Below are 144,179 nucleotides of genomic sequence, written 5' to 3' on the forward strand. Positions count from 1 at the left end.
AAAGGAAGAAACAAGGAGCCATAGACACAAGCATCACTAACAGAATACAAGAGATAGAAGAGAGTATCTCAGGGGCAGAAGATACCACAGAAAACATCAACACAACTGTCAAAGATAATGAAAAACACAAAAAGCTCCTAGCCCAAAACATACAGGAAATCCAGGACACAATGAGAAAGTCAATCCTAAGGATAATAGGTATAGAAGAAAGTGAAGACTCCCAACTTAATGGGCCAGTAAATATATTCAACAAAATTAAAGAAGAAAACTTTCCTAACCTAAAGAAAGAGATGCCCATAAACAAACAAGAAGCCTACAGAACTCAAAACAGATTGGACCAGAAGAGAAATTCCTACCATCACATAATAATTAAAACACTGCAGTGAGCTGTATTGGATTTGGGCCTAGCCGCTTTGTGAATGCATAGCTCAAGGTGGCTACTTGACTCTGGGCTGCATGGCCACAGAGGTTTAACCTTGAGACGACTGCCATACGGACTTGAGATTGTTGAACTAAGAGCCTCTCCCAGGAAGACCCTGGGAGCAATGACAGGATGTTTCAGCCTGAGCAAAACACCGGATGTCCCTGAGCAGATTCCTGAGAAGGGTTCGACCTTTTCTAAGAACATGTCCCCGAAGACTGTTGCCTCTTTGTTATAGGAGGATATCTTGCAGTATAGTGATTCACCTTATATCCTTGGGCACTTCCCAAACTCCCCCACCCTAAGCTTCAGTTCCTGCTTCTATTCCTGCCTCAGAGCTTTAAATGCTGTACATTCCTCTCAATAAACGAGACCTTGACAACAGAACTCTTGCTTGGTCTCCTTCTTCTTCTTCACCCCATTTTGGCCCACAGGTAGAAAGCCTCTTGGGACCCTGAATAACTGGGTCCCCGCTGACGGGGGACAAGTGGCGCCCGAACAGGGACCCCAAGCACGGCCGACTACAGGACGACGGAGATAAGAGAGCTGCAGCGGGAATCGAGGACTCTTCAGGCCGACGTCAAGGCGTCGCTGGAGAGGGAGGTAAGGACCAGTCGAATAATTGTCGCCTAATTGCCATGGGGAAGGTATTGTCTAAGGAGGCTTGTTTCATAAGAGAAATCAAGCGTTACTCAGGAGAGAGGAATAAGAGTTAAGAAAAAAGGATTTAATCAAATTTTTTGTTTCATAGATGAAAAATGTCCTTGGTTAATTTTAAGTGGCCCCGATATTCACCCCCATACTTGGAATAAGGTAGGTCAGGAAATTAATAGGCTTTTGAAAGCCGGCGACCCAGTGTCTGCGGCTTTTTTCAGTTACTGGGGTATCATTAGAGACATTATAATAGATGCTGAGGAAGGAGGCGAGAGTGCCCGCCTCCTAGCTGTTGCAGAGGACTTCTTACAAGCCTCCAGGCCGGCTTCACCTAACAATGAAAAAGAAAACGGGGAGCCGCATTCTCCCAGCCCTTCCATTGTTATTGATATGCCTGGGGGTGAGGGAAATCCCTCATCCAAAGCCTTATGCTCTCTAGAAGACCCCAAGATGTCCAAAAATTCAAAGACCATTTATCCTTCTCTTAAAGAATTTTCTGGGAAAAACAAATGCTCTGAGTCAGGTCTAGATCCCGCCTCCGAGGCCGAATTAGAGGAGGAAGCTGCCAGGTATGAGAAAGAGAGATATGGTCCCGAGCCACAGGAGACTCAGATCTTCTTCACTCGGAGGTCTGGGTCTGTCTGCCTCCCACCTTATCTACCCCCTATATCGTCAGCCCCACCTGCACCTCTACCAGTTGCAGTAGTGGAGGAACTGACTCAGACTAAGACTGCACTTCAAGCACAAATTACTGGGCTTAAACAGATCTTACACCTACAGCAGGAATTGGGGGATCTTACACTAGAAATCCAGGATTTACAAGAGACCATGACTAAGGGACAGTATGCCCAAAAAGGGCCAGCTAAGGCCAGTAGAAAACCCCAACCAAAACTAACTTTCCCAGTTATGACTAGGGCACGCGCCAGACAGGCCAGGGATGAGTCTGAGTTAAACAGTACTAGAACACTAAATAGGTCGGCCAGAGACGAGCGCGAGCCAGACAGTACTAATCGTAACCATAATGAGGAACAAGAAAGTGAAGAAGAAAATGACTATGAGGAGGGACCCTCAGATTCGGAAGAGGAAAGCCCTGATCAGGATGAGGGTGGGACCTCGTGTCCCGCATACAAGAAACTTAAACTCAAACACATAAAGGAATTACATTCAGCTGTTAAAAATTATGGTATGAATGCCCCCTTTACCTTGGCTATCCTAGAAGGACTTTCGGGTCTGGGTATTTGACCCCAGTGAATGGACCAAGGTAGTACAATCTGTCCTCACTAGAGGACAATATTTGACTTGGAAAGCTGAATATATTGATAAAGCGGAGAGCCTTGCTGCTAGAAACAGAAACAATCCCTTAAGTAAATCTGCTTCCTGGACGGCAGATAAGCTATGTGGGAGGGGCTCATTTGCCTCTGAGGAAAAACAGCTGGGGCTGTCTCCCGGTGTGCTCGCACAAACGGGCGAGGTGGCTTTGTCCGCTGGAGAGCAGTCCCGCTACAGGGCGCCACCACCCCTTAACTAAAATAATCCAGGGGCACAAGAGCCCTATGCTCAATTTGTAGGGAGACTACAAGAAGCAGCTGAAAGAATCCTAGGTCAAAATGAAAGTGAAGGGCTTCTCGTTAGACAGCTTGCTCTCGAAAATGCTAACTCGGCGTGTAGAGTCGCACTTCGAGGCAAGACCAAAGACCTTGATATCCCAGGCATGATTAAACTTTGCAAGGATGTTGACTCTTTTTCTCACCAAGTATCTAAATCTATCAGCCTGGCAATTGGGGCTGTGTTCCAAAGAGCTGGAGATTCTGGTCACCCTAGAGGCAGAACATGTTTCAAATGTGGACAACCCGGTCATTTTGCTAGAGAATGCAACACCCCAAAACCTAGCCAGTCCCCAGCCCTGCTGGATGGCCCCACTGCCCCGAGGGTTTGTCCCCGCTGCAGGAAAGGCCGTCACTGGGCCAGGGAATGTCAGTCTAAGACTGACATTAGTGGACAAACCCTCCCTGCGGTCCAGGGAAACGAGCGGGGGGCCCCACAATGGGGCCCCTATCCACGGGTGACCACCCGCCCCCAAGTGCAGCATCAAGCTCCTGCAATGCCAACTTATCCCGGGCAACAGCAGGAAGTGCAGGAGTGGACCTGTGTTCCTCCACCACCAGGATTATAACCCCTGAGGAAGGGACTGTTATCATAGAATCTGGAAAGTTTGGGCCCCCGCCGCCTGGCATGTTTTTCTTAATAATTGGGCGAGCCTCGAGTGCTCTTCAAGGACTTGTCATCCTTCCCTCTGTAATAGATGCTGATTATTCTGGAGAGATTAAATTTCTAGCCACTGCCACGCAGGGCCCCTTAACGCTTAGAGCCGGACAACGCATTGCACAGGCCTTACCGCTTCCCTTCATGGGGCAGTTCCCTCATAAAGTAAAGGGGCGTGGTTCTTCCTCCCCTGGCTCTTCAGATGTTTATTGGGTACAAAAATTAACTGATGAAAGACCCATGATGTCTCTTTGGCTTGATGGCAAACAATTTCAGGGCCTTTTAGATACAGGGGCGGATACAACAGTGCTCTCCTCTAGACACTGGCCCTCAACCTGGCCCCTTAAGGCTACTGCCACACATTTAAAAGGGATAGGTCAAACACAGGATACACTCCAAAGTTCAAAGCTCCTGACCTGGAAAGATAAAGAGAATAATACAGGCACAGTTAGGCCATTTGTAGTTTCTGGACTCCCTGTTAACCTCTGGGGAAGGGATATTCTTTCCCAGATGGGAGTGATGATGTGTAGTCCCAATGAGGTCATTACTAACCAAATGTTAAGGACAGGATTCCTCCCTGGAAAAGGATTAGGTAGAAATGAACAGGGAATCACAGAACCCTTGACTCCCACGCCCAAAACAGATAGAGGAGGTTTAGGAGCAGACCTTTTTTCATAGAGACCGCTGTTCCTCCTGCACTCCAGGCTGATAAAATATCTTGGAAGTCAAATGATCCAGTCTGGATCGATCAGTGGTCCATGCCTCAAGAAAAGGTTGAAGCGGCCCTACAGTTGGTGCAGGAACAATTATTACAAGGGCACCTTGAACAGTCCACTTCACCTTGGAACACCCCTATTTTTGTCATAAAAAAGAAAAATGGTTCTTGGAGATTGTTACAAGACCTTAGAGCGGTTAATAAAACTATGGTCCCTATGGGGGCCCTACAACCTGGCTTGCCTTCTCCAATAGCTATTCCTAGAGACTTTCATAAAATAGTCATTGATATAAAAGATTGTTTCTTTTCTATTCCCCTTCATCCGGAGGATTGTGCCCGCTTTGCCTTTTCTATCCCTGTCATTAACCATGTGGGCCCTAATCCCCGCTTTCAATGGCGTGTGTTACCACAGGGGATGGCTAATAGCCCCACCCTGTGTCAAAGGTATGTGGCCCAAACTATAGATCCAATAAGGCTGCGTTTCCCCTCCGCTTACATCATTCATTACATAGATGATATCTTGGTTTCCTCTGCTTGTTTACAGGAAACTCAAAAACTAGCCCAAATTATTGTTTTGGCCTTACAAAAAAGGGGTTTCACCATTGCCCCTGGAAAAATTCAGACGCAATATCCCTTTTTGTTCCTTGGATTCCAACTAGAACCTACATCCATTTATTCTCAAAAGCTAACAATTAGAAGATCGCAGCTACATACCTTAAATGATTTTCAAAAACTTTTGGGTGATATTAATTGGCTTAGACCTTACCTTAAGCTAACCACCGGTGATTTAAAACCTCTATTTGCAATTCTGAAGGGTAGCCCTGATCCTAATTCCATTAGGGTTCTGACTCCCGAGGCTGAAAAGTCCCTACTAAAGGTTGAACAGGCTATCAGCCAACAATTCATAGGTTATTTCAGCCCCTCCAAAACACTGTATCTGATCCTTTTTGCAACAAGAAGTTTACACCCACAGGCCTCCTATGACAAGATAATCATCCACTAATGTGGATCCACCTGCCCGCAATCCCCGCTAAAATACTTCCTACTTATCCCTCCTTGATTTGCCAGACCATTTTCTTGGGGCTTAAGCTGGCTACCTGCCATTTTGGCCGAGATCCCGATATTATTATTTCTCCATAGTCACAGGAGCAGCTTGCTTGGCTGCAACACAGACATGATGACTGGACAGTCCTGCTGTCTATTTATCAGGGAACATTTGATACTCATTTACCAGGAGATAAATTATTACAGTTCCTCCATGTTACCCCCTTTGTCTTCCCAAAGGTTACACATCTGAAACCTATACCAAATGCCTTAACTGTTTTCATAGATGGATCTAAGAATGGAAAGGCCTCCTTTGTTGTTGAAGATCAAGCTTTTTTTGTCAATACCCCATACGCTGCTGCCCAATTAGTAGAACTTTGTAGTGCTTTAGAAATATTTAAATTAATAAATCAATCATTTAACCTTTTCTCTGACAGCCATTATGTAGTCAGAGCTCTCCAAGTCTTGGAGACTGTCTCTACTATACAACCCTCAACACCTACCTTTAAACTATTTTCAGAAATACAAAAACACATAAGGGCCCGGCCAAATCCATTCTTTAGGGGCCATATCAGAGCTCACTCAAATTTGCCCGGTCCTTTAACCAAAGGTAATGATTTAGCTGACAAGGCCACTAGGCTGACAATGATTGCTTCTCTTAGTGATTCCTTACAAGAAGCACAGATGGCACATTCACTCCATCACCTTAATGCTCAAACATTGCGCTTAAGTACAAAATTACTAGAGAACAAGCCAGACAGATTGTCAAAATTGTAAAACTGCCTGACCCTACTCCTGAGCCACACTTTGGGGTTAATCCCAGGGCCTTATACCGGAGAAATATGGCAAATGGATGTCACCCATGTCCCATCTTTTGGAAAACTAAAATTTGTACATGTTACCATTGATACCTTTAGTGGGTTCATATGTGCCTCTGCACACACAGGAAATGCCACAAAAGATGTTATTTCTCATATGCTTTCCACATTTTCTGTTATGGGACAAACCAAAATGCTAAAAACAGATAATGGGCCTGGCTATGTTAGTCATAAATTTAAACAATTTTGCTCCCAATTTCAAATAAAACATATTACAGGCATACCTTATAACCCTCAGGGACAAGGAATTGTGGAACGAGCACATCAAACCCTTAAGAATACACTGTTAAAGCTTACTGCCCAAGAAACTCTTTATTCTCTTAAAGGCAGCGCAAAATTTTTATTATCCCATGCCCTTTTTGTTTTGAATTTCTTAACTTTGGATAATCAAGGGCGTTCAGCCGCCGATCGCTTATGGCACCCCTCAACCAAGATGGATCACGCTCACGTTCTTTGGAAGGACCCCTAACTGGACAGTGGCAGGGTCCTGACCCTGTGATAGTCTGGGGAAAAGGGTCCGCCTGTATTTATAATTCTAAAGAGGGGAGCCAGATGGCTCCTGAAAGATTAATAAAGCTTTACAATAAATTTCAAACAAATTCCAAGATTGATAAAGCCTTATAACAAATTCCAGGGTGGCGCCTGAGAACGATCTATTTTTTCCTTTCAGATAATGACCTGCTACTGGATTACGGTATGCCTCCTCTCCCTCCAGCTAGAGATCATCGAGCACGAGCACCCTATCAGGTCTACAACTATACATGGGTAATTATAAACCAGGCTGGAGACCAGGTCTATAGTACATCTCACACAGGAGCTTCACCAACATGGGGCCCCCTCCATATTGATTTATGCAAGCTGGCCCTAGGAGCCGAACCAGCCTGGGGGTGCCCAACATCTATTGGCCTCAAGAAATTGCACCTCCTAACAAAGGGAGGCTCAACCCGGGAAGCCCTGGATGTGGGGGCCTGGGGTGTACCGGGCCTGGCTCTACCTCTCCAAGATGTGACTCCATTGCTGGCCGAAACGCCCTTTATGAGATACTATACAAAATTGGCTATAATACTGGGTTCTATGTTTGTCCTGGGCCCCATCGGCCCAGATCACAAATTTATTGTGGGGTCCAGGAGGCGTTTTTTTGTGCTTCATGGGGATGTGAGACTACAGGGAATACTTATTGGAAACCCTCCTCCACATGGGATTATATCACCATGGATGTGGATACACAAAATAAGCCTCACAACTGCATCAGTTGGTGCAGCCCCCTGGTAATTAATTTCACTCCCCAAGGAAAAGCGAAAGATTGGACAAAGGAGCCACGAGGCCTCTCCTGGGGCCTTCGCCTCTATCGAACTGGCTATGACCAGGGACTCTATTTTACCATAAAGTTACTCAAGACTGTCCCTAGCACATCCAGGGTTTCTATTGGCCCAAACCCTGTTCTTCATAATTTTGTTCCCTCTCTGCCTAAAAAAGGCTCAGAGCCCAAAGACCCAGTTGCCACACAGGCCCCACAAGATTCCCTCGTGGGTACTACTGTCTTTCAGCCAACCATTCCTCCAGGCCCTATGCCATCCTCCAGAATCATACTTTCCATCCTTAATGCATCCGCCTCAGCTTTACTTCTCCAGGAGCAGATGAACAATTCCTCCAGATATGTGGAATGTTGGATGTGCTTTTCTGCCTCCCCTCCATTTTATGAAGGCATTGCTCTTTTTGGAGAATTTATTTATACCAATGAATCCAATGCCCTATATGGAGGCTCTTTAGGATTTACCCTCACTGAGGTATCCGGGGTGGGAAGTTGTATTTTGGGAGAACATATGCTCCTTCCTCACCAGCTGCTAGAAATATGCAACCATACCTTGGTTGTTAACAAACGTCATGAGTACCTGCTCACCCCAAACCATACCTATCTGGCATGTTCATCAGGGCTGACTACCTATGTAATAATATCTGATTTCTTACAGCAGCGCGATTATTGCGTATTGGTACAATTATTCCCCAGAATCAGCATACTTGAGCCAGAGACTTTTCTTAAATCCTGGGATAAGAGCTCAGATATGCCTCACAAGGTAAAAAGAGAACCAGTAACTGCCATCACTCTCGCAGTTCTCCTAGGTCTAGGGGCCGCGGGTGCAGGCACTGGCATTGCTTCCCTCGTTACTTCCCATCAATACTATAACCAGCTTAGTGAAGCCATAGATAAGGATATTGCTGAATTAAGAGATGGACTAGCTAACTTAAAAGACTCAGTTGCCTCGTTGTCTGAAGTAGTCTTACAAAATAGAAGAGGCCTAGACTTAATCTTCCTACAACAAGGAGGACTTTGTGCAGCCTTAAAAGAGGAATGCTGTGTTTATGTATATAAGACTGGACTTGTAGAAGACAGTCTAAAAAAGGTGAGAGATAGCCTAGAAAAACGAAGGAGAGAGAGAGAGCAACAAGAGTCTTGGTACCAAAACTGGTTTTCTACATCCCCATGGCTCTCTACCCTGTTGTCCTCAATTTTGGGACCCCTTGTGAGCCTACTTTTGTTGATTTCCTTTGGTCCTTGGGCCTTTCAACGACTTACACGCTTTATTAAATCACAAATAGATTCTGCTTTGCCTAGAAATTCTGTTTCAGTACATTATCATCGCCTGGAGACCGGAACAGCTGAGGAGAATCAGAGAGACAACGAACAAGATGAGGTGCCTACAACTTATCGGGAGAGGCTCAACTTCCACAATCTCTTAAATTAATGCCATCTGGCCCCTGCTCTTTCGCCCCTGGGCTCAAGTAAGAGGAATGAGAAGATGACCTGATGTAGCTATCCTCAGGGACGGGCAACTTCCTCTGACCCTTGACCAATCTAAGACATGGTGCCTTGGGGGCGACAAGGTGATCCTATGACAGATAAGGCTGGGGTTCGAGAGGTCGATCCTAAGACAGAGGTGGCTACACCCCGTTTAAACGTGCGGGCCGGTCAAATGCTCCTCTGCCCAGTTTCTCCCCAATAACACACACGATAGCCCAGAACGGTGTGTTACAGCATAAGTTCATTCCTAGCCATTGGGGTGCAGTCCTAACTGCAAGAGTGGCTCGCCATGGCCGAGCTACGCTCTGTGAGGCATGTCTGATCTATCTCAGACCACTACTTCCACCTAATGGTCCTTTTTTTTTTATATAAGAATAACGGGGAGATGCAGTGAGCTGTATTGGATTTGGGGCCTAGCCGCTTTGAATGCATAGCTCAAGGTGGCTACTTGACTCTGGGCTGCATGGCCACAGAGGTTTAACCTTGAGACGACTGCCATACGGACTTGAGATTGTTGAACTAAGAGCCTCTCCCAGGAAGACCCTGGGAGCAATGACAGGATGTTTCAGCCTGAGCAAAACACCGGATGTCCCTGAGCAGATTCCTGAGAAGGGTTCGACCTTTTCTAAGAACATGTCCCCGGAAGACTGTTGCCTCTTTGTTATAGGAGGATATCTTGCAGTATAGTGATTCACCTTATATCCTTGGGCACTTCCCAAACTCCCCCACCCTAAGCTTCAGTTCCTGCTTCTATTCCTGCCTCAGAGCTTTAAATGCTGTACATTCCTCTCAATAAAGGAGACCTTGACAACAGAACTCTTGCTTGGTCTCCTTCTTCTCTTCACCCCCATTTTGACCCACAGGTAGAAAGCCTCTTCGGGACCCTGAATAACTGGGTCCCCGCTGGCGGGGACAAAACACCAAATGCACAAAACAAAGAAAGAATATTAAAAGCAGTAAGGGAAAAAGGTCAAGTGACATATAAAGGCAGACCTATCAGAATTACACCAGACTTCTCAACAGAGACTATAAAGCCAGAAGATCCTGGACAGATGTCATACAGACCCTAAGAGGACACAAATGCCAGCCCAAGTTACTGTATCCAGCAAAACTCTCAATTAACATAGATGGAGAAACCAAGATATTCCATGACAAAACCAAATTTACACAATAACTTTCTACAAATCCAGCCCTACAAAGGATAATAGATGGAAAACTCCAACACAAGGAGAGAAACTACACTGTACAGAAAGCAAGATAATTTCCTTGCAATGAAACCAAAAGAGAAACAAACAAACATGATTCCACCTTTAACAATGAAAATAACAGGAAGTGACAATCACTATTCCTTAATATCTCTCAACATCAAGGGACTTAATTCCCCAATAAAAAGACATAGAATAACAGACTGGATACATAAAGAGGACCCAGCATTTTGCTGCGTGCAGGAAACACACCTCAGAGACAAAGACAGATCCTTCCTCAGAGTAAATGGCTGGAAAAAAATTTTACAAGCAAATGGCTCAAAGAAACAATCTGGAGTTGGCATTCTAATATCAAATAAAATTGACTTTCAACCAAGAGTCATTAAAAAAGACAAGGAAGGACACTTCAATTCATGAAAGGAAAAATCCACCAAGATGAACTCTCAATCCTAAATATCTATGCTCCAAATGCAAGGGCACCTACATTAGTAAAAGAAACCTTACTAAAGCTCAAAGCACACATTGCACCTCCCATGATAATAGTAGGAGATTCCAATGCCCCACTCTCATCACTGTACAGATCATGGAAAGAGAAGTTAAACAGAGATGTAGAGAAACTAACAGAGGTTATGAACCAATTGGATTTAACAGATATTTATACAATATTCCACCCTAAAACAAAAGGTTATACTTTCTTCTGAGCACCTCATGCAACCTTCTCCAAAATTAACCATATAATTGGTCACAAAACAGGCCACAACAGATACAGGAAGATAGAAATAATCCCATGCATCCTATCAGATCACCATGCACTAAGACTGGTCTTCAATAACAACAATAATGACAGAAAACCCACATATACATGGAAGTTGAATAATGCTCTACTCAACGATAACTTGGTCAAGGAAGAAATAAAGAAAGGAATTAAAGACTTTTTAGAATTTAATGAAAATGAAGGTACAACATACCCAAACTTATGGGACACAATGAAAGCTGTGCTAAGAGGAAAACTCATAGCTCTGAGTGCCTGCAGAAACAGGAGAGAGCATATGTCAGCAGCTTGCCAGCACAACTTAAAGCTCTAGAACAAAAATAAATAAATAAACCCGAGAGGAGTAGAAGGCAGGAAATAATCAAACTCAGAGCTGAAATCAACCAAGTAGAAACAAAAGTACTGTACAAAAATATCAACAAAAGCAGGAGCGGTTCTTTGAGAAAATCAACAAGATAGATAAACCCTTAGCCAGACTAACGAGAGGTCACAGAGAGTGTATCCAAATTAACAAAATCAGAAATGAAAATGGAGACATAACAGCAGCATCTCAAAAATTTTAAAAATCATCAGATCCTATAACAAAAGCCTATATTCAACAAAACTGGAAAATCTGGAGGATGTGGACAATTTTCTAGACAGATACCCAGGTACTAAAGTTAAATCAGGAACAAATGAATCATCTAAACAACACCATAACTCCTAAAGAAATAGAAGCAGTTATTAAAAGTTTCCCAAACTAAAAGAACCCAGGTCCAGATGAGTTCAGTGCAGAATTCTATCAGACTTTCATAGAAGACCTCATACCAATACTGTCCAAACTATTCCCCAAAATTGAAACAGACAGAGCACTACCAAATTCCTTCTATAAAGCCACAACTACTCTTATACCAAAACCAAACAAAGACACAACAAAGAAAGAGAACTTCAGACCAATTTCCCTTATGAATATTTATGCGAAAATACTCAATAAAATTCTTGCAAACTGAATCCAAGAACACATCAAAATGATCATCCATCATGATCAAGTAGGCTTCATCCCAGGGATGCAGGGATGGTTTAATATACGAAAATCCATCAATGTCATCCACTATATAAACTCAAAGATAAGAACCACATGGTCCTTTCATTAGATAGCTGAGAAAGCATTTGACAAAATTCAACAACCCCTTCGTGGTAAAAGTCCTGGAAAGATCAGGAATTCAAGGCCCATACCTAAACATAGTAAAAGCAACATACAGCAAACCAGTAGCTAACATCAAACTAAATGGAGAGAAACTTGAAGCAAACCCACAAAAATCAGGGACTAGACAAGGCTGCCCACTCTCTCCCTACTTAGTCAATATAGTACTCGAAGTCCTAGCCAGAGCAATCGGACAACAAAAAGAGGTCAAAGGAATCCAAATTGGAAGGGAAGAAATCAAAATATCACTATTTGCAGATGATATGATAGTGTACTTAAGCAACCCCAAAAGTGCCACCAGAGAACTACTTAGCCTGATAAACAACTTCAGCAAAGTGTCGGGGTAAAAAAAATTAACTCAAACAAATCAGTAGCCTTCCTCTACTCAAAGGATAAACAGGCTGAGAAAGAAATTAAGGAAATGACACCCTTCACAATAGTCCCAAATAACATAAAATATCTTGGTGTGACTTTAACCAAGCAAATGAAAGATCTGTATGACAAGAACTTCAAATCTCTGAAGAAAGAAATTGAGGAAGATATCAGAAGATGGAAAGATCATAGATTGGCAGGATTAATATAGTAAAGATGGCCATTTTACCAAAAGCAATCTACAGATTCAAAGCAATCCCCATCAAAATTCCTACTCAATTCTTTATAGAGATAGAAAGAGCAATTTGCAAATTCATTTGGAATAACAAAAAACCCAGGATATCAAAAACTATACTCAACAATAAAAGATCTTCTGGGGGAATCACCATCCCTGACTTCAAGCAGTATTACAGAGCAACAATCATAAAAAATGTATGGTATTGGTACAGAGACAGGCAGATAGAGCAGTGGAACAGAATTGAAGACCCAGAAATGAACCCACACACCTATAGTCACTTGATCTTTGACAAAGGAGCTAAAACCATCCAATGGAAGAAAGATAGCATTTTCAATGAATGGTGCTGGTTCAACTGGAGGTCAGTATGTAGAAGAGTGCAAATCAATCCCTTCTGATCACCATGTACAAAGCTTAAGTCCAAGTGGATCAAGGACGTCCACATCAAACCAGATGCACTCAAACTAATAGAAGAAAAAGTGGGGAAGAGTCTTAAACACATGGGCACTGGGGAAAATTTCCTGAACAAAACACCAATGGCTTATGCTCTAAGATCAGGAATCGACAAATGGGACCTTATAAAACTGCAAAGATTTGTAAAGCAAAAGACACTGTCATTAGGACAAAAGAACAACCAACAGATTGGGAAAAGATCTTTACCAATTCTACACCTGATATAGGGCTAATATCCAAAATATACAAAGAACCCAAGAAGTTAGACTACAAAGAGCCAAATCACCCCAATAAAAAATGGGGTACAGGGCTAAACGAAACATTCTGAGCTGAGGATTATCAAATGGCCAAAAATCACTTAAAGAAATGTTCAACATCCTTAGTCATCAGGGAAATGCAAATCAAAACAACCCTGGAATTCCACTTCCCACCAGTCAGAATGGCTATGATAAAAAAAAACTCAGGTAACCAAAGTGGCTGGGTATAAAATTAACACCAATAAATAAGTAGCCCTCCTCTACACAAAAGAGAAACAAGCCAAGAAAGAAATTAGGGAAATGACACCCTTCATAATAGTCGAAAGAATATAAAATACCTCGGTGTGACTTTAACCAAGTAAGTGAAAGATCTGTAAGAAAAGAAGTTCAAGCCTCTGAAGAAAGAAATTGAAGAAGATCTCAGAAGATGGAAAGATCTCCCATGATCGTGTATTGGTAGGATTAATATAGTAAAAATGGTCATTTTACCAAAAGTGATATACAGATTCAATGCAATCCCCATCAAAATACCAATCCAATTCTTCAGAGAGTTAGACAGAACAATTTGCAAGTTCATCTGGAATAACAAAAAACCCAGGATAGCTAAAACTATCCTCAACAATAAAAGGACTTTCGAGGAAATCGTTATCCCTGGATTCAAGCAGTATTACAGAGAAATAGTGATTAAAAAAAACTGTATGGTATTGGTACAGAGATAGAAGATAGCTCAGTGGAACATAATTGAAGACCCAGAAATGAACCCACACACCTATTGTCACTTGATTTTAGACAAAGAAGCCAAAACCATCCAATGGAAAAAAGATAGCATTTTCAACGAATGGTGCTGGTTCAACTGGAGGTCAGCATGTAGAAGAATGCAGATCAATCCATTCTTATCACCCTGTACAAAGCTTAAGTCCAAGTGGATCAAGGACCTCCATATCAAACCAGATACACTCAAACTGATAGAAGAAAAAGTGGGGAAGAATCTTGAACACATGGGCACTGGAGAAAATTTCCTGAACAAAACACCAATGGCTTATGCTCTAAGATCAGGAATCGACAAATCAGATCTCATAAAACTACAAAGCTTCTGTAAGGCAAAGGACACTGTTGTTAGGACAAAATGGCAACCAACAGATTGGGAAAAAATATTTACCAGTCCTCCAACCGACAGAGGGCTTATATCCAAAATATACGAAGAACTCACAAAGTTACACTGCAGGGAGACAAATAACCCTATTAAGAAAAGGTGTTCAGAGCTAAATAAAGAATTCACAGCTGAGGAATGTCAAATGGCTGAAAAACACCTAAAGAAATGTTCAACATCTTTAGTCATAAGGGAAATGCAAATCAAAACCACACTGAGATTCCACCTCACACCAATGAGAATGACTAAAATCAAAAACTCCAGCTACAGCAAATGCTGACGAGGATGTGGATAAAGAGGAACACTCCTCCATTGTTGGTGGGATTGCAGACTGGTACAACCATTCTGGAAATCAGTCTGGAGGTTCCTCAGAAAATTGGACATTGAACTACCTGAGGACCCAGCTATACCTCTCTTGGGCATATACCCAAAAGATGCTACAACAAATAACAAAGACACATGCTCCACTATGTTCATAACAGCCCTATTTATTATAGCCAGAAGCTGGAAAGAACTCAGATGCCCTTCAACAGAGGAATGGATACAGAAAATGTGGTACATCTACACAACGGAATACTACTCAGCTATCAAAAACAATGACTTTATGAAATTCATAGACAAATAGATGGAACTGGAAAATATCACCCTGAGTGATGTAACCCAATCACAGAAAAACACACATGGTATGCACTCATTGATAAGTGGATATTAGCCCAAATGCTCGAATTATCCATAATGCACAGACCACATGAAGCTCAAGAAGAAGGATGGCCAAAATGTGGATTCTTCACTCCTTCCTTAAAAAGGTAACAAAAATATCCATAGGAGGGGATAGGAAGGCAAAGTTTAGATCAGAGACCGAAGAAATGGCCATTCAGAGCCTGCCTGACATGTGGCATATATATATATATATATATATATATATATATATAATCGACCAAAACAAGATAAGATTGATTAAGCTAAAAAAAAAATGTATGCTGAAAGGGACTGGATAGAGATATCTCCTGAGAGACACATCCAGAGCCTGTACAATACAGAGGTCAATGCTAGCAACAATCCACTGAACTTAGAACAGGACCCCCTTAGTGGGGTAATTAGAGGAAGCATTGAAAGTGTTGAAGGAGCTTGCAACCCCATAAAAACAACAATGCCAACCAACCAGAGCTTCCAGGGACAAACCACTACCGAAAGACTATACATGGACTGACCCAAGGCTCCAATGCATATGTAGCAGAGAATAGCCTTGTTGGGGCACCAGTGGAAGGAAAAGCCCTTGGTCTTGCCAAAGTTGGACCCCCAGTGCAGGGGATATAGGGGAAGACAATAAGGAAGATATATACGGGGAATACCCATATGGGGTAGGGGGAGGGGAGGGAATGGAGGCTTATGGACAGGAAACCGGGAAGGGGAATAACCTTTGAAATGCAAGTAAAGAAATATATAATAAAACATTTTAAGAAAAAGAAGTTCAACACTTCAGGCCACTTACTAAGACTCATTTCTACTGAAATTAAAAACTTAAATTGAAAAATAAAGAAACGTCAGACTGCCAACTTCAAAAAAAAAAAATGTAATGCCCCAACACTATTGTTGATGCCAAGAAATGCTTGCTGACAGAAGTCTGACACTGCTGTTCCCTGAGAGGCTCTATCATCACCTGATCAATACAGATGCAGATACTCACATCCAACCATCAGACTGAGCTCAAGGCTCCTAATTGGAGTAATAGAGAAAGGACTTAAGGAGCTGAAGAGGATTTCAACCTCATAAGAAGAACAATATCAACTAACTGTACCACCTACAGCTCCGAGAGTCTAAACCATCGACCAAAGAGTATATATTGAGGGATCTATGACTCCAGATACAAATGTAGCAGAGGATGGCCTTATCTGATATCAATGGGAGGAGAGACCCTTGGTTCAATGGAGGCTTGATGCCGCAGTGTAGGGGGATGCTAGAGCAATAATTTCGGAGTGGGGGTGTGTGGAGGAGCTCCCTCATAAAGGCAAAGTGAAGGGGAGATGGGATTATAGTTTGTGGAGGGGTAACCAGGAAGGAGGATATCATTTGAAATATAAATAAAGAAAACATCCAATAAAAGAAAAGAAAAAAGGAAAAATGTAATACCTAGGAAGGATGGGCTGATAAAAAAACTAAAAGCAAAGAAAACTTTCCTCTTGCAATGTATGTCTTACACCTGTGCAAAGAAATAGAGATTGAGGACAAAGAGGACAGAAGTAAGGAAAACCAGTAATAACTTCTGTCTAATGCAGGCATAGCAATATTTTCTGTAATACAGTAGGGATCCCAAGAGCAAAAACCACTCTGGCAGAATCCCTCCCATGCAGGAACAACTAGGAAGTGGTGATTTCTTGGTTTTATGCAATTAAGATAAAGTCCAAAGGGAACATCCCACAAGTTCTGCATAGGAGGACATAAGTTCATAGCAATGTAAAAGTGTGTTGTTCCATGAAATTAGATTGGAAAGTGTATCCCCATGGGCACAATAACATTCATTCATTCACTCTCTCCCTCTCCCTCTCCCTCTCTCTCTCTCCCCTCCCTCCCTCTCCCTCCCTCCCTCTCCCTCTCTCTCTCTGTCTGTCTCTCTCTCCATATATATATATATATATATATATATATATATATATATATATATATAATGTCAGATTCTTTTTAAACCTTCTCCCCACCCTTTGCTTTAGTTTTAGCTTTACAATTAAATGTCTGTGACTGGAATTTTGCTGAAATTTCTCTTGATATCTCTAAGTCATGGAAAATGCCCCAAGAAGGACTCATGAAGACAAAATCATCTTAATGTACACCTCATACATCTTTCTTACTTCTCTCTGTAACCAATACAAAAAGAGCCTCATCTTGTCTCTTCTGCATCCCCAATTATTTTCAGAAGTGGAGTTTTCCAGGTTGCCATTTGTCGTCACTCTCAAGCCCCTTTCTTGGAACCAGTTCAATGAAATACTAGGTGGTACCAACTATTTGCAATGGGACAGCAATTGTATCTGTCTCAAGTGTGTGTCCTGTGCATCTCTCCTCTTGTATTCTAGATTCCTTGGCCGTCTTTCCACACTCCAAGTACCCATAGGTTGACTGCAACCATGTACCCTCTGTTCAAAGGTCTTTATTTTTCTTTTTACAAGTAATAGAGAGTTCATTATAGTCTCTGCCTGAATTGGTGATGGTCAAGGTGTCCCTCCTGTGAGGTCTGAAATGCAGTTATTGATTTGGGGAGAAGATAAATGGTGAGTTGAATTCAGTTAGCTATCATTATCTCCTAAAGTTTCCTTAATGCTATTAATGTAGATGGTTCAATCATTGATTTTTCTTTTCTAACATATGTCTTTACAGTCACTGTTTGGTTCCATCACAATACTGGAGATTTGTTTTTACTACTGCTTCATCATATGTATTACCAGTTTCATTATGATTTTTTATTCATATTTATTGAAGTGACTTTTAGGCATATGAAGATTCTCTAGTTAGTTGAATGTGATTGGCTTGGCCTAACTCCCACTATGACAGAAAAACATGTGTCCCATCTCTTCAATCCTTTGAAATTTGTTGAGACTTTATGACCCAGCATTTTTCTAATTTTGCTAGATATTTCTTTTTATATGCTTTATCTAAAAATATTATGTATTTGTGGTGTATTATGTAATGTTTTGATAGATATTTGCATTACGTAATGTTAAAGCAGAGTAAATATACCCATTTCAAACGCTTATTACTTCTTTAAAATGAAACATTCAAGATTCTTTATTCTGACTTTTTTTTAAAAAGTATGCAATGTTAAGGAACTTGAGAGATAGCTCAGTAGATAAAATTCTTGTCATAAACATGAGGACCATAGTATAGATCTTCATAAACTATGTAAAGTCCAAGTGATCATAGAAGCTGCCTGTAATATAGCTTTGGAAAATAGAGACGGGGATGTCCAGGCAATGCAGCTAGCTAAACTAACCAGATTGGTGAGTATTACATTCAGTTGAGAGACTGCTCCAGTTAACAAAAGGACAAATGATTGGGAAAAACTTCAAATGCTGGCCTGAGACCTCCACATGAACTCAGCATAGGTGCACATGCCTTCACACATACATGCACACATAAACAGCATATACATATACACATGAACACCCAACATATATAAAGACAAAAAATACATTATGATTATTGATAGCTTACTGTGTTACAAAACACTAGGATTTCCTACTTCCACTTTAATGCTGCTTTATCACCCATAATCAGTCTTTCCTCTCCCTACATCTCCCCATGGTGTCAACTAATCTCTGTTCTACACTGAGCTTCTGTGAGTTCACACTTTTGAATTCTATGTGAACTATACCCTGTAGTTGTTTTTGTTGTTGTTGCTTTCTATGCTTGCTTTATTTTATTTAAGCACCTCCTGTGGTATTTATGTTGCCACAAATGACAAATTCCACCATTTTCAGTGGCTACCTTGTGTGAGTATGCCTCTCTTTCTTTCTACATTAATCCCTTGATGGAAATTCATCTTCTGTCTTAACTATCATGCCTAGTGATGGGCTAAACCTATGCTAGGCAGAACTGGACAGTGTCACTTTGCCAAGTTGATAATATTTCCTTTGAACATGTGCCCAGTTAGTGGGGTTATTGCATTATGAGATAGACATATTTTAACTGTTTGAGGGACCCCAATACTAGTTTGATAATAATTGCAGAAATTTTATTTGCCAAAAAATGCAATAGCCCTCTTCTCTCCATGCCCTCATCAGTACTTGGTACCTTTTCCTTTAGTAATAAATAACATTAATAATTATAATTAGAGTAAGAAAATATCTATAGTGGTTTAGGCTCTTATATGAGTGCCTTTGAGAAATACCTATTTATATCTATGTTTATTTTTATAAAATAAATATATAAATGTTAATAATTATTTATATTTTATTATTAATAATGCATTTTGGTGGATTTGAGGAATTTTTTATAGGTAAGAGCATATGTATCAGTTGAGAACCATAGATTGATTTGCCTGTAAAATCTAGATGACCTATTCTTCTTTATTTTGTCTTCTTCTTCTGGCTAGAACTTCTGACATTATGTTGAATAAAATAGCAAAATTTGGCATTACTCCCTTATTTCAGATATTAAAGAGGAAGGCTTAACCTCCCTTCCATTTTGTGTGTGTTAGATTTGGCTTGGTGTATGGCACTTGGTATGCTAAAGTATGTGCATAATTAGTCCAGTTTTATCATGAAATGATGCTGACTCTTGCCAAGTGACTTTTCTGTATTTGTGAGACAGCATATTTCTTTAGTCCTTCTTCTATTGATATGATATCACATATGATAAACCTTTCTTAGACTGTTGAGTGAATTCTACTTAATTGTGCTGAATAATATTTTTCATGTGGTACTGGATTTTGGTTTGCTAATAATTTGTTGACAATTTTGTAACTATGTTCATCGTCTTGAATCAGAGTACTCCTTAATTTAAGCAAATATTTGTGGTATTTTTTGTTTGCTACCATCTCTCTACATTTTCTCTGTTAGAATATTGAATCATCTCAGTATTTTTCTAGAGACTGTTGAGTCTCCTTTAGAAAGGAGATTTTTAAACCCTGAGAGCTTGCATATATTCCTTACTGTATGACCATTTAATGGCACTTACTTTGTTAGATGAAGTCATGGTTCCTAGGCAGTTCTTGACACCTTTGACTAACCAACATCTGCACATTGAAGAATTCAGTGTATTCATACATGGTTTATACATATTGTGATTATATTATACCTATCATTTTAGAATCATAAGCTATTTTTCATTATTTTCTCTGAACCTGCAGACTGTTCCTCAATTCCATCATGAGATGGCACAGTAAATACACGAATGTCCAAGTCCATCTTTAAATGTCCTGTCATCATCTCAGCACTAGAGGGATATCATATGCCAAGCTAGATTACAAACCCAAAGTTGTTTTGTTCAAAGTTAACTAGGGTAAGTGTCTAAAAGAAGCAGTTCTTTCTTTCAAGCCACCACTTTGGGCCAGTGTGGATTCAAATACCACATCCTCTGCTCCAGTACATGGTAACATGCCCCAACATTTTGTATGGACCTAGGCCTCACTTTAAAGGGATTAGTCCCTGGCATCTATACTTCAAATATTTTCCCACACCCTTCTCTGAATGTACAGTTAATCTTTCCATAATGTGGTTTGGAGAATGGGAAAGAGTGAGGTCAAAGAAATCTCAAACATAACAATACCAGGCCATACTTGGAACCTACAGTCTGTTGAAATCAACACAGCACAGTATCAGAACCATAGAATCAAAGCTGATACCACTATTGTCTGCCTGCAGCTAAGTAGACCTCATGTCCAAAGCCAATATTATCAGTGACCCATGATGCAGGAAACAATAGGTAACTAATTGGGGTTCTATATCTCTGCCTACCATTGAAAACTGTCTAACAGCACTGGGTAGAGGGGGCTATTTACCATTTCCATAGCACAGCACTCTGCTTCCTTCCTACTCTACCACTGGTAGATAGAATCCTTCTAATTGTAGGATTGTACACTGTGGGAGGTGGGATGGGTGCCAGTAGAAGCTGATCTCTCATAAATCTATCTTTAAGGACCTATGTAGTCTCAGGGATGTTTGGCAGGTCCATAAAGGCTATGATGATGTAGGACAAACACAAGTCTGTACAAGAAGACAGATCTTACTAGACTAGGTCCATTCAGGGCCTCTACCTCTGACTACTGGCCTGGAGATGGGGGCTTTGGCTCTACCTGATGCCAGATCTTCCCTCAACTGGCATGGATAGCACTAAACAAAGTTATATTCTTACTTTTAAGCTTCCTACTTTATAGTCAATAGATTCTTATTGTTCATTGTGTTGTAAGGTTAAGGGAAATGTGATAGAGCTTTTCTATTGCTTCTTAACTATGGAGTTCCCAAAGGTTCATGTATACTAGCCTAAACTATGTTCCAACTAACTAAACAAATCCTTCTGCCCTGTTAAAATTTTCTGCTCCTCCGTTGTCCAATCTCACTTTCTTCACTCACCCACATTTCATTATTCTGGAAGCCCTTTAATCAGTCTGTTTTCTTCCTATGCCACAAAACTGGAATATTGTTGTTGTTATTGTTATTTGTTATTTTAGTAAAAGACATATTAGTCTCCCGTTTCTAAATGCAAGACACTCCAGTCTCATCCCACTTAACTGGTCTGGATAAGGTTTTCATTCATATGTTTCTGTTTCCACTTTCATTTCCTCTTAACTATCATGCTATCCATCCATTGCTCTACTTCAAACACATTGGGCTCTGCTGTATCCAAACTAGGGTTTCACATGTACCCCCATTGTCTCTCTACTTACTGTTCATTTCAGAATCATCCCCTAGAACTGTGTGACTTTTCTCTTCAATTTACTTGGGTTTTGGTTCAAATGTCAAGTTATCACCAACAAGTTAATACAGGAGACTCTATTCTAAGTAGATAATACTCTGCTTTTACCTGATCACATTTCTAGGCTCTGTGTTTATTCTTAATATTATCAGTTCCTCATATCATATATTTATTTATTACCTCCACAACATGATTTACATCCACATTAGAATATAAAGATGGTCTCTTTTATTCAATTGTATCCCACGCATTTTTCCCTATATCATGTATTTATTTATTATCTCCACAACATGAATTACATCTACATTAGAATATAAAGACGGTCTCTTTTTATTCAGTTTTATCCCAAGCACTTAGAAAAATACCCAGTACATGCACAAATTATACAAGATTAATTGAATAAATGAAAACAGATGGAATAATTTGAGTTAACCATAATTATCTGGACATCAAAATTGCTTATTTATAGTATTAGCTAAATTTTGTTTTACTAAATAAATAAAGCAATAAAAACTATATTAATTAGATATCCACCTCAACTGAATCAGAATAATAAATTTGGGGCTGAGCTGGCTTAGAAAATTAGGACAATGAAGACAAGACCTACTTCAGGTGGGTACATGTCAAAAGAACTACAGAATGTCTGCAATTCTGAAAGGGTTAACTGCTATGGTGCCCACCTGGTGCAGGAATTGCTTTGACATCCAACTTGAACTCTCAAAGTATACCCTAGAAGTAAACTAAAGAAAACCATCAGTAGATTCAGAGAATGAAAGCAGACAAGGGAAGATAGGTCACACCTGTCACCAATCATTTACTGAAAGTGATCCCTTCCACCCCACCCCAACACCCCCAAAACAAGGGAGACAATCAGGGTAAAAAAAGAATATAATGGGTTATTGGCACAATTTTCATTTTTCCTTTCTGTCTATAAAACCTAAATTAAGAGATAATTATTTGAAGGGTAAAGCACTTTACTTTTACCATTGTATATCCAGCTTGTGGTACAGCTCACAATCTTTGAATATTATGACCCAGAGCCCCTAGTAGAAACTAGGGTTACAGTTCATAGACCTAGGGTGTCAAGACCCACTGCCCTTGGAGTTTATCAGCTCTCATGAAGTATTCCAGTGACCAGGCCTATAATTCCTCAGCGTGAGAACTTTAAAACCTTCTCCATTTTCCTGTACTTCTACCACCCTTCATAATTGCCACACCACTCCATGCCTTCTCTAGCCTAGTCTCTTGGAACTCAGCCAACTTCTCACTTTCAACACTATTGCTGTTCCTGTCATCACTTCCTCTGTCCTTTCTGCGTCACCAGTTCAGCCTACTCTATTAGCAATAAAAAGTCAAAGAGTCACAAGAAAAGATAGTACATAGGTGCTTTTATTGGGTCTAATACTGAACACAGCACATAACAAAGATGTGATGTAATTTTCATCACAGCATAGCTTCCAGTTTCATGCCTTTTAAGAGACTCCATAAGACTGTCACTCGCTAGATTTCTGGTGGGCTTCCATGGAGAGGGATTCTGCTCCTAACCTGAATGAGAGAATCTAGGAAATGAATAAAGTCGCCTCAAGTACTTACAGCTCATCTTAGCATGATGTCTTCACTGGGGAAAGCACCTCTGAAGCTTGAGCTATAGTTTTGTTTATTCTAATAACCCACATGGCTAGAGTGAAATCTGCCTCAAAAATGATAATTCTAAATTCCTTTCTTTTTTAATTTTTTAAATTTTATTTTACTATTTCTGTTGAGAAATAAGAGAGAGAGAGAGAGAGAGAGAGAGAGAGAGAGAATAACTGCACACATGAACATCAGAGGACATAATTCACAAATGAGTTCTTGCATCCAAACTCGAGGCATCAAACTCAGATCATCACAATAGCGTAGCAAGTGTTTTTACTCACTGAGCAACCTTACTGGCCTGGTAGTAGTGAATTTAAAATGACCCAATGCCTTAGAAGTAGGCTCTTGTTGCCAGAGGGATGCTTAGCAGATGGTTTCTTTCTTAAGGTTGTTTGATTTGGAGTCAGGGTGGAATCCGATACTCAAGATATTGAGAAACTGTTCCCAATAGTTAAAGCTATCTAAAGAAAGTAAGCTAAACACATATATATCAAATAACTGGTATAAAATCATCATCCCTAAAACAGTTCCTAACAGGTTTGGAACCTTAGATGATTAACTGTGTTTATCTCCTGCCAAATGTCCATAGGATGAATGAGATTCCTCTGTCTGCTTCCACCGTGCTTAAATAATATCTAAGCTCTCTTACTAGGAATAACAAACAGGCAGTGCCCAGCAAAGATATTGGGGAAGGAAGGAGAAGGAAGATAAGTCTAAAGATTGAAGAAATTTTCCATCTAAGTACATTTTATGTTAAGTATACTTGGTTAATTTAAGTCCAATTGTAATGGTGCCTGTAATTCATTGCAGGATGTTAAAAACTGTGGCTAAGCTAGAACTTTTATCACAACAAATATTTACACTGCAGGTGCCTCATGTGTCCTAGATATATGACACTCACCTAGGATGAGAATGGGAATATACGACCATATCAGAATAAGCTCCCACTTAAAATAAGAAATATACTCCTAGGCCTATACCTTTTTCTCTGAAGATTGGCAGACCAATTCAAGTTAATCCAAGAAGCTTTTTTGTAGTTACAATGACTACATTAAACAGACAGAATTTCTTTTAATATACCCACAAAAGCCTCTGATAACCTAAATAATAATTTGACTCAGTAGAGCTAACATGGCTTTGAAGACAAACTGTCCGTTGTCATCTGCATGTGTTCTTGAGAGGGTGAAAGAAGTGTCTAATATTAGAAAAACAGGGAGAAATCTCTGAGAGATCCCCAGAGAGAAATTAAAAACAAAACAGAAAAACTGAGGAATGGATATTAGAAACATTTCTGAAGCCTCAAAAAAAAAAAAGTCAGTATCATAAAAATCAATGACCTGGCAGAATTAAAGATTTCTCCCCACTGAGTTCTAGCACTAGGCTAACTTTTGTATGAAAATTCTTGAACTACATGCTAAAAAGTCCTATAGATGTTAAAATACAAATTATGAAATTTCAGAATCCTTTGTAGTTTCTCCAGTCAAATTTTCTAACAATAAATTCAAAGCTGATTTTCCTGATACAAGAAAAACTGGTACCTCAGTTTCAGGGAAGGATGGTTGTCTGCAGTATTTACTTTTAAGTAAACGTTATTGCATATAACAACATCATACAATGTACTCTTTGTAGCATTCCAGTCTTAACAGTGGTAACTTGAAGACACAGAAGTAAAATGTAATATAAGTTAAAATGAAAATGGGAAATTATTGAAAGTATAATTGTACTTTTCATGAAATGTGGGGGCAGAAATCTGTGAGAAGGTTAATGTGATAGGCTTGTGTGCTGTTAGGTAATTGTCTTCTGGTTCTCCCCAAGTCTCCTATGTACTTTACAGAACACTTGTGGTTAGGTGGGGCAATATTACTCCTGAGTGATTTCTGAATGGAAGTGATATATGCTGTTTCTGGGTTTGAGTACTTAATTGTTGACTAGTGACTCTTCAGAGCATGTGTACTTCCTTGCATCACTGTGAGCAACAGTTAAGAAGGTTCTTCTTATATACTTGGGATTATTATGATCAAAGCCCTCCTCTGACCCATAATGGACATGGGTATTCACTGAGCAATATACAAGTCTTATTTAAACAATGGGGTTTGAAGCAGGACACTCTATGACACTGCCAAATAATGTGAACCGTCTTATACTAGATTTAGAAACACACCTAAACTTAAAGGAGAGCCTAAATCTAAGATCATCTGTTTCCACATCTGCTTTTCTATAAACGTGGCTGTCTTTCCCTGTCCTTTTATTTAGCAGCAATGCAGTTTCTGGCAGCTCCAGGACTCCTACCTCCCACAGATTCCATCTACCAAAGGCATTTTCATCCAGGTTTTTAGGTCAGACTCATTCATGGATAAATGTGTGAGTCACTAAAAGGAGACATGAGTCAGAATCAGGAAATGACAAATCAGAGGCTCTATAACTCATGTGACCCATCAACTCGCTGGAATGCTTTTACTCTGCCTAGAGAGAAATCTTGAGAAGCCCAGCAGTTTTTCAAAGGTGGAAATCTGGCAACTCTTTCTATCATTCTGCATTGGACAATAGTGAGCAGAAAAATCAGATGAGAATAGCCGTAGTAGGATCTGCTCCCCTGCAGGATTTAGCCATCAAAACCTCTAGCTCTATATGTTTCAGACTTAGGAAGCCAACATTCCCTTGGCTACAGTTGGTATTGAAGCTTCCAGGCAGGCCTAGATATTATAATCCCTCGGCTCTTGACAACAGCCAGTGTTAATTGGTTGGCAGAACAGTAGTGCTTGGATTGCTTGGATGTAAAGACTTGCCAGGTCTCTGTAACTCTTACAGTGACCAAGGTCTGGAGCTTTCTTCTTCCAGCCATTTATCCTTCTTCAGCCTGCGTTCTCTACCCTCTGCTGTGTACATCACTCAGTGCTCAGTTACATTGATTCTTCAGCTGCCTCATGGCCCGTTGCCTTTCAGGATTCACACCTTGGCCTACCAACTTCTCAGGCAGTATAGCTACTACTTCTTGCCCTACTCCCTGTCATCATGGTCAAACTGCCATCTACAATGCTTGTTTATTCATGCTACCAGTTTATCTGGCACTAAAGAAAGTAAGAAAGACAAAACACTTGATCGAAGCCTTTATTAGCTCAAATATGAAAACATTCAAAACGAAGAGAATTGTATATAGAGAGAATTGGAACTCCACCAATTCATTAAAAGATTCTCAACAGCCTACTTGTAAAGCCAGAGAAAGGCTGTTAGTATCAATTACAGTATGCATCACATTCGAGTGATAATCAGTGTTTTCACCAGTTATCACAATCCTTCCGTTAGGCTGCTTTGACAGAGGTAGAAATGGTTGTGTTATCATCTAGAATTCATCAGGCTCGTGACAGCAAAAAAATCTGAAACCGACTGTTTCAAACAGCCCTGGGTTATACCTTCAGGAGATGAGCCAAACCAACTAGTCATCATTACATAGTCCCAAAAGATGTCCCCGTCCATGGTACTGAAGTGACCATTACATTGGCAGTCCTTTGTTCAAAGCAGACAGAGCAGCAAGAAAAGTGTCCAACTGTTTCTATTTAGGAATCAGCACCACATCCCCCAGTATTTTCCATTAGGACTGGTTACCTAAGAACATAAAGCGCTTATTGTTAACAGTGGTAGTGATGTTAATAGATTTTAACAGTGCATTAACAATGCTTAACACCTGCCCACTGTCCTAGGAAGCAATAGGTTCCCCTCACCTGACTGGGTTTCCTTGAAAATTACAAACACTTTGCACTTGCTTGTTGAGCAGAGCAGTATTTAGCACCTTAGAATTACCTGACTTTAAACAAACCAACTGCTGATGTTAATTTATCTGAATGCAGCCAAAACTTGCTTAGTCAGTTTGTTTGAAATCTATTTGATAACGTTAACGTGTATGCAAGTTGAGACTCACTGTGGCTAAGTGCTTAAGTATTCAAGGTATTGGTGTTCTACAAAGAACTTATATGGTTTTATTAAATGTTTCATTCATATACAACTTTCAGCTTTAAGGAAGACATGTAACTTTGGTGACAGTGACCGTGTAAGAAATATACTACTTTCTTATACCTTAACAGAAATTTCAAGTTGGACAAGGTTCAGCAAAACTGACCATTAATTTTCTTTCCCAAAAATGAGAAAAAAATGTCTTAAAAAATTGTGGAGAAAGGATATTCAAGGCATCATCTCCTTTTTGGTTACATGTTCCTACTCAAAAGGTTTAGATTTGCAGCAAACTAACTGATCCTATCACTGTGACAGCATGCTGGGCAGTAGATTTCCACCCTTTGTTTTATTAATTAATTAATTAATTTAGTTTTACACCCCAGGTTTTATTCTGCTCTCGGTACACCTCTGGACTGTTCCATACCCATACCTCCCCCTCCCTCCCCACCTCCCCACCACAAGGATGTCCCCACCCTACTTACCCCGCCAGATCTCTAAACTCCCTGGGGACTCCAATCTCTTGAGGGTTAGGTGCATCTTCTCCTGACTGAATCCAGACCAGGGAGTCCTCTGCTCTATATGTGTTGGAGGTCTCATCTCAGCTGATATATGCTGCCTGGTTGGTGATCCAAGGTCTGAGAAATCTCAGGGGTCCAGATTAATTGAGACTGCTGGTCCTCCTACAGGGTTGCCCTCCTCCTCAGCTTCTTCCAGCTTTTCCATAATTCAACCACAGGGGTCAGCAGCTTCTATTCATTGGTTGGGTGCACATATCTGCATCTGACTCTTTCAGCTGCTTGTTGTGTCTTTTGGAAGGCAGTCATGATAGGCCCCTTTTTGTGAGTGCCCCATGACCTCAGTAATGGCGTTAGGTCTTGGGGCTTCCCCTTGAACTAGATCCCACTTTGGGCCTGTCGCTGGACCTTCTATTCCTCAGGCTTTTCTCCATATCCATCCTTGCATTTCTTCCAGACAAGAAGAATTATGGGTCAGAGTTTTGACTGTGACATAGCAACCACATCCCTCACTTTATGTCCTGCCTTTGTGCTGGAGGTGGGCTCAACAAGCTCCCTCTCCCCACTGTAGGGCATTTTATCTAAGGTCCTTCCCTTTGAGTTCTGAGAGTCTCTCACCTCCCAGGTCTCTGGTACATTCTGGGAGGTCCCCACACCTCCTACCTCCTGAGGTTTCCTGTTTCTATTCTTTCTGCTGGCCCTCAGAATACCTAATCATGTTCCCCTCTTCCTTTCCCTTTCCTCTTTCCCAACCAGGTTCCTCCCTCCCACTTTGGGCCTGTTCCTGGGCCCCTACCCCCATCTCTTTCCCTTATCTCTCCCCATGCCTTGTGGTGGCTTTCTTCTCTCTCCCAAGTGGGACTGAGGTATCCTTACATGGGCCCTTCAGCTTGTTGAACTTTTTGAGTTCTGTGGACTGCATCTTGGGTATTCTGTACCTTTTCTCTGGCTAATATCCACTTATTAGTAAGAACATACTGTGCATGGGTCTGAGTTATCTCACTCAGGATATTTTCTAGTTCCCTCCATTTGCCTGCAAAACTCAGGATGTCCTCATTCTTAATAGCTGAGTAGCATTCCACTGTGTAAAAGAACATTTTCTGTATCCATTCTTCTGTCGTGGGACATCTAGGTTGTTTCCAGCTTCTGGCTATCACAAATAATGCCACTATGAACATAGCGGGACATGTGCCCCTCTGGTATGGTGGGGAATCTTTTGGGTTTATTCCCAAGAGTGGTATTGCTGGGTCTTTAGGTAGGTCTATTTTCAATTTTCTGAGGAAGCTCCAAATTGAATTCCAGGGTGGTTGGATCTGCTTGCAATCCCACCAGCAATGGAGGAGTGTTTCTCTTTCTCCACGTCCTCACCAACATGTATTGTCACTCGAAGTTTTGGTCTTAGCCATTCTGACTGGTGTAAGGTGGAGTCTCAGAATCATTTTGATTTGCATTTTTTTGAACATTAAGGACTTTGAACATTTCTTTTGGTGTTTCTCAGCCATTTGAGATTCCTCTGTTGTGAATTCACGGTTTAGTGCTATAACCCATTTTTTGACTGGGTTGTTTGTAATTTTTTTTTTGGTAGTTAACTTCTTGAGTTGTTTATATATTTTGGATATTAACCTTCTATCAGATGTGGGGTTAGTGAAGATTTTTTTCACAATCTGTAGGATGCTGATTTGTCTTATTGACTATGTCCTTTGCCTTATAGAAGCTTTCCAGTTTCATGAGGTCCCATTTATCAATTCTTGATCTTAGAGTGTGAGCCATCGGAGTTCTCCTTAGGAAACCACCCCCTGTGCCAATGAATTCATGGCTCTTTCCCACTTTCTCTTCTATTAGATTGAGTATATCTGGTTTTATGTTGAGGTCCTTGATCCACTTGGACTTGAGCTTTGTGCATGGTAACAATATGGGTCTATTTTCATTTTTCTACATACAGAAAGTCAATTAGACCAGCACTATTTATTGAAGATACTTTCTTTTTCCATTGTTTATTTTTGGGTTCTTTGTCAAAGATCAAGTGTGTGTAAGTGTGTGGTTTTATTTCTGTGTCTTCAATTCTATTGCATTGATAAACCTGTCTGTCTCTGTACCAATATCATGCAGTTTTTATCACTGTTGCTCTGTAGTGGAGCTTGAGGTCAGGGATGGTGATTCCCCCAGCTGTTCTTTTATTGTTAAGAATTGTTTTTGCTATTCTGGATTTCTTGCCTTTCCAGATGAATTTGAGAATTGCTCTTTCCATGTCCTTGAAAAATTGTGTTGGGATTTTAAGGGGAATTCATTGAATCTGTAGATTGCCTTTGGTAGGATGACCATTTTTACTATGCTAATTCTTCCAATCCATGAGCATGGGAGATCTCTCCTTTTTCTGAGAGCTTCTTTGATTTCTTTCTTGAGAGACTTGAAGCTCTTATCATAAAGATCTATCACTTGTTTGGTTAGACTTACCCCCAAGATATTTTATATTATTTGTGGCTACTGTGAAGGGAGTTGTTTCCCTAATTTCTTTCTCAGCCTGTTTATTATTTGTATAAAGGAAGGCTACTGATTTATTCGAGTTAATTTTATATCCAGCCAATTTGCTGAAGTTGTTTATCAGCTGAAGAAGCTTTCTGGTAGAATTTTTGGGGTCGCTTATACTATCATGTCATCTGCCAATAGTGATACCTTTATTTCTTCTTTTCCAGTTTGTATTCCCTTGATCTCTTTTTGTTGTCTTATTGTTCTAGCTAGCACTTCGAGTACTGTATTCAATAGATATTGGGAGAGTGGACATCCTTGTCTTCTCCCTGATTTTAGTGGGATTGCTTCAAATATCTCTCTATTTAATTTGATATTGGCTGTTGGTTTGCAGTAAATCACTTTTATGATGTTTAGGTATAGGCCTTGAATTCCCGATCTCCCCAGTACTTTTAACATGAAGGGGTGTTATATTTTGGCAAATGCTTTTTCTGCATCTAAAGAAATGATCATGTGATTTTTTTTTCTTTGAGTTTGTTTATAAATTACATTAATGAGTTTTCATATATTGAACCAACCTTGCATCCCTGGGATGAAGCCTACTTGATCATAGTGAATGATGGTTTTGATGTGTTCTTGGATTCGATTTGCAAGAATTTTATAGAGTATTTTAAATCAATTTTCATGAGTGAGATTGGTCTGAAGTTCTCTTTTTTGGTAGGGTCCTTGTATGTTTTAGGTATCAGAGTAATTGTGGCTTCATAGAATGAATTAGGTAGTGTTCCTTCTGTTTCTATTTTATGGAATATTTTGAGGAATATTGGTATCAGGTCTTCTTCCTCTCTATTTAACAGAGCAGACAGACTTCTAAAATGTGTGTGGGGCTGAAGGGGAAACAAACAACAAATCAATTAACTGTTTTAAATATTAAGTAGTGATACACTGGCTCTGGGTTTCTTTTAAATATGTGTTGGGATCTATGCAGTTTCTTAGGTAGTAAAGTATGAAGTATATGGTTACTATTTACAGCATCCCTGAGTTATGCCCAGTAAATATATGTCAAAGGGATATTTATAACATAATTGATAAGTAAAATGAACTCAGGTGGTTATGAACTCTTCATTGCCTTTCTAGTCCTTCCCCTTATTTCCTTCTTGGAATTTATGTTCTTGAAGCAAATGACTCATTCCACAGTGTCACCATTCCTTCAAGGAATTTGAAATAGCAAATAAAATCCAAAAGCCTCTTTACTCCTTCTAAATCCAACATCTCATATATAAGCAGTTACATGACCTAACAAAAGGGTTAATTCAGAATGAATGTTTAACTGAGTCTGGATGTTAATTTATGTGCTGAAGTATTCTGATTCTATAGAATTATTTACTTTTTTGGTAGGGTCCAAAATACCTTTATAAAGGGCACTCAGTTTTCAGGTTTAAACAATAAAGTCAATTAGTTATCAATTATTCCCTTAAATACAGATAAGATAATAACCCAGATGTATCTGCTCAAGAACTGATGTAAAAGAACTGACAAATTTTTTGTTTCTTTGAGAAAAATTTCTATTGCACTAAAACTCATTGTTTCTATAAAAACACTATATTATAAATAAATAGTAAATAATACATAATAGGTTTATTTTTAATGAAATAACTTTCTAACTTACTGATTTTTAATATATAATAGGAAAATTTCAAGAGACATGTCACACAAAAGTTCAACAGGATTCACAAAAATATTTTAAGAGTATAAAGGAATTTTGAAAATAAAAATTAAAGCCTTCTTCCTTAAAATAGTAGAAACCATGAATTTTGACCCATAAAATTTATTTGTGCATATGCATTTTTTTTATTAAAAAGCTCATTTTCGCCTCTGACCCTTTACTTTTAGCAAGCCAGTCCAATATCACCTAAGCTTAGCATCCTCCATGCCACACTTTCATTTTATTTCTTGAGTGGAGTTCAGAAGAATTATTGCTGCAACTGAGGCACCCAAGCTTGACTGCAAGGGCCTCTATCCACTGAGTCACCTTGTGACTTAATACAAACATGCCTTCAACAAGAGCCACTTTTACATTACCTCAGGACAAAAGGAGAGACAAAAAAACATCTTTTGCTAACCAAAGAATCTGATACTACCAAATGAATATTGATGCCATATGGAGCACAGTGTGGGGTGGGTATATCTCTTTTGGATATCTTAAAGATAACATGATAAAAATGTAGATGTAAAGCAATTTAATATCAATAAAAGCCCCCTCTGGGCAGTGGCCCTGGCTAATCTGAGTAGAAAGCCATTCAGATCCTAAATTCCATTTCAAATTCATGACTGTTAATTTAAATAATGTGTACAAGAGAACCTGCCAACCACCCACATAATTATTCCGAGATAATTATGTCATACCTACTGTGTCCTCAAACATGTTATTCTTTGCTAATGACTGGCTTTCTGATTTCATCAAAACTATTACTTTCCCATTTCCTTCTCTTACCCTTTATACTGTGGGTAAATTGACCACAAAGTACTAAGGCTCACATGGAAGCCTTCATACACTCACTAATTCAAGAACTTCATCCAAAATGTCATCAATAAGCAATCCTTGTAACCAGAAAGTTCCTATCAGCATTCTCAGATTCCTTCCACCTAACATTTTCTTTTTTCATGGTTCCATTTCACTCCCCTACTGTACATAATCCCATCTTTATGTCTATTGTATAATATAGCTTTCTCAAAGCTGTGACTTTCTGCTTCTGATTCCCTTCTCTCATCTTCTCTCAAACTCATGCCAGCGAGGATTTGCCCCTTCTTTCTGCAATGTATCAGATGACATTTGAACAATCTACTGGTTCATTCCTAGATCCTCACTGATCTCTCAGATGCTTTTTGCACAATTGACCATTTATTTCTCCCCTGAAAATTTTCAAGATTTGACTTCTAAGACATCTTTTGGGGAGTAGCTTCTATATCACTATTCATTTGTCAATCTGTCTTCATTTTTCTAGTTCCCTAAAAGTTAAGTGCTTCAGATCTCAAACATTGAACCACTTCCCTTTTCCATATTGCATTCAATTACTTAGCTTTATCCCTAAAATCTTTTTAGTGCATATTTATTGTACATCATAATCTTTTCTTAGTAATGTTTTCTTAGTAATAGGCTTTCTGACTGAAGTCCATTACAAAATTTACATTCAGCTACAGGAGGTAAGTTTGACCATAGCATTCCATGCTACCATCTCTTGTATTCCCCTTCTTTTGCAGTTGCCTTGTTTTTTTCCAAACAGACCACCTTCTACTCTCACACCACATACATTTATTTTTTAACAAAGATTACTGATGATTCCTAGCTCCCCTGCATCCTCACAAAGATTTGTTTGTTTGACTGGTTGTTGTTATTTTAGTGGTAGCCATTCTGAGATATTGCTTCAACATTCTTTTGATTTGCATTTCCTAGATGGTTAAGGGTTATGAACACTTTTCCATATATTCATTACCCATATTAGTACTTTACCTTTAAGAACTTACAGATTCTTTGGCCTATCTAATTACCATATGATGGGGATACATTGTAGTATTTAATTTTTAGTTTCTTATACTAAAATATTAAGCCACTATCAGTTGTATAACTGACAAAATGTTCTCCTGTATAAGCTCACTCTCTCTCTCTCTCTCTCTCTCTCTCTATTAGGTTAATACATTTACTATGCAGAAGTTTTAAGTTTCATTTGCTATTGCAATTATTTCTTGAACCATCATTCCTTTTAGGAAATTTATTGACTATGCCTACATCTTTATTTTCCCTATGTTTCATCTAGCTTTTCAGATTTTTAAGTATTATGCTAAAGTTTTGATTCATTTGGTACTTATTTTTGTATGAAACTATTTTATCCAAGTCGAGAAAATAAATCTAATAAATGCAAATCCACATAATACAGGTGCATGCTTTTTCTGAAAGCACCTCTTGCCTTTAGAAATTGAAAAGTTTTGCTAGACCTTGCTATCAAAGTGAAGCATCTATGTAAAGTATGTAGTTAGTCTATTGTCTTAGTGTGTGTTTTACATCAGGTGACTAACAAGCCTTTACGTAAACACTGTATCCAACCTTACTTTGCCTTAAACTTTCTATGTAATCATCTCTTACAAGCTAAGCTAAGTGCTGAGTTTTGTTCTTAAATTATGTAACCTTCCATGCCTCTGACAGAGGAAAGTGGTATGAGAGGGGGAAGAGAGGGAGAGGGATGGGAGGGGAAAGAGAGAGGGGAGGGAAGAGTCAGGGGCAGGGAGGAGAGAGATGGGGGAAGATGGATGGGAGGGGGAGGAGAGAGAGGAAGAGAGAGAATTGGGATATTCATTCCCTGAAAGTAGTCAGTGGATTGGAGGCAAACTTTAAAAAAAGTGTTGGAAAAAATATGTGAGTATAAGTCATTTGTGGTTTTTAGGGCTATTTGGGGCCAGTAGGGCACATGCAGTAAAAGAAAATTCTTCCCTTGTAAACACTTGAAAAAATGAGTGATTCATCATGCTTTCCATGATTTCTGTGTTCAATAAATATAGAGAAAAATTCCTTTTTAAAGAGTAGCAACAGGGACAGACTGAAGATACAAGGAGTGAAGAGAATTCAAATTTGGACCTAGTTTTGCTCTAAAGTACTCCAAGAGGAAGAATTTATTTTATTCTTTAGTACAGCACTGGTACATTTTTGTGCTTCCATATGAATTTTAAGACTGATTGTCAAGTTTTATGATAAATGTCATTGAAATATGATGGGGAATATATTGACTCTCTAGATCATATAGCCATATTTTACAATATTAATCATGGTGACTGATCATTGTAGAAGAGCTAGTCCTTTCTTTCTCGTTCTTTCTTTGTTTTTTAAGTTTTCATTATAAAAGTATTTTACCTCCTTGGTTTGATTTACTCCTAGATGCTTTTGAATATTCTGTGAAGGGAATTGTTTTCCTGATTTCTTTCTCATCATATTATTATTGACATATATACTAGTTCCACTGTTATGTTGTGTTATTTTATATTTGGCTACTTTACTGAAAACATCCACCAGATCTATTTTCTGGCAGAGACTTTAGTGTCTTTTAAGTATTAAATCATATTATCTGAAAATAGAGTTCATTTGAGTCCTTTGTTTCCATTTACATTCCCTTCTATTTATTTCTTTTATCTTACTTTTGTAGCTCAAACTTTGAACATTATGTTTTGTAAGAATACAGAGTAGACACCCTTGGGTCCTGTTCTGATTTTAGAGGAATGCTTTTAGTTTTCCTCATTTAGTACAATGTTGGCTATTCATTATGCTGAGTATGCTTCTCAACATAATATTTCCAATTCCTTCATAGCCATTATCATGGAAAGATTTTCAACCTTGTCACAGTTCTTTTAAGTGTCTATTGAGATGATCATGTAATTTCTTCTACTTCTGTTTATATGCTGTGCTGCAGTTAATGGAATATGTATGTTGATTCACCCTTGCATCTCTAGATAAAGTCAACTTTCATGACAATAGTTATTGAAATCAAATATATTTTTAAATTCAATTTTAATAACAAGCTTTGCATGCATGTTAATAAAGAGTTTAAACTCTCTAGTGTTTCATTTCTTTATCTGTCTGCATGTTTCTTTGGTTTTGATTTTTTTTTTGTTTTTTTTTTGTTTTGTTTTGTTTTTAGTTGTGTACGTTCCTAGCTTTAGTGTTGGGCTAACATTAGCTTCATGAAATAAATTTGTTAGCATTCTTTCCTTTTCTATGTTATGCAATCATTGATATTGGTTCCATATTCAATGCCTGCTAGAAGCCATAGGTCCTTAACCTTTTACCTTTTGGTGACTTGGACAGGGATATGACTCAATGAGTAAAGTAGTGGTTGCACAGTAATAAGTACTTGTGTTTGGATATACACACATAAAAACAAAAACAAAACAAAAAAACAGGGACAGCAGTGTACCTGTACTCTCAGCCATGGGATACAGACACAGAATGATCTCAGGGATCAATAGCAGCCACTCTAGTCATTATGTGAGCTCCAAGTTCAGAGATTCTGTCTCAGAAACTAGAACAGAAAATAGCAGAAGCAACCATTTCATGCTGTCTTCCACCAGCATACAAATGACTGTGCAAGTGTGAGAGATTTTGTTTCTCCTTTGCCATGAGCATGTCCTCTTGATCATATTTCGCTGTTATATTCTAGAAACGTATCAGCTTCCCATGCATTTTTTTTAATTTATTGCAATACCAATTTTCAAAGTGAGCCTCTGGATTTAAAAGGTTACTATTGTAAGATATGATCACTAATTTTATTAGTTTAAGTCTTCTTTGCTTTGGTTAAATTAAGGGTTTATCAATCTTGTTAACATCTTCAAAGAACCACCATGATTTTTTTTTGGGGGGGGGTTCATTTTAATGTATATGTTTACATATCTTATACTAGCAACTTAACATTTGATCAGAAAGCCCCAGAACAAAAAGAAATAAATAAACACAAGAGAAATATATGGCAGTAAATGATTAAACTGAGGTCTGAAATCAATAAAATAAAAACAAAACAAAAATAAAAACACAAAGAATTAATGAAACAAAGAGTTGTTTCTTTGAGAAAATTAACAAGATGGACAAATCCAAATCCAAATTAACTAAAAGATGGATAAGGTATCTAAATTAACAAAATCCAATGAGAAAGGGGACATAACAACAGACACCAAGAAAATTTGAAGACTCTTACTGACACACTTTAAAAGCCTATAGTCCACAAAATTGGAAAACCTAAAAGAAATGGATAATTTTCTCAATAGGTACCACTTACCAAAGTTGAGTCAAGATCAAATCAGCAGTGTAGACCTATAAGCCCTAGTAAAATAGAAGCAGTCAATAAAATCTTCCAAATAAAAATACACAGAACCAATTAATTTTTATACAGAAGTCTACCAGACTTTCAAAGAGGAGCTAATGCCAATATTTCTCAAGTTATTCCATAAAATAGAACCAATAGGACCATTGCCCAATTAATTTTATGAGACTGCAGTTACCCTGATACTCAAATCATATAAAGACTAAACAAAGAGAATTACAAATATCTCTTATGGAAAATAAGTACAAAAATACTCAGTGAGATACTTGCGAATGAAATCCAAGAACACATCAAAAAGATCATCTACCATGATCAATTAGCCTTCATTCTGTGACATGCAGGGATATTTCAATATGTGAAAATCAGTGAATGTAATTCACCAAAAAAGTCTTGGAGTCATTAGCGATACAGGGGACATACCTAAACATCATAAAAAAAGGCAATTTGCAGCAAGCCTGTATAGCCAACATAAAATTAAATGTAGAAAAATTTAGAGCATTCCTACTAAAACAGGAACAAGACAAGGCTGTCTACTCTCTCAATTTTTACTCAATATAGTACTTGAAATTTTAGCTGGAACAATAAAACCACTGAAGGAGATCAAATGGATACAAATTGGAAAAGAAAAAGTCAAAGTATCATTATTTGGAGATACTATGATAGTACATATAATTGACCCTAAAATTCTACTAGGGAACTCCTATAGCTAATAAACATTTTCAGCAAAGTGCCTGGATACAACATTGACTCAAAAAGTCAGTAGCCCTCCCATACACAAGTGACAAATGAAATGAGAAAGAAATCAGAAAACCACTCTTACAGTAGCCTCAAATAATATAAAATATCTTAGGGTAACTCTAACCAATATGGTAAAATCTTCTAGTATTTGAAGAAAGAAATTGAAGAAGATATCAAGATATAGAAAAATATCCCATGTCCGTGGATCAGTGTTAACATAGTAAAAATCATCACCCTACCAAAAGTAACTTATAGATTCAATGCAATCTTCATCTAAATTCCAACACAATTCTTCACAGTCCTTGAAAGCACAATTCTAAGCCTGATATAGAAAAACAAAACAAAACAAAAAAGAGGATTGTTAAAACACACCTGAATAACGAACTGCTAGAGATATCACCATTCCTGATTTGAAGTTGTACTTTTTAAAAAGCTATAGAATTTTTTTAAAGCATGATATTGGCATAAAAACCAAAACATTGATCAATGGAATTGAGCTAAAGATCCAGATATAAATCCAAACATATATAAACACCTGATTTTTAAGATTTTTTCTTTTACTTATTCACTTTACATCCCACTCATTGCCCCATTCCTGACAGCCCTTTCCACAATACTTCCCCCACCTCACCTCTGAGTAAGGGTGGGACCTCCTGGTTATCTCCCCACCCTGACACTTCAAGTTTCTGCAAAGCTAGATGCTTCCACTCCCACTCAAGCCAGACAGGCAGCCCAGGTAGAACAACATATCCCACACACAGGCAAAAGTTTTTGAGATGGCCCCCACTCCAATTGTTTGGGATCTACATAAAAACCAAGCTGCACATCTGCTACATATGTGCAGAGAGGCCTAGGTCCAGCTTGTGTATGTTCTTTGGTTGGTGGTTCAGTCTCTGAGATCACCAAGTGTCCAAGTTATTTCATTCTGTTAGTCTTCCTGTAGAGTTCCTAACCCTTTAGTGGCTGCAATTCTTTCTCCTATTCTTCCATAAGTCTCCAGGCTCCATCCACTGTTCGTCTGTGAGTGTCTGCACCTGTCTGAATCAGCTGTTGGGTAGAGCCTCTCGGAGGACGGCCATGTAAGCTCCTCTTTACAAACAGAGTAGGATGAATACTGTCTGGGATTGGTGCTTGTCCATGGGATGGGTCTCAAGTTGGGCCAGTTATCAGTTGTCTGTTCCCTCAAACTTTCTTCCATCCCCAATCCCTGAATTTCTGTAGACAAGATAAATTTTGGGTTGAAAGTTTTGTGGGTGGGTTGGTACCCCTATTGCTACCCTAGGTTTCCTGCCTGGCCACCAGAGGCAGCCTCCCAATGCTCCATAACCCCAGTGCTGTGAATCACAGTTAAGAACACTCCACTGATTCCTGGGTGTCTCCCTTATCCCAGGTCTCTGTCTCTTCCTGGAGATACCTTTCCACCTGTCAGTTGTAGAGGTTCATTCATTCTCATGGCCATCTGGCCAATCCCCTCCCCCTCCCACATCCAACCCTGAACCCCAAATTCTCCTCCAAATCCCCTATTCCACCCAGGTCCCTCCCTCAATCTGCCTTCCACAGCCATGCCATTCTCCCTTTCAACTGCAACACAAGCATCCTTGCTTGTGCCCTTCTTCCTGTCTAGCCTCCTTGGGTCTATAGAATGTAGCATAGGCATCCTGTACTTTACAGCTAATATCTACTTATAAGTGAATATATATAATGCATGTCCTTTTGGGACTGGGTTCTTTCACTTAGGATTATATTCTTAAGTTCAATTCATTTTGCCTGCAAAATTAATGATGTCTTTGTTTTTCATAACTGAATAGTATCCCATTGTGTACATGCACTACATTTCCTAAATTCAGTCTTCAGTAGAGGGTCATCTAGGTTGTTTCCAGTTTCTGGATCTTATAAATTAAGCTACTATAAATATAGTTAAGCAAAAGTCTTTATGTGATGGTGGATCAACTTTTGGTTGAACTGGTACCAGAAGTGATAGAACTATTACCAGTTCTGAGAAACCACCAAATTAATTTTCAGAGTTAAACCATTCCTGTTGAACCACAACTTTGCATTCTCACCAGCAATGGAGGAGTGTTCCTCTTGTTCCACATCTTCACGAGCATGTGCTATCACTTGAATTTTTGCTTTTAGACATTGTGACTGGTATAAGATAGAATCTCAGACTTATTATAATTTGAATTCCCCAGATGACTAAAGACTTTGAACATTTCTTTAAATGTTTCTTGGCTAATAATGATACCTCTGTTGAGAATTCCCTGTTTAGCTCTGTACTACATTCTTTAAATTGAGTTATTTGGATTGTTGGTATATAACTTCTTGAGTTCCTTATATGTTTTGGATATTAGCCCTCTGTCAGATGTAGGTTTAGTGAAGATCCTTTGCCAATCTGCCATTTTGACCTATTCACAGTGTCCTTAGCCTTACAGAACATTTTCAGTTTCATGAGGTCCCATTTATCAATTGTTAATCTTAGAGCCTGAGGCATTAGTGTTCTGTTCAGGAAATTGTCTCCTATACGGAGGACTTCAAGGCTATTCTCCACTTTCTGTTCTATTAGATTTAATGTATCCAATTTTACATTGAGGTCTTTGATCACATAGACTTGAGTTTTGTGCAGAATAGTAGAAATGGATCTGTTTGCATTTTTCTACATGCAAAAATCCAGTTAGACCAGCACCATTTGTTGACGATGCTTTCTTTTTTTCCATTCTATCATTTTGCCTCCTTTGTCAAAAATCAAGTGAACATTGATCTGTGTGTTTATTTCAGGGTCTTTGATTCAATTACATTCATCAACCCATCTTTACCTATAACAACACCATACAGTTTTTTATTACTATTGCTCTAAAGTATAGGTTGAGGTCAGGGATGGTAATACCTCCTGAAGGTTTTTTTTATTATTAAATTGGGTATTTCTTATTTACATTTCAAATGTTATTCCCTTTCCCAGTTTCCTGTCCATCAGCTCTCTAACCCCTAAACCTCCCCTTCTATAAGGTTGTTCCACTCCCCATCTACCCTGCTTTCCGCCCCAACAATCCCCTACAAGGGGGTCCAACCTTGGCAGTACCAAGGGCTTCCTCTTCCACTGGTGCCCCAACACCTTTCTCTAATTCCTCCAATGGGGGTCCCATTCTCAGTTCAGTGGTTTGCTGCTAGCATTCACCTCTGTATTTGACATGTTCTGGCAGTGTCTCTCGGGAGACATCTATATCCAGTTCCTGTCAGCATGCACTTCTTAGCTTCATCCATCTTATCTAGTTTTGGTGGCTGTGTGTGTGTTTGTGTGCTTGTGTGTGTGTGTGTGTGTGTGTGTGTGTGTGTGTGTGTGTGTGTGTGTATGGGCCACATGTTGGGCAGGCTCTGAATGGCCATTCCTTCAGTCTCTGCTCTAAACTTTGCCTCCCTATCCCCTCCTATGGATATTTTTGTTTCCCTTTTAAAGATTGTTCAGAATTTTTTATGCTATCCTGAGATGGGGAAGGATACTTCATACTCATCAAAGGAAAAATCCAGCAAGATGATGTCTCAATTCAGCACATCTATGTCTCAAATGGAAGAGTATGCATATTATAAAAGAAACTTTACTAAAGATCAAAACATGCATTAAACCTCACACAATAACCATAGAAGACCTCACCATCCCACTCTCGCCAATGGACAGGTCATTGAAACAGAATCATATAGGTTTAACAGATATCTACAGAACATTTTAACCCAAAACAAAGGATATACTTTATTCTCAGCACCTCATGGAACCTTCTACAAAACCAAGTATATACAATTGGATACAAAGCAAGCCTTGATGGATACAAGAGAATTGAAAATAATCTCTTGCATCAGATCACCACAAACTAAACCTGGACTTCAATAACAAGAAAAAAAAATAGAAATCCCACATACTCAAGGAATTGAACAACTCTCTAATCAATGATAACTTGGTCAAGAAAGGAAGAAGAGAGGAGAGAGAGAGAGAGAGAGAGAGAGAGAGAGAGAGAGAGAGAGAGAGGGAGGGGAGGAGGAGGAGAGAGAGAGAGAGGAGGAGAGAGAGAGAGAGAGAGAGAGAGACACGCCTCCCCAAATATCATCAGCTAGAGACCATGTATTCAAACTCATGAGCATCTTTCAAACCACAAGATACAATATAGACATGGCTATCATTCTGTTTGTCATTTTTTATAGAAATATGTCTACTCTGTCATCAGATAAGCTACCCTGAAAGACAATCTGAAGGAAAACTTCTTCCTCATTTGCATTATTACGTACAGCCAGTGGTGCCAGTGATTAATTTGGTTCCATTTTGTTGTATAGTTGTCTTATGTGATTTCCAGTGATTTCTGAACATGTTTTCTGGAGTATATTGACATGTGGGGTGCACTATATAGCATAAGGGATGCCAGTTGCCAGTAATGTCTAATAGCACGAACTAATAATTTGTATCAGGAGCTAAAACCAGACTCAACTACTCCATATTGAGTTCCCCATTCTTTAAACCAAGTGTTGCTAAGGTAAAGATTATTAGCATTTAAAGCTAGAATTCTGCGGTAAAGAACATGATTCTGGAGCATGATAGAGAACCACACCAAATAATCAATCATCTTTGAAAATTCAATACTCCCAGCCTCCCAATTTTAATTCTTATGATAAAACAAAGCAGGGATGTGCCTCTTAAAATATGCATGAACTGATAGCAGCATCAGACGGTATATTTCTACATGTTATGTACTTCAGATATTATGTAAAATTTATCTCTAAAAATGTCCTGTTGGGACTTAGATCTGACATCTTTTATTCATTATATTCAAATCATGAGGACACATGAGAAATTCCATAGAAATAATTGGCTGTGTTTGTTTTTGTTTTCCTCTCAGGAATTACCAAAGAGAAAAGGCATGCCATTAACATGAAGCCCACAACCATGTCAGTATAAAAAGTAAAACCATCTCTCAAGAAACAGCTAGTAAAGAGTTAAACATATTAGTGTAAATTCAAGGTCTCACGGTTAAGTGGTAAAATAATTCAAAGAATCAAATCTAATAAACAAGAAAGTTTAATGATTACTGCATCTACTGTGCGCCAATTTAATTCACTGTTGCACACATAGTAAAGCTCTTAGCTCCACACTTGGCAAAATAATTACCTCATTAAAAGAAGATGTAAGTGTAGCTAAGGAATCTTCATGGACTCAGGTTTGCCCAAGGAAAACACAAGGTTTATATTAAATAAAACTTTTATATCAAAACACTGAAGCTTTAAAATGCTATCATATTTGGAGAAAATAAAATGAACTATTGTTAGATACATGCACATAGATAATTTTTTAAAAATATGACAGTTTATATTTCTGAATGTGTTATGCTCTCTTGTATGAAATAATAAAGATTCAGTTAAGTTCAGAAAAGGAAGGATTCCTCGGATAAGGGCCTCCCAATCTCTGTTGCATATATGAGTCACTTGGAAAGCATTTAAAATTATGGATACCTTCATCTAAACACCAAGGTTCTGGTTTTAGAAGGTAGAAATGTCTAGGCATAAGTACATTTTAAAAGCTCTCTGAGTCACTGTAATATTTAACCAGAGGTGAGAAATCACTGTTCTAAGTAACTGGCTATATTATGTATGGGAACATTTTAAAATCAAAGTGGTTCTATAAATAGTTCTGTATGGATTAAGGAGCAAACAGCTCCTGTTGTGGGGCAATCATGCAGTCATTCTACCACATTCCCAGAGCTGAAGTCATCGACAGTATTCTTGTCAAGAGATGGCTTACAACATACTTTATTCCCTGCAAAAGGGGAAATTCCTGATCTCAAAGGACAACCTTCAATCTTGTGATAGCTAGAATGTATTGTTAATTCTTGTCGTTATTTACTTTGTTCATTAATGAGAAATGAGTCACTTTCTTCTACACATCATGTTCTCTTCAACAGTCAGTTTTCCCAGGCTTGTCTCAAGTCATGATTTGACTGCATAAGGACTGTTTACTTATAAAGATTTTCAAGACTCATATAGCCAATATATAGGGATTTCCTTAGGATTAATAGATATCTGAAGTACTTGAACCTATTGACCAACAAGAAAATGGTAGGCTTCCTAGTACATATTCCATAGAGTAGAGAAAGGGTACTCCAGGACCATTCATCCCCAGGTGGAGACTTAGAGCAACTTTAACCCTAAATAGATCTTGAAAATTCCAACTGGGACTTGCTGGTCAACTAGAGGATAAAAGGGAGAACTGAAAGTTATCTAGGACTGATTTCATCTGTATATATCCAGTCTTATCTAGGACTGATTTTATCTGTATATATCCAGGTTCCTCTAGCTTATTTATTATAGATTAGCCTATAAATCCTGCAATTCAACTGGGCTGAATAATGAACATCAATAATTTGACCAGACAGTTGTATGGGGCAGTAAGAAATAATAAAATGCATAAATTCTGGATTCTACCTTGTATTTAACATTACTCATCCTCAAACTGAGCTAAATGCTAGCATGGAGGATGAACTTCACAGAGCAGTTTCTGACAGTTGCTCAGTTATACTGTTGCTGATAGTTTATTTTCCTGGTTAATTATTCATAAAAATAGGGCTCAATAATGTCTTGTTTGTAATCCTATTTCTCATTATGAACTATGTGTTGTCCTTATTACTTTTGGTTGAAATGTCTCTGATTAACTTTTAATAGATTAATATTTTCTAATGCTAAAGTAAAATTTGGTTTTCAACTCCAACTTTCCTTGTAGACATAACTTTCCTTTCAAACAATCGCCTAAATATGATCACAATTGATATAATTTATGAGCAGTTCTGGCCTTTACCAACATTCTCCCAAGCTTCGGGCAGCACAAATGGTATTCACTGGTCAGTACAAGACTTTGTTCTAGAATCAAGTACTGAATTGGTGAAACCTAGCATTGAGAAGACGCCATATCTCCAAGTCTATACCTATAGAGAAGACTTGGAATTACTCTAGTTCCAGGAGTATTAATCCCCTAATTCTTGGCAATGTTTTCCAGTTCTGTAGCCTATCTCTTCACTTGGCTGATGGTTTCCTTTGCCACGAAGAAGCCTTTTGATTTTGTTTGATCCTTTTGGTAAAATTTTAGGATTATGTTGATGTCTTTGGAATTCTTTTCAGAAATTCTTTTTGCCTTTACCTGTTTTCCTGTAGCAATTTCAAAGTTTTGGCCCTTGATGATTTAGAGATGTAGGGATCTAGATTTATCCTTCCAGAGTTGGACAATCAAATTTCCAAGAACTGTTTGTTGAAGGGCTTTTTTTCAATGTAAGTTTTACAATTTACACACACATTTTTGAGTTGTGTTTGTGTGTGTATGTGTGTGTGTGTGTGTGTGTTTCCAACTCTTTGATTCAATCTCATTCCCTTCATTTTTGCTTTTGTTTGTGCCAGTATATGTTGCTTTTGTTACAATAGCCCTTCTGTAAAGTAAAATCAGGTACTTTGATGCCTCCTGCATGGTTTATACAGTGCAGGATTGCTTTAACTATATGGGGGTCTTTTCTGTTTCTTTATTAATTTAAGAATTTTTTCTATTTCTGCAAAAATGTTATTTTGATATTATATTGAATTTGTAGATTGTTTTTAATAATGTGGCTATTTACATTGCATCCATTCTAACAATCCAGGAAGATAGAATAATTTGCTTTTTCAAGTATCCTATTCAGTTTCTTTCTTCAGGTCTTAAAGTTTTCACCTCTTTGTTTAGGTTTATTACTGGGTTTTATTTTTGTTTTAAAGATTTTTTTATTCATTTTATTCATTTACATTTCAAATGATATCCCCCTTCCTGGTTTCCCCTCCACAAACTCCCCATCCCATCTCCCTCTCCCCCTCCCCTTTGTCTCTATGAGGGTGCTCCTTTACCCACTCACCCACTCCTGCCTCACCACGCTAGCATTCCCCTATGTTGGGTCTTTGAGCTTCTACAGGAACAATGGCCTCCACTCCCATTGATGTCAGATGAGGCCATCTTCTGCTACATATGTATCTGGAACCATTGATCCTTCCGTGGTTTAGCCCCTGGGAGCTCTGGGTAGTCCGGTTAGTTGATATTGTTCTTCCTATAGGGTTACAATCCCCTTCAATTCCTTCAGTCCTTCCCCTAGCTCTTCCATTTAAAGCTTTTTTAAGTGAAAGGTTTTTGTGTGTTTTTTTTCTTTGAGAAAATAAGTTATTTACATATAGATGCTTGCTGGTTTCTACATCCTCTTACATTGCTGAAAGTATTTATCATACCTAGTAGTCCATAAAGACTCCAGCAGATCATGTTTTCTACAAGGGACACTTTGGCTTCTTCCTCTTTCAAGTGCTATGTTGTGTAAGAGTGAAGAAAGTGGTATCTTAACTTGTCCCCAGTTTTAAATGGGATAGTTCAGTTTTCCCTACATTACCCCTTGTTGGTTAAATATTTTTGTATGTAGCCTTTAGTATGTTAATGGATGTTCTTTGCCCACTGATGGAAAATTTTGGACCACTATCTTCTAACTCAGCATGCTAAGCCCTGGATATTGACTTATTGATGACAGTAGCCAACACTAAGAAAAGGAGTATAGATGGAGCTTGAGGCCTAAACTTCAGTTCCACAGGGGAGAAGAAAAACACCCAAACCTTACTACAACTTATTCTCTTTTAAGCATTGTAAATATCTCCATTGAAAGAAAAAAAACATGATTTCATTCAAAACGAAGATAAGAAAAATTCAGCTTATAAGAAAATTTCAGCTTCAAACCAATTCCAAATTTACATAAATACAACAGTGAGAAATAAAAAACTCAGCATGGGATTTACTGGAGAGTTAACCAAAACTAATACTCCACACCACACCAAACTCTATCACATTATAAACTAATTATAAAATTTAAGATGGATGATGCCCATGGTTATCAAATAGAGATCATATGGCTGGTTCCCTAGAAGTTGTTGTTCCAGAAAGCTCAACAGCCGCCACCACCCAAAGTGTACATGTAATAGCTATTGGTTGCCAATGAGAACTGTATAGTAAGGTTCTATTGCTAAGATACCACACATGTTAGTTGTAGAATACAGAGAGTCCATGTTGGGATGATCCTGAAACATCTTCCTGCTAGCCGTCTTTCACAAGGATAGAAGTTGCAATACAGGCAGAGAAGAAAGACAAAAATAAGCGTCCCCATCTCTCTCTTTAAATGTGGACCTTGCATGCTACAATAGCAATTGCCAGAAAATATTTTTGTATTGGTACAATAGAGGCATAACTGTTATAGAAGTAACCCATTGATTTCTGGGGAGCTGAAAAAAGGTTCTTGGCTATGGATGCCATAAGACATCAGGGGTGATCTTACTATTTTTGTTTACTTAATGAATGTATTGTCCAACTGCCAACTACTTATGTTTATGTTCAAGCTCATATTGCTGTCCTCAGCCTTCATCAACGATTTCTTTTCAGCAATGATCAATGCAGATATTCATAGAGAGTCTAGGTGCTAAAGACAAGTGACTTTTGAGTGTTCCACCTTAACTGAGACACCCCATGACTGACTCCCTTCAAGATTCAGAGAACATTACAGAAAAGGAATCAGAAAGAGCAAAGAAAGGAAGGCTATGAAATGCTCTTATGAGCATGATAAAGTTGTCGCACTCATGAACTCACAGCACTGGTTACTTGCATAGGGTCTTGAAAAGACTGAGACAAAAACATTCAGTTTGGGGACAAGGAGCAAACCCATGGGACCCAGGTCCTCTTAGGATCTGTTGAAGTAGAGAAAGTCATTGTATTCATTGATGTAGCCAGCTTTCTACTTTATGATCACCTTGGTGGTTCTTGTTAAATATAGTGTATCACAAAGCAAAAATAAAAAATGGGAATATAATGAGGATGTGGTAGGATTGGGAAGGAGGACAAAAAAGAATAAAGGATTAAACAAGACCAGAATGCATTAAATACTAGTAATATAATAAGTTACAAAATGCAAAAATAATTCAAATTTAGGGAGGATGAAGTGCAAATTTATAATTCTTTTATTAGAAATGAGAAAATATTAGTCATAACCTTTAAGATTAGTGTAAGTGCCACCATATCCAATTTGATGGTAATAAGAAAAATTGTTTGGACAGTTTCATGATAATCATAAATCAAAAAGATATAGCAATTAGTTAAAAAAATTAAAGAGATCAACAATGTGTAGACAACAAAGTTGGATGATAGGTTATAGAATGGCTGGAGTAGGGCTATGTAGGAATGGTTTAAATTTTCCAACTGAAAAACCATGATTGAATGGATAGCTTTTAAGATTCAAGTACAGATTGGTTACAAAAAAAATTACTTCTCTTGTAAAGACACACACAGACTGAAAATGGCGGATTAAAATAAGATTTTTCCATTCAAATGAAACCCCAAAGAAAGCAGAAATAGCCAGGCTTGTGTCAGGTAAAATAGAATTTACATAAAAAGCTGCAAAAATAGTAGAATTCAAGTATGTGCCAACCAACTTGAAAGCTTAGAAAAAGTGGCAAAGTCTTAGACATTTATAAGCAAGACTATATCATGGAGAAATGAAAAACTCAAGCAGATCAGCTTCAAGGAACAAGTTTGAGTGTGTAATGAAGTTTTCCATCAAGACAACACCAAGATCACTACTAAATTCTGCTAAACATTCAAAGAAATGGTACACATCCTCCTTTTTTTCTTCCATTTTTATTAAATTGGGAATTTCTTAATTACATTTCAGATGTTATTCCCTTTCCCGGTTTCTTGTCCATTAACCCCTTATCCTCTCCCCCTTCCCTTCTATATGGGTGTTCCCCTCCCCATCCACCCTGTATTACTGCCCCCACCCAACAATCCCCTACACTGAGGGTCCAACCTTGGCAGGACCAAGGGCCTCCCCTTCTACTGGTGCCCCAACAAGGCTATTCTCTGCTACATATGCAGTTGGAGCCCAGGGTCAGTCCATGTATAGTCTTTGGGTAGTGGCTTAGTCCCTGGAAGCTCTGGTTGGTTGGCATTGTTGTTATGGGGTCCCAAGTCCCTTCAGTTCTTTAAATCTTTTCTCTAATTCTTCCAAAAGGGGTCCCGTTCTCAGTTCAGTGATTTGCTACTACCATTTGCCTCTGTATTTGACATGTTCTGGCTGTGTGTCTCAGGAGAGATCTGTATCTGGTTCCTGTCAGCATGCATTTCTTAGCTTCATCCATCTTATCTAGTTTTGGTGGCTGTATATATGTATAGGCCACATGTCGGGCAGGCTCTGAATGGGTGTTCCTTCAGTCTCTGCTCTAAACTTTGCCTTCCTATTCCCTCCTATGGATAGTTTTGTTCCCTTTTTAAAGAAGAAGTGAAGAATCCACATTTTGGTCATCCTTCTTCTTGAGCTTCATGTGGTCTGTGCATCTTGGGTAATTCGAGCATTTGGGCTAATAGCCACTTATCAATAAGTGCATACCATGTGTGTTCTTCTGTGATTGGGTTACCTCATTCAGGATGATATTTTCTAGTTCCATTCATTTGCTATGAATTTCATGAAGTCATTGTTTTTGATAGCTGAGTAGTACCATTGTGTAGATGTACCACATTTTCTGTATCCATTCCTCTGTTGAAGGACATCTGGGTTCTTTCCAGCTTCTGGCTATTATAAATAAGGCTGCTATGAACATAGTGGAGCATGTGTCTTTGTCATATGTTGGAGCATCTTTTGGGTATATGCCCAGGAGAGGTATAGCTGGGTCCTTAGGTAGTGCAATGTCCAATTTTCTGAGGAACCTCCAGACTGACTTCCAGAGAAGTTGTACTGAGATTCCACCAGTCAGAATGGCTAAGATCAAAAACTCAGTTGATAGAAGATGCTGGCAAGGATGTAGAGAAAGAGGAATACTCCTCCATTTTTGGTGGGATTGCAAACTGGTAAAACCTCTCTGGATATCAGTACTCATTCTCCTTAAGTTGACAAAATAACAGTAACAGAATGAATTCTTCTACATTCAAGGATGTTAGCATCTCTCTGGTTAAACAAATAACAAACAAATAAAAGAAAATAAATAAATAACAAAAATAAAACTACCTCTCCATAGTCTTAAAAAGCACATGTGGTAAAATACTTAATATAAGCTAACAAATTCAATCCAGCAGCACATTAAAACAAGCATTTACCATAGTCAAGTATGTAAGTAGGCATCCCCACCCCACCCCCCCAAAAACCCAAATAAATTGGCCAAGTAAGTATATGGAAAATGTTCAACATAACTAATCATCAGGGAAATGAAACTAAATACACATTTTGATATTATCTCACTGTACTGGCCAAGGCTATTATCAAAAAAGAGAAAGCAAAAGAACACAAGATCTCAGTCACATTGAGTCTACACAAATTGGCCTCATTGATACTTAGTGAAATAATAGTTTTTAGGGGCTCAGGAGAATGGTAAAAAGCTGATCAATGATCAACTAAGTTACAGATAGATAGAAATACGTTCTGGTGCATGCTTCCTGAGAAAGGTAGCTATAAATAATAATTATACTATACACATTTTTAAATCAGAAAATATTTTAAACCTGAATTATAATTTTTGAGGAGTCAAATATGCTTAACTTGATGTACATTGCATAGTACCCTGCTAATTCATGTATAGATTTTTATGAATCATTTGAGTAAAACTATAAAATTAAGACAGAGCATCAAACATTCATTAGGATATACACAGGCTCTTTTCCCTTCTTTTTTGAAGGTGCATCATCAATTCTGGTAGTTCTGTCAGCTCAAATTACCAACACATGACTCCCTCAGTTGTATCAGAAATATTTCCTTTGGAAATATGTGCAGAATCTCTGCAACTTTAGGGGAAAAAAATTGGCATTCAGGGTAGAGACTATTTGGGCCATTGTATTTGTTTCAGATCCTTACTTAGAACTCTGTGAAATGTTGCATATTCAAAGTGGAATTCAAAGCATGTTATTATATACCTACCAGCTCATCAATGATTCTCCAAATTGATTGTCACCTTTTCCTATTTTGGGGATGTTTTATATTTCCAAGTGAAATTCTGGCATCCCTATTAATTTTTTCTCTTTCTTCAAATCTGGATGCCCAACTGTCAAACTTCTAAAATTTACTTCCTACAGCAGGAGGAACACATTTTTAGATACACTTTAAAATTCTACATTCTTACTTTGCCAAAGCACTGGAGTCCTCATGACAGAAGAGATGCTTGTAACAAACAGAGGAAAGCAGGGAGTCTTTCCCAACACAGGCACATTGCGAATTACTAACACATGGGAGGGGTTGCTGAAGCTGCCTGCATAGAGATCACAGATTCTCTTGAGCTTTTTTCCTGTTTGAAATTTTATGGCTGTGATCTGTGTTTAGAGTCACATTATTAAAATGAACTCACAGATAGGCAATTTTTTTGTACAAGATTCAAATCTACAGATTTTTGGATCACAAACATCTTTAATGGTGGTTTATAGTTGAAAGTCTATGAAGTCTGGCACATGTAAACTTTTTAAATGGGTCTCCCATTCACTAGCTTTGGGTTTTAGAGTAAGTCACTTCTCATCCTGATGTATGCCCCTTGGTCTATAAAATAGTGTCCATATGGTTAGCAGGGGTCCATTCAGTGTAATGTAACATGAATAGGAACTGAAAAGAGTTTGTTAATGTACCTATTATCCTTTCATTAGAGAAATAAATTGGTGGCTATTTAGGGACAATGGAAAATGGAAACATAAGTACACTGAGAAAGTATGGGCATAAAATGTAAAGAAAACAGTATAGACAATATCATATAGGAGCAGATAGCAGATAACTTATTGGATAAAACAGTTTACTGAGTATTTTTCACAGCTTAAACACATGCTTTCATTAAGGAAAATAAGATTTCATTTTCTCCTGTTGGGTCTTTGTTGATGTCATTAGAAAGAAACCTTTTGCCAATGGACTCTACAGAAACAAGTTAGAGAATCATGTTTGACATGAAAAAAATGAGCCCACCATTCAAAGTCTGTATTTCTTAGGAAACCCATAAAAATCAGATCTCTTATCATGGCTATACTGATCCTTTCATTCAAAGTTGTACTGTGGGAGGCTAAGTTGTATCCATCCAAAGGATAACAATGACCTAAAGCCTAGAATTTGTGACACAATTGTATTATATGAACAAAAATGACTATATGAACAAGTTAATGACCTTAAGGGGTGAAATCAGGTGTGTCCTTGTAAGATGAAGCAAATTAAATAAAAACAGAAGAGTGACCATGTGAGAGAAGTTGAAGAATGTCTAATTGATCCACCGTAATACCAATCTCTTTAAGGAAGAGGTCCTAGCCTGAACCTCAGGAGGAAGCATGGCCTGTTGGTGTCCTGATTTCAAATGCCTGTCTTTTATGTCTGTGGAAAAATAAACTTTTGTTGTTTTAATGCACAATAGTTCTGGTAATTTATTGTAGAAGCCACAGGCAGTTAACACAGTAGAGGAACTATTTTTTTTTTTTAAGAAGAAAGTATCTGTACCTTTTCATTCCTAAATTCCTACTAAATATTTTTAAAAGTTATGTAAATAGCTAGCCAGGCAGGAGGCATGGCTCTCCAAAAACCAAAACAAAACAAAACAAAAAAAAAAACAAAAACAGGGCCTATCCACGTGTGTTTCAAGTACACATTAAGGTGCAGAGAAACTTAAGAACTTGGAGAAGAAATAGTGATGATGGTAGTACAGAGGAACAAAGCTTGTTTCCTCTGTATGTATGTATTGTTTCCTATGTATGGCCTCTCTCCCTTTACAAAGCCTCTCTGAAGTTCTCAAATTCCACGCAATCCAGCCAGCTCCACGACCAAATTTCCAGGAAAACAAACAAACAAACAAACAAAAACCACTGCTGGTTTTGGAAATCTGAACCTGAAAAATCTTTCTGGAGAGAGCCTAAGCAAATGATTTGGTATTCAAGATATTCAAAGTAAAACTTCCGCATTCTAGGGTATTCAGAAACCTTGCGTCATTTTCCTGCTCTTCCAAGTTAACATGAATACAGGTGCCATGCCCAGGAAATAGAATCAAATCTGCTTCTTATTCTACACTGTCAAGTACAATATTTTCAGCCAGTCTTCATCACAGAGGGATGATAAACTGAGCCGTGAAACAAACATCAGAAAAAGTTAAAAAGAAAAAAAAAGTAAAAATTCACATAGAACTACGTTGACACCTACCATGCTTCACACCCAAAACGAGGAGAAAAGGCTATGAGTGAGGAACAGAAAAAAATTATAGAAAATTTCAGGTCTAGAATATCAAAATCAACAAAAAGATTAGAGTATATTACAAAGGAATAAAGACAAAAAGATGAGAGGGGGAAACAATGACATAGTATATAAAATTGGAATAACATCAAACTAATAGAAATCCAAAAAGAAATGGTAGGAAGGAATTAATGTATATTTATTAAAATTCATTCAGCCAGGCATGTTCGTACATAGCCGTTAATCCCAACACTCTGAAAGCAGAAGCTGGTGGATCTTTTTGAGTTCAAAGCCAGCCTGGTACACAGGACAAGTTCCAGGACACATAGCCCACAAATAAGCAAACACTTTTCAGAGTCAAATGCAGCAATATATCTTCCAATTTATAAGCTGGCAAATTACTAATAAGAGTATATATACTTATGGGTGATGTCATAAAGTTTTCTCACATTGAGTATAAAGGTTTCCACAAAGAAACCTTATTAACATGTAATATATAAACACAATACCATTAAAAGGAAAATTATTTTCAATCTAGATTATGTGTATGTATGTATACCTGGATAAATCAATTTTCAATAAAACAAATATAGAAATCTTACCTCCCTCTTTCATGCTCCTAGGGAGTTACTTGAAGGAATATCTTTAAAGAGGAGAAAATGAAAGCCATGAGATTCAGCAAATAGTAATTTAATGCCTAGGAAAAGGTAAGTGGAAGTCTCAGGACTTAAGCTATATGACAGATCTAGAAATCCATGCAGGAACAGAAAGATGCAGAAATTTTACCCTGGGAAATAAAGAAATGACACATAATAGTAGTTACTGCGAGCATGAGTCTAGAAATAACAAGATTGGGATAAAATCCAAAATACAATCCAAAAATAGACTTATTCAAATTCCAGGATGCAAAAACTATAGAAGGAACTCATGGTAGATTTGTCTATCTGTGAGGCAGAACACTAAATAAGAGCACTAAATCAGAGTCAAGAGAAATGAACTGAGTTTCAAGCAACAGAGGATACAAACGTGAATGGGGAAAATCCTTTTGTATCAAGAAAAAAAATGAAGATATAAAATACACAAAAACAATGTCATGGCTTCTAGAGGTTGGGTAAGTATGATGGCAAGAATATTTCTTCTGGATATCCCCAAAAGTGGTTATGCCCAAGATGTTGAAGGCAGCTCCCTACATACAGTTTACAAAAGCTCTTTTAATAATCTTGTCATAGATAACACAAGAGATAGTGTCAAGAGAGTTTATAAACATCTTGGCCTCTCAATGTTTTAGAAAGAAATAAGAAAGACTTAATGATGGTTATGAGAAAAATTATAGTTTAGGGTAAAGTAAAAAGGCAGCTGGTAGGTAGTATAGAGAGAATTAAAATGAGTATAAGGATACGATAGGTAAATGAACAAATGTAGGTTTAAAATATTACTTGATAAGGATTTATAACACCTGAACTAAGTTAGAGAAATATAAAGAAAAGAGGAAAAGTTGATCTAATGATATCTGGAGAAAAGGGATTCATACAGGTAAATAAAATTCTACTCCATCAGAGGAAGATAATATAAAACTTAAGGTGGAGTTGGAAAGGAATAGAAGGTGGGACATTGGAGGAATAGAAGAAATGATATAATTATATTTTAATTATATAAAAAACTTAAATGACAATGTTAGTGTATTATTTAGTAATATTCTAATGCTGGCTTTACTGATATGCCATTCTATGGAATATTAGCTATTCCAACCAAACAGCCTCACTTTAGGTTAAAGCTCAATTGAAAGCCCTGCAGATGAGCGAGAACAAACACTGAGCTTCGGTGCACAATACCTAACATTTCTCTAGATTCACAATGATACCCTCAAGAGTGTAAAATCAGAAGCCTGAGAGTCAAATGCCAGACCTTCATAGCTGTGCTCTTTAGGACATCTCTGATGCTCTTAATGTTGACACCATGATATGAAAGGAGGATAAAAATCAATGAGACTGCAACTTCCATCAGAACTAAATATTAAATAGCTAAAGGGTGCACTGGAAATCTAAGTGCCTGCTGTGTTTCTAACAATGTGGAATTGATAAGAAAGAGCTGGAACATAAACTCTTAACTGTCATCAGCTCATAAAATTTCTGAAGGCAACAAAGAGAATGAGACAACGTAATGTGGATGCCATCAGTCAGGGCCAGATATATACAGATCATCTTTTTTATTGACTATTTTACTTATTTACATTTCAAATGTTGTCTCCCTTCCTGGACTCCCCTCTGCAAACCCTCCCTCCTATCCCTCCTTCCTTTTTGTGGGTACTCCCTCATCCACTCACCCACTCCTACTTCACCCCCTAACATCCCCCTTCACAGGGGCAACAAGTCTCCACAAGACCAAGTGTCTCCCCTCCCATTGATGCCAGATAAGGCAATCCTCTGCTACGTATGTAGCAGGAGCCATGGACCAACCCATGTATACTCTTTGGTTGGTGGTTTAGTACCTGAGAGCTCTGAGGAGTCCGATTAGTTGATATTGTTTTTCTTCCTATAGGGTTGCAATCCCCTTCAGTAAAGCAATCTTTAAAGGAGTCTTACTTTTTTGTATTTTTGTATCTGTTTTTTTGTTCATTTGTTTGTTTGTTTGTGCTAGGGTTCTAGCCTGAGCCCTGTGCTTGCCTCTGCTCTGAGCTATACCTAGAATCTTCAAAGCACATTTTGGCTAGTACATTATTGTGTTTCTTAGGCTATTCTGATGTAGCAGGGATATATAATGAAAAGGCATACCAGGACTGTGTGATGATTCCAGTCCATCTTCAGCCCATGGGAATTGTAACTAAGATCTTTCCAACACTAATAAATGCAAATGTTGTACTGACAGTGTTGAGTGATGTTTGCTGCATAATCACTAAATTGTGCTCAGTGCTGGTAGATCACTGGTAATAGCATAGGTAACCTAACTGCTAGCAGTGTTGTGAATGATACAGTCATTTGACACATGAAAAATTGCTCTGAAAGATAAATTGCTGAGAAGCTGTTGCCAGCTTTATCCACAACAGTGCAAAACAGTGACTAGGTTTTCATCAAGTAGACTCTCCTTTTCTCTTGCCTTCACTCAAAATGGAGCTGACTCTTTACTTTTCTTTGTAACCTTCCTTTTTCTTCTGAAGGTTTGCAAAATACATAGAAATCACCAGAACAGCCTTTCATATTTCCATGAGGACAAAATGAGCTCTCTTTAATATATAAATAAATGTCTGTTAATATAAATATAAACAGTGAATTAATCAGGCTGCTATATTCCTTTACTTTATGCTATGCCCAATAGACACATGGAAAATAAGATTTATTAAAAACTGAATGTCAATAGCTGAGCAGTTAAATAATCTACCTTTACCTCCTATGCTAATCTGACTACTTCCTAGCCCTGCATTGTGATACTTGCATATTATTGATCTGTCTCTTCAGACTTCTTCATTATGGCTTCAGTTCCTCAATACTGCTGGTTGATTTGAATCTCCCTCTCTCCTTCTCCTTTCTCTGGCTGGCAGACATCCTGCCCTCTTCTCTATTCTGCCCAGTCATTGGGTGATCAGCACTGATTGACAATGCAGAGAATAAATGGTAAGAACTGGTTACACAAACTTGAGACTGGAGATCCTTGGTATGAGCATTGTAATGCCATGTCCAGATTGAAACAAGATATGAGGACAGAGAAATCAACATTTGAAAACCCAAGGGTAAACTTAACTTTACACAGTATGCAAAAACATTATGCCTACACACAAGTGCAGCAGAAGACGTTACTCTTTACTGTCACACTGAGTGTCTGTTCACTGTGTCATAAATGACAAAAGCAGAAAAAAACTGGCATGTCCAACTAGAAACTAAACAGTTCCACACTGCTTCTATCCGCCCACAGGTTGTTCATCAACAGGTCAACACTACCTCTTATCTTGTTAACACCAGCTTATGAGACATTAAATATCAACGTTCTATTTTTCCCATTTTCACACATTCCAATGTTGCCATCATTGTACAAACTACGAAACTATTACATATTAATAAGTATAAATCAGTTTATAGACCAATTTTATTAGTGGTACCTATATCAAAAAATTAATGACTTTTTCCGAATACTTACTGCATTCTGTACTAGAAAATATTTGCCTTGTTCCTCTGGTGTGGCTGAAACATAAAGAGAAAAGTTATACCAGGCACTGTGTCTTCTTAGTCAGGGTCACTATTGCTGTGATGAGACACCATTACCTAATAAAGAAAAACATTTAACCAAAGCTTATAGTTTAAAGTCTAGCCCATTGTCATCCTGGCAGAAAGCATGACAGAATGTGTACAGATATGGTGCTGGGAATATCTGAGAGTTCTACATCCAGACCTGTATGGAGTAGGAGAGAGTGACACACTGGGCCTGGCTTGAGCATTTGAAACTTCAAAATCCACTCCCAATGCACTTCCTCCAAAAAGGCCACAACTACTCCAACAAGACCACATTACCAATAATGCCACCCCCTATGAGTCTATGGGGACCATTTTATTCAAACCACCACATATTGTGTGACAGTGAGTTCTAAAGGGACATCTTGAGTAACAAGCTTGCCCGTCAGAACCATGCAAAGGTATCCACTACTAGTAATGGAAGAATGATGTCCTTAATCTACAATTGGTCCTTCCATTCACTTTGCAGGAATTCCTTTCTCTAGCTAAGCATGTATGCCAATTCTATGAGAAACAAGGCCATACATTGCAAACATGAAACTATAAAAGCCACAGATGCTAGGGCTCTTCACAGTCGATGCTTTCTGAATCCAAAGAAGTGAGCTGACCTTTACATAGAAAATATTATCACCATAAGCCTGTAAAGCTGCATATGACTTCACAATTTTGTTTCTAGGCAACCAGAAATAACTATGACAACAATATTTGTAAAGCAGAATCCTGTTGTCTTCTAGATAATTTGTTGCAATGATTTCAATACTTTTTAGAGCTTACATGTTTAAATGTGGCCATCATTAATAAAACAGTAAAAACCTCCCATTCAGTTTACTGACCACTTGCAGGGATCTAATCCTATGTGTCAGTTTTAAGGAAAAATAAGATAGCATCTCTTTCTTAAAACATCTTACAACCTTATCTATAACTCTAATACATTTATATATGGCCACCATAAACATTAAAATAAAATGAAGACATTAGGAAGTGTAATTGTCTGTTATATGCCTGAGACTGTAGTAGGTATAATGGCCCAACCATGAGTGAGTCATTATTTCTACCCTCCAAATTGGCAATCTTGTAAAATAAGCAAACAATGACTAAATTTTTATATAATCATAGGTTATCTATTCATTGAACAGTCAGATCCAATGTACAGCAGAACACAGGAAGGCCATTCAGGTTCTGTACTCAGTGACTGCTTCTCCTGATGCTCTCCCTGCCTCCACTTCCGTTACTCTCTCCTTCAACATTCTTTGACTCTCCTTAAGGAATGAACCTCAATATTTACTTTCCAACATCACCTTGTCATTTACTGCATACATGCTGTATATAATATTACTATTGGAAAATACCCAAAGGAATTACACAGAAGTAAGAAAACTGACAGCTTATCATTAGGTTTTCCTGTACTCTCCTGAAGAATCAAGAAACATTCACTATTAGTTATGTGTTCACTGACACTAAGTAATTACCAAATATAATCCTTTAGATTTACTAAATTAAACCAGAAAAACTAAAATATGACTCAAGTATACTCGTAGTATATTGGAAGACTAGATTTCCAAGTTAGTATAATTTACTAAGTAGTTACCCAACAAGCTGTGCTGGCTAGTTTTATGTAAACTTCACTTGGTTTAGAGTCATTTGGAAGGAGGAAACTTCGATTGAGAAAAATGCTTTCATAAGATCAGGCTGTAGGCATGCCTATAAGGCATTTTTTAAATCAGTGATTGATGTGGGAGAGCCCAGCCCATTGTGGGTGGGACCATCCCAGACTGGTAGTCCTGGGTTCTATAAGAAAGCCAGCTGAGCAAGCCATGAAAAGCAAACCAATAAGTAACACCCCTCCATTGCCTCTGTATCAGCTTCTGCCTCAGGTTCCTGCTCTAATTTTCAGTTTCTCCCTTGGTTTCCCTCAATGGACTATGTTTTGGGATATGTAAACCAAATAAACCCTTTCTTCCCCAAATTGTTTTGGTCATGGTGTTTCATCACATCAAAAGAAATCCTAACTAAGACACAAGCCCTAATGAAGTGTTTATGAAGTCAGCACCAGATATGTAGATTCCTTACTTCTGTGAACTTCAGAGGCTCATTATCACACAAAAATCTTTCATTCTCCTCATAAACTGAATTAACAGCCATGAAATCAATGTAAAAGATTGCATTAGTCATCAGTTGCCATTCATCCATACTAACCCTGAAGTACCACTGTGCCCCAATCTTGTCCTTGTTAAACCATTTCCTCATTGAGTTTCTTAAATTTCTTTTTCACTCTTTGAAAGCCTGACTTTATTACCTTGGATGTTCAGTATACACAAGCCTTGAAATTATATTATGGCCTTGACAGCAGTTATTAAAATTCAAAATATTTGCTTAAAATGTTGAGAAACATTATCTCTCAAAAATATCCAATCTCATTGTTCAAGGACAATTTTATGAGTGAAATACAAACACACCCTTCTTCATTTGAACCTTATAAGAATTGATATACATAAAACAAAGATAGCAAGAATATTGATTCTGCAATTTTTGAGTGTAAAATATGTTTGGAAGTCTGAGAACTATACTCTAGAAGGATAATTCATTCGTGAAGGCCCATGTTTAATCCCAAGAAACAGTATTAAAAGAAAAAAAGAAAACAATCGAATAAACAATTAATAAAGTCAGGTATAATGGCATGTGTTTGTTTCACCATCACTGGTGAGCCTGATCATTGGGGCTTTTCCGGCCAAACTTGGTCAGTTTCAGACAAGTAAGAGATCCTGTCTCAAAAAAAAGAAAGAAAGAAAGAAAAAAGAAAAAAAGAAAAATGAATGGGTGATGCTCAGGAAGTAATGTCGTTACTTGGCCTCCAGGTGTATGTGCATGTGGCTTCATGCTTGAACACACACACACACACACACACACACACACACACACTCACACACAAACACACACATGAAATGTATGTTGTCCTATATCTGTGCTTTGGCATATTGCTGTTAACATAATAACCCATACTCAGTGGCTTAACACTTATGTGGGAAATACATGGTAATTTTCCCTCAAGTTTTTCTCACTGGATTCTTGAAGATTTAATTGGCCTAAAGGTTCAGAATATCTTCACTCTCAAACTACCCACAGATAGGTTGAAGAGAACAAGAGTTTGTTCATGTGCCTCTGTTACTCCCACGTGACCTACTGCTTGGCTTGCTTGAGCATCCACTCACATCTTGGTGACAGCTAGCTCCTTTCAAAGTGTTTGTGACAAGAATCTTGAGCAAAAATAAAAAAAAAAAAAACCCTGCAAGTCATTTATGACCTTGTTTCAAAACTCATGCAGCATTGAAAGCAAGTTTCAGGGCCATCTCTGATTCAATGCAAAAATGTACTGACTATCCAAGTATGTAACTATTGAGAAGTCAGCTTCTCTATGTGGCCATTTAATGAAGACTACTGGTCTGACCACTAATAGTATTTGTTTAACAACATTGATTCTAACCTAAGTACCTGGTGTCTGAAGTTTCAGCAGAGATTATCAACAGATCATATTACACAATGACAATTCACACTAACAAGTGAAAGTGCACTTTTAACTCTTGTTTAATTTATTAATGGTTCAAATGAATAAAATGTATTCATTTTTATATCTTTCTGTCATTATCCATCATGTATTTCTATGAAAAAATAGCAAAAAGTACTTTTAAATCTCTGCTTAAAAACACAAATAGTTTTGTCTCTTTAACTTTGGTACAGATTTCTAATAAACAACAGAAGGGCAAAAAGCATTAAGAGTAACATGCTCAAGATGAACATAAAAACAAAAAGAGCTATTTCCTGTGACTACAAGAAATGTAACAAAACAGGCTGAGACTTGAGGGAGCCATCAATATCAAAAAAAAAAATCATTCCTTCGCCACATCATGGAAAAAATTCTTCAATGCTACACTTTTACATTTTCCTGCTGAAAAGGCTTGTGTTGCTTACAGTTGAGATCAGTGTGACTGTGCATATTGATCACATGGCTTATTCCAGCTCCCACTATTTAGTCAGACTTTCTAACTTGATTTGGACCTGACTAGAGATATGATCCTGTTGACTTATCCACTTCTGTCTTAAAGCAAGCAGATTATGTTTGTCAGTTTTTTGAATGCTATTAGGTTAATTTGATTTAGGAAAGCTAATTGATTTAGCGTGTTATTTTTAAGAGAAAAAAATTCTTCCAATCTTAACATACTTGCTAAGAATGTATGCTACCCAACACCATTAGGAATATCTTGCAGTGTTTAGGAAAAGACAAGCGTTCCTCCTGGAAGTTGGTATATCATAGCTCTTGGCGTGTTTGAGAAGCCCTTCAGTCACTGTTGTTTTAAAAGTCTGATACAAGAATTGAAGTTGCTGATTCCTGAGAGCAAAGATCTTTGTTTCTGTGATCATGATAGAAAAAAAATTATTTCTCGGACCACTATATAAGATGACATATTGCAAGCTGATTCTGGTCTCATTAAAGATTGTTCATCATACTGACACTTTGAATTGATCTTTAAAAAACTTTTCAAGATGTCAATTTAAACATGCAAGTCTGCAATAGTTTAAAAAATGGGTATTTAATGGGCTCTATTGATTCTTCAGGACTTTCAGGAACTCACATTTTATCTGTAGTCACTAACACCTTAACACCTAATTCATATCTTGGCTGTATCAATCGCATTCATTTTTTGCTAAGTAATCTATTAATATGACCTATTGTTTCCCATCGGTTGTAATATTTTAACAGAAGGGAAAAAATACCACCCAAATAATTTATTACAATATGGTGAACTTTAGTTTGTGAATTTCTAGTAACTTTTCTCATTTATGATAGATACATCTGTTTTTTATTTAATTTCCATTGTTCAACCTGTGACCAATTGTACAACTATTTGGGGTCACCAAATATCAAATATCAAAATCTTAGTAGTATCTTTGAATTTTAACTACCATTAGAATTACAGATGACAATTTCAGTTAAAGAAGTTGTCTAGAATTTTTGGTCAAAGACTTAGAAAATAATAAATAATTTTTAAGCTATGTAAAAAAAACTACTCACTTCTTATCATAAAGAAGTAGTTAATGACTATGACTATCTTTAATAATATTTGTTACCCCAAGCATCAAGGATTGTAAAACAATATATTATTAGTTCCTTGGGCTAGTTAACAATACACACACACATAATATATATAAAATGCGTGTTTTATAGATAGATGATAGATGATAGAGAGATAAAATAAAATCAAATAGATATAAAAAGATTTCCTAAATGAAATCTTTAATTTATATGTAATAGTTACTATTGATTTTAAACAGAGTTTACTTTAGAGTATAATTAAAAATGAATAGACTAAACGTTAAAAGAATTTTAGATTTCCAGAAAAAATGCACAAATTGTAAGAATTTCCTTGGTGGTAGTTTCATTATTATCAATGATTTCCACTTATGAAGTATTCTGAACAGAGCCAGTAGATCCTGGGCCTCCACAAGTGTCAATGGTTACTGTGGGCATAAGGTTTGTTTGTATGAAAAAAAATTTTTTTACTTCATGTTTCTCATTCAGGAAATACTCTCCCTGCCAAGGTTATCAAGGAATGTTCTCCCTGCCAAGGTTAATGACTCCATGATAATTAGAAGCAGCACAATTCTAGGAGTCAAGGGTGTTTTTACGTCTCCACAAAGTCATAAAAGCTGAGACCTTCAGGTCAGCCCTTAAGGCTGTGGGAAAGAACTCTGAAAACATGAGTTCAAAAATAATTTCTCAAAATGCAAAATATAAGGATACAATATGAATTGTAAAAGGAGCTTTACAGCTCTAAAAGAACAGAGGCAGTTGTACTATGAGCCATCTTGTCAGAAAGGTATAAAGGAAGAAGATAAAGAAATTTAGGGAATGGTGATTAAAGGGGAAGATCCCACCCAGCTAAGTTTTTTTGTTTGTGCTTACAAAGGCAGGCATATTCCCAAGTTCAAGGTGAGCCTGGGACAGAGAGAGTTTAGGTCCAAGTCCAGACATAGTAGGAGTCCTAATTTCAGGGCAGGGTCCCACCTAACTAGCTCATCGTCTGTACTTAACAAAGACAAACCTATCTCTGTATTCTTTTGCAATGTTTTTTTTTTTTTTTATTTTAATGTGTTTGCTGTCTAAGAATCAAGGTGCTAGGGTCATGGGATGGTTATTCATGGGATAATCAAAAGGGAACCTGGGATGAATGACTGAATTGATGTGTAAATAAAAGATTGGGTTTTTGACCTGCAAAGGATAAACTATCCAGAGAGATTTTAAAATGTCAAGAGAGAGCTGTCTTGAGCAGTTCACAAAGAGAGTATTCTGGAAATATGTCTCAAGCAGAACATAGGCCATCAGCTTGTAACCCATTATTTGACTTTGAGTCATTTGTTTCACCACTCTCAAACTCCCCTTTCTTAGAACTCCTCTCCAAGCCAAGGCTGGTCCTTGGCACTAAGTATAGGTATAGGTCTGTGGATATTGATAAAACTATAATATCATACAATCATAAATATGCTATCAATTACATTTCACACTGCCCCATAACTCCTGTTAGTACATCTTCATCCTATTCTCAGTCTGGTGTTTCTGGAAACTAATTATGGTATTATTACTGTGTCATACTTTTGACTTTTCATGATGCTGTATTGTTGAAGTCATGTGAGATGTGAGCTTTTTATATTGCCTTCTCTATTAGCATGCTCTTTAAGATTTCTTTACTTAAGTCAATTTATTTATTGTAATTTCACCTGCAGTTGTTGAACCATTTCTGCATTTCCAAGATAAAGCCAACTAACTTGTTTATGGTGACTGATCTTCTTTATATGTGCCTAAATATTTCCAAATGAGAATTTTTCCATATGCTCATGAGGAATTTGAGATATTATATATAGGATTCTGTTTGTTTTAGTATTAGAATAATATTGACTTCATAGAATAAGTTTGGGAGTGATTTTTCTGTTTCTGCTTTTTTTAATTTAAAAATAAAGAACTATACATCTTTGAAAATCTGATATAATTCTACTGCGTTTCTCGACATGACCTTTCTCACTCACTCACCCTTAGTTTCTTCTCTCCTAATCCACTTCCTTCCTTCCTTTTGTTTCTTTCTTAAACTGGAAAGCTTTCCAAATTATAATTTAAATCTCCATTATTTATAGGATTGTTTGTCTTATTGATCTTTTCTTGGTTTAATGTGGTAGTTTGGATGAATGATGAAATTTATTTTTTTTTTAGATTTTACAACTTAACGGAGTATAGATTTTTAAAGTATTCCATTCTAATCTGTATTTCTTTGGTGTCTGTTTTAATGTTTTCCTGTTCGTTTTGATTCTGTTAGTTTTGATTCTGTCTTTATTTTGGTTAGTTAGAACAAGTATCTACGAATCATATTTATCTTCTTAAAGAAGCAGTTCTTTGGCTCCTTGACTCTTTATATTGTTTTCTTTGTTTATGTTTCATTAATTTTTGCTGGAGTTTTTATTGTTTCTTGCCACCTACTGTGTCTTACTTGGTTTGTTATTATATTTACAGTATTTTAAATTACATCATTATATTAGTCAGGGTTTTTCTATGGTCACAGATTTATGGAATGACTATACATTATATATTTATGTAATTACATCATATTATATATTATATGTATATATATATGTATATGTATATATATGAATGAATGAGTAACAGACTGCAGTCCAACTAACCCAAAAGGCTGGGTGTTTCAGCTGGTCTTCTGTATAAACTGGAATCCTGAGGAAGTAGGCTTCAATAGATGTTCTGGCAAGTAAGTGCAAGCAGGCAAATAACAACCTCTTCCTTCTTCCATTATTCTTATGCGGCCTCCAGCAGAAGGCACAGCTCAGATTAAAGGTGTGCTTCAAGATCTGGATTAAAGGTGTGCATCAATCAATTAACATTGTGTGCAATCTCACCTCAAGATATGGATCAAAATGTGTGTCTTTTAGCCTCAAGATCTGTGCCCTCCATTTCTAGATTTTAGTTTATTCCAAATATAGTCAAGTTGATGTTGTGCAAAGAAGCCTTCCTGAAGCCAAAAACACCACCAAGAAGCTGACTCTGATGTAATCACATTAGGGTCTCTTTATTACAAACTCCAGTTTGGGCCTACTCAATGAAGACTCACAAGACCTTTTGGTGAAACAACCCTAAACTCTCACTGGGCCAAGGTTTTATAGCAAAATGGGAGCAATTGAGGGAGTATCTAATCTGGCAAGTATCTAATAGGTATCTATTTTAAGCTGACAGGTAGATGCTCTGAAGTAAGACCCTATACAATCACAATCAGCCTAATCTTTGATTAACTGATGCTAGGAAGTAGCTAGGGAGTAACTCTGTCCAAGGACAAGCCATGGACTCCTTCCTGGTACTTAGGTACAGCTTGAATTCAGCTGCAGGTCAATTCTCAGGTTTTATTTTTTGGATGGAGGCCAGTCACAAAGAAGTAGTAGATTTGGCCTCTCATTAACTGACAACCTGTAATAGCCATCACAATCATTAAGTCATTTATTTGTGCTCTTTCTGTGTTTTTAATATAGTTACTCAGAGCTGTAAATTTGCCTATTTTTTCTTTATTTTATTGTTTCTGTATTTATGTTTCAAATGTTATTCCCTTTTCCCCATCTGCTATTCCCAATCCCTCTGCTCTATGAAGATGCTCCACCTCCCACCCACCCACTCCCACCTCAACACCCTGGCATTCCCCTAAACTGGGAGAAAGAGCTTTCACAGGACCAAGGGCTTCTCCTCCTATTGATGCCAGACAATGACATCCTATGCTATATATGCGGCTGCAGTCATGGGTCCTTCATGTGTTGGTTGGTGGTTTAGTCCCTGGGAGCTTTGAGGGCTCTTGTTGGTTGATATTATTATTCTTCCTATGGGATTGCAAACCCTTTCAGCTCCTTCAGTCTTTTCTCTAACTCTCCCTTGGGCTCAGTCTAATGGTTAGCTACAACCATCCTGACCTGTATCAGTAGAGATCTGACAGAGACTCTCAGGAGACATTGCATATCAGGCCCCTGTTAGCAAGCACTTCTTGGCATTAGCAATAGTGACTGTGTTTAGTGGCTGTATATAGGATCGTTCCCCAGGTGGGGCAGTCTCTGGATAGCCTTTCCTTCAGTTTCTGCTCCACTTATTGTCTCTGTATTTCTTCCCATGAGTAATTTGTTCCCCCTTCTAAGAAGGACTGATGCATGCACATTTTGTTCTTCCTTCTTCTTTAGCTTCATATGATTTGCAATTGTGTCTTGGGAATTCTAAGCTTTTGGGCTAATATCCACTTATCAGTGAGTGCACACCATGTGTGTTCTTTTGTGATTTGGTTACCTCACTCAGGATATTCTAGATCCATCCATTTGCCTAAAAATTTCATGAAGTCACTGTTCTTAATAGCTGACTATTTAATATCTCCATTGTATAAATGCACCATGTATTCTGTATCCATTCCTCTGTTGAAGGATATCTGGGTACTTTCCAGCTTCTGGCTATTATGAATAAGGCTTCTATGAACATAGTGGAGCATGTGTCCTTGTTATATGTTTGAGCAATATCTTTCCACAAATCCAGCCCTACAAAGGATAATAGATGGAAAATTCCAACACAAGGAGAAAAAATACACCCTAGAAAAAGCAAGAAAGTAATCTTCTTTCAACAAACTCAAAAGAAGATAGCCAAAGAAACATAACACCTCTAACAACAAAAATAATAGCAAACAAAAATCACTGGTCCTTAATATCTCTTAACATTAATGGATTCAATTATCCAATAAAAAGACATTGACTAACAAAATGTATATGTAAACAGGACCCAACATTTTCCTGTGTACAGGAAATGCACCTCAGTGACAAAGACAGACACTACCACAGAGTAAAAGGCTGGAGAACAATTTTCTAAGCAAATGGTCACAAGAAATAAGCTGGAGTAGCCATTCTAATAGCAAATAAAATCGACATTCAACCAAAAGTTATCAAAAAAGATAAGAAAGGACACTTCATACTCATCAAAGGGAAAATCTAGCAAGATGAACTCTCAGTTCTGAACATCTGTGCTCCAAATGCAAGGGCGCCTACAGTCATAAAAGAAACTTTACTAAAGCGCAAAGCATACATTGCACCACACACAATAATAGTGGGAGACTTCAACACCCCATTATCATCAATGGACAGATCATGAAAACAGAAATTAACAGAGAAACAGTGAAACTAACATAAGTTATGAACCAAATGGATTTAACAGATATCTATAGAACATTTCATCCTAAAACAAAAGAACATACCTTCTTCTCAGTACCTCATGATACCTTCTCCAAAACTGACCATATAATCCGTCACAAAACAGGTGTCAACAGATACAAGAAGATTGAAATAATTCTATACATCCTATCAGATCACGATAGACTAAAACTGGTCTTCAATGACAACAAAAACAACAGAGATCCCCCATGAACATCGAAGGTAAATTTGCCTCTTAACCCTGTTTTCATGTGCTCCAGGGGTCTGCTCTCTTGTGTTTTCATTTTCATTTAGTTTCAGGAAACATTTGCCCTCTTTTTTTTTCTTGATTTCCTCTTTGTCTCACTCATTCAGTAATGAGTTGTTCAAACCCCATGATTTTGTGTACTTACTAACAATTAGATTGGTGTCAATTTTAAGTTATGTTGCATTAAATCAGAAGGAATACATGGAGCTGTTTCATTTCTTATGAATTGCTTAATATTTGTTTTGTGACCTAGAATATAGTCTATTTTAGAGAAGCTTCTATGGATTGCTGAGTAGAATGCGTATTGTTTGGTGTTTGGGTGAAATATTCTGTAGATATTTGTTAAGTCTCTTTAATATATGATGTCATTTAATTCAGATGTTTCAAAGTCCAGGTGATCTGTCTATTGGAGAAAGTGAGGTATCGAAATCACCTACTATTATTGGCTTTTGATGTTAATCTTTCTTTAAATGTGGTAGTATGCTTTTTATCAAATTGGGTACACCAGAATTTAGTGTATGTATATCTAGGATTACATTTTCTTTTGGTTAAATATTCCCTTGATTTGAATGAAGTCTTTTATCTCTTCTGTTTTTTTTAGTTTGAAATCCATGTCTGTGTGTGTTTGTTTGTTTGTTTTGTGTTCTTAGTTGTACTTTGTAATTACTTTTAACAGTAATTATAGCTTTCTCTGTTTTCTTCCTACAATCTCCTGAGGCTCTTACCATCAGAGGTCACAATGGAAACTGATCAGTAATTTTCCTCCCTTGCTCTTTAGTTAGTTGATTCTTTATCTTTAGGCAAGATAAGATGAGTTAGGGAATATTTGTTCTGCTTTCAGTTTTGAAAGACTGTAGAGAACTGGGAATTTTTTTCCTTAAGTACTGGGTGACATTTAAATGTTAAATCATCAGTACCCAGTGTTTTTATTTGTTAAAATTTATTAACTATATATTATATATTATTAATTATTCATGTATCTTTAAGAAATAGAAGTTTATTCTTACTTGTCCCTTCTTTGTAAGGATGGTGTGTTTCAATGAATTGATCCATAGTTATATAATTTGTGGTCACAGTGCTGCTCATAATATTTATTACCCGTAAATATAATATTATCCACCTGAAGCAACTGTAGCACCTAATTAATATTCAGAATCCTAGTTACAAGGGCATCTGAGAATTATAGTTTACATATCACCAGTGTTTCCCAAAGGAAATGAATGAAGAATTAAAAACAAACAAGCAAGCAAACAAAATCTAACAGAATCTACCATTATCCTATTCCCGGGTCACTGGAAAGCATAAACGGATCAGTTACCATCAGACTGGTCCAGACAAGCTATCAGTGTACTGTAAGTGAACTTTTGTCGGGGACCGGACTGCCAGACTAAGCAAAGCTAGTGCCCTGCCCTGAGCAGATTCCTGAGAAGGGCTTGACCTTTTCAAAGAAAGAACATTTCCCCAGAAGACTGTTGCCTCTTTGTCTAAGGTGGTTATCTTGCTGTTTAAAGATTCACCTTAAGTCCTTGGGCACTTCCCAGTACTCTCCCTGCCCTAAGCTTCAATTCCTGCTTCAGAGCTTTAAATGCTGTACATTCCTCTCAATAAACAGACCTTGACAAGGACACTGCTTGGTCTCGCTCCTCTTTCTCGCTCATTCTCCCGCAGTTATGGGTCCCCCTCGACCCCCACAAATAACTGGGTCCCCGCTGGCGGGGGCAAACTTTGAAAACAAAAAGCATTTGAATTTCCTTTTGCAAAATTTAGCCCATGCTTTTTCACTTCTCTCCTTATGTACCTTTGCAGATGTCTTCCAAACCTCATCTCAGTTTCTCTGCCTGTCTTCCCACATACAGCGCCATGTAACAAGTGTCCGAGGCCCCTGTGGAAAGCCTATAAGTGTTTTGCCTTTTGTAAGCAACTCTTTTCCTCACCTTCTTCCTCCTGTTTTCCATCTTGTTTTTGTAATAAAAGACATAAAAATTATTCCTAATTCGAGGGCCACACAAAAGAAGCCACTGTCAGTCATTTGCCAGCCCCTATCTAGAGAATGTATTACTCTACCTTGAATTCTGTCGCTTTAATTGCTTAAGTTTCTCTTGTCCAAAAGTCTTTATTATGAGGAGGTGTTTCTGTTTCCAGGACAACCAGGAGTCAAGTCTCCACAGTTCATTGCCAAATGAATTCTCTGCTCTATTGTCAATTTCTAGCATCTTTATTTTCTTACATCATACAGAGTCACAAGCAAGAGAGTATTTGCAATTTTCTTACCCTGTTTGTTTCTCTAGAGGGACATAGAGATACATAAACTTCCCCTGGAGTTCAATGGCTTTATGTGTTCTCTTCTCACAGACAAATCCTGATACATTATCTCTTTTAATACATAGTACTTATTTTCCAGTCAACATTACTAACACTACTATCAAGTAGTAGTGACTGGTATGAAACCATATATGCAGAGATAAAGGTGGTATAAGTTTTTAATTTTCTGTGAGAGCAAATGATACAAAAATAACCATAGAGACATTTTAAATCACTGTTTCAAAATATCACATTTTCCATCACCTTGATAAAAGGAAAAGTAATAATGGAGTTTTTCCTTCATTTGTGAAGTAATATCAAATATATACAAGTTGTTGCATAAGATACAAAATGACTTGCTTTCTCTAGCTTATGAGAATAATTTGCCAACATGATTACAAATCATCCCCAAACAGCTTGTCCTTCTGAAAAACAGAGACACCTTCTCTCCAATATTCCAGATGTTAACTGATACCCTCAGAAACTACTCATATTCCCTTCCTTGCCCAAATAATGTCTCCCCCCACAGAAGGGCAGAGCCCAGTTGATTCTGAAACAGACATTTGTGGTCTCTCTGTGGACCATTGGTTTGGCATCCACTTCTTACCATTTTTGACCATTATATCGTTCGAGATGACACATCATTTTACCAACTGTTAGTCAATTTAGATTTGCCCATGTCCTTGTGGCTCAACACTGATAATACATTTCTGGCAAGAATATCACATTTTTCTTGTGGCAACCTACCTGCTAACCTACTTTATTTTGATTCATCCCATAGGTGATGATGTAATATTGATCGCTTGTTTGTGGTGGTGTCTGCCAGCTTTTCCACAATAAAAAAAAAAGTATGTTTTGTTGTTGCTTTTTCATGAACTAATATGTTACAGGGAAGCTTCAAAATTTTAATAAGATTTCTGTTGCTCACCAAACTACTCCAATGGAGAGAGGGAACAAATATCAACATAATAAAGCTTATTATTTTTCAAATAATCTAAGTATCATCTTCATTTATTAGAGGTACCTATAAAAATGAAAAGTACATCTAAAGATGTTGATATAATACACAGTCATAGCATTTCTCCCCTTTAGTCATTATACCACAAGCAAAGTCAATGAATAAAGTCATGTCATAGGTGGTGGAGAGTTTTCATCAGGGAGTTTCTCAAAGCAAAACCAAAAATCCTTGCCGAGTCTGGTTTTTAGCATCAAATAATTGGTCAAAACAAACCATAGAAAGTCTATCATAGTTGAATTTGGAATGTCCCCATAAGCTGAATATGGTCTTCAGTTTATAGCTGTAAAGATATGAAGTCTTTAAGATGAGGAAGATGGATGGGTCACTGGGGAATGCCCTTAGAAGGGTATTGAAGCCCCTATGTTTTTTCTTTGTCTTTGCTTCCCAGCCACAATGCATTTCATCCATGATGCTCTGTGCTGCCACAAGCCCAAGTAGATCTCTGGGAGTTCAATTGCTAACTCCAAAGGACATTCCTGACACTAGATTTTTTAAAGTGATTATGACCCAAAACCTGGAGCTACAAAACAAACTAAATTTGTCCTCAGTTTAAGATAATTATCTCTGGCATTTTATCACAGTGATAGAAAACTAAAAATCAATCTCTAATTTATCCAAGTGAATATGTTCAACCAACCTGACATTATTATCACATTATTTGGAATAATCCCTTCTTTGAAATAATATTAAAATCATAATGAGGTAGTATTTAAAATAACCAGTGTATATGAAGACCAAGGGTGTAGAAAAATGTGACTATTTAAATTGTAATGCTGATGGCATTAGAGTTGTCATTTGGAATGATGAAAATGTTCTGGAGTCTGGGAAGGATACAAGTTAACAGAATAATGTACATGTAATTAATCCCACTGAACAGAACACTTAAAGATAGGTACAGTGACAAACTAAACATGATGTATATACACAGTAACAAACACGGGGGTGGGGTTTCCATGTATTTATATATGTTTACATTTCACCAAGTTCACTTTTTAATTCCACTAAAATAAGAAAAGAACAATTATTTTTTTCCTGTTTTTCTTATAACTTTTATCTTAATTCTATATAATATTATATCAATGTTTTGATTTCCTATTTCATCAGATAGTACAGCTATAGTTAAACTTTCCTTAAAGCTAGGACAGGCAATGAATTAATTAGGTAAAGCCATTTATTCCACCAGTCACTACCCCAACTGTGGTAGTTTGAATAACAATGACCTCCATAGGCTCCTGTGTTTGCATGTTTAGTTGCCGTGGTGTGGAACTATTGAAAGAATTGTAAGGATTAGGAAGTAGGCTTTACTGAAGGAAGTGTGTCAGTGGGAGTAGGCTTTGATCTTTCAAAATCCCACACCATGCCAGTCTTTCTTTCTGCCTGAAGATCAAGATGTAGTTCTCAACTACTTCAAAGCCAGCCTGAATGCATCCACCTTCCCCACTATGTTGACAATGAACTAAGCCTCTAAAACTGTAAGCAAGCACCCAATTAAATGCTTTCTTTTAAAAGAGGTGCCTTGGCCATGGCGTCTCTTCACAACAGAACAGTAACTAAGTCACTAATTTGTTTTTTAAATGTGTTTTTTTATATATGGGATTTATTAAACAAACACCTGTGCTGTTGAAATGTTTTCTTTGAACTGTCTTAAAAGCAATGAATCAGTTGTCAGTTTGCAAATTCTAAAATCTCTATTTATAAGAAAGACTCATCTATTTCAAAAGAAAAGGTCAGTATATGAAATAGTCATAATTCTGACTAAATAAAGATTTGAAAAGATATCACAGGTTTTATTTGCTGCAATTATATTTCTCCTAAAAATTAAACAAAAGAAACTTCCTTCACCAGAATAACATCAATCTTTTGTCAAGAAATAACAATATTTTACACAGCTACACTTGTCAGTGGTAAGGTTACAGTGTCCAAACATCATCATCATCATCATCATCATCATCATCATCATCATTATCATCATCATCATCATCATCATAATGGGCTTATGAACATCTGCCTTATTACTATATCACAAGCATGTTGTAAGGATCAAACAGGATAAACTGTTTGATATATGTATATATATATATATAGAGAGAGAGAGAGATATAGATAGATAGATAGATAGATAGATAGATAGATAGATATAGATATATAGATAGATAGATAGAGATAGAGATAGATAGATATTTATTTACTTTAGTAGGTTCCAAGTTTCTGGAAACCCTGCTGCTCTTTGTGAAAAAAAGCCTGTAACAGTATTAATGGGCTTTCTTTGTGTATTTTGCAGCTGAAATGGCCAAAGTTTTAAAATTCTTAGATTATTACCCAACATCAACATTAGATGCCTCTCATCTCAGATGCCTCCTACCCCAGCACGATATCTCACCCTATCTCTTATTCCACAATGCATCACTAGTTACGCCTGGCATCATTAGCAACAAAGGCTGATAGAATGGCTCTGGGAAGTTGCAAGATTTCACTATGACCCATGAAGAAACACTTTGAGCATTTAGCTTTCTTGGTAGCCACTAGCTTGATTCACAGATAGTAGCAAAGACTCATAAAGTTCTCCTGAGTGGACCTTCCACTTCTTCATGCAGTTTGTTCTGTTTGATCCTTACAACATGCCTGTGATATAGTAAACAGGCAGATGTTCACAAGCTCATTTATTTAATAGAGAAAACAAGGTTCTGAGAATCCAGGAGACCCTCAAAGTATGTGAGGTATTTTTGATTTGGGAGACAATACTATCAGTGCCTACATGGTCTCTATCAAAATTATAGTTAATGAAGGGGGATTGTTATCTTGACCCACACAGAAAAGTTTCTCAGAATTGCACTGGTGGCCATTGGCACACTTCTCATATTATTAGTTCTCTAGAATGGACTGTGATATACCAGTAGCTACATTTAGTGATTTCAGTTCATTAATAACAGCCTGGTTCCATTCTGTATGGGATACTAATACAAAGGTAAATGACAATGTATTTCCTTATCAACATTGTCTAAACTTTTTAAACCCCAATGATAGACCCTCATGTCTAATATTATTGACCAAACATAATATTCCTCAATTTTGCTTCTAGAAAAATATATTTCAGATAAAGCTATTCCCTGGAGAACTGCTTGTTTTAAGATGTGTGAGCTGAATTCAGGAAATCCTTCATTTTCACAGCGTACATCTTTAATGCCTAAGATACTGAGCCAGTTAGTGAAGAGAGAAACTCAGTATTTCTTTTATTTATTTTTATATTCTAAAGGATAAAAATGAAGAGTTCTCTCCTGAGAAAAGCAAGAAGTTGAAATATTTTTCTGCCAAAAGGAAAGTTATTAAAACAGTAAAATATGTGCACCAAATTTTGAAGAACCTTCTTCTGTATGTGGAGAATTCCCAACTCAGTAATTGCATAAATCATGTTGATGGGCCACTGCTTCCCACTAAATGAATAAATCATAGTTGCTAAGCACTGTGAATACCCATGCTCCACGTACAGGTCCTGTGGTCCCCACTGGAATCTTGTTCTCTTGAACCACGCATTTCAGCCTCTGGCTGCCAAGTATTTTTATGTCTTCAATAAACTAAACTGAACCAAGCTATTATTACTGAATTGCAGGCTATTAGAAGCTGAATGTAGCTGTTGGTGTATCACCAAGGGAAATAAAAACTTATTATGTTCATTTTGTATGTAACCTAGACAGTTGCATTTGCAAGCTATCAGCATGTGCAGGGGCCTTTTCAGATCTGGGGGGGTAGCAGAGGAAGCCATGTCATGGTGTCCCTGTTTGTTTTCATTTCCTCAGCCACCTGGCACAGAATTAAGTACTCAGGAATTACAGGATCTTCCAGTCTGCAATGATATCTGTTTCAGCTGTTTCAAGAAATGGAAACAAGAGTAGTAAATATATCAAGTAATGAATCAGAGGCAAGATGCAAGATGATGAACTACATGTGAAGCACAACTGTGAATTTATTGATTTGTCTATCCCATTGCTGAGGATCCTATACAAAGAGGATAATTCCCAGAGAAACATTTATTTTAGAATATTTTGCTAAACAAAAAGCAAAAAATGTTTCCCCAATTATTTACTAAACAAAAGAGCATATTAGCCACTACCTCTATTGCAATTAAGTGAAAGCCAGAGTAGACATAAAGATTAAATCCATATTAGAACAACTATTTAATTATTGAAGTCCCTACTATCCAAAAAGACAAGAGCCATAGCTAAGCAACCCAGTAGAACATGAGGCTCCAAATATGTATAAAGTCCTGAAGTCTTGAGGTGAATAATCACAAAAATGTTGATGGCCTCCTCAAGTTTTATTTTGCTCTCTACTGAAAGATTGAGTTAATATTTTCATCAAATATTTTAAAACAATAGTTTTAATCTTCCTGCTGCGTGAAAATATATTATCCTAATTATTTTTTCTAGTTGAGTGGCCAAATTCTTCTGCTTCAAAAAAGATATGAACCCTAAGTAATAAAGCTTTATTTCTTCTAACTACAAAATGATTATACTCAAGCCTACACGCCATGGTATTAGAAAAATACAAACCTACAATTTTTATGCTATTCCTGTCCCTCTTAAAGTCTCAATCAAAATGGTAATCTACAGCCTGTGCATCTAAAGAAATGGAAATTCACTTTCCTTTTATTAGAAGATAAACAATATTCTAAAAAGAAAAAAAGCAATCGTGTAGAAAGTAGAAATCTGAAATCTGAGTGTCTGCTCTATTGCAAGAGACTGCCACAATTTTCTTTTTGATGTTTTAGAGTTACCTAGTGCCCTCAGAAGCACTTCCAATTGATTTAATAACAAATGCCTTTCCACCTGCGGCAGATGAAACGGTGCCTCCCCATCCCAATCCAATAAAAATGCCTACATCTTAATCCTGAGACCTATACAACTTACAGTGGAAAAAGTGATCTAGGTTTCAGTACAGAAGAAATTCAGTTATCTAATGAAGTGATTGCAGAATTGGAGGATTATCTGACATTATCTGGATTATCTGGATGGTTTCAGTTCTTAAAGGGAAACACAGAATCAGAACTGGCCAGAATGAAATGGGAAAAGCAACATACCTGACACTGTTGTAGACAGAGGAGGAGATTATAAAACTGAGAAGAGAAGCAAAATGGGTCTCCTCCCTTCCTCACTGCATTATACCAGGTCTTCAAAGAACACAGTCCTGTAGACACCCTGATTTTAGTTTAGTGAGGCCCCTCAAACTTCTGGCCATCAGAATTGTAAAACAATGTGTTTTTGAAAGCTCTAAGTCTATGGTAATTTGTTAGAGCAACAAATGGGAAACTAGTATACTAACCAGATTAAAATATCTTGAACAAAGGTGGTTCATTAAGTAAAAGTATTTGCTGAACAACCTTGGCAACCCTGAGTGTCATTCTGGGAACTCACACTAAAAGTGTCAAACCTGGGACCAGCAAGATGCTCCATTAGGATATGGTGTTAACATGCTCACTGCCAGACATGAGGACTGGAGTTCAACGACCAAAATACACATGGTAGAAAGAAAAACATGATTCCTACTATTTATCTACTAAGTTCCACCTATATACCATGATACTCATGGGGACACATGCACATGAATGTGCATGCACATATGCTAGCACATGAGTACACACACACACACACACACACACACACACACACACACACACACATTTTAGTGCCTGATGCCATGATGCCTGTCTCTGATTCCAAACTCCTACAGCAAAATGGGAGATAGAGAGAGAATTACTCAAAAGGCCATGGACTAGAGAAGACAAAATATAAAGATAGAAAAAATATAACAAACCATTATTCAACAAGATAGAAGGAGAGAATCAACTCCTGAAAATTATCCTCTGATGCCCACATGCATGATATGATATGCCCGTGCTCACACTCATATGCCGACACAATAAATAGTAATAAGAACAACAACAAGAAGAAGAACAATATAATTGAGATGGTTTGTATATGCTTGGCTCAGGGAGTGGCACTATTAGGAGGTGTGGCCTTGTCGGAGTGGGTGTGTCACTGTGGGTGTGGGTTTAAGACCCTCACCCTAGCTGTGTGGAAGTCAGTCTTCCACTAGATGACTTCAGATGAAGATGTAGAGCTCTCGGCTCTGCCCGCACCATGCCTGCCTGGATGCTGCCATGCTCCTGCTTTGATGATAATGGACTGAGCCTCTGAACCCGTAAGCCAGCCCCAATTAAATGTTGTCCTTATAAGACTTGCCTTGGTCATGGTGTCTGTTCACAGCAGTAAAACCCTAACTAAGACAATAATCTCTTCTATAAAGAATTCTCCTTCTGTAAACATCTGGAGTCCTTTAAATTTTTATCAAAAGTATCATGAAGTTATGTGATCCAACATGCCTTTTCACTTTATATAAGCATTCCAAATGATTTGGAAGCCTACCAAGAACTCAGTGGAGATTTGTTCATTTTTTTTTTATTATTATTCATTTACAGTAATGCTGGTCTGTATGTTTAAATGTCATTATAGATTGCCTGGGTTATGAAAACTGAGTCTGGCTGTGTAAATCTAAGATTGTTTATCAGTAAGACTGAATTTAAATGTTGATCAACTTTCTCCAAAATTGGCCACAGATGCTGAGGACAGGGAAATGAAAGAGCATACAGGAAACTAAACAGCAGAAACTCAAAAGTGTGGACATCTTTTCACACATAGAGCCTGGGTTCAACCAAGTGGTTGCTCTTAACTGAAGATGAGTTTCTCTCCTTCATTAGACTCCCTTTGTCCCTGCATGTGTTGCTGTAAAGATAAAAATAAGGCTGTCTTTTAATCCTCACTAGGTCCGGCACTGTAGTGCCCCAAGAGACCTGGTAGTTATCTTTATCTCAGTCAGCAAAGTGTCTCACTCACTTTGCTCCATCCCACATCACACTGCCAATGGCTACTCTCTGAGCCTGGCAACAATCTCTCTATCCATCTAGTTCCCAAGGCAGGTTGCCACCATGCCAAACATACACACACGTCTCCAGCCACCATATACTCTCTTTAATTCAATTAAATCGCCATGTGAAAGAACACACAACACAATAACCTCTGATCCAATGGATAAGATAGGATTGTCCCCCTAGACATACAAAGTCCTGTACACATCCATCCCTTAAGAATATTCATAACAACGTGTAAATGTGCACAGAGGAATCTTAACATCTACCTCCACATTCTCTCAGCTGCTTCCCCTCTCCTTGCTCTAGTTTCCTCCTCTAAAACTCTTCTCCTGCCCATCCTTCCTTCTCGTCCAATGACAGGCCTCATTCTATCTTGTACCTGCCTTCACCTGTATGACATCATCTTACATGCAATCATTTCTTTCCTGATAAAGTAATTTGGGATATAATGACTTCACAGTTCAAACCCTAAGTTTACAAATCCCCACGTAATAAAGTATAGCTTCCTATACTTTAAAGCTTCCATACCATGTTCCTGAGCTAGTTAAGACTGGTTTGGCCTTGTATATGGCAAAGACTTCTATAATAGCCCCAGCTCTTCCTTCTATCTCTAGGCTCAGCAGCCACTAGACCTGACTCACTGAAGTCCAGCTATAGCCTTTTGCTGCTGGAATCTCATCCACATTAGAGACATAACAACTGTGCTCTTGAACATGACACTCTCTTAAACAGATGACCCTTTCCTCATTGTATGCCTTCATTTAGCTTCTTAGAGGGAGCAATGCCAGCTTCTATTTAAATTATATATGTAATAGTCTCAAAACAAAATAAAAGTTTATTTCTCTCGCTCTCTTTTTTTTACCTAATACAAAAAAGAAAGAGAGAAAGAAAGAAAGAAAGAAAGAAAGAAAGGGAGAAAGAAAGAAAGAAAGGGAGAAAGAAAGAAAGAAAGGGAGAAAGAAAGAAAGAAAGAAGGAAAGAGAAGCAAATATAAAACCAAGGTCAAGGTCAAGAGTCAAGTGCCTTTTCTGGATCACCTTCCATTAAGCTCCTTCCTCTCATGATTATGTCATTTTTTAGAGAAATTTCTATATAAAGTTGGTACTGGGGACCTCACAAGCAATGTGATGTCTTACAAACACTCTAGCATTATAACAAGGAAGCACCCAATGAAATGTATAAACAAGCAAAAGTAGCAGTGTAGCAGTGTTCCAAAAAAATATTATTTACTGGAAATAGAAGCAATCAAGAAAGAACACATGGAAACAACCCTGGATATAGAAAACCAAAAGAAGAGACAAGGAGCTGTAGATACAAGCTTTACCAACAGAATACAAGAGATGGAAGAGAGAATCTCAGGAGCAGAAGATTCCATAGAAATCATTGACTCAACTGTCAAAGATAATGTAAAGCGGAAAAAGCTACTGGTCCAAAACATACAGGAAATCCAGGACTCAATGAGAAGATCAAACCTAAGGATAATAGGTATAGAAGAGAGCGAAGACTCCCAGCTCAAAGGACCAGTACATATCTTCAACAAAATCATAGAAGAAAACTTCCCTAACCTAAAAAAAGAGATACCCATAGGCATACAAGAAGCCTACAGAACTCCAAATAGATTGGACCAGAAAAGAAACACCTCCCGTCACATAATAGTCAAAACACCAAACGCACAAAATAAGGAAAGAATATTAAAAGCAGTAAGGGAAAAAGGTCAAGTAACATATAAAGGCAGACCTATCAGAATCACACCAGACTTTTCGCCAGAAACTATGAAGGCCAGAAGATCCTGGACTGATGTCATACAGACCTTAAGAGAACACAAATGCCAGCCCAGGCTACTGTATCCTGCAAAAACTCTCAATTAACATAGATGGAGAAACCAAGATATTCCATGACAAAACCAAATTTACACAATATCTTTCTACAAATCCAGTGCACTACAAAAGGATAATAAATGGTAAAGCCCAACATAAGGAGGCAAGCTATACCCAAGAAGAGGCAAGAAACTAATCGTTTGGCAACAAAACAAAGAGAAGAAAAAAGCACACAAACACATAACACATCCACGTATGAATATAACAGGAAGCAATAATCACTATTCCTTAATATCTCTCAACATCAATGGCCTCAACTCCCAATAAAAAGACATAGATTAACAAACTGATACGCAACGAGGACCCTGCATTCTGCTGCCTACAGGAAACACACCTCAGAGACAAAGACAGACACTAATTCAGAGTGAAAGGCTGAAAACAACTTTCCAGGCAAATGGTCGAAGAAGCAAGGGAGTAGCCATTCTAATATCAAATAAAGTCAATTTTCAACTAAAAGTCATCAAAAAAGATAAGGAAGGACACTTTATATTTATCAAAGGAAAAATCCACCAAGATGAACTCTCAATCCTAAATATCTATGCCCCAAATACAAGGGCACCTACATACGTAAAAGAAACCTTACTAAAGCTCAAAACACACATTGCACCTCACACAATAATAGTAGGAGACTTCAACACCCCACTCTCATCAATGGACAGATCATGGAAACAGAAATTAAACAGAGACGTAGACAGACTAAGAGAAGTCATGAGCCAAATGGACTTAACGGATATTTATAGAACGTTCTACCCCAATGCAAAAGGATATACCTTCTTCTCAGCTCCTCATGGTACTTTCTCCAAAATTGACCATATAATTGGTCAAAAAACGGGCCTCAACAGGTACAGAAAGATAGAAATAATCCCATGCTTGCTATCGGACCACCACGGCCTAAAGCTGGTCTTCAATAACAATAAGGGAAGAATGCCCACATATACGTGGAAATTGAACAATGCTCTACTCAATGATAACCTGGTCAAGGAAGAAATAAAGAAAGAAATTAAAAACTTTTTAGAATTTAATGAAAAATGAAGGTACAACATACCCAAACTTATGGGACACACGATGAAAGCTGTGCTAAGAGGAAAACTCATAGCGCTGAGTGCCTGCAGAAAGAAACAGGAAAGAGCATATGTCAGCAGCTTGACAGCACACCTAAAAGCTCTAGAACAAAAAGAAGCAAATACACCCAGGAGGAGAAGGCAGGAAATAATCAAACTCAGAGCCAAATCAACCAAGTAGAAACAAAAAGGACTATAGAAAGAATCAACAGAACCAAAAGTTGGTTCTTTGAGAAAATCAACAAGATAGATAAACCCTTAGCCAGACTAACGAGAGGACACAGAGAGTGTGTCCAAATTAACAAAATCAGAAATGAAAAGGAGACATAACTACAGATTCAGAGGAAATTCAAAAAATCATCAGATCTTACTATAAAAGCCTATATTCAACAAAACTTGAAAATCTGCAGAAATGGACAATTTCCTAGACAGATACCAGGTACCGTTAAATCAGGAACAGATAAACCAGTTAAACAACCCCATAACTCCTAAGGAAATAGAAGCAGTCATTAAAGGTCTCCCAACCAAAAAGAGCCCAGGTCCAGACGGTTTAGTGCAGAATTCTATCAGACCTCATAGAAGACCTCATACCAATATTATCCAAACTATTCACAAAATTGAAACAGATGGAGCACTACCCGAACTCCTTCTATGAAGCCACAATTACTCTTATACCTAAGCCACACAAAGACCCAACAAAGAAAGAGAACTTCAGACCAATTTCCCTTATGAACATCGACGCAAAAATACTCAACAAAATTCTGGCAAACCGAATCCAAGAGCACATCAAAACAATCATCCACCATGATCAAGTAGGCTTCATCCCAGGCATGCAGGGATGGTTTAATATACGGAAAACCATCAACGTGATCCATTATATAAACAAACTGAAAGAACAAAACCACATGATCATTTCATTAGATGCTGAGAAAGCATTTGACAAAATTCAACACCCCTTCATGATAAAAGTCCTGGAAAGAATAGGAATCCAAGGCCCATACCTAAACATAGTAAAAGCCATATACAGCAAACCAGTGGCTAACATTAAACTAAATGGAGAGAAACTTGAAGCAATCCCACTAAAATCAGGGGACTAGACAAGGCTGCCCACTCTCTCCCTACTTATTCAATATAGTTCTTGAAGTTCTAGCCAGAGCAATCAGACAACAAAAAGGAGGTCAAGGGATACAGATCGGAAAAGAAGAAGTCAAAATATCACTATTTGCAGATGATATGATAGTATATTTAAGTGATCCCAAAAGTTCCACCAGAGAACTACTAAAAGCTGATAAACAACTTCCATAAAGTGGCTGGGTATAAAATTAACTCAAATAAATCAGTAGCCTTCCTCTACACAAAAGAAACAAGCCGAGAAAGAAATTAGAAACGACACCCTTCATAATAGACCCAAATAATATGAAGTACCTCGGTGTGACTTTAACCAAGCAAGTAAAAGATCTGTACAATAAGAACTTCAAGACACTGAAGAAAGAAATTGAAGAAGACCTCAGAAGATGGAAAGATCTCCCATGCTCATGGATTGGCAGGATTAATATAGTAAAAATGGCCATTCTGCCAAAAGCGATCTACAGATTCAATGCAATCCCCATCAAAATACCAATCCAATTCTTCAAAGAGTTAGACAGAACAATTTGCAAATTCATCTGGAATAACAAAAAACCCAGGATAGCTAAAACTATGCTCAACAATAAAAGGACTTCTGGGGGAATCGCTATCCCTGAACTCAAGCAGTATTACAGAGCAATTGTGATAAAAACTGCATGGTATTGGTACAGAGACAGACAGATAGACCAATGGAATAGAAGTGAAGACCCAGAAATGAACCCACACACCTATGGACAGTTGATTTTTGACAAGGAGCCAAAACCATCCAATGGAAAAAAAGATAGCATTTTCAGCAAATGGTGCTGGTTCAACTGGAGGTCAACATGTAGAAGAATGCAGATCGATCCATGCTTATCACCCTGTACAAAGCTTAAGTCCAAGTGGATCAAGGACCTCCACATCAAACCAGACACACTCAAACTAATAGAAGAAAAACTAGGGAAGCATCTGGAACACATGGGCACTGGAAAAAATTTCCTGAACAAAACACCAATGGCTTATGCTCTAAGATCAAGAATCGACAAATGGGATCTCATAAAACTACAAAGCTTCTGTAAGGCAAAGGACACTGTGGTCAGGACAAAACGGCAACCAACAGATTGGGAAAAGATCTTTACCAATCCTACAACAGATAGAGGGCTTATATCCAAAATATACAAAGAACTCAAAAGTTAGACCCGAGGGAGACAAATAACCCTATTAAAAAATGGGGTTCAGAGCTAAACAAAGAATTCACAGCTGAGGAATGCCGAATGGCTGAGAAACACCTAAAGAAATGTTCAACATCTTTAGTCATCAGGAAATGCAAATCAAAACAACCTGAGATTTCACCTCACACCAGTGAGAATGGCTAAGATCAAAACTCAGGTGACAGCAAATGCTGGCGAGGATGCGGAGAAAGAGGAACACTCCTCCATTGTTGGTGGGGTTGCAGACTGGTACAACCATTCTGGAAATCAGTCTGGAGTTTTCTCAGAAAATTGGACATTGAACTGCCTGAGGATCCAGCTATACCTCTCTTGGGCATATACCCAAAAGATGCCCCAACATATAAAAAAAGACACGTGCTCCACTATGTTCATCGCAGCCTTATTTATAATAGCCAGAAGCTGGAAAGAACCCAGATGCCCTTCAACAGAGGAATGGATACAGAAAATGTGGTACATCTACACAATGGAATATTACTCAGCTATCAAAAAACAACGACTTTATGAAATTAAGTAGGCAAATGGTTGGAACTGGAAAATATCATTCTGAGTGAGCTAACCCAATCACAGAAAGACATACATGGTATGCACTCACTGATAAGTGGCTATTAGCCCAAATGCTTGAATTACCCTAGTGGCCTAGAACAAATGAAACTCAAGACGGATGATCAAAATGTGAAGGCTTCACTCCTTCTTTAAAAGGGGAACAAGAATACCCTTGGCAGGGAAGAGAGAGGCAAAAAGATTAAAACAGAGACTGAAGGAACACCCATTCAGAGCCTGCCCCACATGTGGCCCATACATATAGAGCCACCCAATTAGACAAGATGGATGAAGCAAAGAAGTGCAGACCGACAGGAGCCGGATGTAGATCGAACCTGAGAGACACAGCCAGAATACAGCAAATACAGAGGCGAATGCCAGCAGCAAACCACTGAACTGAGAACGGGACCCCCGTTGAAGGAATCAGAGAATGAACTGGAAGAGCTTGAAGGGGCTTGAGACTCCATATGTACAACAATGCCAAGCAACCAGAGCTTCCAGGGACTAAGCCACTACCTAAAGACTATACATGGACTGACCCTAGACTCTGACCTCATAGGTAGCAATGAATATCCTAGTAAGAGCACCAGTGGAAGGAGAAGCCCTGGGTCCTGCTAGACTGAACCCCCAGTGAACTAGACTGTCGGGGGAGGCGGCAATGGGGGAGGTGGGGAGGAACACCCATAAGGAAGGGGGGAGGGAAGGGATGTTTGCCAAATGTACATAAGAAATACTCAAGTTAATAAAAAAAGATAGATAGATAGATAGATAGATAATAGATCGATGATAAGTAGACAGACAGGCAGACAGACAGACAGACAGATAATAGATAGATGAGTTCAAATGACTACTACCACCAAGGTAAGATGACCCAACTAAATACCCTGTAGAACCTAATAAGCTCGGGGAGGCTCTGAAGTGGAAGGGAACTAGGATGGGTGCTTTATGTTATGAGCTCTTCGAGTTTCCCCTTTATTTTTCCCTGACATACTGGAAAACCACATGATGCAGGATAGAACCTGCTTTAACCAGGCAAAGAAATAAAAATCCAGGACATATACCTAATATCCCAACACTTTGAAGATAGAGGCAGGAAGATGCAGAGTTGGAAGCCAGTCATAGCTTTATAATGAGTATGAGACCATCCTGGGATAATGACTTAAAAAAAATCAAAATGTCTGAGGTCCACAAAGTTTGTTATCAAAACATATTTCATTCCAAGAAATGTTTATGTCCACACTAAAATAAATGCATATACAGCAAAAGTAGAACTGAATAAACAGAAATTACTTTGAACTTTTATTGTCACATTCTCTAGTATAAACTCTTCACTGCTTTTTTGCCAATGTTCATGGGATGGTTAGTTTTATTGTCAGTTTGACATAAGCTAGAGTCATCTGGAAAGAGAAAATTTGAGTTAGGAAATGCTTCTATTAGATTGGCCTACAGGGATGTCTGCAGGAGCATTTTCTTAACAATTGGCATGGGAAGGCCCAGCCCACTATGTATTGTGCTACCCCTGTGGTTCTGTGTGGCATAAGGAAACAAAAAAAAAAAAGAACCCATGGAGAGCAAGCTAGTAAGAAGCAATCTTCCATGGTCTTTGCTTCAGTTTCTGTCTCTAGGTTCCTGCCTTGAGTTCCTTCAGTTAACTTCCCTGGACTATAACCTATAAACCAAAAAACTCTTATCTCATTGTGTTATTTTTGTGATGTTTATTACAGTCACAAAAAGCAAACTAGAACCTAAGTTTGAACCTTAGGTCCTAAGAATGAATCTTCTTACACCATTCTACCCTGCCCCATCTCAAAGTAAACAGGCTACCTCTCCTACACTACAAGTAAAAATAAGTGAGACTTCCCTCCATTTTCCTTACTTCTCCTCTAAAGAAACTGATAATCCGCCAAGAATTACTACATTATGTATCTCATGCTCAAAGAAACACTCAAGTCTCTGTGTTCAAGCCAGCCAGGGTAAAATACTGAAATCTACTCTTAGAAAAAGAAAAGGAAAAGAAAGAATTCAGATTGGCTGATACCAATGACTTATTCTCAATGACTTATTCTCAGCTTCTGTAAACAAGACTTCCAAGAAAGATAAAGTCTACAAAGTTTTTAACTGCTTGGCTGATACAAACTGAGTAATATGGAGAGTTGGAATGTTATATGTCCAGAGGCTAATTATCTTATTCTAGGCTAGCTTTAGCCCCCGGCATAGCCATTCCTTGCCAATCTCTGTGTGGTAACTAACATCTTATGACTAATAGACTAAAAACCTTTTGGAATCTATTGACTTAGCCAACCACTAAGTTCCACCAACCCAAAAGCTAAAATATCATTAGTTAGCATCTTGAGCTTATAAAATAGCTTTCCCCCTTCTTGCCATAACTGCCTTTCTGATGTATCCACAAATGTATTTTAATCTTGCCTTGATTTATGACTTTCTCTGTTCTGTAAAACTACAAAATTTTGTGAAACCGCTTCCACAATGAAACATGGAATTTGGGGTAACTCAAATCTGTATTCCTAAGTCACAGTCAAAATGGCTCTGAAATAAACTATTTCTTATTCCCACTGGGGTGAGAGCTGTAATTTTTCTGTGTTAAAACATCAAAACAGTGATATGATAAGATTTTGTGGTACTAGAACTTGAACTCTGAGTTGTGTGTATTCTCAATCAATGAACTGTAATGTAGAAAATATTTAATCTCAAATCAGGGTTTCGACTCCACCTTTGATTATTCAGTTCCCAGATAAAAGACACACAACTTTTATATTTATGTATAAATATGCTTTGATGTCTACTTCCCTAACAATAACCTCAAGTTATAACTTACCATGTTCCATCTGGGCTGCTCTTAACTTCTGTGGGCCAACCCTCATTGTCATAATTTCATGATTTATTTACCCTATGGTGTCTTTTCCTCTCTCTACCTACTAACTCCCCTCGTGGTCTCCCCAGACCCGAACTCAGCACCAAACTCAGCCTATATCTGTTCTGCCAAGCTACAGGCTTTAGGCATCTTTATTTACCAACCACGGATAACTTGGGGGCAAGGTGGGAGAGTGCAAAGCTACAATAGTATCACTTGTGTACATGTAGATTCACTCATCCCTGGGGACAACCAGGCCTTGGGGGCCAATATTTAGCATTACAGTGCATAGCAAAAGATCAAACCTCAACAGATCTGTATCCAGCTCTCTTCTTATTCTATTTTTCAATCTTGCCAAGTTAACCAAACAGGCACTTAAACTCCCTCAGTAGCCAAGCAAACCTCCATTGAGCCATCTTCCTGTCTCAGCTTCCTATGTCTTTAGGATTAAAGCCACCATTCCTTACTCTTGACTATTCAAAATAAAAATCATAAACTTTGCCACCCTTTATCCCTATTTTCTGAAGGTAAAATATCCCTGCCTCCTTTCCCCTTCCCTAATAAAATTTCTACTTTATGCACAGTACACCAAATACTAGATAAGATGAAAAATAGGACTATCAAGAAAAAATATAGAAGGAAGTCATGGAATGATATATAGTTGACTATAGCATAAAAACATACTGTGATTTACTTTCTTAAGATTTCCAGCAAATTAGTCCATATGCTCATAAATTATTCTAGCAAATACTTATTAAATACCTACTATGTGTTGGCATGTAACCTTTGCTCCTAGCAAATGAATCAGATATAGAATATATTTAAGTGTCAATGTGTATTTTAGTATTTGTCTCAACATGGGAGGCACTTGGGCAAACACTGTTGCTACAAAGCATGTGTCTGGGTGTGAAGAGGCCGACACAGTGGAGGGGAGACAGAGACACAAGCCTACCTCCTCCTTAGTCTTCATACATCCTCAGTCATGAGACATGAAACACTGCATCCTCTGTTACTCTGTCAACATACAGCTTTGAGCAGTGTCACAGATACTTCACAGACAATACAGAACTTTGTGATTGAGGTGTTGCCCTATGAAAAAGAAACATATGTGATACATAAGTGGCAGATTTGTTAGCAAAGGAGACCAAAAGGCAAAGCAACATAAAAAAAACTGCATCAAAAATACTATAAATCAAACAGTATAGGAAGGAGATTGTTTGAACATAGCCTTAGCTTGACTTTTGAAGAAAACACTGGGGACATTGCTAGTTTGAAGCAGGGATTCAACATGGCGCCCAAAACATATGTTACTTTACCAAGAAAACAGTTCTTTAGTTTTTCCCTCAAAAAAAAAAAAAAAATGGAGGGTAATTTTCTGATGATAATGATCATCTGCATTAGAATCAAGTTTTTAAAAGCCTTGTGGGAAAACTCTAACTTTACTTTGTGATGTTCTTGTCTTCCTAGCCCAGGTGAGCAACAAGAAAGAGTAGAGTTTAAAAGAATGATTTTCCTCCTCAGTAGCTATCAGCTACCAACATATCCTCAGCTAGGGACGAATCTAGAGGCAGTTGGAAAGGGAAATTGGAGGGGAAATATGACCATCCAATTCATTATATACATGTATGAAATCCCAAAACATTTCAAAAAATTTAAAAACAATAAATTTAAATATTATTTTAAATTAAAAACAATAAATAAAAACAAAACCCAATAAATTCCACAAGTCTCTTTTAAGTAATACTCATTCAAGTGGACATTTAAATAAAATTATGAATTTATGGTTTCCACCCTCATCATTTATTTGTGTTGGGATCTGGGAGCAAGTGGATTTGTGATAGCCAGGAGAACTCAAGAACTCTACTCTGCCCATGGAGATATCACTACATTCTGAAAAGCCCCTTTGCCCTCATGAGCTCTGACTTCTTGGTGCAGGTGAGCACTTGGGTAATTTGTCTCTAGTCTAGGTACTGTTCTTCATACAGTGCTAGGTCACTGGTTCCCAACACCTATTACCATAGACCTCAGGTTTCCCTGTTTCTCACGTCATATTTATCATTTTTCTCAGACAACTGCCTCCAGGTGGTTATAAGTCAGAGTAGAAAAAACATCAGGAATTATCACATTTCTTGCTCTTTTTCTTCTCTCCCTCCTGAGAGAGATTTGTATTAGCTTCCAGTGTTTTGCACTTAATGTGCAATTCTATGTTCAATATCCGTATACCAATATCAACACACACTTTCAAAAGTGTAAGAGTGATTTCACATTAGCAAGGATTCTGTGAACATTTCCATCCTGAACATTTTGTAATGACAGACCTTTGAGTCTCGGGGCTTCTCATCTCTTTGTACTTTGAAGCTATCTAGTTGATCAAGTGACTTTATATGTCAATGGCCACTTGAACATCCTCCTTTAGTGTGGATGCTTCATTCCCATCTATACACAACTACCTGTTTGTGACTCTTATCTCAATTTAACGGTATTTAAATTTTATGCTAATTTTCTCCTGTTGGTGTCTTATTTTTAAACTTAAAGTATTTGTGTTGTAGGTAAATGCAAGTAAGCTTGCATTTATCTGGGTTTTTTAAATGGGTATTATGGCTTTAAAAATACTTCCTCATTTACACGAATGAACATTCTCTAAATCTTCTGACAGCTTTAGTGTTGAGCTTCTATACGTGGCTTAGCAAATCTTACGTATGTACATGTGAATATGTAGCCTAATGACTTTTCTAATTAATGCACCTGTTTTTCTATTTATGTACTGATACTGGAAACAAATATTTTAAAGGAAAGGTACAAATTGCCTTGTGTTATTATTTTAGTATGAATTTTCATGGTTTCTCATCAACTTTTACTCTGTGTAAATTTTAGAATTACTTGAACAAAGCCTTCAAACTCCTATTGAGAATTTAGCTGGAAAGTCATTAAAAGCACACACCAGCTGGGGAAGTGACATCTTCATACTTTATACATTTTTAAACATTAAAAAAATCATTGTGTCAGCTTTCTTTGGGGATGTAGCTCCTGGTAGCTTACACATGTTTCAGCAGATCCTACATATGCACATAGTGCCAGCACTAATTAGACTCAATGGATTTTTCAAAATAGCACTTGAAAAGGAAAGGTAGCCATGGGGAAAGGCCAGAGAAAAGCTGGCCGAGAGGGTGAGACTGAATATTATGAAAAAATATACATGTATTCATTCTCAAAATATGTAAAATATATTTCTAAAACTCAACATATCACAAAGATTTTTGTATCATTAATACTATCTGAAAATTTTAGCCTTTGAAAATGTTTTCTTTTGCTCTGTTTCTGCTGTCTAAGTTCAATGAATAAAATGGTACTTGCTAATTAGAGTTGATGAATAGAACTATGCTGATCTTATGTTTTACTTGAATTTTCAGAATTTACCTTACTAAGTTGCTGCAACATTTTTATTATAAAATTTATGAATCAACTTTGATCTTTGAAAAATAAGCTAACATCTGTAAATAAGGATAACATTTCAGTTTCTTTCCAAATCTTATTTTTCCCAATATTTTCCCCTTATTCTTTAAATTTCTGGTATATTTATTCTATAGTTAATCAAATATATCTATCTTGGTCTATATTACTCTAAATTATGCTTTCTCTTTCATTGATTTCTGCTTTTCACTACTTTTCCTCAATAGTTTTTTGTCTTGTTTATTTGTAAATTATTATCCTGAACACTTACCATATAACTTCTGTTTTTATAAAATAGAAGAATATTGAGTCATGTGGTGGTGACAAATGCCTTTAACTAAAACATTCAGAAGGGAGAGGTAGGTAGATCTCTGAGTTTGAGCCTGGTCTACAGAATGAGCCTAAGGATAGACAGGGCTATACAGAAAAACTATTGTTTCAAAAATCCGAAAAGACAGACAGACAGATGGGAAGACAGAAAAGAATTGAAAGAATATTATATCCACGTATTGCTCCCTAAAATAAAAAACTGACATCCTATTTTCTTTTGGGGGGTACATTTGCAATGAATATTTTATACATCTTTTGATTAATCATTTCATTTGTTTACCTTTCAAATGATATCACACTGCCTGGTTACCCCTCCTCAAACCCCCCATTACACATCTGTTCTCTCCTCACTCACTCCCCTTTGCCTTTATATGGGTACTCTATTTTTTTGTTTCCATCTCTCTTTTTCTCTTAGTATTCAGAAGCCATTTTTTGTTTTAATTAGACATTTAAAGTAAATTATAAATACCCTGAATTCATACTTCAGTATTCATCTTCTAAACAAGTATATTCATATTCATAAATATCTGACAACAAATAATAATAATTTGTAAATATCATGTAATATGCGATATATATGAAGGGTAGTTGTTACTGTTATCTAAAGGTCTTGCTTTTTTATAACAGCATCTGTTCTTCTGCATCATTTATGTTCTATCCCCAGAACTAGAAATAGTTGGATTGATATGCTTGATAAAACAGAATACATACTGAACAAAGTAAATGAAAAGTCAAAGAATTTGAAGAGACAATCTTATAGTTGGACTTAGGTTTTGTGGAGGATGATAAATATGAATCTATTGCTCTCTTCTACATGCAGTTATCCAGTTAGACCATCATTGTTTGTTGAAGATGCTTTCTTTTTCTCACAGTATGACTTTGACATTTTTTGTCAGAAATCAAGTGTCCATAGGTGTGTGGGTTTATTTTTGGGTGTTTGACTCAGATCTATTGATCCACCTGTTTGTTTCTGTACTAATACCATGCAGTTTTTATCACTAGTAGTACACCTTGAGGTCAGGGATGACGATTCCTCCAGAAGTTCTTTTATTGTTCAAGATTGTTTTGGCTCTCCTGGCATTTTTGTTTTTCCATAAAATTGAGAATTACTCTTTCTAAGTGTGTAAAAATGTGTTGGAATTTTGATGGGGATTGCACTGATTTTGTGAATGGCTATTGGTAAAATGGTCATTTTCACTGTGTTAATCTTACCTATCTGTAAGCATAGAAGAGAAATTGGGAAATAGCTTTGAACACCTTGGTATAGGAGACAATTTCCTGAACAGAACACCAAGGGCTCAGGCTCTAAGATCAACAATTGATAAATGGGACCTCATGAAACTGAAAAGCTTCTGTAAGGCAAAGAACACTGTCAATAGGACAAAATGGCAACCTACAGGTTGGGAAAAGATCTTCACTAACCCTACATCTGACAGAGGGTTAATATCCAAAATATATAAAGAACTCAATAAGTTAGACTCCAACAAACCAAATAACTCAATTAAAAAAATGGACTACAGAACTAAATAGAATTCTCAACAGAGGAATCTCTGATGGTATAGAAGCAATTGAAGAAATTTTGAACATCTTTAGTCATTACGGAAATGCAGATCAAAATGACACTAAGATTCCACCTTACAGCAATCAGAATGACTAAGATCAAAAACTCAAAGGACAGTACTTGCTGGCAAGGATGTGGAGAAAGGGGAATATCCCTCCATTTCTGGTGGGATGCAAACTTGTACAACTATTCTGGAAATCAATCTGGCAGTTTCTCAAAAACCTGAAAGTAGTTCTACCTGGAAACTCAGCTATACTGCTCCTAGGCATATACCCAAAAGATGCTCCAACATACCACAAGAATATATGGTCGAGTTTGTTCATAGCAGCTCTATTTGTAATAGCCAGAGACTGGAAACAACCCAGATGTCCCTCAACCAAATAATGGTTACAGAAAATGTGGTTCATCTACACAATGGAATACTAGTCAGCTATTACACATAAGAACATCATGAATTCTGCAAATAGATGGAACTAGAAACTGTCATCCTGAGTGAGATGACCCAGAAACAAAAGGACATGAATGGTAGATATGTACTCACTGATAAGTAGATATTAGTCATAAAGTACAGAATACCCAGGATATACCCCCATAGTTAGACAGAAGAATAGTTGAATCACACTTAGACGCAGGAAGAAAATAGTCCTAGGAGTGAGAGGATGAGAAGGAACTGGGTGGGAGAGGGAACGGGGAGGGAAATGGGGTTGGAAGGCAGGATCAGGTGTATGGAGAGACAGGAGAGAGACCCAGAAGTCTAGGAGAATGAGTGGAAATTTGCAACTGCCAGGGCAGGTGGAGGGGAATCGTTGAAAAGTCCCAGAGACCTGAGATGGGCAAGAACCCCAGGAGTCAATGCTGGTGACCTTAGCCAAGATGCCTAACAGTGGGGACATGGAAGCTGAAGAGGCTACTTCCTGTAGTCAGCCAGGACCGTCTCCCCCATCCCCAGTGGAGAGATAAGGATCAAACCCATCCACAAAACTTCCAACCCAAAAGTTGTCCTTTCTAAAAGAAATGTAGGGACAAGGATGGAGCAGAGACTGAAGTGGTCAACCAATAACTGGCACAATTTGACACCCATCCCATGGGCAAACGCCAGTCCCTGACATTAATAATGATAGTATGTTGTGCTTGCAGACAGGAGCCTAGCATAACTGGCCTTTAAGTGGGTCCACCCTATACAATTGTAGATACCCACAGCCAAACATTGAAGAGTGGTTGGGGACTATTCTGAAAGAGTTCCAAAAAGAATTGAAGACCCTGAAGGGAATGGGAACCCCACAGGAGGACCAACAGAGTTAATTAACTTGAACCTCTGAGAGCCCTCAGAGGCTGAGCCACCCATCAAAGAACACACACGGGCTTGAACAAGGGGCCCCTGGCACATATGTGGCAGATGTTCCGCTCAGTCTCCATGTGGGTTCCCCAACAACTGTAGAGGAGGTTCTCTCTAAAGCTGCAACCTGACTGTGGTATCCATTCGCCAACATACTGCCTTGCCTGGACTCAGTGAGGGAAGATACTCCTATCCTTGCAGAGACTTGATGCACCAGGGTTGGGGGACACTGAGGGAGGGGTAGGCCCATCCTCTCAGAAGAGAAGGGGAGAGGGATGGGTAGGGTCTCTGTGAGGGGACCAAGAGAAAGAGGTCAGCATTTTATGTAAATAAATAAATAAATAAAATTTTGAATTTATTTTTCTAAAAATATTAAAGAGCTGAGGATGTGACTCAGTTGTAGAGTGCTTGCCTCACATGCCCGATGCCCCGGATTAAATTCCCTGAAACACAAAACCAAACAAATAATAATAATTAAATGGATTTTCTAAAATTTTAAATTACATGCTAAAGTATGCTTAACGTATTTGCATTCTATCTTGCTCTTTAATCAATAAATTGAGGACTCTAAAATTGTATCCTTAGCACTCACTAGACTAAACTTAACTCAGAAGATGGGAACCAATTTGAACCATTTGTAGGAGAAATAGATCCTGCAGGTTAGCTTGGTCTTGTCAGTGGCTAAGTAAGCAATAGTTAACCTGCTAGAAAGATCAGTCTCTGCAGTCTTTAAAACATAGAGTCTGAAATACATCCATCAGAGAACTGGTCTTTTCAACAAAATGTTATGAAACATTTAGACATTCATACATAAAAATTGGAGCTTGAATATTAATACATTGTGTATCATGCTAAAAAGTAACTCATAATGAATCCCAGATTCAGTGAAAAGTCAAACCCATACAAAAATATTGGAGAAAACTCTGCAATTTTAAATAAAACAGTAATACCCTAGATAAGTAAAAGTTAAGTGTATGCCACAAAGCAATACTTGATATTTAAACTTATTCAAAGTTTCAAGCAAACCTCCACTCTTCAAAATACAATCTTAACCAACTTAAAATGCAAGGCAGATAGATCCTTGTGAAAAAATACCTGAAAATTGCAAGTGTGAAAAAAAAGTTGAAATCCAAAATTGTATAAATGTTCAAAATTTAATAATAAAAATAAACATTATTGGCCCAGCATAATGAACAAAAGATTTGATATTCAACTCACCAGAGAGGTGAATATATGAATAGTAAGTAAATACAAAATATTCCGTTCCATTAGTTGTAGGGAAATGCAAATTAAAACCTATATATGATACAGTTACATTTCCTATTAAAGGAAAAGTTTGGAAAAGTCAAGTTTCAAAGGGAAGAAATGATATGTAGTACTATCTTGGAAAATAGGTTGTGAAATTTATAAAATTACTTATATTTATGGGAAACGGAAGATTAGTTCATATGATTACAGCAGACCCCCAACCAGCTGGATCAACATTAGAGAAAGCCTAGGATTTAGTTCTAGTCTTTTTCTGAAGGTCAGGGAGTCAGGAAAGCCAATAGCTTGCTTTGTCTGAAAACTGGCAAACTGGATTCCTAGGCAGAGTCGATATGCCAGTTCATATCCAAAGAAAAAAACTAAGCAATGCCCTTAGTCAAAGGCTACCATGCAATGGGAGTCTCATTCCTAATGGTCTTCCGTCCTACTCAAACATTCAATGGATTAGACAAGATAAATTCACATTAGGCAAACTCAGTTATGCAATTTACTGATCAGAATGTTGATCTCATTCAAAGAATCAATCAATCTCAATCTCTCTCTCTCTCTCTCTTCTCTCTCTCCTTCCCTCCCTCTCTAACACCCACAATATCAGGGTATGTTAGCCAGCCAAGTTGACCCATAAAATTAGTCATCACTCCTGCCCAGATAGTTACTCAATAAAAATAAATATACCTACACCAAAAACTTTGAAACTGTTTGTTGAATTGTTGGCAATCATCAAAACTAGAAGCAAGCCAAATGTCTGTCAGCAAAGGAATAAGCAAGTTGTATAACTATACAATGAACCACCATTCAGAACCAAAACAAAATAAAGACACACATACATGACACCATGGAGAAATCTCAAAAGCATTACAAGTGGAAATGTCCACATATGAAAGACTACACATCATAATGCATGTATGTCATGTTCTGGAAGAGACAAACTGTAGGAGAAGAAAAGAATGTGCCACTTGGAATGTGGGAAAAACAATGATGGAGCTTTTAGGATGACCGGAAAACTGTAAGACCACAGGTGGTAAGTGGCATCATGTATAGTCTGCTAAAATCAGGAGACAAAACATGGATTGTGGTTATTCTAAGGATAGATGGCTCTCCTAAGCTGTTAATGATGGTGGGAAAAACCACTGGTTTCAGTAGCAAAGTAAAGTAGGAAATTTTGCAGAACATAAAGAAAAGGTTCCAAGCTCCTTCACAAGGAATTAGTACCCTTCTCCCTATGACAGGAAGTCCAGCTAGAGAGGGCCAGAATCACTGCTTAAGACAAAAAGCCTCAGAAAATAATCACTATATTGTCATCGGTAACTGACATTTTAATGAGAGATGGGAAGAGTGAGTTGGGAGACAAAAGTTGGACAGGCAGGAGCTGACACCACAGGAGCAGGGGTGCTGAGAAAACCCTTTCTTCTCCACTCTTAGCACCAAACAGGAGTATCAAGAAGCTGAGGGCCATTTGAGGGGCTGCACGGAAGTCTGCAACTGTAAAAGCTTCATGTGAAAATGAAACTTAATTCCTATTTCCTATCCTGAATCCTTCAACATGGATGAAGGCAAGGCGCTAAATGGAAGACCTGAAGCTAGCTAGAAGATCAATACATCAAAATGTAGGAAAAGCTCCGGGATATTGGCATAGGTTAGGAATTTCTGAATGTAAACCCAAAAGCACAGGAAACAAAAGCAAAGACTGACAAGTAAAATTACATCAAATTACAAGTCCCGTGACCTCACATTATCCCTCACTGTTGAGAGCTGGAAAGGTGAACCATTAACTTCAAATGTTGTGGGAATACAGAATTTCAGTGCTCACCTCCTAACTTTGGGTTATAAACTCATATAAGTCCCTAATGAAACACCTTCTGGAGTGGGAAAGTTAGCTTAGAGTATTTGTTGCTCTCTTGCAGAGAACCCATGCTCAGTTCTTAGCACTCACATGGTACTTCACAACCCTTTATAAATCCAGTATTAAGGGAACCAATACACTCTCTGACTTCTGAGGACACTAGGCATGCATGCGGCACACATACATACATTTAGGCAAAATACTCATAAATATAAAATACAAATAAGTAATCTTTTCAAAGCTCTATTTTTATCTTTTAAAACAACTCTATACTTTCAGGGTTTGTTTGTTTGTTTGTTTGTTTGTTTGTTTGTTTGTTTTTACTTATTTACTTTACATCCTGCTCACTGAGTCACCCAGTCATCCCCTTCCACAATCCTTCCCCCATCCCCTCTCCCATCTCCTCTGAGCAGGTGATGGCCCTGGGTATCCTGCCCTGGCATATCAAGTCTCTGTGAAACTAGGTGCTTCCTCTCCCACTGAGGCCAGACAAGGTAGCCCAGCTAGTAGAACATATCTCCATGTACAGGCAGCTGCTTTGGGACAGCCCCTGTCTAGTTGTTCAGAACTCACATGAAGACCAAGCTGAGCATCTGCTACATATGTGAGGGGAGGCCTTGGTCCAGCCCATGTATGTTCTTTGGTTGGTGGTTCACACTCTGAGACCCCCCAAGGGTCCAGGTTAATTAACTCTGTTAGTCTTCCTTTGGAGTCCCCATCCCTTCAGAGCCACAGTCCTTCCTCCTGTTTTTCCGTAAGAGTCCCAAGCTCCATCCTCTATTTATTTGGCTGTGTGTGTTTGTATCTGTCTCAGTCAGCTGGGTGGAGCCATTACAAGGACATAGTCCTGTCTGCAAGAATAACGGAGTTTCATTAATAGTGTTAGGGATTGGTGGTTGCCCATGGGATGGATCTCACATTAAGCTGGTTATTGCTTGGCCATTCCCTCAGTCTCTGCTTCATTCCCTGTGCCTGCATTTCTTGTAGACAGGATAAATTTTGGATTGAAAGTTTTGTGGGTGGGTTGGTGTCTCTATGGATCCACTGGGTTCTTTCCTGGCTATAGAAAGTGGCCTCTTCAGGCTCCATATCCCCAATGTAGTGAATCACAACTAAGGTCACCCCACTGATTCTTTGGTGCCTCCCTTATCCCAGGTCTCTGTCTCATCCTGGAGATAACCCCCATGTCATCACTCCTGTCAGTTTCAGATATCCATTCTTTTTTATGGAGAGATGGCTAGATAGCCATGAAAAATCCTTTAGTTTTAAACATCACTTTTATTGAAGAAGTAGGAAAATGAGGTTTCCATAAAGTTTATTGTTCATTATTTTTAATTGTCTTCACAATGCTAGTTCATATACTTGAAATGTGTATATAGTTATAAATTATCAGGTAAGATCATCTTAACTGACATTTACTGGTCATGATGAATACCTGTATCATTAACTTCTTTCCTCTCATAAGCAGTACAAATGAACTAGAGGAATCAAACCCCCTTCCTAACAAAGCCTGAGCATCAAATGCACCTCCAATAAAAGTTCCATGGACAAATATTCTTAAAATGTGTTGAATTAACAAAAAATATTTGAAGCCTAACTTTAGTATCAAAAGAATAAAATTATGTCTTATAGTAAAAAAAATCATCCTGTCTTTGCTACAAAATAATCATAGTGAATGACAGAGGTAGGGTTTAAGTTAAAGAAACCTATATAAGAGATAAAAGCTTTACCTGGTGTGGTGCCTTATGCTTTTAATCCCAACATTGGACTGGATGCAAAGCAGGCAGAACTGTGTGAGTTCAAAACCAGCTTCAAATGCATAATGAGTTTCAGGCCATTCAAAACCATAACTAACTAAATAATTAAACCTGTCTCTAAACAAAGGGGGAAAGGGAGGATGGAAGAAGTTTGTGCCCTGAAAAGAAAGAAATTAGTAGAGTAAGTAGACAATTTTAACTGACAAAGGTTTAATATCCAAAAGTATATGAGAAACAAAAAGAAAGTAGTGACCAAAGGTAAACAAATTCAATCTAACAGGAAATGGATCTGAATTGATACTTCTCAGATGAAAAAAACACAAATAGCCAACAAATACATGAAATAGCATTTAATATTTATTATACATCAGAGAAATGCAAAACAAAACCATAAACAGGGATCATTTTACTCTAGGTGGAATGTTTGTTACTAAGAGAAAGAAAGAAAAATGACTGGTATAGATATAAACACTTTTTCATGCATGGACTTTTGAAACCTGAGCAGAAATTCATGATTACTAGAGGTGGGGAAGGGACCATTGGGTAAAGGGAAACAGGATTTAACTGATGGATGTTATATGTATTAAAGTATCACATATTACTCCATATGTACAACTAACACATGATAATTAAAACAATTTTGATAGCAGGCCAACATAAGTGCTTTCTCTGAGGTCTCTCTTCCAACTTCTGGCTGATATTTCATGTCAAATTGCTTGGCCTCTTCTTTGTATGCACATGTAGAGAGAGGTCTGGTATTTCTTCCTCATCTGAACAGAATGTAAGTTCCACTGAGTTGGAATTCCACTCTTATGACCCTGTTATAACTTAATTACTTCCATATAGACCCAACTTCCAAATACTGTCATACTAGGAGTGGTTGAACATACAAATTCGGATGGGACACAATTTCATGCTTGAGACTGGAGACATAGCTCAGTAGGTAAGGGAAGTGGTTAGGCAAACATGAGGATGTGAGTGTGATCTCAACATCCACATAAACAGCTGGGAAGGCCCAGCACTGTGAGAGACACAGAAGGATTGCTAGGAGTTTACTGGCTGCAATCTTCGCTCCAGTTTCACCTAGGAGTCTCCAAGGAATAAGGAGGAAAATGATAGGGCAGGATACCTAATGTTCCCTTCTGGATTCCACATGGGAGTGTAGATACAAGCACACATATAATGTAGAGAGAATCTCTTGTGAACTATATGGAAGCATCAATAAAAAAAAAAGCCTATGGCCAGTGATCTCAGGCAGGAAATAGAAGATGGGAGAACTGGCAGAGGAAGAGAGGAATTCTGGGAAAGTCAGGCCCAAGAGACTCTTCCAGGATGCTGAGACAGTTGCATGAAACTGAGAAAAAGGTGACCAGCCATATAGCACTCACAGAATAGAAAAAATGGGAAGAGTCACCCTAACCTCTGGAGGAGACAGTCACATAAACCTTAGGAAAGTTAATTAACCGTGTAGAAGACATAAAACAGAATTAATGGGTAATTAAGTTATGAGCTGTTTGGAGAACAAACCAAAGATTTTGGCCAAGGCAATTATTCATCAAATGTACACATATACACACATATAGACACACAAAAAAATGTATCGATTTAATACCACTTAACCCCACACCAGTGAACTATGAGCTGGCAGTAATGGCACCAGCTAATACTAGCAGACAAGAAGAGTGAAATGAACTATGTAATTGTAAATCTAGTTAATGTCTAGTTAACATCCAAGCAAAACAAATTACAATTTCAGCATTAAGTGAAAGAATGTGCTATATCAATGCTTATCACAAATTAGGTACAAATTAAATTCATGAGGAGACAAATTGTGCTTCCCTCCCCAGAGAGGTCATTTAATTCACAGCAGGAGTAATTTACTATAGTACTCTGGCATCTTACTAATTAAAGAGTAGCTCTAGTGATGCCTTTAGATTCACAGAGCCCCAAATCTCTCATAAGTAAACAACATTAGATAAACAACAGTGTCCTGAGTTTAGCATGTTTATCAATAACCAACTTCAAAGACTCCACTCTTCCTACTTTGTAACATAATTCATTCCAAGTATCTTGAGCAAGGGCCAAACTAACTGGGCCAGCCAGTGTGTTTTTGTTTTCCCTTTGTTGATTCTATATTATAATACGGATCTTTAACCATGTTAATAACTTTGACAATATCAAAACTACCCCATCAACTCTATGAAACCATTAAAGGTTTGTCAAGCCATATCTCTTTAGTTGGAGTCAGATAGTCTTTCCAGCTAACACTTTTTCACCTAAATTCTGTACCTTTGTTTGTTTAGTTAATAAGAACAGTGTGATACTGTACATGGAGAATATCTGGAAATAAAAACGGTAAACATAAATGAGCCCTATTTCTGGGAGTGAGTCATTGCAAATACAGCAAGAATTAAAATCTACTCACTAAAATGTAAGATGTATAGGTTGACCTCTGTATTAGTCAGTTTTCCTTATTATAACAAAATACTAAAGTGAGGTTAGCTTTATTTTCTTAAAGAGATTTTCCCCTCCTCCTCCTCCTCCTCGTCGTCCTCCTCCTCCTCCTCCTCTTCTTCTTCTTCTTCTTCTTCTTTGCAAGGTGACAGTGCTGATAAGAGCATGGCAGAAGGTAGATGGAGTCACATGAAGCATGTATGAGAGAAATCAATCACTTCACCAGTTAGGAAGCCAGGGAATCCCACAATGTCTTCCAGGGACTTAGCTTTTTACTTTAGTCAAGTATCACAAGGAATCCTGTTACTTTCCAACACCTTCATGATGGAGACTAAACTGACACATAAACTTTTGGAGCAAGACAAATGACAACCTAACCATAACATCTAGAACTTCTAGTCTGCACATTCTTGTATTGATAAATAATGAAACCACAGTGCTAGGTAGCCAGAATAGAAGAGAATGTTGCATAATTCAACTTGTATACTTTGTATAATAGCTGAAATGTGACATGTCTTAAAATGGCTATCAGAAAAACAAACAAACAAAAAAACTAAAAAACAGGTATTAGAGTTTGATACCTGCTTGGGAATGTGTAGAGTAGTATTATTTATTTATAAAGTTGAGTGTTACAAACTAATAAATACCATACAAAGTGATTTAAAAGAGAAGTTTGTTAATGCTCCCTGGTGTGTTTTATAAGTAAAATTGGATTTTCAATGTGAGGAAAATCAAGAACCTTTTCCTATGTTCATTTACATGGGGGTCAAGTTATCCAAAACATTTCCCAGTATGGCATATCAGCAGACACAACAGACAGGCTGAGCCTCTCCTGCGCCAGGTGCTACTGTAGGTATTGGGGTAGAAAATCTAATGAGGGAAACAGATATTGGGGTAGAAAATCTAATGAGGGAAACAGATAGTGATTAAAAGTAAGATAATGCATTATATAATTTCAAGTGGTTATTTATGTGATGAAACTATGAAAGACAAATAAGTTAACAATTCATGAAACAGGAAAATACTACTATTCTGTAACATTATTAATCAGAAATGTCATCTTTGAACACAGGATTGAAACATAGTGTTGAAGGAACTATATGTTAAAAATATAGGACAAAATTCCCCTAAGCTGTTGACACATCTTGTCCTGAAGTAGGTCCACCAGTGTTTCTGAAGAATCAGAAGGCCACTGTGACAGGAGCTAGAGGTTAAAAGTGATGGGAAAGAAGTAGAAACTGGAGAACCCATTTGCCAACTTGGACAACCCATGAAAGTCAGACAAAGTATTAAGTAAAAAGGTAATTTCTAACTCACTCCCAGGAACAGGAAGGAGAAGCATAGAATGGTCTATCCATGTGGGTCATCATTTTTCCTCATGAAAAGGAACAATAAACTTTTTATTTCTAGGACAGAGATGAATGAAATGCCATTTAGCAAATGTGTTATGTTTTCAAGCCATCATGTCTTTATTGCAGCTATGAAGTCCTGCTATTTTGGTGCAAAGACATCCAGTATAAGCATGAATGAAGTTTCTGTATTCCAATACAGTAAGCCTCTTTTATAAAGAAGACTTAGACTAATCGTAGTGGTTTGTTTTGATATTTTAGGAAAAGCATTCGATTTGTTTGTTTGTTTTTGTTAGATTCAAAAACTCCTAAAATGTACTCCAAATGATCACACCAGCATTTTACTATAGTACTTAGAGTCCTCACAAAGGCATCTTAATTTAGTCTTGGATCCTGATAGTAATGAAGCCTTATTCCTTTTGTAATTAATTTGTACACAACACACAACTCCAAACAACTGCTTCTGGGACATTGGCATCTCAAAAATTTATTCTATATAGACAACTGGTGTTACTGAATCTGTCAGTAAGTTTCCCAGCAGAAACAAGGATCTTCCAAAGCAACCAGTATCCTTATATTTAATTCTAACTGAAACAACTAGAATCTTCTGTGGAGTACAACAAATACCCTTAAATACAGTGTATCCTATATCTGAAATTTGCTAACACAGTAGCACATAAAAGCTTTTTTGTCAAAAAAATAAGAGTGTGATATGGCAGATCTGTTAATTAACTCAATTTCATCATTTCACAATGTATAAACACATTATGGCATCATTATGTGATATATATACATGTATATGTATATATATATATACATATATATAATTTGGGGTGAATTGTATCATCATAAAGCTCGATGTGTATGCCGATGAGTTTAGCACCAAATAATCCTTGTAAATAAAAAAATCTATTACTTTAAAAGAAATTGAGATTTCTAAGCATAAAAGTAATTTTTTCAAGCTAGATATATGTCACTCAATGCTTAGAAGCACTTAATCTAACACATACAAAGCACTAGACTACAGCCCTAGCATTACAAGCAATTATAACTTTCTGAATCTTCTATACAGTCAATGCCAATGACGCTTATCTCTCAGGCTAATGTTTTTTACTGGTTAAAATAAAAGAAGAAAAACGAGTCACCCAAGAAAAGTCTCACCTGCTTCCAACAGCATTATATCTAGAAAAGAACAAAATCTAGATCAAAACTAAAGTTCTTTTGTAAGAGCCAAGTCAACATCCATTTCTATTATCACCTGTATTCCCAACTTTAGCCATTCTTAAAAACTATTCTGTTGATGGCTGGCCCTGCTTCTGTCACCAGAATTCACGGTTAAAATCTGTGGCCAGCATGAAAGGTTACAGCATTAATTATAAGACTCAGAGTGTTAACACTGGACCCTTGAGCCATCTGCCCCAGAAATCTCTGAAGGTGTCCTTCCCTGAGTAAGCCAGCATCTTGGTCCCCTCCCCCGCTTTCAGGCTGATGGCCCACGGTCATAAACAGATCCTTTTCTGAGGTTAAGTATAGAAAAGCTCTACAAAAAGAAATAATATTGCTAATATTATACAAAATATACAAAAACTAGAATATCTACTTCATAGAGAAATTGTGTGATTCTTAGGTAATTTCAAAAAGCTAGAAATTATAATTAACACTGTACTGCAAACTAGCTAATTTCAAATTTGATCTAAAACCATAAATTGACATGTTCTCGGTACCTGGGATAGTATTTCTCTTATCCCAACTAAACTTCCTTGACTGTTACCCAGTAAAGATGTCAGAATTGAAACACACATCTGTTAGATACAGTCCATTGCCACTCAATGCATTCAGTGTTACTAGAAAACCTTATTCACATGAAACTAGAAAAATTCTGTTGCTATTGGTCTTGAGCTAATTCTGCTGACAGAAATTCAAGGAACCAAAGTAACTTGTCTGACCTATTCTGACATTTTTTCTGCATGTGTGTGAAAGCCTACATACACATGTGCCATGCATAGGTGCACATGTATGTACGTGATTGTGGAGACTAAAGGATAACCTCAGGTGTCAGTCCTCCATTTCTTCTTCTTGGCCTGGAGCTTCCTGACCAGGCTTGCTGACCTAGAACTTTCCTGTCTTCACCACTACACCAATGGGAATTCAAGCTTCTACCACCAACTCTCAGCCTTTTAAGTGGATTCTAGCGATGCAACTCAAGTTCTCCTGCTTGCACTCACACATTACCAACTGAGCTATCTTTGCAATTCAGTTTTGTTTAATAGCTCTTCTCTTTTCTGTTCTGTTGTCCTTATCTTTATTTTTTTCTTTCTTATTGACTTACTTTTGTAAAGAAATGAATTCAAAGAAAATGAACAAGCAACATAGCAAAATTCTAATCTTACTATATAGACAAACTTGGCATTTTTCCTTATTGATGTGACAGCACAGGCCTATTGCTGGCTACTTGTGAGACTGATGCAAGGAATTTGGGAGTTCATGGCCAACTGTATAATAAGATCATGTCTCAAAAATGTAATAATACAATTAAAATTACTTCTTGGTTGGGTGCCAAGCAATGTAATTCAACTTAAATATACATTTCCACTACTGTCACCTCAAAAGTTGTCTGTGAATACTCCTAGCTTTTGATGAATATCCAAAGGAAAGTATCATAGGCTATGCTGAGAATTTGCAAGCAAAGAGTTCATAAAATGACTCAAACAGAACAGCATGAGTGGAATAGGTGATTAGCTTTCCAATTTGCAGAATGATACTTATTAAAAGTAAGGCCCATATGTGTTTTCTATTATACTATTTTATATTATAAAGATTTGTTAATTTTTATTTTATTTATATGAATGTTTCCCTTCATGTATGCTTGTACACTGTATGTATGTATGTATGTATGTATGTATGTATGTATGTATGTATGTATGTAAATTGGAGTTACAGATGGTTATAAGCCATCATATGAGTGCTGGGAGCTGAACTCAAGTCCCCTGCAAGAGCAGCAAGGATGCTTAGCAGCTTAGTCATCTCTCCATTCTTGGTGTTTAAGATTTTTAACAAATAGTATACTCTGTTTAGTCATAACATTGTTCCATTTCATGATTTTAGTACAAAGTTAAATTCAAAAGAAGTAAAAAATACTCTCTCTGAAATCTGATAAAAAAAATAATCATAATACCAAAATGTGACTGGAGAGAAAGAGAGAGAGAGATCATAATACCTGCATTATTGTACATTTTGCCTTTATACATTTGCTTCTGTGGATAACAAAGGTCAAATGCCATTTTAGTAAAACCAATTATTTTTTACACATAGACTGTACATATGGTAAGTATGCATTTCTGTCATAACATTGCAATTTTGACACCAATATAAGATTTTAGCTGAAATTATGAAAATGGCGCAAACAAAAATCCTAAGATGGGTAGAAATGTGAGGTGGGTGGAAACATGGATGGGTGTGCTCATGCAGTCTGACCCATGAATGCATTCCCTCCTGTGGATCTCAGGAAAAACACCCATGTTCTTAGATGGTTTTCCTCATCTACCCTACAGGCTGCTTATCATTGTGGAATTTCCATCTCCACTGTTAGTAGATGGAAGTTCTACCACATACAAAGTTCACCCTCTATCTCAGGAGATGGTATTTAGCTCTTAACAACACAGGATAAACAAACATCCTAGGAATCATTCCACTGTTTAAATCTCTCTGACCCTGCATGTGAACCAGTCTAAAGAAACATCCTATTCTGAGTGCAAGGTCATGTCGTTTATTAGATGACTAGTAAGCTTAATCCTTGGATTTTTTTGTTTTCTTTATCATTGTTATTTTTCATTCTGAATGACTTTTAACTATACATTCTTTGGTGATTTTTTTGTATGATTATAAGGCACACTAGGAATTTTTATGACTTTAGTGAAGAAGAAAGGAGACATAAAAAAGATATTAGGACTTACCTTGGGCCAAAGAGCTAGTGATCTTACCCACCTAAGTAGACTGCATGATGCAAAACTAAAAACTGCTGGTAAATGTGCATTAACTTCATATTCACTCATCTTATTGGTTTTAATTGATAGTTTTTATCTTTTCTCTTCATTTCTCTTCTACAATACAATAATAGAAGGAAGAAGTCATGAAAATTTGTCTAATACTTTTCACACATTTTCTGGCTTCTGACTTTTGTCTAATTGGTTGGACTCTGAGAAGTGCCAAGTAGATAGTATGAACACTTGTTTTGTCCCAAGTTACTTTTGGGAAATGCCATGGCTTCTTCCAATTATTTGGGTTTTATCCAGAAATACATTTTTAAATATTTCATGTGTACAAGATAAGGACTTTTATTATGGCATTTCCATAGGTGCATAAACAATAACCTTCTAACCTGTTCACCTCTTTAGCCCTCTTCTGTCTCTCATTCCCCTCCAGCTAGTCACACTACCTCCAAAAAGTCTCACCAGAAGTATTTTTTATTGTTTGATCATTTCATACATCTATTTCATGTATTTTGATCAAGGCCACCCTCTTCCATCCTCTCCAATCCCTCTCTTCTCCATCATCTCTTTTATTCTCTGCCTATTCCGTGTGTGTGTGTGTGTGTGTGTGTGTGTGTGTGTGTGTGTGTGTGCGTGCATGCGCGTGCGCACCTATGTATGTGTTTTAACTCACAGCATCTATTTAATGTTGCCAGGAGGAACATCTACTAGAGCATAGGTAGCCTCCCAGGGACTGTATCTCTGAAGAAGATTGACTCTCTCTTCTACCAGTTATCAATTTTTAAGAACATCTCAGGTAGGGATGGAGATGACCACCTTGCTACTACTCCATAGTAGAGTTCTGTCTGCCTTGATTTTGTGTGCACAAAGGGGAAGTGGGGAATAAATGGGACAAGTAGAGTCCAGTTGGGGTGAGATGAGAGAGTAGTAGAAGAGCAAATATGGGAAGAATAACAGAAGTGTCTTTTATTACCAAGACTATTTAAATCATGAATGTTCAGTGTCCATTTACAGCTTCACTAAGTAGACTATACACCATAGCAATTCAGCAGCTAAAGGCATACACTTTACTGCCTATCAGTACAGTCAGAGCTGTGACTATACACCATGGCAATTCAACAGCTAAACACGTACTTACTGCCTGTCAATATAGTCAGAGTTGTGTGTCTAATTTTGGTGATCTTTTCAACCATTTAGTTGCTTAGACTCCTGATCTTATCCTTCCCTATCCTTAACAATAGGCAACCACTGACCTATTTCTATTTCTGTAGCTTTCCCTATTCTGGATATTTTCACACATGGTCAGACAATTTGTGATCTTTGGGGACAGGCTTACATTTCATTTTCTATTGATTTTTCCAAAATACTTGAAGATAATCATATGATTTACCTTATAGTACAGAACCATTTTTAAATGATTGAAATGATGTATTTTAATTATTAGATTATTGCTGTTAATGATATGTAAGTTCTAAATCAATTTGTCTCTCGTTTCTTGGTAACAATGTTATATGTATCATTTCAAAGAACAGACTAGAATAGATTTGGATTCTGTCTTAGTTACTGTTCTATTGCTGTGAAGAATCACCATGACCTTGGCAACACTTATAAAATAAAAAATTTAATTGAGGCCTTGCTTATGGTTTTTAGAGCCTTGATCCATTATCATTAAGGAAAGAAGTATGGTAGCAGGCATGGCAGGTGAGGGCTAGAGAAGTCAAGAGCTACATCCTGATTCACAGGCAGAGTGAGCCTGGGCCTGCAGTGGGCTTTTGAAACCTCAAAGTCCACCTCCGGTGACACATCTCCTTCACATCAAATCCACATCTAATCTGTCTAATCCTGTCAAAGAGTTCTACTCCCTGATAACCAAGCATTCAAGCATGAGCCTATGAGAGCCATTCTTATTCAAACCACTACAGATGCTTTCTGCTTCTTCATTTGAGCTCTGGAGTCATTGTGAATGTATCAGATTTATTCCTCATAAACTTTCTGGGCACAAACATAACTAGTGCTCTCCTAACTTAATTTCTCTTATAATTAACATAATTTTTTTCTCCTTTCTCTAGTATTTGTCCTGATTTTATTGAGCTAGAAAAGTACACATTTCAAAAGATTTCAGATGTAGTTACATAGGGAGAAAAATAAGCCTTCCAAAACTTTTTTTTTTTCTTTTTTTTTTTTTTTTTTTTTTTTTTTTTTTTGGAGCTTTGCTCCCAACCTCTTGCCTGGTTAGTGTCTAGATCTTTATTCTGAAGACAAATTCCTTGTACACACAAACAGATCTCCATTTTCAATTTTGAGGCTATTCATTTCTATTCTTTTACTAGTTAGGTTTTATTCCTCTTGTTGCTTTTTTGTTTGTTTGCCCCTTGTGCTTGCACACTTAAGTTACACTTATATTTTTCACTCATGGCTGTAAGTATATGCGGCTATGATTTACTCTTTGACTTCGGCTCTAACTATAAACCAAGATGTCTATTACATGGTATTCTAAATTAATGGTATGCTCTGAGAGTTTTTGTTCATAAAATATTTAAGAGAAAGTTTCTCCATGTCTGTGATGTGGGACTTTGATTTATTTTTTAAATTCTAATTTATTACACTTATAAAATTTGTCTAAACTTAATGACAATTATTGAAGGCACAATAGTGGCATAAATAAAGTTGTTATTTGTGATTATATTAGAAGTAATGTCAAAGGGTTTTTTATTGTTAGTATGCAAATCAAAACAACCCTGAGATTCCACCTCACACCAGTCAGAATGGCTAAGATCAAAAACTCAGGTGACAGCAGATGTTGGTGAGGATATGGAGAAAGAGAAACACTCCTTCATTGTTGGTGGAATTGCAAGCTGGTGCAATCACTCTGGAAATCAGTCTAGAGGTTCCTCAGTAAATTAGACATACTACAACTGAGCACTGAGCTATACCACTCCTGGGCATAAATCCAAAAGATGCTCCAACATATAACAAGGACACATGTTCCACTATGTTCATAGCAGCCATATTTATAATAGCCAGAAACTGGAAAGAACCCATATGTCCTTCAATAGAGGAGTGGATACAGAAAATGTGGTACATTTACACAATGGAGTACTACTTAGCCATTAAAAACAATGACTTCATGAAATTCTTAGGTAAATGGATGGAAGTTCTGAGTGAGGTAACCCAATCACAAAAGAACACACATAATATGTACTCACTGATAAGTGAATATTAGCCTAAAAACTTGGAATACCCAATATACAATCTAAAGACCACAAGAAGCTCAAAAAGAAGATACATAAAAGAGTGGATGATTCAGTACTTCTTAGAAGAGGGAACAAAATATTCACAGCAGGAAATACAGAGACTAAGTGTGGAGCAGAGACTGAAGGAAAGGCCAGAGACTGCTACACATGGGGATCCACCCCACATGCAAGTCACCAAATCCAGTCACTATTGGGGATGCCAAGAAGTGCTTGCTGACAGGAGCCTGATATAGCTGTCTCCTGAGAGGCTCTCCCAGAGCGTTAAAAATACAGAGGCTAGCAGCCAACCATTGGACTGAGAATAGGGTCCCCAATGGAGGAGTTAGAGAAATGACTGAGGTAACTGAGGGGGTTTGCAACCCCATAGGAAGAAGAACAATATCAACCAACCAGACACCCCAGAGCTCCCAGGGACCGAACCACCAACCAAAGAGTACACATGGAATAACCCATGGCTCCAGCCACATATGTAGCAGAGGATGGGCTTTGTCGGGCATCAGTGGAAGGAGAAGCCTTCGGTCCTGTGAAGGCTAGATTCCCTAGTGTAGGGAAATGCCAGGGTAGGGAAGCAGGAGGTAGTGGGGGGAAGATAGTGGAGGGGAGTACCCTCATGAAAGCAGGGAGTGGAGGGATTGGATGGTTGGTTTCCAGAAGGGAAACTAGAAAAGGGAATAACACATGAAGTGTACATAAAGAAAATACCCAATTAAAAAAAAGTTCCAGAGTGGGTAAGCTAGCGACCTAAATTTGATCTCTGGAACCCACATAAAGGTGGAAGGAGAAAATTGACTTCTCAGTGCATCCTCTGATCACATGCAACACCATTTCCAAGATGTATGCATGTGCGCGCGCGCGCACTCACTCACACACACACACACACACACACACACACACACACACACACACACACACACACACATGTGGGTAAGGGGGAAAAGGGAGAAAGAGTGGGGAGGGAGAGGGAGAAGAAAAAGCTGGAGATCATTGTTAAAAAAATGAAAAGAAAGAAAAAAACAGTTCTTGTTCAGGGAATTAATATGCCAAGTTAAAATTCAGGGGGATTCTAGTTCACGTGATCATTCAACTCTACATCCTGTAATGTTGGTGGTATAATAGCAACAACACATTAAAACCATGAACATGGAGGAGCATTCATGAGATGATCTATTGACCATACATAAAATAAAGACACATCACTCTGCTCACATTCTATCAATTAGAATGTAATCATACAAAATATAATCAAAGACTAAAAAACTTTATTAATAAATGCCTAGGCTATATGTGTGGGCTTATTTCCCAACTAACTCCTAACTTATTTAACCTGTTTATTCTATTTTATGTGTGCTACATGGTCAGATACCTCTGCTCTATATGCTCTGAGTTGAACAAAATTCCTCCTGGTCTGACTTTTTCCCAGAATTCCTATCTCTCTCTGGTAGATAACTCACCTTCTCATCCTGCCTCAGTTCATTGACCATCGGATTTTTATTGACAGGCAATGTTTCTATATAGTACTTGTAAGAGTCTCTCTACAATCCATAAAATGAAAGGATTGGAAATGTCAGTCAAGGCATTGGTGGAATCCAGCTGGACAAGCATCATGAGGTGTGGCAAAGTGGCAAATTTCTCAATGCTATCATGCATCAGCTGTCTAAGGGGAATTGCTGTTTTCCACAGCTCCTGCTCCACCCTCTGAGAATTCCTCCTCCTTATCTATTTCTGTGTACCAAGTGGACCCTAGGAAATAACAATTGCACCATGCATAGATGGTGTACTTCCTGGTCCAGCTCATAAGAGAACTTAGAACCCCGTTTGTGGAGTGCAATGACAACTAAGCAGAGGAAAGTGAGCAAAGGACTAAGGACAGTAACCATGGAACAGATAGGACAGTGACCTGTGATGGCAGGGCAGGTTTGAATTATTGTGAGGAAAGGGCTATCATTTCAGAAACCTGCTACATTTGTCCTGGACATTACAGCAATCAAAAATCAATCAAATCACGTGTTTTGACCCAATATATTTTGAATATTTGTTGCAGTTGTGGAATATTCTCTAGCATAAAGATAAAGAACTCTGCTGAAATAATGTTGCAATTCCATTAAAGATATGTATAGTTTAGTATTTGGAGAGCAGGTGACAGAGAAACATACATCACAGTCCTGGCAACCATTGGGTACTGCATGCCAATGGGCTTAACTGCCACATGGTCACTCATTAGCTGAGCGGTCAAGAGCGAGCCAGCCCTACACTCAGGAGTAGTAAGACTTGATTTTGGAAGACTTCCAGTAGCCCCTGTCATCACTGTTCCAAGATCTGGTACTCATATTCAATCTGTGGATGAATGGTTTTCTTAGTGCAAAGAGTTTACAGAAGTCATTCAATATTTGGGGGTTTTTCCTCAATATTTCAGTTTTCTGCTTCAGTGGCTCCCTGTGCACCCTGTCTTATTTATCTTTAGTTTCATGTTTACATTAACAGTCAACCCTGACATCTCAATAAGGTCCTCTATGTGCCCTATATGCTTCCTAGTTCTATTGTCTAATGGAACTTTAAAGGTTTAAACAACTTTTCCTTGGTGCTGTCCACTCATATTCTATCTTCTGTTCTACTCTGGGTTCCAGTTTATTGAGAGAGGTTGTTTTTTTTTTTAACTCACAAAGCAAATGCAGCTGCATTTTCCTAACCTGTTTCTTTGTTTTCTGCTTTCTCCTTTCTATGTTGTCTCCTTGGCTAATATTTTGATCTCCTGGTTTTTAATGAGCTAGGTTGTATTGGACCTGTTACCGTAAAGGGGCTCTTAAAGAAATGAGACATATAAGCTGCTATTTGGCCCTTTGCAAACTGCAGTCTGGCATCACTCTTTGATTTTTCATTTCCCTCTCCTTGCTTCCTTGAAATCAAAAGTCACAAGAAGCTACAACCATGAACACTGTTCACAGTGCTGAGAACATGACATTTAACTTTGCAATTTAGTGACTTCATCATCTTGGAGAAAGGCACTGTGTGGGCCTTTTGCTAGGCTTGGGGGCATGTGTACACTTCCAACAATTTACCCTACAGTTTTTACTTTGTTGTTGTTGTTGTAGCTCTGGGGATTAAACGCAGGGCCTACATACCATAGGTCTGTTCGCTACCACTCAGCTATGCCCTCGGCCCCTCAAATCTACTTTGTTTTCATTATTTTGGCAATCTTCTACCTGTTTTGTAATACAGTGTTTTGGCAATTCTAGTTTTCTGAAGGTAAGAAAACTTCTCTCTCCTCTGTCTCCCTCCGCACCTACCCACCCACCCCCAAATACACACCTACATGTCTCTCAGATTTCTCCATGTTTCTTTCACATATTTTCCAAAAGTCAGAGGGAAATATTTGCTGCACCCCACTGTGGTTAGAGAGCCATCATAATTAAAAGTTTGAACTGTCAAAGGCCGTTCTCTATGAGTTTTAACGGGCAAAAAAGTAAAAGAGAGGGAAGCAGCATAAAGACAATTATTTCTGAATTCTGAAATCTGAAATGTAACCTAGAACAGAAGATGGGTGCTGTGATGGAGCACTGCAGGGCTGTTTTATGCAATCATTTAGTAACTATCTAACGTGTAACTGCTTCTCAGACTATACACATTACTATAGAAATTCTGCTTAATGTGGTAAAAGAAATTCTGATAGACTCCTGTGTAATAAACAATAACAGTTGTTATTTTCCTTATAACATGTTTTTATTTATATATTTCTAAATACACATGTGTTTGTTACTATCACAACCTACTAGCCTTTATTTAAAAACCCCTTTTATACTTTGTCATCTGTCCTTCTGAAAGCAAACACAGAGCACCATTGACAGATTTGTAGAAATGGCTATCTTTGATCTTTCCAAATTTGAACATAGATAAGACAACAGAACATGGATGACCCGCAGGCCTGCCTTCATTCAACATCCTTACCTCACAAGGTAAACAAGGGAAGGTTCCAGATGACTAACAAGTCCTCCTAACCCAGGCTAGTTAGTAGCAGAGACATACTTTGAACTCAGGCTTCCTGATAGATGATACTCTCCATAGCACCAAACTCTATCACTACAGTAAATAAACATTCTAGTTCATCAAAATAGTCTTTAGAAAATTTCCAACAAACCCTGTATGTAACAAGGTTCAAACTGTATGGTTCAAAATGTCCTGTAACAAAACACCAATATAAAATACAATGATATAAAGTGCTACACACATTCAAGAGCTTTGTCTGTGTAGAAGCCTTTTGTAGTTATTTAGCTTCATAAGCACAACATAGCACAAACTTCAACAACCTATTAGTCATACTATAGTGACAATAGGTTTTGAAATGCCCTCCTGGAGACATGGAGCTAATGTGGATCTTTAACGAATCTAGGTATAGTAAGTCATGACCATCGCTAAAGTGTCACTACTGCCAGTTCAGGAATATGTTTACCTCCCTTCTCTGCACTTGCTGTTTACTTCAAAGCTTCTCATTACCTGTTTGCCCTTCCACTTGTCCTTCTGTTCTACCCAAGCCCCTTGACCACTTGATCATTCAATCATCCTAATGCTTGCACTCACTATTCTGCTCAATTAACAATTGTTAGGACAGTGCTTTATTGAGGCACTATGCTTGATAGTGTTAACAGATAAAAAGATACATGAAATACATTCACTGTCCTTAAAATCTCCTACTTGAATCTATAAACTAACAAGTTTTCAGAAGTAATAAAAACAAAGTGATTGATATAGAAGACCAGAAAGGAGACATTCTAACAGAGTATAGAATAGAGTTTGCAGAAACTAAAAAAGACAAAAAGAAGTCTAAAAAGTAAAGACTGAAGCTCACTAAGGTCATGATGTACAGACATGTGAGGAGACCTGTTGTTTAATATCAGTGTATCACAAGGAGGAGGGGAAATCTTTTCTAACCAAAAGATTCCCTTCATAAAAGTATTCTCTGCCCTGACATGTACCTATCACAATCAAATGTCCTACCTACTTTCAGCAACCAGATACTGGGAATTGGCTGAGAAAGGGGCACAGGGCCAACACTATCAATCTTATAACCAAGTATTTCCTCGTCTGCTGCAGATTACACACTACTTGAAATGTACCTGGCCACAGCAATATGAATCAGGTAGCTTGGTTGACTTTTTAGATATTTTTGTTCTTTTCATCTAAATATTCTGAAATCCATTCAAACATTTCCTTCAAATATTTCTCCCTGGTTCTTAGCAATATCTCTGAATCTAAGTGCACAGAAGCTTCTCACTCCTTAGGATTATAAAACAGATACTTTTTCTTACCATAATCTTTTAGAAGCCATGGCTAGAATGCGAAAAGTCCTCAGTTAAATGTCTAACACTCCTCAAATCAAAAAAAAGAAAGAAAGAAAAAAGAACTCATATGAATTCATATTTAGGATTATTTATTGTCTACATCTGACCCCAATAGAAATCTGACTCCTGATTCTTTACTTACCTAATCTTACTGTGTTTAGAGTGAATCAAAAGGAAGGGTAGTTATTTACATAAGGACGCAAGCCCATATGGCTACATTCAAAGCACTAACTATACAAAAAGCCAAGAAACAAGAAGAAACGATAAGACAACATAGTAAACAAAGCAAAAGGGACCATGTTAGAGAGCCATGTCTAACTCACAAAATGTACTCAGTTTTATCCTGTAGACATTTCAGACAAAAGAAATAACTTCAATAAAGCTTAGGTCATCACTTTTAAACTTAGCAATATTGTCCTACTACCATGTAGAATGGGGGGGTGCCATAAAGAATGATGTGATCTTTCTGCTTCAAATTTCTCTACTCCAAGAGGATGTCAATGGCTGGAGCTAGAACAGCAGCAGTGGCAAATAGAGAAGAGACACGACAGACCACAGTTGCTGATACTTTCAGAGTGAATGACAAAGGTGTGCAGCTGAATATGTATGTAAAATAATGTATACTTTTTCTGAAACATAGCAAATGACTATGACAGGAAGCAAGTAACTATTTCAAAACAGCTATCAGGGCAATATGGGGACTCCAGACTAAAAAGAATATTGTATGCCTGAAGTGACAGCCCTGCTAGGTAACCTATGCCATCTTTATACATTACATACCTACACTAAAATGTCATATATTCCATAAGTATGTATCATTACTGTGTGTCACTTAATTTTTTAATATATTTTAAAAGACTTCCAAGGGAAGGTTTAAGTAACTAAGAACTGAGGAAGCCACTTACTGAGACAGAACATAGAGAAAAAGGACCATGTTGGAGGACACAAGATGCTGATACAAATGTCCAAGTGATAGTTGATTGTATCTAGGTGGTACTTTCATTTTGTATCTCAATACTACCATATGCCTAGGTACCCTTTCATTCTCTTCCATCAACCTTATTTTAAAAAAAAAGAAAAGAAACCCTTTCCTCTAAGACATTTATGCAATCTTAATACCAAGTCAGATGTATGACTTTCTCAATTTCCATGGTACTTTGTTATAACTAAAATAATATGCTTACTATTGTTTTCATTAAAGCTGAATGTCTGTGTAGTACTAGTAACCTTTCCCCTCCTTTAGTGTCTCAGGTAGCCCGGGTTTACCATAATCTTACTATGTAACCAAAGATCTCCTCCTATTTATTCCTCTAAAATACTGAGATTGCAGGCATGTTCTGCTATGAATGGCCTAAATATTGGAGCCATGAGTTTCACTGTATTATCTCTGAAATTTGGCATGGTGACAAGGCACAGTATCTCTCAAACATATTCCAGACTAAAACTATAATAAACAAGAAATCATGAAAAAAAAAGTGCCCACTCTCTTTAAGGAATTAATAATGTAGTTGAGGAATGCTGCATGTGATGTTTTATGAATCACGTTATGTGGCAGGTTTAATAAGAATGGCCCCCATAGCTTCATATATTTTGAATGTGTGGCCCCCAGTTGCTGGAACTGTTTGGGAAGGATTTAGGAGGTATGTCATAGTGCTGGACTTTAAAGTTTTAAAGCCCATATCATTCCCAGATATCTTTCTCTGCCTTGTGCTTGTACAGTAAAATGTAAGCTCTCAGTTACTACTACTCCAATGCCATGCCTGTCTGATTGACTGCAGGAATGCTCCCAGACATGATGATTAACTCAAATCTTCGGCAAACATAAGCCCAAATTTAATATTTTCTATGTTATCTCGGTCATGACAATAGAAAAGTAATTAAGGGGTTGGGGATTTAGCTCAGCGGTAGAGCGCTTGCCTAGCGAGCAAAGGCCCTGAGTTCGGTCCCCAGCTCCGAAAAAAAAAAAAAAAAAAAAAAAAAAACAAAAAAACAAACAAAAAAAAAAAAGAAAAGTAATTAAGACACAACCTATCAAAATTAAGCAATACAAAACAGTCTCAATGAGGTAATAAAGAATTCACACTAGGAAAGGACCATTTCTAAATGCTATCCATTCCAAAAATAAAGGAGTCACAGTAGGTTTTGTGACTGAAGGGAATAAAATTTTAATTTGACCTTAAAGATTAGGTAGACTTCAGATGGGGGGGTGAGAAAAAGGGCATTGTGGATTAATACACCTGCAGTAATTCTTTCTGTGATTGCACAAAATCTTCTAGATTTAAAAGCCTCATGCAACAAGTAAGGGATATCCATTCCAGAAAAACAAGTAACATTCAGAAAGGTATTACTGAAGAAAAATGTAATGAAAGCCTGCCATTTATGGCCAAAGATTAGAGACAGTCATCCAGGAAACCAAGGACACATTCCCTAATTGCAATGAGTATTTTTTTGATGGTTCTTTTATAGAAAAAATAGTATATTTTAAAGGGGATATAAAAGAGAACAATCTTACAAACTGATCATAATGATTATACTTTGTAGACTTCGAGAGGTTAGGTATAGAGGAAGGAACTAGGGGGAGCCCATGGTTCTCCCTGGGGAGAGTAGAATAGATATTATGAATAGACCTGGGATGGAAGTGCCTGAAAAGTGAAAGTCAGGTGGTGAGGGGAAGATGAGCAGAAGTTGAGAAAGGGAATGTGAGGGGTGGTTGAGAAACCTAGTTCATTGGAAACTTGAGTTTCCAAATAATGAGAGAGACAGAGTCCCAATTGATCATCTCTTGTGACCAAACAAAGCTTCTAATATTCATTCATTTTTTAGACCTTTTTATTCTTGAGAATTTCAGGCATATATCTGAGAAAATATATACCCTCCCAATTTCCTCTCTTGGAGTCCCCTTACCTCCTCCCGCCAACATGTGCCCTCCCACCTTTTAATAACCCACTAAGATGAGTTAGGCATAAAGCTCAGTGGTAAAAGATGTGTATATTGAATATGAAGGGCTTCAGAACCAAAAATAAGGACTTTAGTCTTTGTTCTGGTTGCATTTGAAAGTTTTGCATAGACAATGCATGGACATGATTTATTTTTCAATAATCTCTTACCTTTCTCATAGATTCTAATTATAGTTAATATTACACATACGTTGTTTTTACTCTTCTTTACTTAGAAAAGGATGCATTGCAATATTATGAACAACAGCAGTCAAACTGTCATGAAACGTAAACTTCTGATGAAGTTTTTCTCTAGCATTTGTTTCTACAAATTTTCATTTTTTTTCATTCTTTTTTATTTGGCTCAATGTGACTATTTTGAAACATAATAATCTAATTTTGTCAAAATTCCCGAACACTTATTTGGTGATTTGAATCTGCTTTTTATATGGAGAATCTTCTGGCAATGTTTTCTTCATCCATGTCCCCCTTCGTTAACCTAAAATCATTTGTACTCTTATGCTACAAAGCATGTGCTATGAAATGATGGAGCCAATTAATAAAGTAGCATTTGACAGCTCTTTGCATGTGATGAGCCCCACAATGATTTGCTGAATAAAAATTGACTAGCGAAGTAATAAAATGTTCTTGACATTGTTACCTCAATATTATGGAAATAATTTTCTTCATTAATTATATTCAGGTATTTATAATCAAATGCTACAATAACAAGGCTCAGTCATTTCTCATTAATTTTTAAAAATTCACTTACATATTAATCACAACCAGACAACTAAACTTAAAATAATGAGTTGCTTATTTTAATTTATAAGGCATTTATGAATTTTTAAACATGAGGAACCTGCCACCCTACACACATAAGAAGCACGAGACATAGAGGGTATTCACCTGAACATGTGTGTTGAATCTGCATTGCCCATTTACCAATGCCAAAGGCAAGTCCCAGATCTTAATAACACAAAAGCTCTGTTTTGCTTTGTTTTTTCTTCATAGCATCACAGATATTAAAATGGAGACATCACAAGCAAGGTGACCAGGAAGAGTGACTTTCCCAGAACACCTCTGCAGCTGTGCATTACTCAAAGGCAACAAATACAAACATGAATCAGAAGTGCCTCAGAGCCAAAGAAAGATGGAATGGATGAGAAGAATAAGTAAGTATGGACATCGCCGGCTGGACTTCACTTGCTCATCCAATCCATCGTTTTTCTACACCATAAAGTCTTCCTATCTAAAAGGATTGAGAACTTATCTCAGTTCCATTAGATGGAGCCAACCCATCCAGGAAAGAGCTAGACCAGAGGCATCTGGGAAACACCAGACAAGTTCTACCTGACTAGAGAGAACTGAAAAATAAAACTCTACCACTAAAGAAAAAAATGTGCTGTGAAGTTCCATACCAGAGGACAAAAGTATTAGAAAGATAGAAAGATACTAATTACAATCATAGCTACTTACATAGGAATATATCAAACTATGACACTGGCACAATGGCATATCTATGATCTCAACACTAAGGTGCTGAGAAAGGGACTTCCTAGTCCAAGGTCAGCATGGGCTATGTAGTGAGTCCTAGGCCAACTAGAACTATGTAGCCCTTTTAAAAGGCACATTTTATACCATATATACATTATACATATATATACATATATACATATATATGCATATACATGCATACATCACACACACACACACACACACACACACACACACACATTGAAAAGAAAGGCATCTCCCTCTTCCTAATTTCTCTCCCAAAGACAGATATAGCTACCAAATCCTATAAATATTTCCAAAGAAATTCTGATATAACATGGGCACATATATACCCAGATTATGAATATAGTCTGATCCATTTGGGATTACACACATGATTATGTAGGTACCGATAGAGATATTGAGAAGATTCTCCATTTTTCTTTCAGCTTCTGAGGAGCCCATAGTATGGCTGCACCATTGTGTATAACAGCCCTATTAATAAACATGTCTTCCCGATTTATTGCTGTCACAGACAAGTTTGTTGTTTCAATAAATATCAAAAATGACCTCAAACCCTTGCTATTGCCAGCATCATCCAATACATAAGGCATTAGCAGGTACATTTATCTCAGCTGCGGCCAGTTCTAGGACACCACACCACGCTACCCCCAGCTATTCTCTGAACCCAGTGGTCTCTCCGCCCCTGTTGGTAGCTGCATTCTGTGGCTGCCCTCACCCAGCTGACTCTCTGCCTCGAACTCTGCTCACATTCCCTGCCACTTGGTAAAATCACGAATCTAGAGGTTGCAGCAGCTGCAGCTCTGTGACCTGCTCTGGCCATAGCAGCGGCTGTTCTATTGCAATTTCCTCGTGTGGACTCTGCCCCGACTCCCAGTAACTGCTCCCTTATGGTTAGTATCAACTCCCAGCAACCCGTTAAAATCAAAACTCCAGATGCTTGTAATTTAACAATCAGATTTATCTCAGTAATTTATCTCAGTAAATTTACATTCCACAAAATGTCCACACAATAAACTCACAACCAATTGATAATAATATGAACTGCCCACCTAAATAAGATAAATTGTCCTTTAAAAATCTGTCCCTTAAGAAATATTCATAACTTCCTGTGGCCATTTAAGGACACAAGGGTCTGGGTCATCCTTCTCTGCCTCTATCTTGGTTCCTCTCCCTTTTCCTCTTCTCCCCACACCTTACAAAAATTTCGTCCCTGCCTTACCTTTTACTGTCCAATTACAGACCTCCCCTTAACTTGTGCCAGCCTTCACCAACACATAGACATCAGCCTATACTTCACCCTTTCTGTCTAATTAAAAAAACCTTTTCTCTCAAATGTAAGCAGAGTATAACTATTATGATTTTGTAATTTAAAAAGTATAAAATATACCTAACATCCAGTCCATCATTTATGTCAATAAAATAGAACATTTTGTTATCTATCCTAGCTTAAGAAAGGCTTAACATCTATATGTTATGTCTTGACAAGCTTGTAAACTATCTGAAAACTAGCCAATTAAATATGTATTTTCAATGTTTAATAGCCTGGGTAGGCTATGAGACTATAACTAGTATTCAACCCAGTCAGAAATCTGAGAACAACCAATATTATCTGAAAATATAGGAAGCCTAACATGGCTTCCTGAACTGAGGCAAGTTGAAGAGATAACTGTCTACTGGTACAGTCCCTGGTTAGCTACATATAAGAGCATCAATCTTCAGCCTTCTGGCCCAGTATCATCTGACAGACCTTTTTAACACAGAATTATGAAGGACTGATTATTCTGATTTGGCAAAGATTATCAGTAGACTATTCTGCAAGTGTCCTTTTCTGGATAGTATTTGTCTGTAGATGAAATTAGAAATTTCTGTCTAGTGGCTGCCTAGCCACAATGTATTACCTCACCTGGCAGTAGAGATGCTCAATCCCTTTGAATCCACAAAAGAATAAAGAAGCTGTTAGGAACTGATACGTTTCAACAACAAAAGAATAAATAATATTAAATGACACATTTTGTAGATTTCTGACGTTTTTGAAAACGATCTATGTAAAGTAATCTGGACTGTTGTCTATTAACTACTCTTAATAAATTATCTTGAAAACACCCTAACAGTAAACCCAGAGCCATGAATTTGTTATCTGGCCCTTAATTTTTATGTTTAATCATCTCAGATTAGTTTTCAATAGCAGTTAAGGGACTAAGCCTTGTGTACTTAAATGTTTTGTGTAGGCACAATGCCTATATATGAGAGTAACAATATTAATCTCAATTTTAAATCAATAAGAAATTTATAACAAGAAAACTTTAAATTTGTATCAAATAAATTCTGTACCAATGTAAAAGATTATAACTTGAGCTTAGTAACGAATATAAGGACTTCTACCAAATGAGATTATGGCTGTGTAATCAATTTGGGCTAATTCCTCCCTGTTAGATTATGATCATTTCTAAATTCTCCAGAAAGACAGAAAACCTTAGAATAACCACTTCCAGCCTCCCAAAGTTCAGGGAATCTGGGTGATGACTGTTTGATATTTACCACAACAGTATGTAATAAATATATGCATATTCACTGTTTGCATGCATGTGAGTATTTCTTTAGAATAAAATCCCCAGGGTGCAATTTTAGGATTCAAGAGACGGTGTACTTGTGTCTTTATTGCCGTCCATTTTGGAGAACAATAGTCAAGTACAACAATCACATCTCTTTTCTGGACAAAACTTCCGGGCTTAATTCTCTTGCCACTTACTTTCCTTTTGACAGGGAAAGCTGCTTATCTCTCTAGACTTCAACTTTGCCATGCAAAAATTCAGATAAGCATTTTCTTTATAGGAATGTTGTAAGGAATTAATCCACAAATGAATGGAGAATTCCTAGAGCAATACCTGACATAACTGATGCATTCAGAGTTCATTAGCCACTCTGAACAATTCTGTTGTCAATCCATATAGTACAGAAATACAAACTCTAATTACCTAATTTTTAATGTGTGGTATCCTAATTCACTGCCTTTTTTTTTAATATTTAGGCTTTATTTTGACTGTAATAAGGTACATGCTCATAAATTGCAGTAATTTTACCATATGGCAACTGCGTGTAGCCTTTGCTCTGCATTTTGTTATTTTCTTTTTGATAAATAGGAAATATTTACAGGTTAAACAATGTGCTTCTAACTATAAGTTACAAATATTTCTTTTAAGCTTCTTGTATCTTTATTTTATTTATAGTTACTGCCACACAAATACTTTGTTTAGTCAAATTTGTGAATAATGCCTTACTACTCCTAATTTTATATGACATTTAGAAATGCTTTCTTATTTCAGAAATTTTCCTTTTTCTTCTGTTTAATTCTAGCACTTTGCAGATCAGTTTTTACACTGAATGCTTTGCTCTATATAACATTGTGATTGGATCCAATTTTATTATTTCCAGATGGCTGTGCAGTTGTTTTAACATCCAGTATTTTTCTGATGCTTCCTTTATACATACCACATTTAAACATATAATTGAGTCAATTTCTGGACTCTTTACTACTTTCTTAACTCTATAGCTCATGTAAATGTCCCTCCTTATGAGTCTCTGCATTTATATTTTATAAGATTCTTAATATTCCATAAAATTACTCACCAATCCACTTGGTGAAGACATTTACAAAGCAATAATTTTTCAGATTTTTCAAGAATTAAGATAGGTTTATTTTTACCAATGATGCCTACGGAGAGAGAAAGTCTTAATACTTCTTGAGTATTTCAACAATGTTCTTAATTTTGATGCATTAATTTTCTACTTCTAATTAGATTCCTGTTCGTTCCTTTTAAGACTTAATAAGTGCTTCTTCTCAATTGTATTTTTCATTTTCTCTTGTATATTGGAAGACTACTTTTTCATAATAACATGTTGGTTTCATTATTTTGTTAACTTTTCAGATAACCACTTGGATATTTAATATATCACCCTCAATGAAAAGCTTTATTTTGCTTTTTCTCTCCTCCTCCTCCTCTTCTTTATCTTCTTCCCTTCCTTCCTCCCTTCCCCGTCTTCCCTTTTCCCCGTCTCTCTTTATCTTGCTCTGTAGGCAGTATATGCATATTCCCATGTGAGATTCATGTCTGTATACAGGAGCATGCAAACATGCATGTGGTAGCCAAAGGCTGACATCTTCCTCAGTCACTTTCCATCTTATATGTTGACTCATGGTCTCTCACTAGAACCCAAAATTTGCCAATTCAACCACTCTCACTAGGAAACTTGTTCCACGGATATCCTGATTCCATGTCTTGAGTACTGGGGTTTAGGTGGCCCACATGCTCTGCCCAGCATTTGCATGGCTGCTGTAGATCCACATTCAGGCCCTCATATATCCAGAGCTGTCTCCCCAGCCCTTGCCTTTTTTATTACATCATTAAAGTATGGTATCATAGTAAACATATTTCTCATCTAAAACAAAATCAGGAAAATGCTTCCCTTTATCTGTAGCTGTGGAACAGCAGATTTTTATTATGTTAAGAAACTTAATACAATGCAATGTACTATCATAAAATAACCTTATTAGAAAAAGACAATGATTTTCATCAAATGCTTTTTCATCCAGAAAATAAGTAACATGCCCTTTGTTTTTTTATCTTTTATTTAGTAAATTGTATTACATATTTATTATATGTTAAGCAATTCTAGGTTCTATGTACATATATACATATACATACATACCACACAGATTTATATGTATTGTAGGCATTTTAGGTAGGTAGATAGTAGTATGATACCTTACCATCATCTCTCCCTCTCCCTCCTAATTAGAGTCCCCTATTTCTTCCATTTCTCTCATTAGATCACAAGTATCCTGCTATTCCCCTCTCTATTGCTCTCCTGCCCCCACTGCCCAGTATGGACCTATTTGGGCTGACAATGTTCCCTCCAAAATCCAAAGACCACATAACAAAAACCCCAAGATGAAGATGCCTGTATGCTATCATTTTAGTCATTTTATTAAATTTTAATGTGGTTTAGAGTGTGTAGTCCTTACCCCTTCATCAAGAAAACTCTTTGCAACAGACAGAGACAAGTACAGAAAGCCATAACTGATCAAAATAAAAGTCTACAGATCATCTACTGTACAACTCCTACACCTAAAGTTCAGGGATCATTTCGGAAGAGACAGCACAAATATAAAAGCTAGAGGATCAGAGATTTAGTTATAAGGTTGTGTCATATATTGTACCTGTAAAGTCTCATCAACATGACTATCTAAAGATGAAGTAAAGAATAAGAGCAAAAGACATGCTAAAATGGACAGAGAAAGCCCAGGAGGCTTCTACAGAAAGAACTATAAGCAACTTATGTGTCACAACCCCTTTGGACATAAACTGATCTTTCACAGGGGGCACCTAAGAATATCAGAAAACACGAACATTTATGACTCACAAAAGTAGCAAGTTAGAGTTATGAAGCAGCAACAAAAATAGTTCTATGGCTAGGGATCACCACAACATGAGGAACTATATTAAAGGGTCATAGTATCAGGTAGGTTAAGAACCACTAAACTGTGGAATGCTGAAATGGGGAAAAATAGTCTTCCCCAGAGCAGGGCATACCAATCAGGTATCCAATAGCAAATTATCAGCTTTGAAAATGCACAGAACATTATACAGATTAGCAGGTTGCACTTACATATTTAGGAATATGTATTATACATATATGTGTTTGTGTTTATTATATATAAACAATAAAAGAGAGGTCATGAATTTGAAAGAAAGCGTAAAGAGGTACATGGAAGAGCTTGGAGGGAGGATAGAAAAAGGGGAATTATATAATTATATTCTCAAACAGCAAAAGGAATAATTTTAAAATTTAAATCTTTTAAAGTTAATAAAACTTGAAACACAGTTTTTATAGTACCCTGAGATTATAGATTTAAGTAAAGAGATGAATGAATTTTTCATAAACACTTTATTTTCATGTAAATGTATTTAAAAGAAAATTAAAGAACACAAAAGTAAATATAGAAAAACTTAAGTCAAATATTTTTTAAGAAAAGAAGAATTCAAGACCTCATCATAAATCATCATTAAAATCCTGACATTGTTGTCAGTTTGTCAGCTGAAGGACATTTAGATTGCTTCTATTTCTTAGCTATTTCTTGGAGCAACAATGATCGTGGCTGAGCAAGTATCTGTGCAACAGGATGTCAAGTCTCTTGGGCATATGCCAAGGAATGAGGTACTGGGTCATGTAACAGATTTAATTTTAGCTTTTTGAGGATTTTCCACAGTGGTTTCCAGAGTGGCTGGACAACTTTGGAACAGGAAATGACGATTCCCCTTTCCACTTGCATTTCCCATCCTAAAGAGACACAAGACAAGGAAAAAATGCTGTCAACATGAAAATAAAATATATCACCTTTTTCCTGTGTTGAAATATTTTCAAAGAAAAATGAGATGACATGACCAATGTAACTTTAACAAAGCTCTTTTGCTTGGGGGAGATACTTTCCAAGTTACTCTAAAATTGGAGGAATACTTTTTGATATTAAGTAAAGATATTTTAAGAAATTAAGTCAAGGTGTTTTAAAGTAGAAATAATGTACCTAATTATTATTCTTAATCATTTCAGACACATTTAAAATAAAATAATGCTTGACATTTACAAGTAATTTAGGGACCTGTAGTAAATACAACAAAGTTTCTGGAAAAGAGTACAATACTGGAATAACAGTAGTTCATTAAAGCATGTCCAATAAAGGAAATCACTTCTGTAACACTAGAAATCTTAAGATCGAGATTAACTCACGTGCTTAAAATATAAATAATGTGAATGTACTTATAGCAATGTGCACAAAAGAGATTTCCTGCCTCTCCAGTTTATTGAAAAAATTATGCTAAGAAAAATTCTATCTCTGCTCTCACTTTCTTGTAATCCCTGAATCTAGGACTTGCTAGTTCCAGGTTAACCAAGACTTGACATGAAGACCATGTCTCAAATCATAATAACTATCCAGTAACTGAGATGTACCTCAGTGGTAGAATGTACAAGGCCTATATTTTAGCCCCAGCTGCAGAGATGCTTGCTTATTAATAATAGCCAAGAAACAAAAATAGCCTCAATATCCATCAACTGACAAATGGCTAAGGATAATGTAGCATATTTACACAATGGAATATTCCTCGGCTATTAAGAGAAAAATATGAAATTCACAGGTAAATGGATGAAGCTGAAAACAATTATCCTGATTGAAATAACCCAGACCCAGTAAAGAAAATGTCACATATTTTCTCTCACGTGTGGATATTAGCTTTAAGATTGTAATATTGTAATATTACAAACTAATAGAAGAAAAAGTGGGGAAGAATCTCATACACATGGGCACTGGAGAAAATTTCCTGAACAAAACACCAATGGCTTATGCTCTAAGATCAAGAATTGACAAATGGGATCTCATAAAACTACAAAGCTTCTGTAAGGCAAAGGACACTGTTGTTAGGACAAAACGGCAACCAACAGATTGGAAAAAGATATTTACCAATCCTACAACTGATAGAGGGCTCATATCCAAAATATACAAAGAACTCATGAAGTTAGACTACAGGGAGACAAATAACTCTATTTAAAAATGGGGTTCAGAGCTAAACAAAGAAATCACAGCTGAGGAAGGCCAAATGGCTGAGAAGTACCTAAAGAAATGTTCAACATCTTTAGTCATAAGGGAAATACAAATCAAAACAACCCTGAGATTTCACCTAACACCAGTCAGAATGGCTAAGATCAAAAACTCCGGCGACAGCAGATGCTGGTGAGGATGTGGAGAAAGAAGAAGACTTTTCCATTGTTGGTGGGATTGCAAGCTGGTACAACCACTGTGGAAAATCAATCTGGCAGTTCCTCAGAAATTTGGACATAGTACTACCTGAGGACCCAGCTATAGCATTCCTGGGCATATACACAAAAGATGTTCCAACATATAACAAGGACACATGCTCTACTGTGTTCATAGCAGCCTTATTTATAATAGCCAGAAGCTGGCAAGAACCTAGATGCCCTTCAACAGAGGAGTGGATACAGAAAATGTGGTACATCTACACAATGGAATACTACTCAGCTATCAAAAACAATGACTTTATGAAATTCATAGGCAAATGGATGGAACTGGAAAATATCATCCTGAGTGAGGTAACTCAATCACTGAAAAACACACATGGTACGCACTCATTGATAAGTGGATATTATCCCAAATGCTCGATTACCCTAAATGCACAGAACACATAAAACTCAAGAAGGATGACCAAGGGGTTGGGGATTTAGCTCAGCGGTAGAGCGCTTGCCTAGCGAGCGCAAGGCCCTGGGTTCAGTCCCCAGCTCCGGAAAAAAAAAAAAAAAAAAAAAAAAGGATGACCAAATGTGGATGCTTCACTCCTTCTTTAAAGGAGGAACAAGAATACCCTTAGGAGGGGATAGGGAGGCAAAGTTTAGAACAGAGACTGAATGAACATCCATTCAGAGCCTGCCACACATGTGGCCCATACATATACAGACACCAAACTAGATAAGATGGATGAAGCAAAGAAGTGCAGGCTGACAGGAACCAGATGTAGATCTCTCCTGGCAAATACATAGGAGAATGCCGGCAGCAAACCAATGAACTGAAAACGGGACCCTCGTTGAAGGAATCAGAAAAAGGACTGAAAGCTTGAAGGGGCTTGAGACCCCCTATGAACAACAATGTCAACCAACCAGAGTTTCCAGGGACTAAGCCACTACCCAAAGACTATACATGGACTGAACTTGGGCTCCAACTGCATAGGTAGCAATGAATAACCTAGTAAGGGCACCAGTGGAAGGGGAAGCCCTTGGTCCTGCCAAGACTGAACCCCCAGTGAAAGTGATTGTTGTGGGGAGGGCGTTAATGGGGGGAGGATGGGGAGGGGAACACCCATATAGAAGGGGAGGGGGAGGGGTTAAGGGGATCTTGGCCTGGAAACCAGGAAAGGGAATAGCAATTGAAATGTAAATAAGAAATACCCAATTTAATAAAGATGGAGAGAAAAAAAGAAGTGTTAAGAGTTAGAATATACTTACTGTATAAAGGGTTTAAAGGGACTTGTGAACATTGTAAAACAACAAAAGCAAAGAACACAAAAAGAAGGTAAAACAGCTATACCAAAAACAAGAAAAATACATGACCTAAATATGTCTACAAGACAGACAAAGCTGCAACTTCCTACTTGAAAACAAACAAACAGCTATTATGTATTAAATAAATGATTCAGGACATGAAAAATAACATTTAAACTAGACAATGCTAGAAACAGACAGAAATAAAAAAGTCATTTAAGTTTTAAAAAGGGCCTAGACTAGAAGCAAGAACATAAAACTAATTAAGGACAGATACAAGACATGAAATTTTTAATTCGGACACAAACATATTAGTTTCCTCTCAGGGTCTTTTTGACACCTATGGATAAGCTGCCAGGGCTGGGCCTCCAAAGCTCTAAATCAGACAGGTGATCTTTCCAACTGACCTCCACTTACAAGTGTGTGGATTATAAGCGTTCCCTCAGTGTAGACACCTACCAGTAAAGTGTTTATACAAGGTTATAATATGAATTATAAATTCTTGCTAGCCCGTGTAAAAGACACATGATCCAGGTACTTTATTTACAATTTGTAAGTCTAGATTAGGCAGGTTTTCTGAGCTACTCTAACTCATATCCCAGCCATATGGCCATTGTTACTTGTATCTTCTGGCCATGAGCTCATAGTCCATTATGTCTCATGGCAGCTTCATCTTCCCCTCAACTCCTTTTTCCTCCTCCTCCTCCTCCTCCTCCTCCTCCTCCTCCTCCTCCTCCTCCTCCTCCTCCTCCTTCTCCTCCTCCTCTTCCTCCTCCTACTCCTCCTCCTCCTCCTCCTCCTCCTTCTTTTCCTCCTCCTCCCCCAATCCTTCTCCTATCCTCCTTGCTTCCTCTCTCTCCTTACCCCCTCCCCCTCCTCTCCCCTTCTCTCCCCCACACCTCTCTCTGTAACCTCCAGGTAACTGAAAACCTACCTCTATCTACTGTCCAGGCACAAGCTTTAGCCTTTATTGGCCAAGTAGCTTGGGAAGCAAGATTACACAGCATCATTTGTTATAGTGAAGATATCCTTGTCCCTGATGATCTCAGGGGCAACCAGATCTTGGGAGCCAGTGTTTAGCATTTGAATACAAGCAGCATCAGACCAATCTCCTGCACAAAATCATGTGCCACCTAACAAGATACACATAGGTGACGGTGTTCCATAAGATTATATCACCTAGGTATATCATAACAATCTTCGTATAAATGGACTCTGATGCTCACCACACTTCTATGTTACCTCATAATGATTTCTTAAAAGTCTATCACTGCAGGTGTTTGGGATTTAGCTCAGTGGTAGAGCGCTTGCATAGCAAGTGCAAGGCCCTGGGTTTGGTCCCCAGCTCCGGAAAAAAAAAGAAAAAAATGTCTATCACTGCATTACAACTGCTAGAGAAAGATATAGATTTATTTTTTAATTGGTTTTTATGATTATAGAGGCTGGCAAGTCCAAAGGATGTGGATGGAGCAAAAGAATGGGGGCCCCATGGCAATCTGGACACATAATTCCATCTTCTTAAGGGAGGCAGATCTGCTTTTTCCAGATACTAATTTAAATGTGGAACTCATATAAACTATACACCTTCAAAGTAGCCTCTAGATGTGTCTGAACAGATATCTGAGTTTCATTTCAACCTAGTCAAAATGAAATATAAAATGCATGACTACAGATACCTAGGCAGAAAACAAAGGAAACAAAACAAACAGAAGAAACAAAGAAAAGGAAAGAAAAGAAAGGTATTCCCAAGAGTCCACAAAGGAAAGATTTTTTTAAAGGGCAGAATTAAGCAAAAGTTAAATGATGTCTTTTAAAAGATCTGATATGCAAGAAGAAATGAAAATTAGTCAATCCTTTGCTCCTTTGAGGGAGTTATATATTGTAGAATTTACCAAACCCTGAAAAGATACTAAGGTCCAAAAGTAGAATGATAACATGTTTCATTTATACTTTTCTCTACATTGGTCTTTATTTATTCATATTGCAAATTAAAATCCTCTGATTTGAATACTTTTGTTTTTAGCTTATTATTCTTCATTATCCCAAACCCAAGTAAATATTTTTCTAACAATCATTTATAAATATGTTAATTTCCACCTGCTCTCTTAATTTTTTGTTAAAAGGGGGAGAACAGCTGGCTTTACTCCTGGGAAATTAACAGGAAGTATTCATGGATCAAATTCCTGAAGCAATTATTGCTGGCTTTCCTGGCAGTCTAATGGTTGGATTCAATTGCTGGCATTGTGAACTGCATCTCCACAGCCCATGAAGTGACTAGAGGCCTGGTTTGTTTAGTGTATTGATGATCTCCATCTTAGACAGTTACCTGGTCTGCAGGTGTTTCAAATAGTTGCTTTTAATAATTGGGATAACCAGGAGGTACCAGATTAGACATTCCTTTGCTTGCTTATTTGAATTGTGTTTGTAGACCATCTTACCACTAGCAGGCCCTGTCATGGGTTAAGAGACATCATACTGCAAGGCACAATTCTTTTTTTTTTTTTTTTTTGGTTCTTTTTTTTTTTCGAGCTGGGGACCCAACCCAGGGCCTTGCGCTTCCTAGGCAAGCGCTCTACCACTGAGACTAAATCCCCAACCCCAAAAAGGCACAATTCTTAATTCCCATGCTGGTAGACATAAGTCAGATAGCTAAAAGTGAACATTAATATGAGCATAATGGATACCTTTGAACTTGGAAAAATGCAGTAGAATAGAAGGTTGTCACAGGGGTTTGGGTCACCAATTGTAACCTAGAGGAGTCAGAAAGGCTCCAGGAAATAGGGGGTATTTAAGATGAAAGTAAAAGTCAAGTTAATGAATGACAAGAAGGGAAGCAAAAGTTCCCCAAAAGAGAGCCAATGTCTGTGCAATGGCTCCAGGATAAGAGAAAAATGGGTGATTCAAAGTATACTAAGTATACCATACAATGTTTCCAAAAAGTACACACATTACTAAAGTTTATGTTAGTGAAATCTCTCAAGAAAAATAATAAATTGAAATATCTATGCAATTTAAAAAAGTAAAGTGCTGATCAAAATACTGATATTGCTATGTTAAAATTATAATAGATGAGTTCTTAACAGTATAAATTAGAAATATAACAAATGGTACTTGCTGAGGGAAGATGAATAAAATTGTACTTATTAGTACAATAATGTAAAATTATAAATTAGAGATTCCTGTAGCAATATGGGTATATATGAAGAGGATAATAGACAAAGACAAAATAAATGTCCTAGTAAACTATCTACCATGAGTTATCTCAATTTCCAACTTGATAGAATATAGAACCATCATGAACACAAGCCTCTGGGCATGGTCTATGAAAGAATTTCCAGATAGGATTAACTGGGGAGAGAAGACGTACTCTACATGTGGGTAGTACACTCCTTGGTCTGTGTTAAAATAGAAATCAAATGAAAGTTTAGCATTCATCTCTCTCTGCTCGCTGACTGAGAATGCAATGTGGCCAGTAACCTTACAATTTTAACACCATGTTTTTGCCCTTCCTTCAAGTTGTTTTGTCAGACTTTGTGTTATAGCAAAATAGAAAAGTAGTGGATATACTAGTTAGAGTGGCTTACACCTGTAATAGCAGCATTTGGGAAGCAGAATTTGGAGCATAGCAAACTACATGCTAACATGGGATACCTAATAAGATACTATGGGAGAAAGAAAAAATAAGAAAGGAAGGAAAGAAGAAAGGGAGGGAGGGAGGGAAGAAAGGTAGAAAAGGAATGAAAACTTTTAATAATTTATTTTAATTCACTTCCCATCTCTATTACATTCCCCTTCCTCCTCTCCTCCCAGTCCCACCCTTACAAGCCTCTCCTTCTCATTACCCTCTTCCCTTTTCCTCAGAGAAGGGGGAGCTCCCACTCGGGTACCAGTCTACCCTGAGACATCTGGCCCCAACAGGACTAGGCAAATCCTCTCCCAATGAGGCCCAACCAGGCAGTCCAGGTATAGGAAGGGGACCTAATTCCAGAGATAGCCTTCACTTCACTTGTAAGGGGACCCACATGAAGACCTAGCCTTACATTTGCTAAATATGTGTAGGGAACTAGGTCAAGCACATGCACACTCCCTGGTTGGTGGGCAAATCTCTGTGATTCCCCCATGGTCCAGGTTATTTGCCTCTGTAGGTCTTTTTTTTTTTTTTTTTTTTTTGGGCTGAGGACTGAATCCAGGGCCTTGCGCTTGCTAGGCAAGCGCTCTACCACTGAGCTAAATCCCCAACCCTCTGTAGGTCTTCTTGTGGTGTCTTTGAACACTCCAGTTTACTCAATTCCCAACTCTTCCACCAGGCTCCCTGAGCTTTGCCTAAAGTTTGGCTGTGAGTCTGCATCTGTCTCCATCTGCTGCTGGATGAACCCTCTCAGGAGACAGTTATGCTAAGTTCCTTGCTGTAAGAATAGCAGAGTATCATTAATAGTGTCATTAATAGAGATCCCATGCAATCTCTCATATGGAATAGGGCTCAAGTTGCAACAGTCATTGGTTGACTGTTCCCTCAGTCTCTGCTCAATCTTTATCCCTGAACATCTTTTAGGCAAGATGAATTTTGGGTTGAAGGTTTTGTGGGTGGATTGATGTCCACCTCCCTCACCTGGAAGTCTTACCTGACTACAGGAGGTGGCTACTTCAATCTCTGTATCTTCCTCTGGTGGGGATCTCAGCTAGGTTTACCCACAAAGACTCCCTGTATCCTCTCCATCCCAAGGCTTACAGCTAGTCCCAGATATGCAAACCACTGGTTTGCATTCTCACTACAACCCCTTCTATACCCACACCTGAACACTATCCCCATTCCCCTTCTCACTACCTCTCCTACCCAGTTCTGAAGTGGAAAATTTTTGATTGTGCTATGTGATCCAGACTTGTGTGATATTTTGATGAAACAATACCCATGAGAGGACACACAATGTTTGGAGAGAGTATAAGTAGGACTCGACAGACAGTGATGGGGCAATTGCATAGCTAGCCTTTGTTGCAGTGCCAACACTTTGTTGGTCTTTCATCTTCACTTTTTTTCAAGAGGCAGAGAACTTCTGTCATCCCAGCTGGTTCTGATTGCTCCCACTGACTCATGCCAGTTAGGTGGAGGACTGGCAATTTCTGCTGGATTGTGCCACCTCTGCTGATTGGTGCTTTGTATCCTGACTCTACTGAACTGGGCTGCTGGTATCCTGACAATAGAGATTGGAATCCCCCACACCCCCAAGAACTACTTCTAAACAGATCCACATTCACTTGTCTTATTTACCATTTTTTCTTCCCTACCGTGGACTGTGTTAAAAAGGGATTCAAAGCATTTAAGAACCCTTACTAAAGCAGGTTTTGAAAAGTTTAAGCCCCCACAATTCCTTCTATTCATCCATCTCCAATGATTAGTTAGCTTCCCCTTTTGAGTGAGATTCAAATTTTGTGGAATACAGACTTTCAAAGTAAAACCTAATAATTTTTTAAAATTTCCTCTGTTGTTGTCTCCCTTTTTATTTCTGATTTTCTCAAGTTTAATACTGTCTCTCTGCCTTTTTGTTAGTTTGGCTAAGGGTTTGTCTATCTTGTTGATTTTCTCAAAGAACTAGTTCCTGGTTTCTCTGATTCTTTGTGTTATTCTCTTTGTTTCTAATTTATTGATTTTAGCCCTGAGTTTAATTATTTCTTGCCTTCCACTCCTCTTGGGTGCATTTGCTTCTTTTTGTTCTAGAGCTTTCAGGGTGTACTGGTAAGTTATTAGTATGAGATCTCTCCATCTTTTTTTTTAATGTAGGCACTCGGTGCTCTTAACACTACTTTTATTATGTCCCATATAATTGGGTATGTTGTACCTTTATTTTGATGGAGTTGTACAAAGTTTTTAATTTCTTCCCAGACCCAGAAAATACTGAGTAAACAATCAGTCAGTTTCTATAAGTGTATAGGCTTTCTGTTGTTTCTGTTGTTTTTGAATTCCAGTTTTAATTCATTGTCATCTGATAGTATGCACAGAGTTATTTCAATCTTCTAGTATCTTAGACTTGCTTTGGGCTGAGTATATGGTCAATTTTGGAGAGGATTCCTGTGAGGTGCTTAGAAGAAAGTATATTCATTGGTATTTGGGTGAAATGTTCTGAGGATATCTATTAGGTCCATTTAATTCATAACATGTTAGTTTCATTATTCGTCTGCTCAGTTTCTGCCTCAATAACCCATCCATTGGTGAGAGTAGGGTATTGAAGTCTCCCACTATTATTGTGTGGGGTTCAATGTTTGATTTAAGCTTTAGTAACGTTTCTTTCATGAATGTGGGTGCTCTTGCATTTGAGGCATAAATGTTCAAAAGTGTGATGTCCTCTTATGGGTTTTTCCTTTGATGAGTATGAAGTGTTCTTCCCCAACTCTTTTTTTTGACTTTTGGTGGAAAGCCTATTTTTATTATATATTGAAATGGCTACTCTGGCTTGTTTCTTGGGCCCATTTGCTTGGAACACCTTTTTCTAGTCCTTTATTCTGAGATAGTGTCTATCATTGTTACTGAAGTATATTTCTTGTATGCAGCAAAATGATGGATTCTGTTTATGTATCTTCTCTGTTAATCTGTGTCTTTTTATTGGTGAATTGAGTCCATTAATGTTGAGAGTATTAGGGATCAATGATTGTTGGTGTGTGTGTGTGTGTGTGTGTGTGTGTGTGTGTGTGTGTGTGTGGTGTGGTGTGGTGTGTGTGTGTGTGTGTGTGTGTGTGTGTGTCTGAGAGAGAGAGACAGAGAGAGAGAGAGAGAAAGAGAGAGAGATTTCTTTTTGTTTTGCTCATATGAAATTATTAATTTCTTGTGTTTTGGGTGTAGTTATAATCCTTTTATTGGAGTTTTCCTTCTAGTATCCTCTGTAGGGATGGACTGCAGGTAGAAGTTTGAAGATAATCCAAGTACTATCTATCCTCCTGTGCCTTGGAGCTAGCTGGAAATGGCTGCATAATTTGATTTTTCAGTGTATTTTGTGTAATGCCCTTGTGACTTTTTCTGTCAAGTTGCTGGACTTGTCTGATTCTGCAGAGCTCACGTCTTGCTCTCAGGAGCAGGAAGAGGGCAGAAAAACTTTCAGACTTAGACTCTATAAGAGCTGCACAATGCCCACCTGCTTACTTGGATACTTTCAGAAAACTTTTTTTTTTTAGTTGAAATACTTTACACTTCAAAGATACCACTACAAGATGAAAAGACAACACAAATTATATTAAAAAAAACTACAAGTAGTATGTCAAGAACATATAAATAATTTTATTATTTAGTATCTATAAATATATCAATATAACATACTATTGATATTTTAAATTATATTTATATTTATAATAATATTTATAATAAATAAATAAAATATTAATATAAATATAAATAAGGTTATAAATCAATAGTTTTAAACAACTCACCTAAAAATAAGCAGTATCTGTGATGGTTGGTATTGTCAACTTGACAGAATATAGAAGATGAGAGATGGGCTTCTAGGCATACTTTTTGGGTATTACCCATTGAGGTGGGAAAACCTACCCACTGTTGATGATATAATTCCTGAACTAGGATCCTTAAGTATATAAACAAATTATTCAACCGATAAATGGTTTAACTGATATATAATTCTCAAAAGAAAAATACCAATGACCAATAAATACTTGAAAATGTGTTCATCATCTTTAGCCATTAGGGAAGTATAAAGCAAAACTTCTTCAAGAAGTCATAATGGCTATCAAGAAAACACTTGCAAGATATAAGGAAAAAGGAATTCTTACCCACTGCTAATGGAAATGAGAGTTTGTACACCCACTATGAAGATAAGAATGGAAAATAGAACTAGCATATAACTTATCTATCTCACTACCAAGATGTACACTTGAAGGACCTCCAGTCAAAACATGAGAGATACTTGCATATTTTGTTTACTGCTACACTATTGGCACTGTTCAAGAAGTGTAACCATCAGAGACAAAGAGATAAAGAAACTATGGCATATGTACACAGGGGAAATTCAGTCAGCCCTAAAGAAAAATGAAATAATTTCATTTGGGGGAAATGGATGGAACTGGAAATCATCATGTTAAGCAAAAAAAAAAATCAGACTAAGAAAGACAAATATTATATGTTTTGTGCTTTCTCTTATATTCAGAACCTTACATTTAAAAGTACATGTGTATGTATGTATGTATGTATGTATGTATGTATGTATGTATATACGTATATAGCCACAAAGCACATAATGCTAGGGGAGGAAGATATCTTAATTGGGAAAAGAAGATTATGGAATATGTGTGACATAAGAGCAGACAGGGGGACTGAAGAAAAAAGGAAGCTGGCCAGAGGGACCTGGAGACTTCAGGCTTTTAAGCTATGTATTGAGGTAAATATGTATGAAACTACCATAAAGAAACCAGCATTTTTTATATTACCTTAAAATTAATTTTAAGATTAGATTAGAAAAGCACATTGATAAGAACTACCAACAACCCTATGAAAAGATATTCAAAATCCATCAACCCTGGGGTAATGCAAACCAAAACCTCTAGTTAGTAACTGTACATAGTAGATATCATAACAAGGACTGTCAGTGATGAAGAGAAATGGGCCTTAGTGAGAAGGACCTGGAACAGAAAGTGTGGGATTCTTCATCCTGGTTCTGTCCAATTTGTTCGCTTTTCATATACAGTCCTGCTCCAACTTCCCGAAATGAAGATTCCCTGACCTTCAAGGGTAAGTCAAATAAAACCTTCGTTCCCAAGTAGATTTTAGTCATGGTGTTTCATCACAGCAACATAAAACTAATTAGAGCATGTCTGGTTTTGTACATAAAGACCAATGAATTTTGTGTTTTAAATGGATAGATTATATGTATATGAATAAATCCATTTTCAAAAAACCAATAGTATTTCTAATACTAGCAATGGATAATTAAAAGTGAGATTTTCTTCTTAAGCAAGAGCATCTTATGATACCAGTATGATTGAAAGCTGGTGAAAAAGCTGAAGAAGGAGAGTCTGTATATGGACTAACTCAACAAAATGGTAAAAATGAAAAGATCGTGTTCACCTAATTTGAGTCAAGTCAATGGTTATAACAATTGACATATCAGAATAAAAGAATGAAGGTACAAAGGAAGAAAACATTTCAAACACAAGGAAGAAGGAAAATAATAAATTCAGAAAAAAATAAGGTGAAGTTTTAGAAGATTGTGTGAACAGAAAATTTAAGTGAACAGTGGACTCTACTTTTTCACAGTGAAAGCTGTCTTTTACTAAAATAGACACACCATATGTCTTTTGCTTAACTACAGGGTCCTTACTTTTTTTTAAGAACTAAGGGAGTGTTCTGTCAATGTAGAAGGAAGCTCTGCCCAAATTTATACATGAAAATATGAACAAAATAAAAATCCATGGAAAGAAAGAGAAAGAAAAACAACTATTTCAAAGTACTCCCTTCCCCAGTCTGATAGTTTGGATGTTCCCATATAGGACAGTAAAATGAGCTTTATCTTTTTTTTTTAATTTATCAATCAGATTTATATGTTAAATTCTCAATCCACAATATATCCACACAATAAATTCACTTCCAGTTAATAAAGATATAAATCACCCACCTAGACAAGATAAAATTGAACTATTCCACCCAGATCTGGATCATCCTGCTCTGTTGTTTCCTTCTAGATTTTCTTTCTTTTTTTTTTTTAATCTTTATTGAATCAGTTCACCTGCACATACATGAAAGGAGGTCCCCACCCTGCTGACTGGAAGAAGAAATCTGGAGTTGTCTCTATCCAGTGATGTTTTCCTTTCTGAGTTATTTCAATAATCTCACCTGCCTCCCACCCCACCCCCAAAAACTCAAGAGTAGAGCATGACAGGCTGAGAAATGTAGGTTGAGGTAATTGACTAGGCCAGCATCCTATTGTCACAGAAGCAAAGTGCATCAAGTTAATGAGGCCCACAGAGACCCAGGAGGCTGTGACCAATCAGAAGCCACCTTGGTGTGTTTCACACGTACTATATGCAGTCTGGCAGCTCTTTTTTGTTTGTGTCTCGGGCAACCAAACCTTCCAGGAAACAGATAACCATGTGTTCTTCCCACCACATGGTTTGGTGTTCAGAGAGCAAATGTCCTAAAGCCCAAAAGCCTCACTTTAAGTCTATACCAATCAAGGTTAACAGGTTAATGCTAAAATTCGTTAGCTTATTTGTATGGTGGTTGTTGGTCATGTCTCTTTCAAAAATAAGAGATAGAATCAAGAAATCAGAAAGAAAAATGATTCTAATCCTGTGAATTTTTTCTATTTTCCTTTTTAACAAATAAGGTAGCCTCTCTGGACTTCTGTATCCTCTTAGGTAAAAAAAATAAAATAGAACTAACTATCCATTGTATCCAGATCCAAAACTGTACCAATTATAAAAATTAATTCTAGCCTGGTGTTATGGTGCACACTTGTAATTTTAGGACTAGAGGGCTTGAGGTCCAGGTTAAACCAACCTACATAGAAAGACCTGGCAAAGATAAATTAAACCTTAAAAGTATACTGTTGTCTTTATTTACAAAATAAAAAGTGTGTGTGTGTGTGTGTGTGTGTGTGTGTGTGTGTGTGTTGAAAAACTTCTAGATTGAAAAGCATGTTGGTCTAAGCACAATACGTCTAGAACAAGATTTTTTTATTTAAATTTTGATATTGTAATACTTACATGGAGATAAGAATAAGATAGTACCCAAATTGGGGAATGGATTTTTATAATGATGAATAAAGGTATGGGGTTAAAAATACTCATGTCTGTAAGTGTGGAAATAAAATAGTGAATTTGGATTTAAGATTTGCTATTTTTATTCCCAGACAGGTTTTTACTTTGAAACCCAGATTAGCCTACAATTTGCTTTACAGCTAACAGCCTTGAACTCCTGATCTTCCTGCCTCAACCTCTTTGTTAGTAGGATTACAGGCATAGGTCACCATGCTCAGCTCTTAAATCAGCTTAAATCAGTGTTACAAAGCACTCCAAAAGGCTAATACTGCAGTTTATACAGATGCTCCTGAACTCCTGATAAACCCATCCTGAAAACATGAAATACCTACCTACCTAGATCCTAGTTAACAATTCAACTCATCATGAAAGGTCAGATATTCTCTTGTGATTATATGACCTACTGAGAACTAATACAACCAGTCTAAGGAAAGATCAAAGAAAAATATAGTTTCTACTTAATGTATATTGTTCTGTGTGTATATGCATGCCTTTGGATATGCATATATACTGTGTGAATATATCACATGTGGTATATACATGTATACATGTCTGTATGCAGGTATATACACATATGGAAGCCAGAGGTAGACATGAGATTTCTTCTTCTATCACTTTCTACCTTATTTTTTGAGTCAAGGTCTCTCGCAAAACCTGGAGCTTACCAATTGGCTAGACTAGCTTCCCAGCAAGCTCCAGGGATCAGCCTGTCTCTTCTTCCTTTCACCTCCACATTCTGGAGTTACAGATATACCATTGAGCTTTTCATCACTGTGAAGATGAAAGTCCTTCCCTAAACTACACAGGCACTCAGAGACTATCTATCTCTGAGACAGGGCTTCTGCTGGTTCAGGCTTACATTGACCCTGAGGTTGTAGGGAGAGCATGCATATGTGTATGTCTATTACATATTTATATGAAGAAGTAATTTCTTTGGAAGGCTTCCTCAAAATACAAAGATAAACTATCAAGTTTATGGAGACATAAAAATGGATTTCATTTTCTAAAGGTATACACTGGCAGTAGAGTAGCATATCTGAAAGATTTTGTGCTTCTCAAAGCAAAGATGTGTGAATCTCAAAACAGACTCGTGTTAATGATTCTCGAGTTTTCTGAAGGCCAGTTGCTAGCTGTAGATCCTAAGGCAGTCATGCTTATACCTCTGCCTTTTGTAAACCAAGAATAACAACAACGCCTCAGCCTGACTCTATGAGCTTTCTCAGAAGCTATATGAGCTAACTAGCTGGATTTTCTTCACTTAATTAAAACAGATGCTTTTTAAAATGCAAGGAGTTTAAAATAATTCTGTCATACTTGTGGTGAACTGATATTGCTGAGATGATATTGAGAGTGACTCTCTGTGATCTTTCCACCAGGGCAATATTAGTGAACACGTTTAAAATTAGCATCAAAGAACATTTAAAGTATCTAAGATAATAAATAAATATCCTACAACAAAAAAACCTGTAAAAATTCAACAATAGGACACATTGAAGACAGGAACTGTTCACATTCAACAAAACCTCTGCCTTGCATAAAAGGGGGGGGGGATAAGTTGTAGTACACCCAGCTGCCAAATGCCAACTCAGATCTGCCCCAGGTTTCTTGGGATGCAGGCTTAATTCAAATTGTCTCTGTAGCCAGGAAGCATTAACAGAGTCTAACTTTTGCTGGTGCTATTAGCAAAGGCCCTACACCAAGCAGTAGGTGGCAGCTGGGAAGCACCAGTTCTGTCACCAACTCCTAATATTTTGGTCAGCACCAGACAGAACAGCTGGTGAGAACTACACTCTCCCTTTCCTACACAGCACTGAGTTACCCCAGTGGGCTGCACTGGGCAGCGGGCCAACCTTCATCTCTACCAGCCTCCTCAGAGCAAAGACACTTGGCAACTAGTGAAGATATTATTGTTCCTTCCTCTCTTGTCTCCTGGCTTATAGAAATTCCCAGTTGGGAGTAGCCACAGCTGACATGACAATAATTCTAGCTTCTCTCCTTCCATCTCCAATAGCCTCATCACCTATAGAGAGAGACCAGAGGTGATAACAGCGGAAACCTAGTTCTTCCCATGAGCTCTGGGTCCTAAAACAAAAAATATTCTGCCCAAGTGGATATAAGAACTGTTCTTAAAGAATGGCAACAATCTTCGTTAAGAGGGTTAGGTTTAGTTGTATCCAACTAGAATAGTTACTAAACTAGACTGTTATTAAAAAAATTGTGAAGCTATCAGCTGGCAGTTGATTTGGCTTTTTAAATCAACTACAAATTCCAAATGCTTTAAGCTTTCTTTTATTTACACTTTTATTCCCCTCCTGGTCCACCTTCCAAATGTTGCACATCCCCTACCTCCTTCCTCAACCCCTCCACGAGGATGACTTCTAAACTTCCTGGGGACTCCAGTCTCTTGAGGGTTAAGTGCATCTTCTCTGACTGAACCCAGACCTGGTAGTCCTCTGCTATATATATGTTGGGAGCCTCATCTCAGCTGGTGTATGCTGCCTGGTTGGTGATCCAGTGTCTGAGAGATCTCAGGGATCCAGGTTAATTGAGACTGCTGGTCCTCCTACAGGGCTGCCCTCTTCCTCAGTTTCCTCCAGCTTTTCCCTAATTCAACAGAGAGTTCAGCAGCTTCTCTTCATTGGTTGGGTGCAAATATCTGCATCTAACTTTCAGCTGCTTATTGGGTCTTTTGGAGGGCAGTCATGATAGGCCCCTTTTTGTGAGCGCCCCATAGCCTCAATATGGTGTTAGGCTGTGGGGCATCCCCTTGAGCTGGATCCCACTTTGGGCCTGTCACTGGACCTTCTTTTTCTCAGGCTCTTCTCCATTTCCATCCCTGCATTTCTTCCAGACAGGAAGAATTATGGGTCAGAGTTTTGACTGTGGGATAGCAACCCCATCCCTCACTTGATGCCCTCTGGCTTTTTGCTGGAGGTGGGCTCAACAAGTTACCTCTCCATACTGTAGGGCATTTCATCTAAGGGTCCCTCCCACCCCCCTGCCCTTGAGTCCTGAGTATCTCTCACTTCCCAAGTCTCCAGAGGGTCCCAACCTCCTTTCTCCCAAGGTCACCTGTTTCCATTCTTTCTGCTGGCCCTCAGGGCTTCAGTCCTTTTCCCTCACCCAATACCAGATCATATTCCCCTCTCCCCTAACCCCCAAACCTTTTTCCTCCCCGTCCCTCCCTCCCTCCACTCTTCTGGTTGCTTTCTAGCTTTAAGCTTTTAAGCAGAAAAGCACATAGATGTCTTGATAAAGCCAGTCATCCCTAGTCATTAGAAAACACTGTGCATGCCTAAGGTAGTGTCTTCAAAACAGATATCAAATACTACATATTACAGAGGAGCTAGATCTCAAACTAGCCCAACCAATTCACCAAATGAAAATAATCCTCCAGGTAAGCTTTCTATATGTAGAATTGCTGTATGTATTAAATATACAGCTATTAAACATATGAAACTTCTAAGATAGATGAATATACAATCCACATGCTCAATGAGCAGAGGGACTAGAAGTTTGCAGAGGCACAGATATTGGAATTCTTATGCACAGACTTCAGGAAACTATTAGAAAAATGTCCAAAGAGCATACCAAAGAAACTGTGCCTACAGAGTCAAAAAGATCGCCTGTAGAGAGAGATCAGATGTAATACCTGGGGGAACCTAGTTCTTCCCATGAGCTCTAGCTCCTAAAACAAGCAAGATTCTGCCCAAGTGGATATAAGAACTGCAAGAATTTTGCACCAAATAAACAGTATCAATGAGGACATCCAGATTACCCCTAGAAACTATAAAAAGAAACCTTCCAGAACTGAAAAGTAGAATTGCCAATCATACAAAACTTCACTGGGGGCTAGCAGTTATTTAAGGAGCCAAACTAAATAATCAGCAAACTTGAAGGTAAATGGACTAAGATTGTTCAGTCAAAAAAACAGAAACAAAGTAAAATCATAATTAACATGTCTTAGGGTGTTGTGAGTTTTTTAAAAAAGGGGGGGAGGGTTGAGACACCTCTAACCCACCAACATGAACCTAATAGGAAATTTAAAAGCAAGGAGAAAATAATATGAATTTGGAGACAGTAACTACCGAATGGCTAAAGACACCTTACAAAACGTGAAAACAATCCATTCACGCAAGATGCTCAGAATGCTCCATGCTAGAATAAACACAAGCAGTTGATATCTTTGCACCACAGGCAAAATATTGAAAATAAAAATTGTAGATATTAGTACAAAGAAAAAAGATTCATCGTGTAAAGGTAACCTATATGAAATTAAAGTCCAATTTCACATCAGAAATCATAAATGACATATTCAAACAATGAGAGAGGAATGTCCCACATGCCCAGCCACAGACAGTAACTGCTGACAAAGATATGAAGAGACTGGAACCCAAACAGCAGCAGTGGCAGCTGGGAACTACGCATTTTCTATGAAAACTGAGTCTGTGACTCAGTAATTTCACTTCTAGTTATATATCCAATAGGATTGAAAGCTCATCTACACAAAAACTTTTATATATAATATACATATGCACTACAGAAATAACCTAAATGCTCAAAAAAGTGAAATTCAATGGTCTATAGTGAGTATATAGAACATGGTATGGTCCTAGACAGAAAATCATTTAGCCATAAAAAAGAATGAATTACTATCTACACAATGGAGTACTACTCAGCTATCAAAAACAATGACTTCATGAAATTCATAGGCAAATGGATTGAACTAGAAATTATCATCTGGAGTGAGGTAACCCAATCACAGAAAAGCACGCATTGTATGCACTCACTGATAAGAGGATATTAGCCCAAAAACTCGAATTACCGAAGATGCAATCCACAGACCACATGAAGCTCAAGAAGGATGACTGAAATGTAAATGCTTCACTCCTTCTTAAAAGGGGGAACAAAATGGAGGCAAAATTTTGAGCATAGACTGAAGGAATGGCCATTCAGAGCCTGCCCCACATGTGAAATATATATATATATATATATATATATATATATATATATATATATAGTCACCAAGACTAGATAAGATTGATGAAGCTAAGAAGGGCATGCTGACAGGAACCAG

The sequence above is a fragment of the Rattus rattus genome, chromosome 4, assembly GCF_011064425.1.
Source record: "Rattus rattus isolate New Zealand chromosome 4, Rrattus_CSIRO_v1, whole genome shotgun sequence".
Classification (NCBI taxonomy): domain Eukaryota; kingdom Metazoa; phylum Chordata; class Mammalia; order Rodentia; family Muridae; genus Rattus; species Rattus rattus.